General features: G+C 45.6%; 1 protein-coding gene across 1 annotated transcript; it reads right to left on the reverse strand.

The window, feature by feature from the left end:
• Positions 1-3,052: 3,052 nt before the first annotated feature.
• On the reverse strand, positions 3,053-72,701 carry Rhobtb1 (Rho related BTB domain containing 1). The gene is made up of 10 exons (XM_032888789.1): positions 72,210-72,701; positions 46,179-46,380; positions 45,457-45,560; positions 27,705-27,890; positions 23,273-24,243; positions 21,207-21,325; positions 14,480-14,630; positions 8,684-8,772; positions 5,814-5,919; positions 3,053-5,333 (listed from the first exon to the last, which is right to left on the reverse strand). The coding sequence occupies exons 2-10, from the start codon at positions 46,368-46,370 to the stop codon at positions 5,164-5,166; spliced, it is 2,088 nt and encodes a 695-aa protein (XP_032744680.1). The 5' UTR covers positions 46,371-46,380; positions 72,210-72,701; the 3' UTR covers positions 3,053-5,163.
• Between the last annotated feature and the right edge of the window lie 71,478 nt (positions 72,702-144,179).

Below are 144,179 nucleotides of genomic sequence, written 5' to 3' on the forward strand. Positions count from 1 at the left end.
TGTCCACAGCAGCTGACTATGATTTGTCCCGTGCTCTGGCAGGGGCGTGGTTTCGCCTGCTAGAGATAGTTTACATTTGTAGTCCTGGGGACTCTTTAAGAGGGTATAAAAATGCCAGAGGCTGTGGTGGCTGCTATTCCCCGTTGGTGCTCTTGATGTGGCTGGATGCTCTTTGTTGGGTTGCTGGGTTGCTGGTTGGAGATATCTTGCCGTCTGAGATTGGACTTGCCCCAATGAACTCTAAAGCCTTAATCGGCAGGAAGGGGTCTGAAGAGATCGACACCTCTTTCCCCTCTAACCTTCTTTCTCTCCCACCTGGTGTTGGAAAGGATAAGGATGGAGTAGGGTGGAAGAGGGAAAAGAATCCAATAAAAGTCAAAAGTATGCTAGGACCTAGATGCTTAACCAACTGCCATGCTTTTTGCTAATGGCTCCGACCGGTTCATGAGCTTCTGTTTCTTGTTGCCTTGTGATTGCTTATAGTTACGGATGAATATACACACTGCTAGTTACAAATACACACACTGCTACAGTCACAAATACACACACTGCTACAGTTACAAATACACACACTGCTACAGTTACAAATACACACACTGCTACAATCACAAATACACACACTGCTACAGTTACAAATACACACTGCTACAGTTACAAATACACACACTGCTACAGTCACAAATACACACTGCTACAGTTACAAATACACACACTGCTACAGTTACAAATACACACACTGCTACAGTTACAAATACACATACTGCTACAGTTACAAATGCACACACTGCTACAGTTACAAATGCACACACTGCTACAGTTACAAATACACACACTGCTACAATCACAAATACACACACTGCTACAGTCAAATACACACTGCTACAGTTACAAATACACACACTGCTACAGTTACAAATACACACACTGCTACAGTTACAAATACACACACTGCTACAGTTACAAATACACACACTGCTACATTCACAAATACACACACTGCTACAGTCACAAATACACACACTACTACAGTCACAAATACACACACTGCTACAGTTACAAATACACTGCTACAGTCACAAATACACACACTGCTACAGTTACAAATACACACACTGCTACAGTTACAAATACACACACTGCTACATTCACAAATACACACACTGCTACAGTCACAAATACACACACTACTACAGTCACAAATACACACACTGCTACAGTTACAAATACACTGCTACAGTCACAAATACACACACTGCTACAGTTACAAATACACACACTGCTACAGTCACAAATACACACACTGCTACAGTTACAAATACACACACTGCTACAGTTACAAATACACACACTGCTACAGTCACAAATACACACACTGCTACAGTTACAAATACACACTGCTACAGTTACAAATACACATACTGCTACAGTGCTACAGTTACAAATGCACACACTGCTACAGTTACAAATACACACACTGCTACAATCACAAATACACACACTGCTACAGTCACAAATACACACACTGCTACAGTCACAAATACACACACTGCTACAGTTACAAATACACTGCTACAGTCACAAATACACACTGCTACAGTTACAAATACACACACTGCTACAGTTACAAATACACACACTGCTACAGTCACAAATACACACACTGCTACAGTTACAAATACACACACTGCTACAGTCACAAATACACACACTGCTAGTTACAAATACACACACTGCTACAGTTACAAATGCACACACTGCTACAGTTACAAATGCACACACTGCTACAGTTACAAATGCACACACTGCTACAGTCACAAATACACACACTGCTACAGTCACAAATACACACACTGCTACAGTCACAAATACACACACTGCTACAGTCACAAATACACACACTGCTACAGTTACAAATACACACACTGCTACAGTTACAAATACACACACTGCTACAGTTACAGATGAATACACACACTGCACACACAACGTTCTTTATGTTTAACCTTTACCTCTACAACAACTTTTAGGCAACAGTCAAATTCTTCCAGAAAGAAGACATTGCTGCTTGCATACCAGAATCTGACCATACATACATACATACATACATACATACATACATACATACATTTCAAGAGAAAGGCTTGTGAGTCTTGAGTTACAAAGCATCCATTTCAGGAACGTGTTTCCTCTGTGGTGCAATTCAACCAGTGTCAGAGGCAGGAGAGCTGAATTTGGATAACTTGAAAGTTTAGGATCATTGAGCTTTTGAAGCTGATTGTTCACACTTAGAATATTTAAGCTCCTTCTAAGCCAGCAGGATCTGTGGTGTCCCCCCACCCCCACCCCCCAATCTCCAAGATGCTTCTTTAGACGTACTGAGATTCATGCAGGGTTTCCAGGTTTCCGGGTTTCCAGGAAGAATTGAAGTAGAACTGTGTGTGGGTTCTGACTGCACTGGTGTGTCTATGTGCAACGTCGTCCCATAGCTGGGACCACACATTGGCATGGGAGGCACATCTCGTTGCTGATCCCCCAAGGCTGTTTTCCTCCCCCAAGGGTCGACTCTTTTCCCATGCATTTACAAAGAACTCAGCCCCTCCATAAGATCTCATTAAAGCTCTTGCTTCCATTGTAAGTAACCTTCCATCTAGACGTTATGGTGCTTTCCAGAGTCTTTCTCAGACTTGCATTTGAAGAACTTCCTTGCGGGCCTACCAGTCCAGACCTTTTATTTCATTGCGGTCAGGATTTTCAAAACTCCCATTGCAACCATTCCAACAGAATGGAGACGTCATGGTCTCCATTCCTCAAGACCACAGGATGCCAAGTAGCCCATGGTATGGTCCAAGAAAGAGCCAAGGAGGCACATACCTCCATGTAGATGTTGGGAATCTCTGCTGAAAATAGCTAGGCACAAATGGCAGTCGTTCACATTTTGGTAGTTCAACAGGCGCCAAGGGCGCAAAGCACCTTTGGGTGCCAATAGCTTTCAAAACGCTACTAAAACACTTGTGAGGATTTTACACAAAAGTAGACGCAATTTTTTTTTTATAGCTAAACAATTTTATTGGCTTTCTGTGAAATAAAAAACAGGAACCGTCGTGGTTAAAGGCGAATCAGTGTCAACCAAATGAACCAGCCACTTGGTTCGAGCAGCCGTGGAGAACACGAGAGGACATTATTGCTTACGCCCCATGTTCGTGCATGTGTCTGTTGTGTTTTGGCAAGAATACAATCAGATGGAGCTTTGGTTAAGGTCGACTAGGACTACTCATTGAAAACAGAGCCTCAAGACGGCTATCTGCTACCTCTCCTCAAGTCTTGACGCGTACCCTCTCAACCTACCCACCTTCTCCTTCGGTCTGCCATTTGCCCTATGAACGAAGTTAAGTGGGGGAGGGGAGGCTTTATTAGCTGACCCTCACCCTGCCCCGCTGCTCCCTCTCTGCCATGAGAGGGTGTGGTGCCTTGCTGGGTCTCTCTATGTTCTTGTATCTGGAATGTGGCCATGCCAGAAACAAAGACCTGCCTGTGGTCTACACAGATTTCCAAATCCATATGGCATTTGGAGTTTGGACTCAACTGTCTCTTTCCCATCTTCAGAGAAAAACAAAAAAACAAAAAACCCCAAAATAAACCCAAAACCCAAAAGCAAACAAACAAAAAAATCAATAGCCCTTAGCATCAGTAAGGTGACCTCCCAACAGGATGGGCCCCAGTGTCTAGCACACGACATCCTGTGGCAGGTGTGAAGTTGTGACTCTCTGATGGTTGTGTGTGTGTGTGTGTGTGTGTGTGCAAGTGTGTATACTGTAACATTTTAATCTGCAGAGAGGCAATGATATTGATGCCTCTTGAGACCTCCCCTGCTTTGCAAGTTCTGTTCTAACACTGACCTTCCCAAGGGGCACGGGGTCAGAACTACCTCGGAATAGCACCATTCCCTATGCTCTTAGTAATTGGCTCCTTTCCCTGCTGGAGAAGGCAGGACTCAGCTCCCGGCTTTGGGCTTTCACAGGCTCCCTGGTGAGACCTCTCTAAGAAGCAGGTGCCCTGCCTTGGCCTACTTCAGTGGTGACCTGAATTTTCCCTGGGAAGAGTTAAAATTAAAAAAACAAAAAACAAAAAACAAATACTTGTCTTACAAAGTGAAGTTGGCCGTAGGTGTGAGGCCGTGAGGCCGAGGTGACTGACCTGTAGCCAGTGGGATGGGTCTTTTCCCCTTCCCTTATCTCTCTTCAGGCCCCAGGAGGGTTTGCTGGTGGGAGCACAGCGAAATCAGAGACCACCGAAAGCCACCGACTCTGACACGGTTATCCAACGGTAGGACTTGGCTGGCCATTGTTGTAGGTACGCAGGCCCGGCAGTCAGCCTTGCCCCCGACAGGACTGGGGTTGAATAAGCCCTTCTAGTGATTATAAGGCTTAGCCTCTTAAAATCTAGACATTTTAAACGGTAGGATATCTGCCCTCACCATAGTTTATATGGCACAGATAACCTTATAATTACAAGCACTTACAGAGGAAATCATGTGAATAGGAACTTATACCAGTGGCTCATCAGAGCAAAGATTAGGCGCTTCTAGCTTATAGTTTGGGTGATTTCAGCCCCACCCCTTTACCTCGAAACAAAAGGACAACTCTGTAATTATGAGTAACGCTCGGCGGGCACATGGGCCGAGAGACTCATGGTGGGGGTGGGGAGCAACTTCATGGTCAATGGGTGGCCTGTAAAAGAGAGGAATACACAGTATTGTCACTTCAGCGACAGACAAGAGTCCTTATAAAAATATTCTCCAATCTGGAATCTGGAGACAGGAAAGCTGGGCTTTGTTTTGTCTTTGTATAAAAAGGAACAAAATAACGGACTAAAGTGTATTAAAGCTTCCTAACAAGGAAAAAAAAAAAAAAAAAAGAAAGAAAGAAAAGGGAGGACATTATGGGTCTGAAGGGTTCAGAGGAAAGTCAGTCAGTTTTCCTTTTATGCCCTGTTGATGGCATCAAAGCTTTCTCTTTGATCCTGGTGGAGATAAATGCACACGAGTGGAAAAGCCAGTGCCTCAAACCCTAACTGCGCGGACGGCTAAGGAGGCTGGTTTTTTAACAGTAGAGCTGTCAACGGTGGAGGTGGCCTCAGCGGATGACGGTCCCCTCTCTCTCCTCCTCAGGCCACGGCTGGGGACGGATGCCAGAAACACCACTTTCTCCTCGAATGGTGCTTGTTCAGCGCCAGGTCCTCTTTCTCTCGTTCCCTCTTCACACGCTGGTAGTGGTCTTCCTCCTTCAGGTACCACACAGGGGGCCAGCGGTGGCGTTCAAAGTACTCCTGGTTGTCTGCACGGAGGGAGGGGCGAAATACTGTCTGTGATTCCTGCTGACCAAAGACTGTCCGGGATGCTCAGTCCTGCTTTACGCTACTCGTAAACCTCCCAACATGGCTGACATGGCTGACCACAGATGCTGACACTGAAGTCTAACATGGAGGATCTATACTGGGCACGCAGACCCCAAACCACTTGATTTTCTCCAGAGTTGGAGCTTGACCCTGGCTATGCACCCCTAAATGGGGGGGGGGCTCATTTTGGCATGCTCTGAGGCAGGGTACCCTCGATTCCACTCCCCTCTTCTGTAAGTAAGACATCTTGCAAAGAGATCCCCCAACCACAAATTCTCTGGGTCCGTCACTTGAATATGTGACTACCGCACACTCAAAGGGAACTGACCATGCAGTGTCCACCGAGTCTGGTCCCTCCCAAGGGTTTATTTAGAAAGGGCAAGGGATGAATGGCAGGGAGCTGGCACACTCGCTCTTACCTGCTGACTTGGATTTGATTTCCTTGCGGAACTTGGAACAGACGCTGTTGTAGTTGGTGCAGATGTGATGTAAACACCAGGCGGCTAGCTGGTTGGCATTGTGAAACTGCAGGAAGGGGACCAGATTGGGGTCAGTCTCTGTTTGTTGAAGCAAGGCAATGGGCCAGTGGTATGGCTCAGCAGGTCAAGGTGCTTGCTGCCAAACCTGATAACTGAGTTTGATCTCTAGGACCCTGTATTGGAAGAAGAGGCCTGACCCCTGCAATTCGGCTGACCCCCAAAGGCAAGCTATGGCATGCGCGCATGCGCGCACACGCACGCACGCACGCACGCACGCATGCGCATGGGCAATAAATGTTACAAAAACTAAGTCAAAGAAACTAGGAGTATTATGAGGGCGGAAGAGAGAGTGGAGGGAGATACAGGTCTGTAATACAGGAAAGCTCGTTTGGACCTCAGGGTTTTGACTTGGACTATGGCTCTGATGTCAGCCATATGCAGTGTTCATGTACCCTCCCCTTGCTCCCTCCTGAGATAGACCATCCCCAAAACAAACTCCATATCGCACTGAAGACTTTCGAGTATGCCTGGCTCTCCTGCCCTGCCTGCCCCCTTGGCCCTCTGGCGATAGGTGACCAAGCGTGCCCTCTGGAAGGTACCAGCCGGCAGCAGATGGAAACGATGTCATCTCTGTTTACAGAGCCTTAGCAATGGAATCCTCCGTGTCACATGTCAGAGCTCAGCTTGCCGGGGCCAAAGATGGAAAGAGGAGAAGGCAGCGTGCAGTGGCCGTCCTGTACCTGCCCTCTGCTTGTGTAAGGGCGGCCATCTGGGTAAGGTGGGGGAGTCTGAATGCTCCCCAGCTTTCCTGAGCCTGGGGAGGTGACAGCTGTTGTTCCCAAACCAGACCGTCCATTCCCCCTATATCTTCTCAGATACCGCAGGACACCCTTGCCCCTTTCATGCATCCTGTGTGTTTCTTGGGCTAATCAGGAACTTGGGAAAGACAGCATGGTTCTTCTGAGGCTTGGCCAGTCACCCTGTGAAAGCCACTCCAGGGAGAAAGAACCCACAACCCCAATCTTGAAGATGGTTGGAAGCTGGTCCTTCCAGCTTCTCTGCGTGTTCAGTTTGACTTGAGTTTAGGATTGGGGCAGTGGGGTACTGGGTGGGGGTAGTGGTGGGGATCTGCAATAGCTCAGGGAACGGGCTGCATGACTTGCTTCCTTGATTTGCGCTCAATGACAGTCTTTGGCGTCCAAACGGGCCACAGGGAGTCAGCAACTGCAGCAATAGAGCAGGGTTTCCACTAACTGAAATCCTCTCTGGGTTAGGGGCTAAAGGACAGGCTAAGACAAAGACACCATGCTTACTTCCTGTCTGGGTTTGTCCGGGCTTAGTAGTCACACTACAGCCTGGCACGGGTGGGAAGGCAGGTGGGGAAGGGCCAGGCGGGAAGGCGGCAGAAGGTCACATCTTTACTCCCAGTTGAACGGTCCAGTAGGGCATTCTGGGCCTATTCAATCTCTTCTATGAAGCGTACTTATGGAGAGAAACCAGTCCTAAACTGGGGGTGGGGGTGGGGTGTCCCAAGACCTCCAACTTCTAATTTTCGACGGCTAGTTCCGATGAAGCCTTGGGGGTTTCTACTGCAATGCATTATCGGCCCTCATTGCATAGGTTTTCAGGTCGGGCTTTCGGAATCTGTGCTTATGTCTGTTTCTGTCACGCGCCTTTGAATGCAGGGAATCTACTGCTTGGAGATAGTTGAGGGACTTGGGATCACACAGCAAGTACTTGTCAAGTGTCAAGCCAGAGGGACTTGGCTGGTCCGAGTCCCAGCCTACCTTCTCCCCATGAATGGAGCGATTACCTTTGACCACACTTGGCTGGACTGAGCAACACCTGCTATACTTCGGGCCACCTCCTTCTCTGTGATTGGGAAATGTCCGTTTAAACAGCCTGACCTAAGACTTAGCACTGAGAAAAGGAAGCCAAACTCCACAGGCAGAAAAGAAAATGCACGTACGCATGCACGCAGTATGCGTCTGTACGCACGAACGCACTTACGCATGAGCATGCGCACAATAAAACATCAGACGCTTAGAACTTATTTTGCATCCTTTGTCCCCAGAGTGTAAACAGCTGTTGAGAAGTCTATACTGGGACTGGATCATTCTGCCTACGCACCCTGCAGTGTTAGAAAACCTTTCATCCTCGCTCCACAGCTTTTTCTTGAACATTCTTTCTCCCTTGGTTCTGTCTGTAAGGTTGGCAGGTCTTGGATTGCCGTTTTCACGTCTTATGGATGAAGAGATGGGGGCGGAGTTTATCTTTGTGCCCAAGGCTTTAGTTGCATATTACCTTTCTCTGGAAGAAGCATGTGTAGGGGTATGTGTTTGCACGTTTGTGCGCCTGCACGGATGATGTTTGTGTAGGGATCACGGACACTGATACTAACAAACCTGACCTTAGAAAACCCCAGGGGAGCTCCGGCAAACTGTTTGTTTCCGGGGTGGGGGGGTGGGGGGTGGGGGCATGTACAAAGCTTTACAGAATGTTCTAGAAGCTGCCAGTTCTTGGCTAAGAACTCAAAGAAGGAAGAGGCAAGATTTCCCCCTAAGCTGAATGTTCTCTCATGTATAAAACCACTTTCTCAGGAGGGTGAGAAAGATATTGGAGGGAGGGGTCCGTCCTTGTTCTTTCTGGCAGGTATGGGATGTCGACTGAAATGTAAAACTCTCTGCCTACGGGCACACCTCTGGGACATCTTATATTTGGGCAGATGTGAGAGTGGGATGCTTTGTCAGCGAGAAAGTGGGCTCCTGGGACATACACTTGAGGTAGAAGGTAAAGGCCCACAAACTTACCTGCGCCAACTCCAAGTAGGAGAGTACTTCACCATCAATGCTCATACCACTCACAGCGGCTTTAGTGAGCTCCTGGACAGCATGCTGTTCTGGGGGAAGAGAGAGCAGGACAGGGTTAAAATGCCCACCCCAAGCCAGACGTCTGGCCTGGAGGGGCTGGTCTGGAACCTCCGGAAAAAGACAGGAGGTAATGGATATAGTTCTGGGCAGACACTGGAAATGAATTTAGGGCTGATTCTGACCGGTGTGGTCTGTCAGTCTCCAAGCAAGGCACTTAGGTCTCTAGGCCAGCAGTTCTCAACCTGTGGGTCACAGCCCGTTTGGAGGGTGCGTGTGTCATATATCAGATATCCTTTATATTGGATATTCCCATTATGATTCATTACAGTATTGAAATTACAGTTACAAAGTGGCAATGAAAAAAATTTATGGTTGAGGGGGTCCCTATAACACGAGCTGTAAACGGCCACAGTGTTAGGAAGGTTGAGAACCACTGTGCTAGAGGTTTCTGGCCTGTGTTTCTAGAATCCTCAGAATCCTCCAGACCTTCCTGAATCTGCCTAGGATGATAACCAGGGGTCGGTCGCATGAAACCATTTAAACGCAGATAATTAGTGTCTATCTCAATGGCCACACTAGCCCGGTTAAGCACTCAATAGCCATACATGCCTACCACCTTGGAATGTACAGACATGGAACATACCCACTGCTGGAAAAATGGTTCTACTAGACAGCGTGGTTTCTGGAAGCCTAGCGCGCCTAGAGGATCCTCTGACTCCAGTCACAATCCCGTTTGAGTGTGTCTTCAAAGACTGAGTGACAGAGGACCAAGTCTACTTGGGGAAAGTAGAAACTGAGAGTGTAGCTTGCCTATCATGCCTGAAGACTTGGGCTTAATCCCCAGCGCTGCATATAACAGCTGTGTGGTCCATACCTGCCATCCCGTCACTTGGGAACTGGAGGCAGAAGAATGAGAAGTTCAAGGTTATCCTCAGCTACATAGTGACTTTGAGGCCAGCCTGGGCTACCTGAGATACAATGTAGCTAAAAGACTAAAATAAATGCAAAACTAACAGACAAGGCATAAAATGTGAATGAATGTGTTGGTCTCAACTATGACACACAGACCACGCACAGTTCAAGCTTTTGAATTATAAAGATGGAGGAGAATATTGGTCCTAAGTAATAAAACTCCAGTTTGAGAAAGCTATGTCTGCTTAAGAGCTTACGCCCAGCTCTGGAGGTGGGAGTTTAAATTGTGGTTCTGAGGCTGGGGTGATTTTTGTTGCCTCTGCTTGGGTAGTCTCGAGCTTCAGGTTAGCATGGGTATGTGAAGTTTTGGTGTAGCCATTTCCAGCTTTTTGATAATGACAGCATCAGGGGGACTGTGGTGGCACCCCACACTGCAGGCTGACCACTTTTGGTTTGTGCTTCTGTTTATTCCAATTGCAGATGAAGGAGGAGGAAGATGAAGAGGAAGGGAGGAGGAGGAGGAGGAGGAGGAGGAGGAGGAGGAGGAGGAGGAGGAGGAGGAGAAAATGAATGAATTTAAAAGTTGTGTTCGGGTTGGGGATTTAGCTCAATGGTGGGCGGCTTGCCTAGGAAGCATAAGGCCCTGGGTTCGGTCCCCAGCTCAGGAAAAAAAAAAAAAAAAAAGAATCTTTAAAAAAAAAAAAAAAGTTGTGTTCATCCAGCCTCGGGTCAGTTCATTGTATTCCCAATTGTGTAGGCTTGATTTTTGCCTCTGTGCCCCATTCTGGTAATTCTTACACTATTTCAAACTTTTTAATTGTTATTAAATGATGAAATATGATTGGTACTGGACCTATATAATGTGAATTTTTAAAAAAGTTTATTTCATGTATATGAGTACAATGTAGGTGTCAGACACACCAGAAGAGGGCATCGGATCCCATTACAGATGGTTGTGAGCCACCATGTGGTTGCTGGGAATTGAACTCAGGACCTCTGGAAGAGCAGTCAGTGCTCTTAACCACTGAGCCACCTCTCCAGCCCAATGTGGTAAAGTTAGTAGATAAACATTGTGTGTATCCTGATTGCCCCAATGGCAGGCTTACACTTCCTGGGTAACCTCTCTCCTTAAGCCTTCCAATCCCTTGTCATGGCTTACCATGGCTTCTAAAGATTCAAATGAGATAAGGGAAGCGCTCCTTTTAACCCCAAAGATGGAAATGCTGAGTAAGTTTAGTAAGAAGGGGCTGCTACATGTCAGCTCACGACTTTCTGTAACTCCAGTTCCAGGGGATCCAGATACATTGCACACTGGGGCCAAGACAAAAGACTTTGAATATTATCTATAAACTCTCTGGTAAATGGGTGAGGGGGGTGCTGGGAGGTAACTCAGTCAAAACCCTTTCCATGAGGGCATGAGAATCAGAATTTGGATCCCCAGAACCCTTGCAGGGTGTACACCAGCTGCCTATGATCTGAACAAGGGGAGGTAGAGCTCCTCTGGGGCAAGCTGCCTAGCTCGACGGAGACCCGAGTTCAGCAAGGACCCTACCTTAGTAAGTAAAGTCAAGAATGACTGATGGAGGTGCCTGATGTCAACTCTGGGCTTCCACATACGTGAGCACACACGTGTATGAGTACCCACATACAGGTGTGGCGACAGGTACCCACATATGCAGGTGTACTGCACATACATGGAGAAAGCACAGATGAACTGGACCATCAAACAGGATCCCCATACTACAGAGTGACCTTCTGTGAAAGGAAGGGTCAGTTGTTGTGCCAAACCTTGCTGTCATTTGGTCAGAAAAAGCTCTCTCAGCTGCTGGGACCTTTAGCCCCACTGCCTTGATCAACTACATGTATAGGACCTAGGCATGAGGCTTCCACTGTGGCTAGAGGCTGAGAGGGTGGTTTGGTTTTACTCATTTTTTTTAAAGCTGTTATTGTTCTTGTTGTTATTATTATTATTATTATTATTATTATTATTATTATTATTATTATTATATTTTGGTGAAAGTTTCTCCATTTTCTGGAGGTAATGCCGCTTCATACTTAGCAGACTGTTCCTTGGCTGTAAATGTAAGTTTAACTTCACTGAGATACCAAGAATTTCCTGCTATAGTGGCCTGGGGCTGACACTGCTGTCTCTGAGGTGTGCCCACGCTGTCCAGACGTGCCGGCCTCCTGCCTGGCTCTGTGTTCTTGAGCCCACACAGTTGCCTGCACACACGCTGATGCTTTCTTTGGTACAACCCTCCTCAGCCGGGTGGACACACAGAACAACTTAAAGCTAAATTTCCCAGAGAGGTCAGCTGGGCTCCCTAAGTAACAGCAGGTGTGATGGATAATCTCATCTGTCAACAGGACAGGATCCAGGATCACCATGGAAACAGGACTCTGGCCTGTCTGTGAGGATGGTTTGGGGAGGTTTGAGCTTTGCTGGGAAGACCCACCCTGAGCGTGGTCTTGCCGTCTTATTGGCTGAGTTCTCAGACTGAGTGAAAGAAGAAAAACAGCAGGTTTCCAGCATTCAGCTCCCTGCTTCCTGGATGCAGATGCACTGTGACCAGCTACCTCATGTGCATGCGTGTGTGTGTGTGTGTGTGTGTGTGATATACAACATGTAATACAAAATTGAATTGTACAATATAAAAACATTGTATATTATATAAGCAATCATATATATTATATATCATATATAATATGTATTATAAAAATTATATAATGGACCACGTAGCCAGGAAGCAAAGGGGCTAGAAGGGGACCCTGGAGGAGCTCACTCTGATTCTCTGTTCTCTGTCATTCTGTGTATATATAAATGTAATATATTTTTATATATTATGCATGTTATGTTCTATAGTATAATTATATAATTATAATGTCAAATTTTCATAATTAAAGATATTATATTATATTTAAGATATTTTATAAATTGTATTGATAAAAATAAAAGATATTTATAAAAGAATATATTTGTAATATACAATAGATGATAAATTATATGATAATGTATACTATAAGTCTGCCTCACAAGTGCTGGGATTAAAGGCATGTCCCACCACCGTCTGGCATGTAAATCTGGAGATAGAGATTTGCCACAGGGGTCTCAACCCACAGGCTGAGGGCTATGAGTCTAAATGCTTGGCTAAGACTCTGCACACCAAGTACCATAGGTGGCTCGAGGCGCCATGTTGGGGAGGCATTCGGATCAAGACCAGCAGGATTCTATGACACCATGTGAGTGGCCTGGAGCGTGCTCCCACAAAAGCTTTCTTAGGGTCACTTCAAAAAGAAATCTTTCATGTAGAAATCAACTCCATGTTATCAGTGTTAGACTTTATCCTTATCATAAAACAATCCTTATCCACTGACACTGAGGACAGATGGACCAGGTTTAAGATTGCTTTTTGCCTAGTAAAAATAATCCAGTGTATCCTGGAAGGACTAATACTTGTGCAACCCTCGCGTGGTTACCCAGATTGGAACTCACATTTTTGAAAAGGGCATACATTCCCTTTGTCCCTTTCTGGGGTTAATGTTTGAAGGGTAATACACTCATTTTTAACTATGGCTTCAGTACGTTGGAGAATTTTTTTTTCTAATTGTGATGTTTCAAATCCTTTCCTTTAAATTGGGGAAGAAATATGAAGAAAAGGGAACTTTATTTCCAGGTAATTCATGTGTATCTTCTATCAGAAGTCATCACTAGAAATATGTATGTAAATGTAAAATATATATATGTATATATATACATATATATATTATATGCTGACCTTGAATAGGATGGCTTGTTCTCTACTCCTTTTTTTGGCTCAATTTTTCAGCCAGGTTTTGCTGAAAGCCCGATGTGCACAGACAATTCTCCCGGTGCAGGAGGAAGGCCAGTAAATATGACAGTGTGTCTCTGCCTTCCCCTGAATCGAGCGAGTACAGGGGATTAGCACCTAAACTAACTGACACCCTGACACCTCTGGGGAAGAAAGCAGGAGGTTGAACGTCTTAAGATGAGGGATTTAAATGCATATATTCCACCCGGACCTGCTCCTTTTTACCAACCGAACCAATCTACAAGTTACAGAAAAGAATTCTTAAGCTAAGTCAGACACCCCCTCCCCTGCCAAATGAATGTGACGATGTCAGAACATTTTCAAAAATAGTTTAAAGAGAAAGAAAACTTCTCAAAACCAAAAACGTGATCTGCGTGCCACCCAGTGTTTGGAGGACTTCCTAGATTTACCACAGTTAACCTTCTTAGCTTGGTGGCAGCTAATGTACCCATTTTTGAGAGGGAAAGGGACAGGGAGGGGGAGGGAGGGAGGGAGGGAGAGAGAGATGGAGAGAGAGAAAGAGACAGAGAGAGACAGAAAGACAGACAGAGACAGAGAGAGGGTAGAAATACAGAGATCAAGTCACGCAAAGGACAAATCACATAGCCAGAAAGCAAAAGGGGCCAGGAGACCATTCTCTGCCGTGCTGTAGATGTTCCTCCCTCTAAGGCTACCCTTGTTGGGAAATGTTGACCCATTAGCTTGATTTCGGATTCTGTGGTCTGTGTAAGACTCAGCACGTGTGCCACGTGCACCTCCAAAGTGTCCATTATTGGGCATTTATTGTTTTCATTGTCTAGCAGGGCCTATCACAGAGGAGCTTAGGGGGTACTTGTTGCATCAAGTTTAGGCGGCCAGACTGGGCTGGCTTGATGGCCCCCCGCGTGCCTGTTCTGTCCCGAGAGATGTAAATCAGAGTCTGACCCTCAGCAATCTTAGTTGTGTTGAGTTGTCATTTCAGTCAGCATCGGACACGAAAGTCACAGGGCCTTACCTACGAGTGCAACCAAGTGTGTCAGGCAAAATCTGTTAGCCAAGGCGATTAGCTCCAGAGGGTCCAGGTCCAAGTTGGGCGACAACTGCTTGGTGTAGAGGTATTCCAACACGGCCTGCATGGACATCTTGTTTATGTTTGGAAGGTGAACCTGCAACAGCGTATAGAAGGCTCAGGGCTTCCGTGGGAACTGGGGGCTCGCACAGGATGTAGGGGCGGAGACTGCACACCTTCAGGCTATGGGGCTAAGAAACATCCCAACCATGTGACCCGGTACCGAGCCACTCCAGGTACATCGCTCGGAGGCTGTGCCGAGAGCGCCTGCGGTTGGTATTTATGGCTATAAACATTAACAGTTTGATTTGTAGGTGACAAGGAGTGTTGCTACCTGACAGAGCGCGGTGCGGAGTTTTTTAAAATGGCTACCTGGGCTTATAAATCAGACGAACGGGTCGTAAATGTGTTATTACATTATTGGCCCTCCCTGTCAGGAACCTGAAGGTACTCCGTTATGGAGAGAGAAATCTGGTAATGTGACAGATGTGAGTTGCTGCTAGCCACGCGGCTGCAGACATGACAGAGTCCCCTTCTCCGGTGGCCAAACAGGCAGAATGAGCACACCAGCTGCCATGGCGACAAGCTTCATTCCTACAACCTATCTGCATCTCCCGGCACTGTGTTATACATCAGTACTCTCTTCCACCACCACATGGTCTCAGAACTACTGATATATCACTGGGTCTCAGCAGACCCAGGGTAGCCAAAGGACTCTGCTGGGGGACATCTGGGACACTGTTTTGGGTACGGAGCACGATCTCTTGCAGGATCCCCAAAGCCTCTGTCCCGTGTGCCTAGTGCTATTCTTATATAACACGTTACACTTTCTAGGAATGACCTGAGGCTTCAGTCCTAGATGGGGGAGTTGAAGACACAGAGCAGTAGGTATACAAAGTCTATTTCGGTTCTTTGCTAACTCCACTAAATCCGTGTGGCCCATAAGGAGTGGCACTATTAGGAGGCGTGGCCTTCTTGGAGGAAGTGCGTCACTGTGGGCGGGCTTTGAGATTCAGAAGCTCAAGCCTAAGCCCAGTATCACTCTCTTCCTCTTGTCTAAGGACCTGATGTAGAACTCCCCGTTCTTTTTTTCTAGCACCAAGTCCAGCACCTAGATGATCATAATGGATTAAATAAACCTCTGAAGTGGAAGTCACTCCCAATTAAATGTTTCCTTTATAAAGAATTGCCTTGGTCATGGTGTTTCTTCATGGCAATAAAACCCTAACTGAGACACTCCACAAGGCCGAGACAGACACTGTATGGAATGGCGTCCTTGTATTTCTGACTGGAGTGTCACTTTAATAGAAGCTTCTGTGTACAGCATTCCACACACCCCGTTGAATTTGATCCTTCCATCTGCTCCAGGAAGAAGAGACTATTAATTTTGCTATTTTACAGACAAGGGCACAACAGTCAAGGAGGCTGAGTTTCACATCCAAGGTTGGAGGGTTAGTCAGTGGGACTGGGACTTAAGCCCAAGGAATGCATTTCTGAAGTTCACAGGCCGAAATGCTAGGCAGACAGGGAGTCTCCTCATGGCAACACTTGGGGTTGCAGAGTGAGAAAGCCTCCGATTTCACAAATAGTTCTGTGAGCTAGAGTTCTAATTTGAAAGGATGAACTATTATAGACCTCTTAACGGTGGCAGTCAACAAAACAGAATAAAACATATAAAATACATTTCCCTAATTTGAAAGGATGAACCATTATAGACTTCTTAACAGTGGCAGTTAAAAAGAAAAGAATAAAGCATGTAAAATATATCCCCACTCAAAAAATATGCATGTATGTATGCATGTATATATGCATATATGCATGTATGCATTTATGAATGTATGGATACATGCATGTATGTATGCACATGTGTAGATGCATGTATAGATGGGTGCCATGTATGTATGTATGCATTCATACATGTTTATATGAATATGCGTATGTATGCATGTATGTATGCATATACATATGTATGGATGTACATATAGATGGATATACATGTATACACGTATGCATTTATGTATGTTGGTATGAATGTGTGCATGTATGTATGTATGTATGCATGCATGCATGTATGTATGATGCGTGTGTTCCTTCTCTCTTATACTGATGATTATATCTGTGCCATAGGCTTAGTCACTTCCCATATGACTCATGTAAAGAGGGGCTGCTGAGGATGAGACTGTACACAATTCCTGCATCTCTTTCCCATTCTGTGTGAGCTTGTGGGTAAGCTTTCCAGAACAACGCTATTGCCACTGTTGATGATTGTCTCTGGAGCAGTCAGCCACCGGCCACGTCTGAGGAGGAATATACTTCCAGGTGGAGTTATTTCTGCAACATGTCACGGGGAGGACTTGGAACAAGCTCTTAGAAATAGGAAGTGATGGTTTATCCCTTGCTCTCGGACACAGGCACGGAAAACAGTGAACCCCTGGGGAAGCCCCCGGGCTGTCACCATTGACTGTCATCTCAATTCCTGACCCCTGTGATGACAGAATGGGAGGAGTCGAAGTTGACATTATAATCTTAGACTAGCACCGAGTTAAGGCCGCCATTTGCCACTGACGCTCCACCTCTCTGTCCCCTCAGTTGCTAGGGCAGACTGTAACAACACTGACTGGCTTGCCTGTCATGTGCACACGTTGTAACGCCCCTCACTCCCGTCAGCTGTCGCACCAGCAATAAGCCCTACCACTGTGTATCTACCATTGAGCACGTGTGTGTGTTTGCTCATACACGCATATATGCATAAAGGGATCCCGATAACAGACGGGAGTGGCAGGCTCCTCTCTGTGTGTGTGGACACGTGGTGAGCTTTCATTTCTGTTCGGTGTTTGGGTTCCTGGGAATTCTTTTTAGGTACTTAAATGCTAAGGTAATAAACTTTCAAAGCATCCATGCTTCACCAAAACATTAAGAACTATAATTGCAGATGTTGGGCAGAAAGTGTCTGCTGCCTCAGCCAATGGGGGTGGTGGTGGTGGTCTGCTCTTTCAGAAATGGGAGTATGCAGAGTGTCTTTGAGGGGACAGGGTAGGAGTGCGTGGGTTGGCCCAGAGGTATGCCAAGACACGGCCTATCGGCACACAGGTAAGTACCCTGTGGCCCTCGTCCATGCTAAATGTTGCTTCTTCACTGAGTCTGGGCTTTGGCATCTCGAAGATTGCCTTAGCCGTGCTTGCTAAGAGAATCGTCTGGGCTGTTCACCAAGGACAAAAAGGCCACTTGAAATACAGATGTGAGAGGTGTTTCCTAAGAAGAACGGGGTTGTTTCTGGGAACCGGGGACGAGAGTCCAGTGAGCACTGCCCTGGTCCCCTGCGTCCTCAGACCCGTTCTGATGTGTGTAATCTCCAGCGACCAGCTGCTTCCCTGTTGACGAGATGACGTCAACACCTTTGAAGTGATGACTCATTCTGGCAGGTCATCTTAGGGACCCTTCGGAGTAACCGAGGAATGAGAAACACCAAACCCTTCCACAACGTGCCTTTCTGCCTCGCTGCTGACTGCTTTTTTTTTTTTTTTTAAATTAAACAAAACAAAACAGATCCTGTTTCTGGGATCTCTGAGCTTATGATTAGCCATGCAACAACAGGGAGGACCTGCTCGCAGCCCTTGAGACAAGAGATGGAACACGGCCGTCCACACCCCGCCTACTCAAGGCAGCTCCAGAGAGTTCCACCCTCAAGGCCTCACGTTCCCCTTTAGTTGGTTTAAAGTTGTCAATGTGAAGATTAGCTCAGACCATTAGGGCTGGAACGAGAGGCATTCTCCCATAGAATGAGTAAGTATTCCGGAGCTAGCCCACTGCTTACTATTACCCAGCATGCATTTGAGGCAGATGGCTCGCCAGAGGGAAAGAAGGAGGCTTATTGCTCTATTAAAAGCAACAAAGAAAACAAAAGGTAAAAGCAGTAAAACAGAAATGTCTTCTATATTAAGTGATAAAGTGTAAAGTGACATTCACGGTTCGCTGTCCTCTTTTCTACATACACGTGTATAAAGTTCCTCTCTGTATCCTGAATAAAAAGAAATGGGCTGAATTTCAGGGGATAAGTCAGAGTTTCCCAAGACAAGACAGGCTTAAATGATGACCTAGAAGGGCTGAGAGGATGGCTCTGCAATCAAGAGCACTGGCTGCTCTTACGGAGGACCAGAGATCGATTGCTAGCATCCGATGATGGCTGGCACCGGTCTGTCACGCCCGTTTTAGTGGATCTGACCTAGACATCACATGCAGGTAAAAGAGCCGTATGCAAAAAAAGTAAAAATAAATCTTAAACGATGACTTCGAAAGGCTAATGTCCAAGAATAAGGATGAAGCCAAGTCCTCCCTGGAAGACTTAGGCAGCGTTTCACGAGGCTCGGGTCTCTCTGTACCCACCACTGCCTCCTTGTCTTGGATTAGAAGATGGGCTGGCAACTTCTCCAGAGCCGTTCCAGGAGAAGCACCCTTATCCCCAGTGAGAGAACCTGAGGGTGGTGACAACATTTGCTGGGCATTGCGTATGCTCCAGGAATGGCTCACAATCTTCCATGCTTAGCCTGTCCTTGGGAGGACACTTTCCGCCATTTTCGGCTAATAGGTGAAGAAGGTTTAGAGAAGGCTGGCCGCTGGCCCAGGCCGCAGTCACACTGAGGTAAAAGTTCATCAACACCTCTTCTGGTCTCTTAGAAAGAGCGAGAAGAGACGAGGTGGGGCCGTGGGGTGAGGTGGAAGCATCAAGGGTGGGTGGGGTTGTTAGGGATCATGGGATTTTAGTGACATGGGGTTGTGCTCTTCTTTTGTCCCCCAGGGGCTAATCTCTGCCCATGTTAGTTTTAGCTTCAGTCCTCAGAGGGGAGAGCTAGGACGGAGCCCTTTCAGAACCCCTAAGTGGCCACTTTTTCTGGCGTGTGTGTGCTCACACGTGTGCTGCTAGGTTTTGTTTTGGTCACCTCCACCGCACACGTTAATCTGGAGCGATTAGAGTCCCTTCTGTGAAGGGATAAAGGGGATTAGCGTCCAGCGCGGACACTGTTGCTCTGTGACTGGGGTCTTGACCTTGATCATCAGGTTCCACTTAGCGTAACAACACTGTAAGCTGGTGTAGAGGGCTGGAAGGATAAGGGGCCCACACCAGAGAATGCCGGTCACCCCAGGTTAGACAGAGGGGGAGGTACCCCCAGTCTTTCCTGTAAAGGGGTGAGATCAGTCAGCATCAGTACCAACTGAGACTATGGTGGCTAGTAATGGGTTAAATGCTCAGGAATTACTTCATAACCACAGGCTCTCACACACCTCACAGGCACGTCTGGGTCACGACCGAGTGCTTTACCAAGGGAGACTCAGAATGCAGAAGTCACCCTTATCCCAGGACACCCAGCTTGGGGATGCAGGCTTCTCTGTGAAGCCTCTCATACCTCTGAGCACACAGGAGGGAGACTTAGTAAATCAAGAGACTTCCAGATTTCCTAAGGACGCCAAATTGGGCTGTTTTCTGGGATCTGATTAAGCAGCAGCTGTGGTCTGTTCTGGAAGCAGGAGGATGGCCCAGTGACTTTCTCAGCCTCAGCCATTCCCAGCTTGTGACTCTGGGATTGTGTTTCCCTACTTGGAGATGTAAATGCAGGCTCCTGGGGCACAGTGGGAGTCCTCTGTGCTCCCCCCCACCCTTTCCCCTGGGAGCACCCCTTTTTGAAAAGTTAGCCTTTGTTGTCAGTATTTCTTTTGAAAGTTGGAAGAGATGCTGAAATAAACAGCCCAGCCCCTAAGGGCAATAAACTGATGGGTCCCCCACCCACCCCGTGTTATTGTTTTGGGGATAAAAAAAAGATGTTAAGGAATACTGCAAAACTCCACAGAACTCTGCGCTCCACCTATCCTTCGTTAGAAACGCTTGACTGAAATTTTTTCCAGTAGTGTTTGTAGAAAGATAAAGACAGGGTTTTTTGTTTGTTTGTTTGTTTGTTTTTTTAAAGAAATTCCCTGAGACATTCTTGTGTTTGGAGGGTAGGACCGATCCACTTCTGCTGGACCTGGGCACTCTGAACTTTGAAAAGTGTCCAGAGCAGTGAGTCCTTTCCTTACACACACACACACACACACACACACACACACACACACACACACACACACCTGCCACACACACACACACACACACACACACACACACACACACACACACACACACACACACACTCACACATAAACCCCACTCCTAGCCCATCAGCAAGCTGGAAAAACCAGGGTTTGGTCTCTAATGCTGTGGCTTATGGCTGGCCCTCAGGGATCATGAGGCATACCCACCAGGCTGCAGATGTCACGCCTGAGGCTCAAAGACCCGGTTGGGGAAGGTCTCCTGTCCCGCTAAGAACAGCGCTGGTCCTCCATTGACTGAAGGACTTTTTACTTCCCCAAACTTCTAGAAGACAGACTTTTGATAGTATCCTGCCTGTTGATGTTTGTTAGAAAGTGTGGCTAGGCAAGACTCTTTAGTCGTACGTGTGGTAGTGTATCCTTATGCTCTCCCACGAGTGACCCACAAGCTACTATTCCTCATGGCTGCAGGCATGGCAGGCATCTACACAGAAAGTCTCGCGCTAAAGAACAGCCCAAGGAACCATTTCATGGAAGCTGGTAAAGTCGAGCCACCCAGGCTACTTAAAACATTCTGGGCTTGCAATGTTCCTACCTCACTGTTGGTGCTTTCCACAAAGGAGCCCCCGAACATGGCGGCCATCCACTCGCAACTACAGATCAGCAGCGGCTTGTGGGCACTGATGGCTCCGTCATCCAAGGTGAATGTCACATCTGCCAGGGATCAAAGGAGCAAGACTGTGAGACGGCTTTGTCAGGGGTTTCACCCCAAACTTCTGCTCTGGACACACGCACGAATCGGCATCTCTCGCACTCTCCTCCAGGCCTACGGATCCTACTTCGGTCCATAAATCGGTCCATATTGGTACATCTGACTCCCATTTCAAGGAGGATACACTGGAAAATTGTACACAAATTCTCAGAGGCAGAAAGGAGAGGATTATCTTTTTTGTGTTTTCCAGTTTGGGTTCCTACAGCTTTTGACGCATGTATGCATACATGACAATCCCGGTGCCGGATATGAGTTCAAATGTGAAATCCAGGTATGTTTCCTAGTTACCCTGTATACATATTCTGCAAGTAATTTCAATCCACACCAGACATGGTTCGTTGTTGAATTTACTCTACAGTTGTAAGATAGCCTTTTCTATTTTCTATTAACATCCATGATTGTGTCTGTGTCACTGTGCTCTGTGTTTGAAATGAACGTTTTCACTTTAATTTTTGTCCTGTCAGGAGAGGCATGGAGTTTACCACATGCTGTCACTCAAAAAGTTGAAGTTTGGAGCATTTTGGGTCTTGGATTTTTAGACTAGGGATAGACGTTCAGTATATTCAAGGCTCGTTCATCTATCTCCTATTACGGTTGGCCATGTGTGTCCTAGATATATATCTGAAGCGCTCTCTCTATGTGCACGCATGCGCGCGCACACGCGCATTAACTGAAGGTTATGGGTCCCTTTATTCTCAATTTATCATGAAATGTCTAGGAACTGCAACACTCTGTAAGGACGTGTGCTGCGATGTATTGCAGCTAAGAAAATAGAACAATGTTCTAATAGCACACATTATCTATCTCAGATGTCTCAGTTACTCTTGAGTGACTGACAGGGCCTCTCTTCCACGCATGCGTTCTAGGAGGAGCCCCCCCACCCCTGCCCCCACTCCCGCCTCCGCCCCCGCCCCACTCTTGCCTGGCCTGTCCCAGCAAGTTAGAGAGAGGCATCCGGCTTTAATGGTTGTCTACCAGCTAACCGCATTTGCAAACACATTCTTTTCAGTAACATTCTGGGCTGCTTTCACACCGTGGCAACCAATGTTTGTAGCAAATGTTACCCCTTGCTTTGAGGTGAACAGGGTGACTCAGTATCTGTTCTAGTGAAGTTCTGAGGCAGGGATTATGGAAGACAAACAAGAGCTCAGGAAGGCAGCTTCTTACTGTGGAGTCTGCTCCCCCCGCCTCGTTTCCCCCCCTTCCACATACCGAGATAAAGATTTTAGTGTAACTATATTAGACAGAGCAATGTGAAGGTCAGTCCGTCAGGCAGTCTCCGGAGAGCTTGTTTGTGGAAGGACGCTGAGGGCTGTGCATGACATAGTTATCCAAGGTGGACGAAGAAAGATCAGGGTCCAGGAGTCCAAGGGCAGAAAGCAGGCCAGGTTCCCTGCCCCCCCCCCGGGGGGGGGATGGGATGAGGGGATGGGGTTGGGGGTGGTAATGCAACTTCCTCTTGGACTTCAGTGACCTCAGGACCAGAAGTCAATGATGCAGGGACAATGGAGGAGAAAGGAACAGTGGACACGGGTCATCTAACAGATCCTGAAGGGGTGGGTGGTGGGAGTTCAAGCATGAAGGCCCTGGAGAGGCGCTCAGGGTCATCTGCTGTACGCTGTGACTGCTGGAGGTGGGGGGACTAGGTCAAGGCTTGGCTTCTTGTCCTCACTCTTGTCGCTTAACTGACTTAGCGACCTTTCACTTAGGGACCTGACCCCTCGGGTTCTTGTTTCTCAACCTCTGCAGGGTGGAAAGACCACCTCTCTGGCTTGATAGCCACTAGCAAAGGTAAAATTAATCCGTATTATCTTTATCAGTTCTCATGCTAGCCCCCGTCCCCACCGCAACCCTCAAAGGTCTCCATGGCTCCCAGGGGCCCTGCTCACCTGAGAAGGTGCCCTTACTGAGACATTCTTTGATCCGATTGGCTTTCCTGACGTGGAAGGCTTTCGTGATCTCCTGGTTCATAAAGGCTTCCTTGTTCATGATATTCTCCACCATCATCCTCAGATCAAACATCTCCAAGACCTCGGCCATCTGAGCTAGCCCCAGGAGATCTTTCTCCTTTTCGTCCAGCTGCCCAGAGTAGAGGAATCTCAGTAGGGTCCGGAAAGGGCCTGACTGCATCGAAGAGTCCAGCCTGACCACGGTCACTGGGCCCACCCGCTTGGAAATGGGGTTGACCCGCACCTCCCTGTGCATGCTGACAAACCCCTTGCTCCAGCCGGTTAGGGCGTGCGCCTCGGAAACCCAGGCATCAGTCTGCGAAGCCAGACTCTCCAGCAGGTCCTGGCCTGAAGATGCTCCTGGGTCAGCCTGAGGGGTCCTCTGGGAGCCCTCCTTCCCTTCCTCGGCTGCTCCGAGACTCTGCGTCCGCCTCTGAAAATCCCTGCATGGCACCTCCTCACCAGCTCCTCCACTCCAACCCGGGGAATCTTCACACTCCATTAAAAAAAGGTCGTAGAATTTGGAAGAAGAGGTAGCGAGGTAAATGCGGTGCGCAAAGATGTGCTCCTGGTCGTGGAGAATAAAGAGGACGTCGGCGCATAGGGGATTGTCCAGTAAACAGGCTGCGTCGCTCGTCCCGGTGGACGGACACTCGGGGACTTTGATGACCGGGGGAGGAGCTTTCGGAGGTAGGAAGGGCGCCTGAAGCAGAGGCTTCTGGACTTTTTTCAAGTGGGATTTCCAGAACTGCAGGTGCCGGCGGGAGATGAGGGCTGCACGGATGGCATTGTCGAACACGTCCTTGATGCCAAACTGGTCAAACACGCTGGTCTCATAGTACGGGATGCCAAGTTCCTTCGCCACCTCGCGGCCTTTTTCTGGGGGCAAAATATCACCTCTCTTTATGGGCCTGAAAAGGGGACATTTAGTAAATGCATACAATGTTTTCTTTGAAGGGGAAAGAAAAGAAGGAGAGTGTCTAAATTCCCAGTAGAATTATACAGTTAAAATCCTATTCACGTCTTAAAATTTTAAAATCCTATAAGGCTCTCGAAAATTCAACGGTCAGTCCAAGATCAAGGGTCTTTGGCCATAGTAAGACATATGCGTTAGTAGCAACGGTGGTAACGGTGGTATTGGCTTTTGTTGCTTATGAGATGTTGATCGAGGTATCTAACCTCTTTAAGCCTTGATTCTCCATTTTTCAAACAGGTATGGCAACCCAGGCAAGCACCCCTTTAATCCCAGCCCTCCCGAGGCAGAGGAAGGTGGATCTCTGAGTTTGTGCCCAGCCTGGTCTATAGAGTGAGTTCCAGGATAGCCAGGGCAACATAGGAAAACTATCTCAACAAAACAAGACAAAAGTTACCACTACCATGTCCGTCTTTATCATCAGGTCTCACTTTTTTTTTTAAAAGGTTTATTTATTTTATGTATATGAATACACTGTAGCTGTCCTCAGACACACCAGAAGAGGGCATCGGATCTCATTACAGATGGTTGTGAGCCACCATGTGGTTGCTGGGATTTGAACTCAGGACCTCTGGAAGAGCAGTCAGTGCTCTTAACCACTGAGCCATCTCTCCAGCCCACCTTTCTTTCTTTCTTTCTTTCTTTCTTTCTTTCTTTCTTTCTTTCTTTCTTTCTTTCTTTTTTTATAGCTTCGAAATGTTTTTCTCACTTCTACTATCTGGGAGTCCTGTAAAGTACTATTTCATTTGGTAGTGAGAAGAAACAGGCAAGAAGCTCAGTCAATCTAGAGCACATCTACAAGCTCCTAGAAACTTCTACTAAGTGGTTCATATCCAGACTCCCCAACTCTTGGTACAGTGATCCATGTCCAGTGGCTTCTAAAGTCTCTCTCTTGGATTCATGAATCTCCATCACCCCCCCCCCCACCGCCCCATCGGTATTTTGATTGGACTAGTACTGGGGTCTCCTAGCTAGCCTCCCCTCACCTCAGGGTCTGCACTTAGAGCTGAGAGTTCCTTTACTGCAAGGGAAGTATTAAAATAACAAGGGGAAGGCTCAGCCTGCAACTCTGTGTCAATTTCTTGTGTTTCCACAAAGCCAGTGGAGGAACAAAGTCCTCGCCCTTTTGGTCTGGCTCACAAAACTCATTTACAATTTAATCAAACCCACCAAGGCCAAAGTAAGCAGCCTAGTGCTGGGCTCTTGATAATATCAGGGAGAGATTCCAGAACAGACAAGATTCGATCTGCTACAGTTCTTCGAGAAACACAACCCTCGATTCTGACAAATGCTCTCAGAAGCTGACCTTTTAAACACTTTGCCTTTGATGCCAAAAGTCATATGCTTCCTAGGCCCTGGCCCAGGGAAATAATGACAAGACTGGATGGAATTTGGATTTGAAGACCTGGACTGAGGGAGAGAAGGAGGGACAGAGGGAGGGAGGGAGGGAGGGCACACCTCAGGGTGCTGACAAGGATGGAAAGATCCAGGGAAGAAGGTCCAACATTAAGGTTCTTTTTGTGGGCCTTGGGTGATCTTTGTCCTTGAGGCTGGCTTGAAATTTGCTAATTAACCCAAAGCCAAACCTGTTTCTCGGAATCTCTAAGTTGTTCTTTAGAAGGGACTGTCTGGACAGCTCTGCTAACCTCTCACCAATCATTCCCACACCCGGGCAATTCTGGACATTCCATTCCTAGTCAGTACACGTTAGAACACAGGGGTTGTGCCGACCAAATGTGACCTGTTCTTGTGAATTTTACCCAGGATGTATCAGAAAGCACCAGAAACGGTCTAAGACTGTCTCACTTGCCATTGCTTTGATAGCGTACTAAGTGGGACCCAGAGGAGGTTTTTGTGATATGCCAACCAGGTTAATACTGAAGTGAGGAGGCATCACCATCAGGATTTTGTGGGAATTTTGCCATTCAGCAGAGGATATGGGTACGAATCAGTTACAAGAGTAACTTCCGAGAGCATAGGTTTTGAAAGTTTTATTGGTTTATTTACTTTTTGAATATAGGTGTTTTGTCTGCATGAACACCCCAGAAAGGGGCATCATATTTCATGGGACTTCAGTTACAGCTGGTCGCCTATGCTGTGGAATGTGTGGGTTCTGGGAATTGAACACAGGGCTTCTGGAAGAACAGCCAGTGCTCTTAACCACTGAGCTGCCTTTCCAGCCCTGAGCATAGGTCTTTAAAAATTCTTATTTTTTTCCCCCAAAATTGGTATCCATAATGTGCACATGGTAAAAGAAATCTTTTTAAGATTTATTTACTTTACGTGAGTACACTGTAGCTGTCTTCAGACACACCAGAAGAGGGCATCGGATCCCATCACAGATGATTGTGAGCCACCATGTGGTTGCTGGGAGTTGAACTCAGGACCTCTGGAAGAGTAGTCAGTGCTCTAACCACTGAGCCACTTTTCCAGCCCTACTTTTTTTTTTTTTTTAAAGTACACTGACACTTTGGTAATAAAAGAACTAAATGCATTAAAAAAGTCACACTTGCTTCATTTTTGCAGTTACAACTGCACATGATTTTAGGTGTTTTGCCCCTTTTCTTGAGGCAGGGTTTCACTTCGTAGATGTGGCTGACCTCGAATTTGCGATGTAGACCAGGTTGGCCTCAAACTCATGGAGATCCACCTGCTTCTGCTTTGCAAGTGTTGGGACCACAGGTAAGCCTCATCCTGCTCAGCCCTACATAACTTTTAAACAAAACTGGGTGCTGGCCGAGGCCTACTAATGCCAGCCACTCAGGAGGCTGAGGCGAGAGGATCACAAGTTCAAACCTCATCTATGCTACAGAGTAAGCTACGAACTGGCCTACGAGATTTAGTAGGACACCCTCCCCGTCCCCTCAGCTTGAAGAGAGGACTGAAATGTTGCTCAGTGGTAGAATGTCTCCCTAGAATGTGGAAGGCCTTAGGTTCCCTCTCCAGTACAAGGAATCAGAAAAATACTAGCAATACCAAAACCAACCTAGACACAGTTGTGGGAATGAAAGCTCATCTTGGTAAGGGTGCCATCCTGGCCCAAACTTGGGCTGGTCATTCCGAGGTCCAGTTTACTTAATTCTAAATAGGCACACTTGCAAGAATGACGCCATTTTGGGCGGCTAACAAACTGTATAGGGCTTTATTCAAATACAGTACTTTATCCAAAGCGGTACCACACTCCCTCTTTCAGTCCACAGAATTCCTTCTAAGCCCTGGCTTAGGAGACTGGACTGGAACATGAGACTATCCGCACAGTTGCTTCAGGACGAATGGCTGACTGAGTCGGCTAAGCCTCATGGCTCATAGGTGTAGCCTCAGTGGTCCCTGAAAATCTGAGGTGTCGGCAAACTCTTTCCTCACCCAGGTGCCAGCCGAAAGGCTGAGTCCTCAGCTTACCTTGCTAAGGGGCGCCTGGCCCGGTTAACAGCCTCCAGGTCGGCATAGCGGAGGTCTAGCTGGCAGCCAACCAGCACGACAGGCGTTCGAGGGCAAAAGTGCTTGATCTCTTGATACCACATGGTTTTCACATGATTTAGGGAGTTGGGATTCGCGATGCTAAAGCAGAGAACCACAACATCGGACCTGAAAGGCAACCGCAGAAGAGGCTCGCACGTGTGTCTCTCTAGCCATCACGGTCCCTCTCTCTTCTCCCGCTTATTTACTGCCATGTCATGTCGCAGTTAAAATAATATTTGAAACCAGGGCTGGATATTAAACCCATCTATGAGTCATGCAGACAGCCTGCTCAGCCCCACCCCCACCACATTCCAGACCGGACACGGCCACGCGGCTCTTTTTCACATCTCACTGTGGAATGTGGATGCGCTCAGGTCCCCCCACTCCCACGCCCTCGTGAAGTGTGTTTTCCTCCCCCAACAGATGGTCACCAACAGAGTAGTTCAGTCCTGGAATGCCCAACATGCCGGAACTATTTCTGCTCTCGAGAAATAGTTGCAAGATGAGAGGAAACGATAAAGACTACCTTTCACCCACTTAATCAAACACAAAAGGCGAAGATGACCCGACCCAATGAGAGAAAGCAAACGGCTGGTGAGGAGGTCAGCGGTATTTGCCGCGTGGTGCCAGCAAATACAAAGAAGGATGTCGGCCCTTCTTGCCCACGCACACAGATACAAACCACAGCCCCTTTCTTAACTGCTTCCAAACAGACAAAACCTGACTTGGCAGGAATTTGAATTTTTTTTTTTTTTAACTAGGTGTAAAGTAAGAAAATGAAGTAGATTAAGGGCTGATAAAGTCAGGCAGCACTGGAAACATACCCCTCCCATGTTCCAGGTGATCCACAACGGTATATGGGGAAAAAGAATAAAAAAAGAAAAGGCTTCTACTTAAAATCAAAGACAGGAGTTTCTGTTTTGACGGTATAACTTACAGGTCTAGTAAGACAGGCTGTTCAAATATGGTAATTGATGGTAGGTAGCTGGTGGGGATAATAACCCCCCTTCTACGTTAAAATGTGTTGAATGATTTTTTTTTTTTTTTTTTAACAGCCAGGCAGGGTAATGGAGACTAGAAAAGGGTTCTTCTCAGGGAGTTAAGGCTTTCTTACCAATAGACTCACGGCTTTTATGAGATGCTAATTCATTGCCTTAGCTGTTTATGTAATGGGAAGAATCAAGTCTATGAATTAAAAAAAAAAAAACCTTTCTTAAATCATTAATGAGCTCTTCTTCCTACATATCAATGGGGGCAAACAAATATATGCAGGCAGCTGTAAAATGTCTAAAAATAATCATTCGCGATGCAGAGCTCGGCAGGGTACTTAAATGTAATTTTCAAGTCGAGCCTTTCCATGTATTTGCCTGGGCTCGAGCATGCGGGGTGGGGAGGTAGGGTGGGGGCGGGGCTGGGAGCAGGGGAGCAGGGGGTGGGGAGTGTGGATTGCACCAGACATAGCCAAGGGAGGGGAAAGTTCCAATTATGCTGCTCTCTAATTACAGAAGGAAAGCCACAACTCAACACAGATGGATGTGTTAGCTCTGTGTAATTAGGATAACCTCGAGTATCCTAGCTGAGTAAAGATGTTATCAAAGGTTTCTGGATGCTTCTATGTGTAGAAATATGTATAAATATATAAGTGAAAGGGGAGGTGGCTCGTCTTCGAGATTCTGATTTAACTACTAGGCTATTCTCTCTTCAGTCTCACTTCTAATCAGCACAAATAGCAGGATCCAGTAACGTGGAGAATGTTTTGAATATTCCCTTTTTTTATTTTAAACAGGCTTAGTTCTCTGTTATTGGTCTCTCTGTTTATATTGGTATCTAATGAAGTCCTGCTATAAGCTTTGCTCTACTCATAAAATAAAACCACCACAGAATCTCGGCCTGCTGAGAATAACACGTGTGGTGTGTGGTTCAGCGTCTCGGACAAAGAATTAAGCAAATGCATCCACTGTCAAAACTGAGGACTCCTTTGTGTGTGTGTGTGTGTGTGTGTGTGTGTGTGTGTGTGTGTTGTGTGTGTATGTGTGTGTTGTGTGTGTTGTGTGTGTATGTGTGTATATGTGTGTGTATGTGTGTGATGTGTGTGTATGTATATGTGTGTGTTGTGTGTGTATGTGTGTGTATATGTGCATGTGTGTGTTGTGTGTGTGTGTCTGTGTGTGGTGTGTGTATGTGTGTATGTGTGTGTGTATGTGTGTGATGTGTGTGTATGTATATGTGTGTGTTGTGTGTGTATGTGTGTGTATATGTGCATGTGTGTGTTGTGTGTATATGTGCATGTGTGTGTTGTGTGTGTGTGTACGTGTGTCTGTGCGTTGTGTGCGTATGTGTGTGTTGTGTGTGTATGTGCATGTGTGGTGTGTGTGTATGTGTGTGTGTATATGTGCATGTGTGTGTTGTGTGTGTATGTGTATGTGTGTGTGTATATGTGCATGTGTGTAGTATCTATTGTGTGTTTGTTATAATTGGTGCTGTCAGTTTCCATATTAGGGCATGCAGCTGTAAAGAGAATCATTTTGTGAACTTCATTTCTCTGATAGACATGTAACTAAATGTCAATTCTACCATCTAATTTTATGAGGTAGCAAAGTGAGGTTTTGAAATCAGAGCGGGCTTGGTTGCCAAGGTAACCGTGAGATCACTCAAGCCGTGAAACACATAGGAGCTACTATCCAGATGACCCAACAGTCAGGCCCCGACAGGACCTGGGGTGGGGGTGTGATGGTATCAGACAGATGGAATCTTCTGATAGCCGCACGATTCTGTGACACAAGGCAGGTCCGGAGTATGTTGTTTCGGCATCTAAATGCTTGAAATCTGTGGGGGAACTGGGGAAAGATCCAGTGTTCTGAAGATACGTTGCCTCAACATTTAAGAGTAACTTGAGTGGGGAACAACACTATCATTGCTGTTAAAACGACCCAGCGACTCGAAATTTTTATATATCTTAGGATAAACTTTTGCTTTTCTAGCTGTACAAGAAATCCAGCTCCATTATTTTACACTGAAGTCAGTTAAAAGTTGAGATTAAGCTTTAAACTATAAACTCGCTTTTGTTTAAGCCAAGTTGGTCTAAATACAAACCCGGTGTGTGCTCTCAGCAGAATTCCGTCAGAAGGTCTTGCCATTGTCCAATGGACAAATTCCAACAGAGGCTGAGAATCAATGGTCAGAGAGATGGGGCTATGGACAGAGATGGCTCTGACGCCTTTTCCCCCAAACCCTCTCCTAACTGGCAATATGTCCGCATCCTCTGTGGTCTGAGCACCCACTAAAACCAAGTCACTAGAGAAAACCATTTATTCCTTCTAGATTCCCGCTCCCCTTCCCCCATTTTTTTTTTTTTAACCTAGTTCAAGAAGGCAGGAGATGGGCAGCTAAGAATATCTCCAGCTTTGGGCAGGATTCCAAGGAGTTTAGAGATAAGCATTCTCGCATGGGGGCTGACATAAACCCGTATTTTAAAATGCCTCCCGTACGGAAGATAATGAGGGGAGAGATAGCTTCTAGAAGTTCTGCCTCTGTGGCTCTGTTACTGTTTTGTTTTGTTTCAGTGTGGCGAGGGGGTTTAAAAATAATTGCGGAGGGTGTGAGGAGGACGTGCTCACAGCCTTGGCAGAGTGGGTTGTCTGGAAATGACCTCAGGGTCTATTTCAGTTGTAAAAAGAACGGTAGGATTGAAACAGAACCCTCCAGCTTGCCTGGGGTTGAAAGCCCGGGAATCCATAGACAAAGCCCTGGGTGTATTGAGCTTTAAACGCCCAAATTTGAGTAGTGAAAATATGCAGGAGGAGATTTCAAATGGGTATTGTATTGATTTTCATTTTAAAAATTATGACTGGGATAAATAGGCCTAGTAAACAAAGCCAGAAACATACACACATGAGGTCTAAGAATACATCCTTTCTTTTTTTCGTTGGCATAGTGTGTGTGTGTGTTTAAAGGGAAGAAAACACAATTTCTTGTTCCTAAAGAAAAAAATGAGTATATTTCCCTTGAGTACTAGCACATCAAATAATGTCCACAAAGTAATATTTTGATTGTTTTAACTCCAAATTGATCTAAGGCCAATGTTAGAGCTATTGGGTGTGCCCAGGGTCAGAAGAGAGAGGCAGGAGTGGGAGAAGGACCAAGTCACCCAAGACTGTAGGGGCTGAGGTCAACCTTGGTTGTCTCTGTTTTCCTTTGTATGTTAAGGAAATCCCAGAACATTTTTTTTTGTTTTGTTTTGTTTTTTGTTTTTCGGTTCTCTTTTGGGGGAAACATTAGCCAAAGATAGCACGTGAAGGATTGCTAAAGATACTGAGAGAAAGTATGGGCTAATCTTTGTTGAAGGATTAAAGAAATCTGAGAACAGCTATCTTTCTACATACTTTGTCTGGAACCAGACTCAACAGTGGATAGCAGGGGTCTCAAACGCTGTTTTTCTAAGTACGGGGAAGTGGTGGGAACAGACTGGAGAAGCTACCAGAAGCTTAAATGCAGTGACTGTTAGGAACACAATTTCTAAGTCCATTCCTATCACAGAGGGTCCCCCACCTCTGCTGGGTCCGTCAGCCTTGCCACACTGAGGTGTCACACCGAGGGCTCTCTGGACCTGCGTTTCTTTATCTGGTTAAATGAAAGTCCCCCTAATCATCTCTTATCTAAAAATATCACGTCAGACCGATTTGGCAGGCAAGGCAAACAAAAGCATACTCCTCTTGGTCTCTAGAATGTAGGGAGTAGAGTGGTCACGTGACTCTCGCCAGTGTGCTCAACTCAGGGTGGATCTTGAGTAAGACGACCATTCAAAATTTAGAAGAAACTCCATGTGGTATTTTCCTAAGTTCTGTCTTGTCTTGATGTTTTCTTGAGACTTTTATTCTGTGTTCAGTGTAAGCTACATTGCCTCTACCTACTTTTCTAGGAAGGACCCCTGTGATCTTCACACGGGTGTGGGGCGGGGTCCTAGTCATAGCTAAACAGGCTTTCTTTGCTAGTGCACACGGGTCTGCCTCTAGCCAAGCCTCAAGCAAGGAGACCCTGACCTCCACTCGTGGGCCTTTGAGCTCCCTCTCCCTCCCGATAACGGAGGGAGGTTCTTTCCAGAAACCTTTCCAAACCATTCACATTGACCACACAGCGCTCATGCATTGTACACTCTGACAGTGTTATGCACAGACACATTGAAAACAGCCCAGGGAACACGATGAAGGGTTTGGGGCATGTGGCTCTGCGTTTTAGTAGGGGAGCAGCCTGGGTATATGAGATGTGAAGGGAGTTGTCAGAGATGGTGCACACGACTGGGCTGGAGATGGATGGTTGGGGGAAGTTCGAACTCATGGAGGATGGACAGGCCTGTTGGGGGGGGTAGGGGGTGGGGAGAGCGCCTGGTTGGGAGTTCTGGGGAGAGCAGGGCTGAACCATGCAGGACCCCGGATGTGAGCGGAGAAATTAAGCCAATACTTTACCAAGAGCAGTGAGGCTTCTTTAAGTACAGATGTTATGTGGGGGGGACTGTCAAAACATCCTGAAATATATCCAGATTTGGGAGCGATTAGCATGCGTGACTACTTCTTCCGAGATTGTAAATGCAGTTTTACCAGGAAGTGACCTGTTACATCCGGCTCCCGCCACCCAGCAGAAACTGGCTAAAACAAGGCACGCTCTTAGGAGTGGGCTACAAATCGCAGGCAACAGTAGAGGTTCAAAAATGGCGGTTCGGGGTTGGGGATTTAGCTCAGTGGTAGAGCGCTTGCCTATAAGCGCAAGGCCCTGGGTTAGTCCCCAGCTCCGGAAAAAAAAAAAAAAAAATGGCAGTTCCTCCAGCCTAGTACAAATGGTGCAGCAGTTAAAGTGGTCGCTACTGTCACGGTTAATCTTGATCATTTATGAGGATTTAGGATGGCCTGGGACACACACCGTTGGCAGTGTCTGTGAGGGAAGGCCTCTGAGTTCAACTGAGGCAGGGGGAAGACCCACTCTAAATATGGATGTGGGGGCCGGGGTCTCAGATGAAATAAACCAGAGAAGCCAAGCTGGGAGCCGGCATTCATCTCTCTCGGTCGCCTGACTGTGGACGTTCTTGTCACCACGGTTCGAGCTGCAAAGCCACTGTGGCGACCGTCTCCAGACTGCGAGCCCAGACAGATCCTTCCTCTGTTACGTTAGCTTCTGTCAGTAGTTTTGTTGCTCGACGAATGCAGCTACCATTGATCAACCCCTCGGTCCCCCTGTCCCCCATGACGTGTTCTACAGAGTGGTCTTACACTTCACGTTATCTTTACCAGAAGCAGAATGAGGGTGAGGCTGAGTGTTACAACACCAGCGTGTTATAACAACTGGTCTCAAGAGCCTCACTTAACGCCTGGCTGACAGACAACACAACACAAAACAAAAAACCCCAAAACAAAAACCCCCAAAACAAACAAAACCAAAAAACAAACAAAAACCTCACAAAAAACAAAAAGAAAACAAGCTCCTTGAGTGACAAGGGGAGGGAAGTCAAGGAGATGGCGTCTCCCAACTCCCTACTTTTTTGCTCTCCGGTCCTCTTTACTTTTCCTCAAAGCTAAAACCCAGAGAAGCATGCTTCCTGGGCTGAGCGAGCGACAAGGCCAGTAGCAGATCCAGGAAATCCTCTGTGTCCCTCAGGCAGTGCGGGGTGGGAAGTCTCTGGGATTAATGGCCAGGACTCTTAGGAGGCGAAACTGTCAACTAGCCACCTTTTCTGAGCATGATGAAAAAGAAAGATTTTTGTCCAGGCTTCTAACCATCAACCATCTTCTTGAGTCTGTGAGGTCCACGGGGGTTGCTCTGTGCCTCATCTGGTCTCCGTGGGCAGTCATCTCCCTGTTCCTTCCATACACAGTAGGGACAGCCCACTGCATACCAGGCTCTCTTGGAGACACTGGGGACAGCTGTCCTGGCTGTCTATCTTTTTTTTTATCATGTCTGTTCAGTGGTGGATAGACGCAGCTAGAAACCCAGAATTGGATACTCGGTAAAGAGCCAATCAGAACACGGAACAGAAAAAAGGGGGCCTGCATTGGCGGAGGGGCGGAGCTGCTAGAGTAGAGACCTCTGGGGAGGGCCTCTCTGAGGTTGAGGGCCCCGTAATAATTGAAGGAAGGGAAGGGCCAGACATGCTGCTATGGGGACAGAAGAGTTCAAAGTCACAGCTAGTTCAAAGACGAGGCCCCAAGGCGGTCATGCCTCAGATGCTCCCCTGAGGGAAGAGGCGCATTGCTGGTGTACAGTGGGGGAGGAGGGAGCAGAATCGCAGAGAGGCCGAGGTGGAAGGACTCTCAGGGGTGGGTGGCTTTGGCTTTTGCTGAGCTGGTGGGCTCCCACATGGAGTTTCTGGCTATAATTTCTAGCTGAATGAGTTGATGTTGCTCTTTAGATGGCATCCGATTAAACTGGTGATGGAGTGGCCAAGGGTCAGGGGTCAGGAAGAGAAAGTACAAGCAGAAATCAGGGGACCGGAGAAGAGGCAGAAGCACCCAAGATCAGGGGTGGCATCTTCTCTTAGCCTTGGGAGGAGTACAGGTGGTATGGAGGGCTGTAGACCGTTGTGCCGACCGGGCTTGAATGACTAGGTCCAAGGATGGGACTAAGTGGCACAAGAAAATCTGGCTTTTACTCAGCAAGCGTACCACAGCACTGTTATGTGTGCCACTAACTAACTGTCCACGTACCCGGAGCTAGCCCATTTTCACGATCCCCCCTCCCCCACCATGTTCACTAGATTGATTATCTCACTAAAAGGCCTGTGAGGCACCCAAGAGTCTACACTAAGGGTACACAGATGTCTGCAGACCTTGGAGTCTAAAAGAAACGAAACTAGGCTAATGAAGTCGGGCAGGGGAGCGGCTGGAGTTTTTGTAAGGAATCAAAACAGAATGTGAGTCGTTACAATTCTTCAGACTATTGTTCCTGGAAGCCCGCCAAGGGATGTCCTGGGGACCTGAGGAGAGGTTAGCCAGTTAATATGCTTTCTTAAAAATTACTTGAATTCGCCTTAAAAATCCGTTGGCTGCTTTCCTAACTCCAGAGGAACAATGGCTGCAGGATTCTCTTCCAGGGGTGAGATTCTCTCCAGAAGTCAAAAGGAAGGTAAAGAACGGGAGCAGGTTTCTTTTTGGATTAATTCTAGGAGATTACAACTAGATTAAGGCCCAGGCATGTCCTCAATTACAAAGACCATCTCAATTTAAAACACACACAAACACACCACAGACAGACAGACAGACAGACAGAACATATACATATCACAGACAGGCATACACACACATATACCACAGACAGACAGATAAAACATATGCACACACATATCACAAACAGGCACACACAAATACACATACACACACACACCATAGACAGACACAATACACACACATACCACAGACTAGCACACACAAATATACATAGACACACAAACACACACACACACACAGAGACATACACCACAGACAGACAGACACACAAACAAAATATACACACACCCCACAGACAGTCAGATACAAACACACACATACACACTCACACACACACATGTCAGACATACACCACAGACAGACACACAAACAAAATATACACACACCCCACAGACAGTCAGACACAAACACACACACACTCACACACACACACACACATATAGAGACATACACCACAGACAGACAGACACACAAACAAAATATACACATACCCCACAGACAGTCAGACACAAACATAACACACACACACACACACACACACACACACACACACACCAACTAAATGAGTCTGAGGCCAGTGAGGTTGATTTAGGAGACAATTCACTATTTTCTCTATCTTATTTCTCTTCCTGAAGCCTAGAAATGTGTCCTTTGTACAGTTTCCTGAGCTGGGGCAGAGGTTTGAGGGGAAGAGTGTAGCATAGTCCATGACTCACTTTAGGAATGTGTGTCATGAGTGACTGATATGAAGAGTTGCTGGGAGCTTATTAAACTTACCAAGAAGGATATCTGAGAATGTTTTCTGGAGCAGACAGGACCAAGTAGAGAAATAACGGAAATGTCGTTAAAATCCACCCAGAGAAATACCTTGTGGGTGGCGGTCAGTAAGAGAGAGATGAGGTTTTCTTTTGGCTCATGGCTGTGTCCTATGGTCTGTAGTTTCTGAAAGATGGTTCTAGAAGGACCGGCCACAGAGTTATTCAACAGTCTCCTGCCTTTGACCCAGCTAATTCAAAAGAAGAAGCGCTGTGGCCTGGAATCTATTGCCTCATCAGAAAACCCCAAAACAAACAACCCAAAAACTTGTGGCTTTTTGGTTTTGTTTTCTTCATTCCTTTTACTTCATATTTGAAAAGTCAGTGTTGTAAATTTGACCCCATTGATAAAGCTTACAGTTAGTAAAGGGAAAAAAAGTCCAAGGATGGCAACCCCTATTCTCTCTGCCCATCCGCTCAGCATCCCGACTGTGACACTCTTGGGGCTTTTCTTGATTTAGCTACTTTACTGGTCAAGCTATCAGGTGACAGCCTTCCTGGTCATGGGACCATTAATCTCTGCTCATTTGGACCTTAGCTATTATCCTAACAAACTTCAGGGAAGCGACATCCAGAAAAGAAGTGTCCTTTCATTGGAAAAATCACCCACAGCCATACTAATTATCCTCTAAGAATATTCATGAGGACCATGGTGATAGCCAATTTAAACAGCAAGGACGGGCAAGTTCTGCTGACATGGTTTGTTTGTCCAGGGCAAGGTGAAACTCTAAGGAGAGGAAAGACAAGCAATGGTGTACCCTATTCCTCAGCTCTGCACCCCAGTTCTCCCACCCGGCAGCCGGTTAGACCCTCCCCATCCCCCCCCCCCCCCCCCCCCCCCCCCCCCCCCCACCCCCACACGTGTCTCCCTGCTCAACTCCCAGGTTTCTGTTACAGGCACCAGGTTGTGAGCAGACAGCTGTGGAAGACACGAGAGATGGAAACCTCTCACGGAACCGAGTGTTTTCTACCTCACTGTCATGGGTACCCAGAGAAACAAACCTTAGGGAAAGAGAGGAACACGAATACAAAGTAAGCATGGTCCCAGCAAGCCTCTGGACTGGGGGCTCTCACTCTGGGCGACGACCAGCATGGCTCTGTGTGACCGGAGGATGGCGGTCCCCATTCTTAGCTTTGAGAGTCTATAAATCCCATTTTCTGTACCAGCTCCCACGGCTCAAGGTCTCCCTTTTCCCTCCCATCTTAAACTTTATGGAGATAGTTGAAATACGTTAAGCTTTCAATATTCATCCGTCGTATATTTAATTTGGTCGGTTCTGGCACCTCTATTCTCCCTGAAACTGTGATTGCAGTCAAAGATAACTTCTCCAACGCGCCTGAGTTTCGTGGTGTGGTTTGGATGGGAACCGAGTCTCCTAGGCTCACTTGTTCGGATCAATAGGTCCTCAGCTGGCGAAGATGTTTTGGAAGGAGAGTGAGCATACGAGGGTTGAAAGATGTGGGTTGTTGGGGGTGGGGCTTGAGGTGGAGGAGGTGGGTCACCGGGGGTGGGGCTTGAGGTAGAGGAGGTAGGTCACTGGGGGTGTGGCTTGAGGTGGAAGAGGTAGGTCACTGGGAGTGGGGCTTAAGGTTCTGTAGCCCAGCCCAACTTCCTGTTTGCCTTCAGCTTCCTTACTGCTGGTGTGCTGTGGGATTTGAGGAGCTGCCTGACGTTCCCATGCTTCCCCGTCTGGGTGGGCTGCGTCCCTTTCTCAACCTCGTGAGCCAAAAGAAACCTCTCCCTTCCTCGAGCTGCTCTTAAGTCAGCTTGTCCGTCTCAGCAGTGAAAGAACCAATCCATCTTCTCTAGGCAACCGGTTTATAGTTTGTGGACTTTTATGGAGTCACGCAGCATCTGCACTTTGCCACTCAGTGCCCACTCACAGGAAGTTCTAGCTCTCGTCTTTCCCTTCTGTGAGGCTTGGGAAAGAATGAAGTGACGGTTCCTGAAGAGCCGTCACCTACCTGTGGCTGAGGGGCACCTGCTTCATGACCACCACTGGCTGGTTTATCTCGCCCCAGAACTAACTTTAGAAGAAGCACCACGCCGAGGTCTGGGTTCACAGATCTGGGGTCTTGTTCTAAGGCCACAGTAGAGTTTGGTTCCCTGTGTTACAGGAGCTGTAGGACACGATGCCTTCAGCTCATAAGCTCTAATAACTTAATAGACCCCTTGGTATAACCACGTGGGAAGGATGCTCTGGGTGACCTTCCGTATAGCTTCCCCTTTGCCATCTGGTGTCTGTAAAGCCTGCTGTCAGGGCTAGGGGACAGGAGAAGAGCACAGATCACCTGTATTTAGGTACAAAATCCAGGGAAGACCCAAAACACCCAGCAACCCAAATGAGTAATATTTTTAAAAAAATTAAAATAAACCCACGATCAATAAGGCATCAGCATTTTAAACAACAAAGGCAAGATCAGGAGCAGAGCCACAGTGAGATTGAGGCAGAAGAGAGAAAAAAAGCAAGCTAGGGACGGCTCTGTCCCCTACATTTTCAACCCAAGGTACTCATTCGTTTTTGTCTTGTCCGACCTCAGCCAACCCTCTCCTGACATATCTGTGGTATATATGTAACAGGCAGTTTGCCACTCTGACATCACCCAGAATGTTCCCGGACAGGACAGGTGAACTCAGAAGACTCTTCAACAGATGTGCCCATTGTTCCTCCTGTCTCGCTTGTTATTGGCCATGAGCTTAGGCATAGACACAAACACTGGGCAAACCAAGTCTTGAATATTTTAAAGAGCCTCCATGAGGCACTGGAAACCGAGTGTATCCAAGTCATATCTGATTTCATGGACTTTTAACACGAAACCCAAGCCCTCTTATCTAAACAGACACCCAAAAACTGCAGCTCTGATTAATGTTATCATTTCAAACACACGCTGTACTTACTCCTTGTGCTCCTTGTGGGGGCAAACAGAGCCTAAGAGAAATCTGTATAAAAATTCAGCATGCCATAAATGAACCCAATTAGAACCCAAATAATGCACAGAACTGCTCGTGGGGAGGGTAATTATGGTGGTTCAAATTGCTCAGTTAACTGGAGGAAAAAAAATGCTCTCTTCCCCAGTTACCCAGAATTACCACTTCTCAAGAGCTGGGAAGATGGCTTGGTGGCTAAAATGCTTGCCACAAGAGCATGGAGGATGACTTCCTGATACCCAGAACCCATGCAAATGCCACATGGGTGGTCGCTTGACCGTCATCCCAGCATTCAGAAAGCAGAGACTGGGATCCCTAGAGTAAATTGGCTAGCCAGATTAGCTGTGTCGGTGAGCTCTGGATCTGACTGAGAGACCCCGCCTCAAAGAGTCAGCTGAAACTGATGGAATGAAATTAACAACACCACCCTCAGGCCTCCACGTGCAAATGCCCAGTATGCACACGGGTGCACATGCATCTGCACACACAGGAGCACATACACACGTACTCATTTATGCATACCATATGCACATATACATATTTATGTACACACTTATGCACACAACACACATATATATACACATATACATGCACACCACACACACATATACACATATACATTTATGCACACCACACACATATATACAAACACATACACATGCACACACCACACACACATATATATACACATTTATGCACATATATGTACACATTTATGCACACACACATATACACATTTATGCACACCACACACACATACATACACACATATATATATGTACACATTTATGCACACACACATACACACACACACACACACACACACACTTAGACCTTTTGCTGTGTTCACAATTGGCTGCTAAGGGATGCATTCATGGAGTCGGATTATCTGCTGAGGGTTAAGGAGACTACATGAGGCCCTGGAGCATCCCAGCTGGAGAGACGGGAGAATGCTGGTTTCCATTCTCTATGCAGACAGCATGGGGCATATGAGACCAGGTGGAAGCGGCCAGTGAGCCTGCCACCCAGCCACGCTGTTAGCCACGAATGAGGGGGGTGTGGCAGGATGTGGGCTTTGCAGTTTGCCAGACCAGGAAGGAAAACTCAGCTCAGCTCTGTCCCAGCTGCTTGACCTTGGCCCTTCCTGTGGCTGCTTCCTCAACTGTGAAATGAGCTTACTTGGAAGGGTCACTGTGACAACAAGGCTGGGCAGGAGCTCAGACAGGCAGGGCTGCTCAGCTTACCTGGGAGTTGTTGCTGACACCTTTAGCATCCCTGGATTTTAGCATCATCTGACCCTGGGGCAGATCAGCCCAGGAAACAGTAACATCTGCAGTTACTTACACATGCTTGGCTGGGAGGAGAGGGATCGTGCGTCCCATGTCCCCTCCTAAAGGCACAGCTCATCCCACTTCCCGACCTTTCAGATGACCAGTATCAAGTGTGACCTGTGCTTCTCAGAGATGAGTGATATCCCTTTAAGAGGCTCTTTGTTGCCAAGGAGAGAACGGCTGGTGACGGTCATGGTTACTATGTATGGTTTTGTTCTTGACATTTGAAAAGATCCAGAGACCAGCTTAAAAGTTCATCCAAAAGTAGACTGTGCTTGGGAGGCGGGAGGAAGACGCCATCAGCTGTTGGGCTGGGAGGCTAACTCGCCTTCCTGAGGGCAACGCAACCAGAAGGTAAACTATGGACAGCAATTCCAGTCAACAATTGTAGAAATGCGGGAGAACAAACAGAAACTTTGCTCTCCAAGGTGGGGGACGTTTTCAGCTGCATCCTGTTTAGAGTGAGGTGGAGGTGCCTTGATGTAGGAGAAGCAGCGGGAGCCCCAAGTCCTGGAGAGCTGCAGGCGGGACTGCCCCTTGAGACTCAGGACTGGGAGACAGGGAAGCTTCTCACCAGTGTCATGGAGACCACCGGCCTCCTACCCCCAGGGGATGGTTTACCCGATGTTGGCAGAGAGGCTAAGTTGTCTGAGATCCAGGAAGACCTTTGATACATTGGAGCTATCTTTTCTAGTTGGCAAAGTGGGGGCGGGTGTAGGGTTAAATAGTAAGCCATGGAGAGGGCAGTGGCTTTCTGGGTACAGTTTAAACCATGGTAAAAGTTTTCAAATTCAAGTTGGCCAGCTGCCTGCCACTGTGTTCCTACTAGACCTCTGGATTGTTCTAGAAACCAGACCCTTCTATTCAGAGCGAACCGGAGGGGTAACGTGTGAGCTTCCTTTGTGTCGAGAAGCAGAGAAAGCCAGGACTGAGGTCTCCGTGGCATCCAGACATTGAGTCTGGTTTCTCTCGCTGTCACCCCGGGGGAATGCAATCAATTATTTTAACAAGGTTCCAAATGCTTTGGCATGTAGACCGAGCACCTCAAAGTTTATGGCGGTTGCTTATGCTGCTGAACTGTGACGCCCACCAAGTATAGTAAAAACGTAAGTACAAGCAAGACCAAAACAAAGCAAACACTACAAACAGGTTTAGGGACTGAGGCAGGCATGGCCCAGTGTACAGGAGCACTTCTTATTCTTACAGAGGAACTGGGTTTGGTTCTCTGCTCACAGCAATCTGGAACTCCGGTTCCAGTGGATCCAACACCCTCTTCTGACATCTGAGTGCTCCTCATGTGGTGCACATACATACATTCATGTGTGCGTGCACGCGCACACACACACACACACACGCACACACACACACACACACGCATACACACACACACGTACACCAAAGTGATTAGCTGAAACTGCAATTACGCTCTCTTCCACAAATAAAACTAAAAGGGGAAGCCACTACAAAGCTTTCTTACTGCAACAAAAAGTTGGCAGAAGCTCTCTACAGAATGTAGAGCTTCAAAATGTGCTACCCAATTTTCCCACAAAAGTGTAGCTTTCTGGGCGCTGAATCAACATGGCGTCGCATATTAAGCATTTCCAGAATGATGCTGGTGGCTGAAATGGGGTAGGGGTAGTTTTCTAGGTTCTAGTTTTTCCTGCAGAGTGGGGTCTGAGAGGCAGCAGGCCTGGAAGCTGTGTGCATGGGAAGGGACCGAGGAAACACAAGGTAAAATCAGGCAGGCAGCAGGAGAGCCCCTCACAGGAAACGAGGACCCAAGTAGGCGTGCTTCCTGTTTCCGGTTCAGTAGGAACCAGGTGCAAGTGAGAGAACCTATGACGGGTGCTCAGAGCAATGGAGCCCCGAGCTTTTGGAGCCCCAGGAAAAGAGCAGCTTGCTTAGGACAGGAAACCCTAGCTCTGTCCGGGGGGCAGGACAAGGCCCACTATACATTTGTGAGTTGGTTGGGCAAAGTCTCAAGAGAGCAAAGCGGCTTTTGTCGACACCGTACGACTTCTGCTTAGCGGGTCCGCGTCACACCGCATTATCACAAACCCAACGTGTGTCTGAGTGCGGCTGAGGCAGTCGCTTGCTTGGTCTACCCAGATACCTCACTGAGCTCATCCCAGCACAGGTACTTTCTTAGGACTGGGATTCTAAAAGTCCTTTACACCAGTTGTGCCCACCCTTCCTTTCTTCAAAGACTTCATTCCCAGCTGTTGCTTCTTTAAAACCAATACAAGACCTGCGTGTGTGGTGAGCGCAGGCTGGTCTATTTTTTCTTTTTCTGTGTGTAGGACAACGTGAGGCAAAGAAACCAAACCAAAACAAAAAAAGAAACCACCCCCAAACCAAAACAAAACGAACAAGAAAAGCCTTGAGATAACACCGAAAAAACATTAGTGGGAAAAGAAAAGCAAAACAAAATAAAACACCCCAAACTCAAACCGAACCAAACCCAAACAACAACATCAAAACCCCTAGGACATTCAAAGAAAGGCGTCTACCTTGCCAGCTACTAGATTGAAGCATTACGCTATTGGCCGATTTTGATATCCTACATGGTCTAAATGTTCCTGGATCATTTCTGAGGAAAGGGGAGAGGGCTGGGCTACAGAGGTGATTCAGCCAGCAAAAACCCTTCTTGCCCCTAAGCCTGATGACCTGAGCCCACATGGTATAAGAGAGAGTCGACTACCCAAACCTCCACAAGACACGTGGTGACTTGCATGCACCCCCACATGGGGCTGGGCCTGCACTGGAGTCAGATACGGATTGAGCATCTTGATCCCCACGTGCTGTAAGCTAGACGACCCTGGGTAAACTCAGTGGGTCACAAAACAAACCAACAAGCCATGTACTGGGAAAAGACAATTTTAAGGAGGGAGGTTGACAGGAACTGGAGCGCAATAAGAGAGCCTGTAGGGTTGAGGTTAGTGGGAGCATCTCATAGGTACACATAGGAACTTATCAAAGACCAAACTTAGTGAGAAATTCTGTTGGCTTCTGCACCCTGCTTTTTTTTTTTTTTTTTTGAGTCTCCTTGAACAAACTGGTCTAAGTCCCAGATTCTCTGCCCCTCCCCCTAATCATATGAACTTCCCAGAAGCAAGACAGATGCTTCCAACAGTTTAACCCATTATTTAAGACACACGGATAAAGTTAGCAGGCCTTTAGTCCCAGTACTCAGGAGGCTGAGGCAGGGGGATGGAGCATTCAAGGCCAACATGGCCTACAGGGTGCAACTCTGTCTCGAGAAAGAAATGACATAGAAAAGGGCTCAGTTCTAAAGGCACTTGAGGCCCAGTCCAGTGACTCGAGTTTGATGTTTGTGCCACCACAGAGTGGGAAGAGATATTCAAGCCTAGCAAGTTGTCTCCTGACCATCCACACGTTTCCTGATGTATGCCTAAATGCAGCAAAACTAATGAATTAATTGATCCAATTTAGAAAGGAAAGAAAAGGAAGAATCCTTAGGCTACCAGCTACTGTTTGCTGCTCTGACTACACACGAAGAAGGGAGGCTACATGGCAGGTTCTGAACAAAACTGACCTGCCTCGTGTCACCGGAGGAAGAGCAAAGCTCACACTTGTGGGAGTGGCTTGTTAGGGACCTTCTAGGGCTGGAGAGTGGCGAAGCTTCTCTTTATCACTAGGTGGGAGTGTGTACTCTGGCTCTCTGAGGTCACGTGGCGTTAGATGTTAAGGAAGGAGAGAACCAAACAATGCTACCCCAGTCTAACAGAAACCAGGCCCGCCAATTTACAGCGGAGGAGGATCAGGGATCGCCCTCCTTGGGAGCAGACAGCTCTAAGAGTTGTCAGAAAGCCTGTATTGGTGACGGTGGTGCTGACCGTCAGAGGAAGGTATTTTGACTTCGTTCCCACCCATGTACGTGTCCTTTCGGGTTTATCTTCCCTTTACTGGACTTTCCCTTTTCTCTTTGTTTGGGGGGGGGGGACAATAGACATGATTGTTTCCCTTCGTTTTGGAATCATGCCCCGAGAAGGGCTTCTCAGATGCTTCTCTTTCTTTCACGAGTGCCCTTCAAATTGAAATGAGAACCATTTTTTTCCAGGTAACGCGTTCTAAAAGAGCCATCACCATCGACGAAGGCAGACGGTAATGTGGCTCTGAACTGGGGGCCCAGACGGATACTTGTCTCACAAACCTCCCTGCTTGGCTAGCTCGGGGTTTCAAAATTGGACTTTCCGTGTAACGAGGGGTACGTTTGTCCTCCACACCAGGAAACAACAACGTGGCCCATTTACCCCTTTCCTAGGCACCGTCCGGAGCCCAGTGCATCGCAAGGCCGCATGCTCTGGCTGCTGTTGACTTCTTAACCCTCTCAGGATAGGGAAAGGAAACTGCGCGTAACCACCCGTGTCCCCGGCCTTGTTTTACCTGCCGTATGCGAAACGCCTGTCTTTATGGTGATCTCCAAAAGTGTCCCAAAGCCTGAGGGAGATGCTCACTTCATCAACAACATCCCTGGACCGCTCCAGGACCTGTAGGAGGCAGAAAGAAAGAGTGTGAGGCAGGGGTGTGGGAGGGAGAGAGGGAGGGATATGCTCAAGTGTTCTCCAGGGGCACCACCTCCCCCCCACGCCCCCCACCCCGGCCTTTCCAACATCTAGTGGGACTCAAGACAACTAATTCACCATCTCCATCATGTGACTCAAACTTCCATTGGTGCACCACAGCCACGCCCTCAGCCACGCCCTCAAGTTTGTCCTTTGCGCTTTTTTTCCCGCTCCACTCTGCCCCCACGCCCCCAATCACCAATCAGGTCACTTCTGCTTTATGTATGGGATATAGCTACCTGCCTCATTTATTTTACTCGGACTAATAAAGAGCCAACAACAGTGATGGCCAAAGTATTCTTTTAAAATTTTGTTCCTTCCATTTTTCCTTCCTTCCCTCCTTTTATTTAGCCCAAGCTAGCATTAAAACTCTCCATCCTCCTGCCTCAGTTTCTCGAGCACTAGGCTTGGAGGCCTGGGCCACTGCTGCAGGCAAATTACTATTGGTTCAGCTTTTTCTGTGCTTGAGGAGGCGGGGTCTCAAGTAGCCCAGGCTGGCCTGGGACAGGCTGTATAGCTGAGGAGAAACCTGTTGCACCTTACCTCTTGGCAGACGCGGTACTGGTCAATGGCCCACACGGTGGGCACATGGGTGGCCAGCAGCTGGTACTGCGTCAGGGTGGTATTGCACGCCCGGGCACAAATCAGGCGAGTCTTTCCCACGGCGTTGTCGCCCACAACCACACACTTGATGGTTTCAACGTTGGGTCTTTCGTAGTCCATGTCAGAGTCCATTTATAAAGCTCTGTAAGAGGACGGCGAATGCCACGTTAGAGAGGCCAAGACTTTCCACAGAAACTCGCAGCAGCAATGCTTTGCCTTTGTCCAGCCACGTCCTTGGAGGTGCCCGGGCACAGGCAAGAAGTTTGGAAGCGAAACTCAAGCTTTCTTTTTATATCTCGCACGAGAACAAAAACACCACACTGTTATTTTGACCCTGAACGGTTTATTCCGGCGAACGTGTTATTTTCTCCTTGCTTTTCTCTAAACATAACCTGCCTACTGCAGACCCATCCAGGCCACTGCTGGCCCAGAGCCATAAGCTCCCTAAATCACATGTGTGGACCAGCTAGTGAGCCTGGTCACCTGTAAGGTTCACCTTTGACGCCCGGCTTTGGCTGCCCAAGAAACACAGTCATTCATCTGGCCACAGTCTTTAAACGACCCAGTGTCTGGTATTGGGAAGTCACATTTCCTCTTCGGTGACTAAGAGGAAAACCAAAACAAAAGGCTGAAGCTCTGGGTTGGATTATGACTTGCTAATGAAATGAACTCGTCCATCATTCACTCACTGTTTATGGCGACCGTATTGACACAACAAAGTATTCTCAAGGGAGCTCACCAGAGCTAGCTATACAAAAACCAAAAAACAAAACAAAACAAAACAAAACAAAAAAAAAAAGCATTCCTTTCCCTTCAGTTTTCCCATCAAGGAATCTGGAGCACAGGGTGACAGCAGACACTACCAGGAAGACAGAGCACTTGAGACTTTCCTGAAATACCAGGGCATATGTGTGCGAGCATGTGTGCCTATGTGCGAGTGTGCACGTGCGTGCACATGTGAAGAGACAGTTGCAGACCCTGTGTGGTTGGTGACTTAGAACTCCGGCTTTTTTGTTAGGTTAAGGGAAGACGAGTGTAAGCTCACGACTAGCCTGGCCTATGTACTCATATCTGGTCTCAACAAAACAAAAGGAAACGCAGGAACAAACCAAAAGGGTAGGGGATCAAGAGAAAGAAGAGACAAAGAGAAGAGGCGCTGCTGTTATAGCTACGTTTTCTGGAGCCAGCGTCTCCACACAGAGGAGAGCCGTTGTTTCACTGTGGGTAGGAGGCTGTCAGATTTCTGAGTCTTAACCGGCCCTTTGAGGAAGTCTAACCTGAGCAATTTGTCATGTGGCTATTTTTCAGAGCTGGAAATTATTTTACCAGCTGTGGTTAAAAACAAACAACCAACCAACCCCAAAAAACAAAAACAAAAACGCAAAAAAAAGCAAAGAACAGGAACAACAAAAACGAAATGAAAAACTCCCAAATGAAAAACAGCAACAACAACAACAACAACACCCACCCCCCACCCCCCTGGCCAAAACCATCAAAGCCAAAGCCAAAGCCAAAAAATGTTCAGAGGAAGAGCCTTATACCTAACTTCACCCCAGCAGAGCTGACTTGCAGAAAGCCATCCTTTAGATGGTAAAGACAAGAGGTGGAGGGTGCCACAGACTGTCTTCTCAGAGCTGGGTCTTCCCTGAAGGTAAAGCAGTTCTGTCAACCACAGTGTTGTCACAGGCAGTTGTGAAACCTGAGGCAGGAGAATGGCTTTTTAGGAAGGCTTTGAGGGAGCAGGTATATGGTTTGGGTCAGGATTTGACTTGGGGTTGTGTAGCACCCGGAGGCTGAAAATAGACAGCCATTCCCCACCTGCTCATATTTACAAACAAGCAAACAACATCTTGAGGACAAAAATAAAAGTCTATCCTGATTGTCAGCCGGGTGTGGTGGCTCCCTAAGATTCTGTCTGGAGAGATGGCTCAGTGGTTAAGAGCACTGACTGCTCTTCCAGAGGTTCAGTGGTATTTGTATTCCCTCGTCTAACAGAACAATGTGGCAGAAGCTTGCTTTTGGCAGTGGATGGATGATCTCCTCAGTACCCACTATGGTTATCACCAGTCTAGAGACCAAAGATAAAATTGGTAAATGTGCCCAATGGCTGGGATAGATACATGATCAAGACTCATAATGACTCGGTCACCAACATAGGGAGGGTGGAACCTTGGTGCCTGAGATGGAGTGAGCTTGAATCTCAGCTACCCCCCATTTTCCTATCCCTCAGACGACTGGGTGGGGTTTACCTCCTGGGTATTGTCCATTAGTTCAGAGGGAACTGTGTTAGAATCCATCTCCTACACTCAGTGAGAGAGCTGAGTGGATTGATGGGTAAGTCCTGGTTATAGTCCCAGATTCGCTAATGAGGAAGATAGGCTCTTTCGGACCATGTTAAAAACAGAGTCCTGGGACTAGAGTCCTGGCTCAGTGGTTAAGAGCACTGACTGCTTTTCCAGAGGTCCTGAGTTCAATTCCCAGCAACCACATGGTGGCTCACAACCATCTGTAATGAGATCTGATGCCCTCTTCTGGTATGCCTGAAGAGAGCAACAGTGTACTCACATACATGAAGTAAATAAATAAAATCTTAAAAAAAAAAAAAAAAAAAAAAGAAAGAAAGCCAACATCAACTTCAGAGGTAAACCCACATATTTAATCCTGACAGAGATCGCCCCGAAGGAAGGATTTTTATAAGCGCTAACTCAGGCATAACTCACTGGAGACTGAGGAATGTAAACTCAAGATGAGGAGTGACTGACTTGAGTCAGAAAGGAATCAGGGTGGAAGTGTTTCTTTGACAATGTCCTGGTGAGGTTGCCATGGGTGTCAGGGTGGAACCACAAACTGGCTTCATTTGAAACCAAGGTACATTGCCTTGAATATCCTAAGAGGTAGGAAGGAAAAAAAATCTGTCTTTGCTGGGGGATTTGATTGTTTTGAAAGATTATTTTAGAAGAATGTTTGAATTTAGGGACAGCATAGGAAACTAAAAACTAGAGAATTGGATGTCTTGTCACTTAGCAAACTCACTGTGATAGCTGACTCTGAAGAGGGGGCCCCCAGTCACAGGGATCTCTAATATGTTGGTGAAATAAATAACCATGTCGGTTTTTACATATGTCTTTGAGGTGGTCAGAAACCCTTAATGTTTCTATTCAGGCTCTTACCACAGAGACTGTCCTTCATTTTAGGTAAAATTATTTATGTAATTTTTAAAGAAACAAAAAAACAGTGAGTGGTTGTCAGAGGTAAAGACAACACCCATGGCTGGGGTTCTAATCCCATAGAGTTTGCAGTAAGCACCACTGAACTCCTCAACACCCAACACCCTGAATATTTCATTCAGAGCAAGCAGCTTTCCGGTGTGTACGACAAGCCAAAAAGTATTGTAGGAATTCAAAACTACAGCCAGAGAGGTAGTCATGCCTCCTCAGAATCCCAGCAAATCAGCTGCTCACAAGTTACCCATAAACACCTATTCCTGGAAGCAAATGCAGAAATAAGCAATTTTACCCCCTTCGTAACAGCTTTCGGTTTATTCCTATCTACACGTTGAGGGTTGAGTGAGTGCTGGATCATCACTGTCTGCTGTCTGATTTTTTATTTACTTTCAGTGGGAGTGATGAATAGTATCCCCTTAGCAGAGTTAATACATTTCACCCTGGCAAATCTTGTCTGCCTGAGCGCTCTTTTGCCTTTAGATAGATAATCCAAGGAGGCAGGAAAGACAGAAACGGCAGACGGGAACCCTGGTGACCCCCTTACAGCATTTCCTCCTTGAACAAACTCGGAAGGACGTGGAGGCTAAGGGTTAAACTATGCCTTGCAACATCCACCCACCCCTCCGTCTGGATGTCAGAAGTGGCGAGTTTATTTTATGAAGGACTAAAGGAAGGGGTTCTGGGTACTGGGTGTTGTTCATGAAATGGCCCTGTGTGCTGTGGTCATCGTCCTTGTGGCCTGCAGAACCACGTCATCGGTGTGGTCATTCCAGACTTTTCCAACCGCTAGCTACAGTCACAATCTGGACCACAGCCCGTTCCTCTCTGCTTGCCACGATTTCTGCTCTCTATCCAGAGGATTAGATGTTCTCTACTCCAGCCTTGTAGCTCCCTTAGCTCAGGATCTATGGTTCTTATTGCACTCAAACCACTCATCCCGTTGGCTGAGCTTTGGGTACCGCTGTCATCAGGAACACATTACCCCGCCAACCTCAAATGCCAGACTGCAACCCTCAGTGCCACATTACTACCTGTAAAGTCACCACTTCAAGATGCGAGGCAGTGCGACAGTGTCCCTAGCAGCGGGAGAAATCAGTCCGTTTTCCCTCTCTCTTCAACTCTGGCTGGCTTTGTGCAATGAGTTCAGGCTCTGAGGTCCTGCAGGTCCATAATCATGCTACTGCTGGCCCGGCCTTACTGAGCCCAAGATCCATCAAAATAGTCTGTCAGTGGCTGTCGCCAAGGTTATACAGATCTTCCAGGTTTGCTGACCCTCCAGCTATAAGTAGTTTTGTGAATGAACCAGGTGAAGCCAACAGGACAAGTGTGCATGTGTTGGAAGCCATAAGAAGTTCCTTATTGGGGTTGGGGATTTAGCTCAGTGGTAGAGCGCTTGCCTAGGAAGCACAAGGCCCTGGGTTCGGTCCCCAGCTCCGAAAAAAAGAACCAAAAAAAAAAAAAGAAGTTCCTTATTGTCCTAAAGACAGCAGGCTTGGGGTGTGACTTGTTATCCAGCAGCAGTTACCAGGAACACACTTGTTATGAAAACTGCCAGAACTCTGATGCCTTTACTAATTAATACCACTGTGTTGTTGTAAGAATATAAAAATAAAGAGTATCGGTGTCCTTTACCCCGCTAACTCTGTACCGCGGTGCCCAGATATCTGTTAGATATCTTGGCGGAAACACAGCCCAGCCGCACACTTTCTTACACTCAAACCCTCACATAAAAGAACACACAACACAATAATCTTAGATCCAATTGGTAAGATATACTTGCCCACTTAAACATATAAAGCCCAGTACCATCTATCCCTTAGGAACATTGATAACAACCTGTAAATACACAGAGCAGAATCTTAACATCACCTGCCATGGCTTCTCCCCTCTCTCCGTCTTCCTTCTCCACTCTCTCTTAGTCTCCTCCTCTTCCTTCAAACTTCTCTCCCGCCCACCCTTCCTTCTCCTCCAATGACAGGCCTCCTTCTATCCTGTACCTGCCCCTCACCAGTACTTTACAAATTCAATGGGGAGGTGGTTCTGGTGAAGTCACCTGAGTTCTGAGTCCTTGACTAGGCAGCTGTCCTTGGGGCGGTGGAATTAGCATCAAAATACAGTAATTTCAGGGCAAACCACAACACCACAGCTGTGACAGAGTGCATGGCCAAACACACAAAAAACAACAAACAAACAAAAAGCCCAAAACAGCAGCAGCAGCAGCAACAACAACAACAACAACAACCTATCCCAAGGAAGGAAGAAAGGGTGGATTATTTTGAATCCCAGTTTAAGAGGATAGTCAGTCATGATGGGGAAGGTTGGACGGCGGGACAGGATGGTAGAAAGCAGCTGGACACATTGTATCCGCAGTGGGGTGGGGGGGGCAAGGCGGGAGAGGGGGCGCCGGGAGGAACTACACATATTGGTCCTCTGGTCCTCAGCTCACTGTTTTCTATACTTCGACTCCAGACCATAAACCCAGGCTGCTAACCTTTTCATTCAGGTGGGTCTTTTTTCAACCTAATCTATAAACAGCCATGCTAAGAAGGTGATTCAGAAACCAGTTGTCAGGATGACAACCAATATAAATTGGATAAAATGGCAATTAAGTTTTGGCTTTTCTTGGATGCCAGATCTTTTCCACACAGCGTTGGTGACAACTTTTCTCGATGCAACCATCCTCTGCTTCCTGCATGGTGTAGGGAGCACTGGACATCCATGTCTTTCTTTTTTCTTTTTTTTTGGAGCTGGGGACCAAACCCAGGGCCTTGCACTTGCTAGGCAAGCGCTCTACCACTGAGCTAAATCCCCAACCCCATCCATGTCTTTCTTAGTCCTTCTGAATAGATTTTGTTCCAAAGGGTGGAACACTTAAGAGCTACAGAAGGAACAAAAGTAGCTCGTTGTTTGAACCCAAGGTAAAAGCACTCTATGTGCATTTGTTTGTTTTGTTATTTTGAGACACATCTCTAGAGTTCGGCTGTATGCTAATGTACAACACACTTCTGCATAGCTCCCGCACAGCCTGCACATCTCTGCATAGCCCTGGCTGTCCTGCAACTCACTCTGGAGACCAGGCTGGCCTTGAACTCAGACATCTGCCTGCCTCTGCCTCCAGAGTTCTGGGATTAAAGTCATATGCCACCAGACCTGGCTTCAGGTATGCTTTAAATGAGGAAGAAGCAAGCAGGAGATCCCAGGGTGGAGGGAGAGGACTACAAAGTTGCTTTTCTGTTGACTTTGACAAGAAATGAAAAAGGCAGGAGGCTCAGGAGCACAAGTTCTGGAAAACCAGAATGGATAGGGAGTGGTTCTCTTCAGGAGCCTTTAGAGAGAACGGAGCCTGACAGTGCTTTAAACCTAAAGACACCCACTTCAGGCCTTTGTGGGTTTTGTTTCGTGCCACCTAGTGTTTGGTAATTTGTTACAGCATCAGCAGACATGAATACTGTGTGCTTTAGCCCTGCAGTGACTTCCCTCATCCTAAGCACTCTTTGGGACCAGACTGTGCCCCTGCTGGTCTCATCCCTTCTCATCCCCTTCCCCCTCACATCTCACTTGTCTATAAAGTTCTTTTTATTCCTTACAACTGTTTTCAGACATCACCTCTAGATTTCCCAACTACCCTTCTTTTCCAATGACCAGCTTGCTCTGCTCCCCGACTAACGGATGCTTAGAGCGGAAGTAGCCTAAGTTTTTCTTTTTCTTTTTTCATTGAAGCTTTACAACTCCCAAATGCCCACCTCCTTCACTCAATAATTCACATCTCTAGAGTTTAGCCCTATGCTAATGTGCAATACACCTCTCCCATAAGCTGTTCCTAAGTGTGCCTTCTTGTAAAAGTAGCTTCTATTCGCCAGACGTAATGGTCTTCTCTGAGGCTGCCTCTGTTGACCTAGACCTAGTCGTGGAAGTTTCTAGCCTCTGTTCAATCTTGTGTAGGCCTAGAATGTTTTTTGGCCTATGATATTGGACTTGCTCTCCGTGGCTGGCTGGTCAACTCAGCTGTTCTGGCTTAAACTCCTTTCCAAGCTGACTGATTCAATCTGGCTTCTCTCGGCTTCCCCTGAATTGCTCTGCTTGATCAGATACTAACTTTGGGATCTGTGCTAATCTTCTGGCTCCCTCTTTCTTTACCTGTGTCCAGCTTGTTCTTTCTCTGCAACCTGTCTCTGTACAACGGTGCTGGTAAATCTGCCGTCTTTTCTCTCTGCACAGCTTTCTCTTAAGTAGCTTCTCTTTCCTCTCTGTTCTTGTGAGGGTTGGGCATATCCTATGCTGCCGAATCTTCCTCTGATTCATCGCTTTCTCTGATTCCGCCACTCAATTAGACATCCTTCTACAGACTAGCCTCGCCTTCATCCTTTGGGATTAAAGATGTGTTCTACGGGTGTGTCTGTGTCCCAGCCAGAGGGATTAAGGGTGCGTGCCAAGGCTGAGCCACGTCACAACTAGAAACAGGGTTTTCTGGTAAAAACACAATCTCAGGTCAGCCATGGACAAAACGACAACCTGTGACCTCAGCTCCTTCAAGTCCTTCCTCTTCCTAGGGCAATTAGCTTGCCCACTCTAAGCTCTGGATAGGATGGTTTCTGTGGTGCCTGATCTCTCCCTATAAAACAGGCTCTCAGGCAACCGTGACCCCTTGACCTTAGAGTCTAGGTTCCGTGATTCTATATTGAGGGAAAACCCCAGGATGGGCCTGCTTGCTTCCAAAAGGTGCAACTCAGTGTATGGTCGCATAGTGGGTTCAAATGAGGCCACGAGACTCTTCAATTAAGAATTTCAGATCTTGGGCTGGAGAGATGGCTCAGTGGTTAAGAGCACTGACTGCTCTTCCAGAGGTCCTGAGTTCAATTCCCAGCAACCACATGGTGGCTCACAACCATCTGTAATGGGATCTGATGCCCTCTTCTGGTGTGTCTGAAGTCAGCGACACTGTCTATACATATATATATGTACATGAGTGTGGGGTTCATCAAAGACATCCCACTATGGATTCCTTCATTAATTTGGAGCAACCACCACTGGGGGGCGGGGTGATGTCTCTCTTATCACTACTTCCCCTGTCTCTTCTGAAACTATTTTTTGGGAGCAACTTCTGTAGAAGCAGAATTTGAAGCTGCCAGCTCTGTGCACAGGTAATTTCCTGCGAGGAAACAAATAACCTGTGAGAAATCATTGAGGCCCACAGAAACACCAGCAGAGTGAAAATTCTGGTATTCGAGGAGTCTGTTCTGAAGAACAACTGGGGACTTTCTATTACTGACAGGAACAGAAGGGAAACCCCGGAAGTTGCACAATTGTGACTGCAGACAGCTGCCATTCTGCCGAGGCTGCCAGGCTGGACTTTTGGGCTGATTCAGATCTAAGACGAACATCTTCGCTGCACCAGAGAATGGGTTCTAGCATTGGAAGGAGCAGCAGTCGGGGCCAGACTAGACCTTCCAGGCAAGGCTGCTCAGACTGGACCTCCAGGATAAGAGTCACCTGAGTCAGCAGAACTGTCACCTCCTTCTACAATATTTTAAGTCCAATGAACCGTTTCGAGGAGAAAAATAAATAAATAACAGGGTGCTCTCTAGAGGCCTCCAGGGTCCCGGGACACCCAGGGCTGTCTCTTGGGAACCAAGTGAAGCTTTTTTTTTTTTTTTTTTTTTTTTAAAGATTTATTCATTTATTATATACAAGTACACTGTAGCTGTCTTCAGACACACCAGAAGAGGGCATCAGATCTCTTTACAGATGGTTGTGAGCCACCATGTGGCTGCTGGGAATTGAACTCAGGACCTCTGGAAGAGTAATCGGGTGCTCTTAACCGCTGAGCCATCTCTCCAGCCCCAAGTGAAGCTTTTTAATACATCCACTCATGGCCCTTCCTTGAGTCTCACAATAATAGCAAGACCATGTTTTCCCTTTTTTTTTTTTTTAAACAAACAAACAAACAACACCCGAAAAACTTCAAGGCCAGTGTGGGAGACGAGCCAGCAGTGGGGATAAACCTCTATCTTCTACCTCAGCCACACTGAAGTTGCCATCACTGAAGATAACAAGGAAAGAAAGGCCTTAAAAAAGACAAAAACTTAAAAGATGGGGCTGGCGAGAGGGCTCACTGGGTCAAGGGGGCTTGCTGCTAAGCCTGATGACCTGAACTCATTTCCTGGGTCGCATGTGGTGAAAGAAGAGAGCAGACTTATCTTCTGGCGTTTACTCTTGAGTTATGGTATGTATGTGTGTCACACACACACACACACACACACACACACACACACAATAAATAAACGACATAAAAAAAATCCTTAAAAGAGCTATGAAAATGCTTGACTCTCATAGTGCACACCTGTAAATTCTACTACTTGGGAAGCTGAGGCAGGAGGATCTCAGCATTGAGACCAGCCTAGGTTACACACAGACCCTGCCCCATCCCCCAAGCCTGAATTTCCAGACCAGATCTAGCCAGCCCAAGGAGGCTGTGTGTTCTAGGCACACTGGCCTACTTTCTCCCACAAGTAGGCCACGGAACAGTCAGTCCCTTGATGGCTCTGCTTACACAGTGGCTCATCCTCCCCTGTCTACTGAAACTCTTTTCTACTTCTGGGCCTCAAGAAAACCAACCACAGAACTGTATGTAGGCCTGTGCCTGTACAGGAGTGACTGGGTCAGGATTTCTATCCTGGACTTCAGAGTCAAAATCACACAGATGGGCTGGGTTCTTGAAGACTGTGAAAGGCTATGTGGGAGACAGACAGACAGACAGACAGAGAAAGGGGGAGAGAGAGAGAGAGAAAGAGAGAGAGAGAGAGAGAGAGAGAGAGAGAGAGAGAGAGAGGGGGAGAGGAGGGGAGGGGAGGGAGGGAAGGAGGGAGGGAGGGAGGGAAGAGAGACACCCTTTAGTGTAGGCCTGCAGAAGAGACTTCTATGAAGGGGCTCCGTTTTCTTGCTGCCTGGGGTTGAGAGGCTCCAAGTCACAAGGCAGAAAGCTCAGGAGCTCTCCAGTAGACAGAGCCAGGAGAAGCCAGTGTGGGTGGGCATGGGCCAGCTTCTTTACTCCACAGTCTAGAGATAGGAGTTGCTTCAAATGCTGTGAAAAAGGAGCAGTGTGTCCACAGGGGAACGGCAGGTCCTGGTGGGCTTTCAAAAGGTGCCACCGGTATCACAAGGCCACCGTAGAACAGAGGGGAGAAGAGGCAAGGGGACCGTGACACACAGGATCATCTCTATTCGGCGTGGAATCCACAGAGGTAGACAGGTAGATAGGCCCCAGTTGCATCTTGGAAGAAGATGCATTTGCAAGGCCTTTCCTTCTACACTGCCTTCTGGGGTGTTTATCATATTTCAACTTGTAAGACAGATAATTACATTCCATACATTATTCTGCTTATACCCCATCAGGATTATACATTATTATTATTATTATTATTATTATTATTATTGTCATTGTTGTTATTTGGGGATACAGTCTCATGTCCAAGCCGGCCCCCACCTCGATGTGTAGCCAAGGATGACCTTAAACTTCTGACCCTCCTGTCTCTACCTCTCCCATGCCAGATATATGCCACACTAAACCCAGGGCTTTATGCACACTGGGCAAGCAGTTTACTAACTGAGGCATTATTTCCAGCTCTGAGATACCCATTTTTTTGGTCGGAATTTTGTTTAATATTTACACAGTACTTTGCCCATGTGCACCTTCTAATAAGTGTTGAGTTGGGCACAGAAATGTAACCGCCCTACCGCTCTCCATAGGAAACCTTGCACCTCCGGGCCAGCAGAGAGCTCATGTGTGGCTGCCTCTGCTGACTGATTATTAAGCCTGGTAGCTTGGAGAGTAACATGCGGTGGGCGAGAGGAATGCTGTAAGGGACATCTGCTGTGGCCCATCCTGAGAGCAGAGCTCGGCAGGTGGTCTCACACCCACTGCTGCCTCCAAGTGAGAAGGGCATCCGTTACCATGGGAACCACAAGGACCAAGATCAGGCCCCTCCACCAAATGGGAATTTAAGGGCTGGAGAAGAGGGTCAACAAATATAGGCGGGAGGCCCGGGGGATTTATTTGGTTGGGAACAATAAAAGAACTTGGCCAATTATTGTACTCCAACACCTATCATCAATTTATAAATCTTAATATGTGTGTGTGTGTGTGTGTGTTTGTGTGTGTGAGTGTGTGTTTGTGTGTGTGAGTGTGTGTGTGTGCATGTGAGTGTGTGTGTGTGTTTGTGTGTGTTTATGTGTGTGTGTGTATGTGTGTGTGTGTGTGTGTGTGTATGTGTGTGTATGTGTGTGTGTGAGTGTGTATGTGTGTGTGTGTGTGTGTGTGTGTGTGTGTGTGTGTCTGTGTGTGAGTGTGTGTGTGTCAGTTTGTGTGTGTATATGTGAGTGTGTGAGTGTGTGTGAGCTTGTGTGTGTGTGTGAGTTTGTATGTTTGTGTATATGTGAGTGTGTGAGTGTGCATGTGTGTGTGTTTGTATGTGCTTGTGTATATGTGAGTGTGAGTGTGTGTGTGAGTGTGCGTGTGTGTGTTGTGTGTATGTGTTTGTGTATATATGAGTGTGTGTGTATGTGAGTGTGTGCGTGTGTGTGTTTGTATGTGTTTGTGTGTGTGTGTGTGTGTGTGTGTGTGTGTATGTGTTGTGTGTGTGTGTGTGTAGTTTGTGTGTGAGTTTGTATGTGTTTGTGTATATGTGTGTGTGTGTGTGTGTGTGAGTGTGTGTGTGTGTACACATACATATTTCTCATTCTCTTTTGGACATTAACAATCCAACTCAAAGGTGTCCAAGCCCTTCCGTGAGTCATTACTCGGCTAGAGGAGAAAGAAGCAGCATATGGACCGATGAGACATGGAGATCAGTTTGTTGGTTTGTAGCAGAAATGGAAGCCATAATGTAAAGGGCCATTTAGCTGCATCCAACAACAATACCGGAAGGAAGGCTGAGGAGTAGCCATATGTCAGAAACGGAAGGACATCTGCCAAATCCCTTCCATGGAGCCAAGCAAGGAGTGTACACATGGCCCGTGGCCTGTCCATTTTCAAAGGGAAAGGATTGGTCCCATCAGCGGCGTGTTCTCTGCCTCCCATAACCATAATGGAGTCATTATGACCTAGTACGTGGCTGGAAAAATAGATTGTGGGGCCAGCAGAGGGCCTCTGAGAGATGGACATGTTGCCCTGAGCATGGAGCAGCCCACGGCCTCTTGAGGAGGATGGCCAGAGAGAGAGATCTGAGTACTCACAGGGTACTGTCCCATCCTAGTTCCCCCTGCCTGCTTGGCCAGGCCTTTTCGTCTGAATCAGTGGCTCTCAATCGTCCTTTAATAGTTATGGGGAGCCCCCGTCCCCCGCAACCATAGAATTATTTTCATTGCTACCTCATGACTATAACTTTGCTACTGTTATAAATCTTAATGGAAATCTGTTTTCTGATGGTCTCAGTATGATGGTTTGTATGTGCTTGGCCTAGGGAGTGGCGCTGTTAGGCCTTGTTGGAGTTGATGTGTCACTGTGGGTGTGACTCCCATTCTAGCTGCCTGGAAGTCAGGATTCTGTTAGCAGCCTTCAGATGAAGATGTAGAACTCTCAGCTCCTCTTGCACCATGCCTGCCTGGGTGCTGCCATGTTCCCACCTTGATGATAATGGACTGAACCTCTGAAACTGTAAGCCAGCCCCAATGAAATGTTGTCCTTAGAAGAGTTGCTTTGGTCATGGTGTCTGCTCACAGCAGTAAAACCCTGTAAAAGGGTCCGTTGACAACCCAGGGGGTTGCGACCTACAGGTTGAGAACTGATGGTCTGGCTGCAGTGAAGGAAATTGACCGTAATGCCAGTTTAAGGGAGAATGAGGTGAGGGGGCACTATCAGGTGTGAACAAGCATCAGTGATTCCTCCGAGCTCAGATGCTGCTTCCTTTTGTCCTTATCTCACCCCTAGCGTCTCTCCAGCTCATTAACTTCTGTCTTCTCTGGTACTGAATGGCTGCTGGAGACTCTGTCAGAGCCAAGGCCAACCAGAGAGATTTAGCATATACTTCAGTCCTCTGCCATCTGGATATATTTTTTTCTAATGGGTAGAGGGAGACTTGTGAGGCTTGTTACAAACTCATGGAGTGGATATTCTGTAAGGAATAGCAGAAGAGAAGATTAAAGATGTGACCGGTAGAAATGGTGCTAAAATAAATCACGGGTGAGCGAACAGCACACGTAGGTTATGTGGGTAGCGAGACAAAAGAACACAAAGGCAGCCTGTGAGTACTGTAAGGGACTCCATATTGAGAACAAGACAGAGAAAAATCAAACAAGAAACATGGGTGGTAGCAAAGGAGGGGCGGAGGAAGGACACCAGAAACCATCTATGCACAGAACTGAAGGCAGAACGAAAGGGTTGGATGGCAAAACGCGCCCACCAGGTGGTGTTGGTTCTGAAGGATTGAGGGAGCAAAGAGCGACGAATAGGCCAGAAGCGAGGAGGGCAAGCCAGATACGGTGCCTCGAGTGAAGGTCGCAGCACTTGAGAGGTGGAGGAAAGGGCTAGCCTGGGCTATGCAAAGGGAGGGGGAAAAGAAGTCAGCTGGCCTAATCAGTTTGAATCAGGCCTCAGTGTCCTGTACGACAAACCTTATCTCTGAGAGATATCCTGGAAGGCGGGAAAGGGCAGTTCTTACCGAAAACATCAAATCCTAATAAATCAAAGGGCATAGCAGGGCACAGGACGGGAACCGCGAGTTCAAGGAAAAGCTCGCAGAAGTCGCTGAAGCACGTAGGCTGGTAAAAAATCAAAGCTAATCAATGTCGGAGAAAGATGGTGACCAGGAAAGAGCATTGCAGTTGGGTTTTGAGTGATGAACAACAGGGTTGTCGGGCACCCCCGGTGGTTTCAACTCTACAGCAAACCTTCCTTCAAGCGAGCTTAGCCCAACAGGATAATAAGGGTTAGCTACTCCCCCTGTACACCACCTCCCAGTACGCAACCCGTGAACTAAATATTTGGCCACAAACAAACTAATCAAAGATGTAGGTTGATGTCATTGTGCAGGTGACGGCAGGTACGGGATAGAACGAGGCCTGTCATTGGACGTGAGAAGGAAGGATGGGTAGGAGAAAGGTTTTAGAGAGAGGAGGAGACTGGAGTGAGAGGGAGGGAGCAGTGGAGAGAACATGGCGGCAGATGTTTAAGATGTCTCTCTGCACACCTACAGGTTGTTATGAATATTCTTAAGGGATGGATTGTACAGGGCTTTCTATGTCTAGATGAACAAAATATATCTTATCTAGGCGGGCGGTTTATATCCTTATCAATTGGTTGTAAGTTAATCGTGTGGTTGTATTGTACATTGAGCATTTAACACATAAATCTGGTTGCTCGGTTACAGCCTGTTGAGCTCTGTCTTTACTAGATTGTTGGGAGTGTGAACAGAGTCTATGACAGGAAGCCGTGCTAGGCTATAGAATGCTTGGGGTTAGCTTGGCGTGGGGCTATGCTAGCACAGCCCCCGATATGTGATGTGAGTCTCAGGCATGGCAACATCCGCCAAGGGGACAGTGTGAGAAAGCGGCTGACATAAACAGCAAGAGTGTGCAGATCCACGCAGAGTGGGAACTCATGGGAACCAGGTCGTGCATCCTTTTTTAATTTTACCACAACAGAAAGACACAGGAGGAGGAGCCTTACAACCACAGCCCCTTGAACTCTTGGACGTGAGGGGACCGCTTCCTGAACTGTCCCTTCCTGAATCATCTAGCTGAGGAAATGCCTCTACACATGCCCAACACTTTTGAGAAGCTGTATCTAGAACGTCTTTATTGAGAATGACAAAAGCCGGGGCCTGAGGGGATGGCCCGCTCAGTAAGGGTTTGCTGCTTAGGCAGAAGGATCTGCATTCAATCCCCAGCACCTACAAAAGCCCAGGGCTCTGCACCAGTGCTTGTAATCTGGGCACTGGGAACATAGAGATGGGAAGATCCTTGGGGCTTCCCAGACTAGCAAAATCTGCAAAGCCCAGGTTCAGTGAGCCCTCGAGTCAAAAGGAATGTGATTAATGAAAACAACTGTGGTCAACTTCTGGGTTCCACATATGAATATATACACACACGTACACTGTGCACACGCCTCATATGCACGAATGCCATAATGCTACACAAACAGACATGCTTGCTGTGTGATCCTGGGCATTTTCCTTCCTTCCTTCCTTCCTTCCTTCCTTCCTTCCTTCCTTCCTTCCTTCCTTCCTTCCTTCCTTTTCCCCCCCCTCCTCCTCCCTCCTCCCTCCCTCCTCCCTCCTCTCTCTCCTTGTCTCCCTCCCTCTTTTACCATTTACCATCCCCTTTCCTTTCTTCCTTCCTCACCTCTCTGCCCTCCTTCTTTCTCACTGTATAGCTCTGACTGGCCAGGAACTCACAGCACTCTTCCCACGTCTGCCTCTGCCTCCTAACTGTTAGAATTAAAGGTCTTCACCACAGTCAGTATGAGCCTGTTTCTAAACAAGAGCCTTTATTTCCTTTATCAACTGGGGATAAGCCCCTTCAAGTAGTTGTTTCAAATTAGACCCTGCTTGGGAAGTACTTGAATCACTCATGCCCGAGATCAGGAGGATACTCTCAGGCTATTGATAAAGGCGTGCGACAATACAGGGAAAACAAGAATTCAAGGGAACGTAGTAGGGCCATGATCAGAAGCATAGCTGAGAGCGCTTTCAAATGCACAGGAGGCAAAGCTTAAAAGCGGGGGCCTCCTCATTTCCTTTCATGGAACCCCCCCCAACCCCTCAGTGAGGTGTCATGGCCTGCCTCAACACACAAGGGATTCTGAAGAGAACTACTGCTCTGTGCAATGTGTGAGTCTCGATTCTGAGAGCCTTCTCCTCAGAGTGCTTCTCCCTAGGGTTCCCTCTTTCCTGGCATCCATGTGAGTCTCTCTGCCTACCAGGCCCTCTGTCTTTCGTTGGACCATCCTTTCCTCCTGGCAGAGGGTGACCATCATAGTCGGAAGCAAGCCATCCCATTACGTAAGACCCAATTATCAACTTAACGGACGTTCCTTTAGCTCCAGCCTTGTTAAGGGAGCGGCCGGCGACATTCATATACGACTACTTAAAATGTAGTAATGTGGAAACTGTGTCCCGGTTATCCTGGAAAAACAACACCAACTTCTTCCACGGAGAATATACCGGAAGGAAACAGTGAACAGACAGCAGCAGCAGCTGCTGAGTGATGCATCGATAGCTCATTCCTAGCATGTTTCCATGTGCTCATGCGTGCGTTGCGTGCGTGCAGGTCAGAGGTTGACATCTGCTATCTATTGTTATCATTATTTACTGAGGCAGGGTCTCTTGAGGAACCTGGAGTTCACCAGCTTGCCCCAAGGGATCTCTGTCTCTGCCTGCCAACTGTGGGGGTCACATGTGGGCCACCGCGCCCGCCTGGCTTTTCATGTCCTCATACTTGTGTGGCAGGCACCTTACATGCCAAGACATCTCTCAGGTCCCCCTCTTGACACTTTCTACTTAACATGACCTAACTAAAAATTGGGACCGAATTCACGTGCCACAAATTTACAATGTGTAATTTATTCTTTTTTTTAAAATCCCCAAAGTTAGACAATGATACTCATATGCAACGGCAGCATGTCACCCCTCCCCCACCCCGCAAAAGAAATCTTGGCATTACATCTGTTTGTCCTAACTGGCGCTTGCCCCAGCTTTGGCCGTCACTCATCTTTCTGTTGGGGACTTTGCTTGCTCATAGCATTTCTCATGAACGGAGTCTCGCAGTCTGGAGTCTCTGTCTCTCTTCTTCCCCTCAGCAAATGGTTTCAAGTTAACTAGTGTTATAGCTGGCAGCAGTACGTCATACATCATTCTTTTATAGCAGGATGGTGCTTTCGATGTGTATTTCTTTTATTTCTTTTGGTGGTTGAGACAGGCTCTACTTATGTAGCCCAAGCTGCCTGGAACTCACTATGTAGACCAAAGTCGCCTTGAACTCCCAGAGGTCCACATGCCTCTGCCACTACCAGTGCTGGGGTTAAAGGCATGGGCTACCACGCTCAGGGTGTATTGCTTTTATAGAGGAGACTATTTCAGGATTTAAAGATATAGGGACTATATAAGTGTGTTGCTAACTATTCTGAGCATGCTTATATAAACCAGTTATAAAATTATTATTATTACTGGTGTGTGATGCATATGTGTGGTGTATGTGTTTTTATGTGTATTTATGTGTGTGTATGTGTGTGTAGCATATATGTGTGTGTGATGTGGTGTGTGTAGGTGTGCATGGTGTGGTTGTGCTGTGTATGTATATGTGTGTATATATGGTGTATGTGTTTTTGTGTGTGTAGCGTGTAAATGTATGTGTGTGTGGTATGTGTATGTGTTATATATGTATGGTATGTATGTGTATTTGTGTATGTGGTATGTATATGTATGTATATATGTGTGTAATGTGTATGTATGTGTGTATATGGTATGTGTGTATGTGTATTTGTATATGTGTATGTATATGTATATATATATGTGTGTGTGTGTGTGTGTGTGTGTGTAATGTGTGTGTATATGTGATGTAGGATGATGTCATATAGGTGAAGGCAGGTACAATAGGCCTGTCATTGGAAGAGAAGGAAGGATGGGCAGGAGAAAAATTTGAGAGAGAGGAATCTGGAAGAGGGAGAGAAGCAGCCGAGAAAACATGGAGGCTGACGTTAAGATTCCCCTCTGCACATTTACAGGTTGTTATGAATGTTCTTAAGGGATGGATGTGTACAGGACTCTGTATGTGTAGGTGGGCAATTATATCTTATTAATTGGATCAGAGGTTATTGTGTTGTGTGTTCTTTCATGTGGCAATTTAAGTTTAAGAGAGTATGTGGTGGCTGGAGACACTAGGCCACCGCAGAATTGGGATGTGTATTTCTGGCATGGTGGCAACCTGCCTTGGGAACTGGATGGGTAGAGAGATTGTTTCCAGGTGCAGAGAGAAGCCATTGGCAGTGTGATATGGGATAGAGCAGAGGGGTGAGATGCTTTGCTGACTGAGATGAAGGTATCTACCAGATATCTTGGGGCACTGCAGTGCCAGACCTAGTGTGGGGTAAAAGACAGCATTTTTTCTTTTTTTTATAATTTTACAGCAATAGGTGGCACCCAATGTGGGGCACTGAGATGAAGATGTCTGCCAGATATCTTGGGGTACTGTGGTTAAAAGACAGCATTTTTTAATAATTTTACAGCAACAGTGTGGTGTTTGTATATATGTACATGTGTATAGTGTGGTGTGTATGCATGTATATGTGTATATGGTGTGTATTTGTGTATGTGTATTTGTGTGTAGTAGTGTGAATATGTATGTATATGTGTGTGTGGTGTGTATGTGTATGTGTGTATGCTTGTGGTGAGTGCATGTGGTGTATGTTTATGGGTGTGTATGTGTGAGTGTAGGTGTGTGATATATGTCTGTGTGTGTGAGTTTGAAAGAGTGTAGGCCAGAGGAGGGTTTGTGTGTCCTGGTCTATGACTCTTTCCCTTCTTCCCTTTAGTCAGGGTCTCATTGAAATTGGGGACAGGCCGGTGGTTAGCAAGCTCAGAGACCCCCTCCCGCTGATTCTTCCTGTTTCCATATCCACAGCACTAGTTAGTTAGGCACTAAGGGTCATGCTCACTTTCACATGGGGGTCCTGGGATGTGAACTCAGGACCTCATGTGGATATAGCAAATGCTCTTCCCCACTGAGCCATTGCTGCAGGCCCTAAAGGTTATTATTATTATTACTATTATTTTTATGTGTATGAGCATCTTGCCTCTGTGTGTCTGGTCTGTTGGAGGTTAGTAAAGGTTGTCATATCTCCTGTGCTGCCATGTTGGGTGCTGGGAATTGAACCCAGGTCCTCTGCCAGAGAATGAGTGGCAAATGCTCCTAACCTCTGGGCCATCTCTCTAGACTACTAAAAAATTAATTTTGAAGATGCTTAAGCTTTGAAAACACATGTCTGTAAACCACAGCCAGTCAGTTTCCTTTTGACCCATGCTTCCAAATGGAAAAACAAAACAAAAAACAAAATAAAACAAAAAAACCTCCAGAAATCAAATGATATTGTGCCGAATACCAGACACAGAAACTGAACTGAATAAAAAAGACAGCCGAGGCACTCAGAATACACACACACACACACACACACACACACACACACACACACACACAAACTATTTCTAGCAGAAAAGGAAAAATTCTTGACTTTGAACATTTGAGCATCCAAAGAAAATATTTATGCTTATGGAAACGAGCGAGTTGAGGGAATTAGAAAGCGAATGTATTCTACAGAAATCAATCACAGTTACACTATTTTAAGCATGGGTCAGCAGTGTGACAGAACCTGACATTCGTTAGGAGGAAAGCAACTCTGAATTCCCTGGTTGGTGTGTCGTGCACATGCCTTCCTGTTTCTGAAGTCACAGGCGTATAAATACTGAGGCGCACTCCTGTGTGTCATTCATTCTGCGCTAAGATCGTTACTGGGAAGGGGTGGTATGCATGAATATTCGGATCCATGGGTGACAGAGTCCTGCCTAAACTGATATTAGTTGGTCAGATGAGGCGACGGTTCTGTGAAGAGCGAGGGTCTGTGGATGAATGGCTCACCTCCACCTTGGATGTGGGATTTATCACTTCAGCCTCGAGGAAGGTAGGGGAATGGCAGACTCAGGCAAGTATTGACGATGTGTTCTTGTTGGTTCTTAAATGTTGTTTTTGACATTTGTATGTGAGTGCTATATGCATGTGCATGTGCTCATGTCTGCATATATGCACATGCAGAGGCCAGAGGCCAGAGGTCAGAGGCCAGGGGGGCTGGTGTCTTTCTCAGCTGTTTCGCATCGTGTACTTTGAGGCAGGGTCTCTCATAGATCGTGGAGTTCAAAGACTGGCTAGGTCAGTGAGTCCACTGCACCCCATCTCAATAATGGGGTAGCAGGATCCCTGTCTTAATACTGGAAGTTGACCCACAGCACCCAGCTTGATGTATGGATCTTGGAGATCTGAACTCAGGTCTTCATGTTAATATGGCAAATATTTTGGCAACCAAGCCAAATTCCTAGCTCCCCACAACTTGTTTGTTTGTTTGTTTATAGAACAGGTATATAACCTAGGCTAGTCTGTAACTGATATGCAGCTGAGGATAACCTTAAACTTCTGAGTCTCCTGCCTCCACATCCATACCTGCCTGGCGTTGTGGCCCCCTGGTCTATCTAGCTGTCACGTCTGTGCTTTTTAGGTGTCCTACTTGGGTCGTGGTTTTTGCAGATCCCTTAGAGAGCTATGGTGTGTGGCTGAGCTGTGGCCCAGAGCAGGCCGGGAAAACTTGGTCAAGGGTTAACAACGATGGCGATGTTGATCGATTCTTGAGGGAGACATGTTAATGCTCTCCTGAGAAAACAAGAGTTCAAACAAGAAGCAGTGAATAACGCAAGCATGTGGGACCTCTCTCTCTCTCTCTCTCTCTCTCTCTCTCTCTCTCTCTCTCTCTCTCTCTGTGTGTGTGTGTGTGTGTGTGTGTGTGTGTGTGTGTGTGCACTTTTCAACTAGCTCACTGAAAACATTCTCAGGGCTGTCAGAGGTGAGTCTCTGCAATACAAACATTAAAAAGACACAGCACAGCTGAACGGTTGCAGCTAAACACTGAGGGGACAGAGCTACGCCCGTTAGGGTTAGGGTGTGCTTGGAGCCAAGCAGATGAAAAAAATCTTGTCTTTCTCCCCACTGCTTTCTTTTTCACTGCTCTCCCACTCTCCAAAATTTTTCCCAAGGAATACCCTAGAGGCGGGGGGTCACCCGCTGAACAACTGATGGGTAACACTCTCCCCAGACCAAGTCAAGTGAGGGCAGAGTGCTTGGTGGACTTCCAGACAAGGGAGCTCACTGTTGATTTTTGTTTGATACACACTAGGAAGCCATTTCCCTGAGCTGAACCTCTCTCCAGGAGCCTCACTGATCAGCTGCCAGACTTAGCCCTCAGTTCCGTGGCCCCACTGTCTGTCACTTCCACTCCGCTTACTGATGTGAAGCCAGATACCATGACCCTTTAGAATAAATGCAGATGTCCCGATGAAAGGGGCAGCTGCACAGAGAGGAGTCAGGGGGACAATCTGTGAACCGGGGAAACAGCGGCCTCAGGCCTTAGGGAAGTGAAAGCATGTTCACACAAACGGACCAATGGCCTTGGGTGGGCTGTAGGAGAGCGAGAGGAGCTCACTGACTGAGGAAGAATAGCATGACTCGAATAGCATGCTCCCATCGGGAGCAGAGGAATGTTTCCGCACCTCGGCTCCTAAGAACCAGCCTCTGGAAACAACCCACTATGTGTAGAACGGATAAATCAATGAGAAGTGGATCCATTTGCACAATGGAATAATGATCTACACCAATGAGAGCGGCTGAAGTCTTGCTCCATTCATCACGGATGATTTCATATCCACAATGCCGAGGGAAAGAAGCTAGGCGCTGCAAAGCATACAGGGTAGGCCGGCAAGATGCCTCAGTAAGTGAAGACCTAAATACAGAACCCCAGAACCCACAAAAGTCACGAGTGACATATCTGTAACCTGTGCTCTTTGGCCAGCCTGCTTACCTCTCAATCAAGGAACTCCAGGTTTAGTGAGAGACTCCCAGAGTGCCCTATGTACGCATATGAAATGGCACAAGGAGCCCCAGTGCTGTGCAAAATCAGCACAGACTGACACAAAGTAGAAACCATGGCCGTGGTTACTGCAGAGTGATTCTGCCCCTGTGCGGGCTGTGTGTGTATCATCGGCTTCTGAGCATTTGCTATTACACAATTAGGTTTCATGTATTTTTATGTAAGGTCAAATTCAATACAAATCTTTTCAGTTCCGTTTCCTGAGACCCAGGGAAGACCTAAACCTGAAACTGTATGTAGGGAGGAAGTCCCAATCAAGGTAAGGCTGAAGCTGAGAACCGCAGAGCTCTCAATGCTCTGGGGTCAGCCCCTACTAGTTCACGAGAGCAAACTGTAAAACTGGACAAGTCCATTAAACCAGTGCCAGTAGCCAGTATTACACACACACACACACACACACACACACACACACACACACACACACACACACACACAAAGTTGTAGAAACTTTGTTGAAATAAACCATCCCAAGTTCTCAAAAGCCACCGTTTTCTCATTATCTTCTATTTTGTTAGAAACCTACACTGGGCTGGAGGGATGGTTCAGTAGTTAAGAACACTGGCTGCACTTGCCGAAGGCCCAGATTTGATTCCCAGTAACCACATGGCAGCTCACCACCGTCTGTAGCTCCAAGTCTAAGGAACCTGATTTCTTCTACTGGCTTCTGTAGGCACTGGGCTCTCATGGGGTGTATAGACATACATACAGGTTAAAACGCCCACACAGTAAAAAACAGAACATAGCAATTAAAAACACACACAGGTAGTTTATGCCTTAGACGTCATCACAGCGATGTTACGTGTGGGGCAGAAGCATTGAAGAAGGGTTTGCCGGTGTGCCACTTCTGAACTATCAGTCACCTCGGAAGTATTAGCATCACATAAGAGGTCATCACAAAAAAACTGGGGCTCAATTTAGTGTCCTGTAGAATAACATAAAAAGTGTGTTATGTGTGAGGCTGGAGAGATGGCCTCAGTGGTTAAGAGCACTGGTTCTTCCAGAGGTCCTGAGTTCAAATCCCAGCAATCGAATGGTAGCTCACGACCATCTGTAATGGGATTGGATGCCCTCTTCTGTCATGCAAATAAAGCACTAATGTACATACAGATAAAATAAGATACATATATATATATACATTTTAAATATAATAAAAAACTTTTTGAAAGGTGTGTTGTTTGTGTCGTTACATTGTGACTGGTTCATCTGAGGAAATATCTTTGCAGAGTTTAAACATTTCTTCTAGCCATTGGGTCATAGACTCCCTGTACTGGCTGGGTTTTGTGACACACGAGCTAGAGTCACTAGAGAGAAAGCACCCTCAATTGAGGAAATGCCCCCATGAGATCCAGCTGTAGGGCATTTTATGGGGAACGCCCAGCCCATCGTGCCATCCCTGGGCTGGTGGTCCCTGGGTTCTCTAAGAAAGCAGGCTAAGCAAGCCATGGGAAGCAAGCCAGTAAACATTCCTTCATGCCCCTGCATCAGCTCCGGCATTGATAGGTTCCGGCATTGCTTGAGTTTCTGTCTTGACTTCCTCCAGGGACGGACTCTGATCTGGAAGTATAAACCGAATAAACCCTCCCCTCTCTGACACGCTTTTGGGTCACGGTGTTTCATTGCAGAAATAGCAACCCTAACTAGGACACTCGTGCACACCACAGGCTAGGTGCAGTCCAGACTTGTGCTTCTGTGGTTTCACTTCTGTCTTGTCACTGTGAAAGATAACGGAACACTTGTGTGGGAACTGAACTCTGTTGACAGGCTAACTATATAACCATATGTTGGCTGTAGATGTGTGTGTGTGTGTGTGTGTGTGTGTGTGTGTGTGTGTGTGTGTAACTGATAGGACCATTCAGTAAGAAACAGGCACCAGTGTAAGAGTTATAGTAAGAGTAGTAAGAGGTATTGGTGAGTGTCCTTAATGTCAAGTGTTTGTTCTATGGTTCTGATTAGCACTTGTGTAGGTATGTATACATGTGCACATTGGAAGCTGGACACAGAGCCTTGCACATGTGAAGCACACACCATGATGCCGTATGTCCGATCCCCAGAAGCACCTCCATCTGTGTTTATGTACACATGTGCGGTTAATTATATGGTGGTTAATCTTTCTTGATAACTTGACTGGATTTAGAATTGCCGTGGGAACAGACATCTGGGGATGTCTGTGGGAATGTTTAGAGAGAGGTTTGACTGAGGAGGAAAAACTCATCATGATTGTGGGTGGCTCATGCTCCGGGGTCCCAGACTCCATGACACGGAGAAGGTAAATGGAACACCAGCATTCACCTTGTTCTATTTCCGGATGCATAGGGATCAGCTGCCTCGCAACACCTTCCTTGGAACCGCGAGCCTACAGAAACCTGTCCTCCCTTAACGGCTTCTGTCAAGAGTTTTGTCCCAGGGATAAAGCTGATGTAATTTGTTTTCCCTACAAGACCTACCAACTACCCTCCCCACTCCTTCCATGTTTAAGACTCAGGCACACGAACTTAGGTGAGGGTCCAGTCTAGACTCATGAGACATGGTGAAGTATCTTCCTGCAAATCTCACTGGCTTGTGAGGAACTCCTGATACCAGGTCCTACCTTAGAGCTCAGACTGTCTCCCGTACTGCAACTCCTATTCCCATTGAAGCCCGGCTTTAAGCATTATTAGCTCCTTGGTAAGAGTGACATCAAAGCTCAACCCATGTGAGGTTACTAATAGGGCTAGGGACAGTGTAGTAATTGGGGATCAAAGCACCAGGCCCCTAACTTAGCTGCTTCACAGCGCCGGGGAAACAGACTACAGCCACACCCCATCTTGCACTAAGCATTTGCCAACTACTAAGCGGTAACTGTGCCGTCAGGAAAAAAGAGGTCCGTTCGAGGCTACCGAGGCCACTGAATTATTAAAAACAGAAGGAAAAAAAACCAGGTATGGGTAAAGGCAAAAACAGTCCAGCAGGCTCCCTCTGCTGCGTGAGAGATGGACAGGATGTGTTGCCAAGACTCTGTTCAAGTCCAGAGCAGAGCAAGCGCCACATGACAGTGTGGCGGCTGGGGGAGAGAGAGGTGTGCTGGAATGCTTCCTGGAGGTGTCCTTTAGGCCAGGCTGGTTATCAAGTGTGGGGGGGGGGAAGGGCCCAACTGCAGGTTATGGCTTCCTAGCTACTCACCTGCAGCAGCAGCAGCAGGGCATGGCTCAGAGAAAAGACAGCCGGACAGAATGCTCAACGGGCCTCTTAATTGAAAAGGAGGCGGGGAGCTCGGACGGGTGCTTCGAAATTGAAAGCAAAAGTTTGCTGCAGGCAAGGACTGTCTTGGTGGCTTGGTTGGAAACCTTGCAGTTGCTCTGAGATGCAAGGGCTGTGAGAAGCATTCCTTAGAGAGCCATGTGGTGTCTGGAAGGGAAGGAGGAGAGGCCAGGCTCTCCAGGATGATCTGGGTATTATGTGAGGGCTGAGGCTCAAACAATGAAAGGATTCATGGAATCTCCAGAGACTCTAGACTACAGGGGAAAGACATGCTACTGGAGATGTGCCACCAGGACCAGCAGACAGAGAAGGCATAGGGGAGAGGGGAGAGGGAGGGAGAAGGGAGGGAGGGAGGAGAGAGAGAGAGAGAGAGAGAGAGAGAGAGAGAGAGAGAGAATATGCACACTTGAGTGCATACATACTCACATAATGCACACATATGAGAGAGAGGAGAGAGAGAGAGAGAGAGAATGCACACTTGAGTGCATACATACTCACATACATGCACACATATGAGAGAGAGGAGAGAGAGAGAGAGAGAGAGAGAGAGAATAGATACAAGGAGCAAGGAGCGAGAGGGAGTATGCATACGTGAGTGCACACACACACATACACGCACACATAGGAGAGAGAGAGAGAGAGAGAGAGAGAGAGAGAGAATATGAACACTCACTTAACTCAAGAGATGATTAGAAGGAAATGTTACTGTAACTATTCTTGTAACATCAGCGTCTAAAGGCAGCAGCAAACTTAGAGATAAAGGGATTAGACCACCCATCCACATTACAATGCTTCCTGCCCATATATTCCAGGAAGTCTCAGAGGACCACTAACCTTGGTGAGCACGGAGTATGTGGTCTGCACCCCTGGCTTTAGGACATCCTCATGGCTTCAGGGATGAGGGGATATGCCATTGCCATTGGCGGGCGAGGAGAGGGAAGTCCAAAACTTATTTCACTCGAAGCCCACGGCTAATAAGCGGCCAGAGCAGAGACAGAATTACAAAGCAGCCGATGGGTTGGTCAGCTGAGATGGCTTGGACCGGATCAGAGCTTTGAGAGTTATGTTCTGACGAGGAGAAAAAGGAACACTCTGTGTCGACATGTTTGCTGATAAGCAGAGTTGCTCCCAGTACCCTGTATATCTGTACACCACTGGCACTGTCTTATCTTTCGCTGCTGGACATAGCTTGGGTTGTGTGTGTGTATTTTGGACTTGCTCACTGGAACTGTGGCAAAGTTGGAGAGTTCAGAAGTCTTGGCACTTTCTAGGTGGTGTTATGTAACGGGAATGGAGCCTGGGTTGGATCGAGAGACCTGGGCTGAGTTCAGGAGAAGTCACTTATTAACTATGAGAGTGGTCAAGTTACATCACTTTGTTGGTGCTTTGTCACCAGAGGGAGGCTCAAACAAGTGACCTTATAGGGACTTTCCTTGACTCCCTGACTCAACTGGCATTGACTTGAGTGTCTGTGCCTGTGACTTCCAACAACATACATTAGAAATGACCCATAGTTTGCAGGTTTGTGTAGGCAAGATGGCCAGGTAGCTCAGATGATGTGTTTGTTAGATAAACTGCCTGAAGGAATATGTCATCTGACACTCGGGTTTTTCCTTCTGCAAGAGTAACCTGAAATGGAAAGGCTTAAGTACCCTTAGCCTGGAGTTCATCTAAAATGAACTTCTTGGTCAGACTAAAATGTACCCGATCTCTAAGTTTTGTGCCTTATCAGTTTCCTGACCTTCTCTCCCTCCTTTTGTGCTTCCATAAATTGGACCTGAAAACAAACACCGGGCACAGTGCCTGCCGTCTTGGAAGTTGTTGGTAGAGCTGGTGTATTTGTTGGAGGGGGTCACTTGGTTTAGCTTCCGGTTGGCTAAAAATTTAAAAGACATTTTTCTACAGAGAAGTGAAGCCTGAGATCAAAACCCATAAAACACTGGGGACTTGCCATTACCCAAGAAAGAAGACTCAGGAGTTGGGTAGAGAAGTGTCATTGCTCTGTCAGGACCTCCTGGCAGCTCACCCTTTTGTGCCGATGTCTGAGTCCCAGCTGGAAGGAATATCTGAAAACAGGCAATGCCATGGGCACCCAGGAAGACCCTGTCATGTGTACCTTTCATTTCCTGTGTTTTGATTGGCCTATTTCCCAACCTCTGCCCTAAGGTGCCTAGGGGACAAAGGGGCTGGGAGGAGAGATAGCTGGTTTTATGTTAGTCACTGGCTTTATGGGTTTCTCAAACTAAAAAGAAAAAGAAAAAATTACAAAAAGAGCTTCAGATAACCAACCTATAGCCATTCCCCATTTCCACCGCATTTCATACTTTCCCTGACTTCCCTCCTCCTCCTCCTCCTTTGTCTCTTAGCTATTCAAATTCCTTCTCCAGCTTTCCCTTTAGTGCTGTGAAGTTGATGGAGAGCCTTGGTGGAGAAGAGAAAAGGAGTAAAAGGGTCAGACAAATCACCAGCCATGGGAGGGCAGAGGGAAACCTTTGTGCAGTGACGCTGAGTTTCTGTTGTTACAAGATCAACAGAAATGTGAAGGTGTGTGTGTGTGTGTGTGTGTGTGTGTGTGTACGTGTATGTGTGTGTGTACGTGTGTATATATATGTGTGTGTGTGTACGTGTATGTGTGTGTGTGTGTGTGTATATATATGTGTGTGTGTACATGTGTGTGTGTGTGTATGTGTACGTGTGTGTGTGTGTGTACGTGTATATGTGTGTGTGTGTGTGTGTGTGTGTGTGTGTGTGTGTGTGTGTGTGTGCAGGTACTCCTAGAGGTCACTCAACAGCTTCTGGCTCTCATCCCCCAGGGACTGTCCGTCTTGTGCTTTTTACAGCCATCGTCTCTCGGTGGCCTGAGACTTGCTGATCCATGCCGAGCTGTCCCTGCCTCCCCAGTGATGGCGTTACAAGCATGCTCAGCTTTTTCTTAGAGGTAGGTTCTGGGAATTCGAATCGGGGCTTCATGTTCGTACACCAAACACTTGAGACCGCGCTGTCACCCGAGTCCCGGTTTGTCGGTTTTCTATGAGTGAGATTACCAAGCGAAGCTAGCAACGTCCAAATGTTTCTAGCCCTTTTACAAGAGAGGAGCCAAAGCCTGCTGATACCCAAGAAAGCTAAGGAAAGGCTGACTGCTAACTGAGTAATTACCATTAGCGACAGCTTGCGAATTCTAAGGTCCTTTTGGGCTCCAACATTACATAATTTAGAGTGTAATTTGACTACTTTAAATAAATTATAGATTTATGATTGTCATATTGATTATTTTTTATGGCATATCATTTATCACAGTCAGCCATATATCAGTTAATGGTGAGGATCTGGCCTGTAATGGGATCTCCCCAATAAGAACCATGGAATATGATCTGTCTTGGAATGGTCTAGGATATGGCAACTTTTATGGATCAAACTCTTAAAGAATTACCTCTTAATTGGTCAAAGAAACCCCTTAACTAACTATGTGTTTGTAAAGCTATGAAGTGAGCTGGGGCTGTCAGTCCTTGATAGAGTTCATCTAGAGGGTCACCTTTGTAATTTGTTAGTGACTCTGTGCTTAAAATTCCCAGAGGGTTAACAACTGTTACAATTTCTTCTTTTAGAGACAGAGCAAAGGAGGAAAGAGAGGTAAGAGTTACTTTCCGTTGAGGTGCAAACCACAAATGTCTAAAAACTTTAGATACTGACCCTTTTCAAAACTTTGGTTGGGATTTATCTACTATGTATCCTAATCTATCCACTGAGTAGAACATTTCAGGCACACTGAGGATTGGAAGGAAGAAGGTCCCTTGAGGCTTCATGTCACATTGTAGCCTTTTATCAAAGATGTCCTGCTGAATGACAGGGCTCAAGCTTTGATGCCTTGTAAGCAACCGGGTCTCTGCCTCTGTGGTCCTGGACCACCATGGCTGGAAACATGTACAATCTCAGTTGGTTTGAAAGTCTATATCCTGACTACTTCCAAACACTCATTTATCATCTATGCAGATGAAAACTTACGCTTGGCACATGGAATTCAAAACAATCGCACCCAACAGAAAACATTGGCTTTCTTATGAACGTTCTATGGGTCCCCAAATCAGCCTTTGGACGTGCACAAAGTTCAGGGTATATTCTTCGCCTTTTCCATGTTGGAATGTTTAACATCTTGCCTCTTAAGCTACTTGGAAATTTCTTAAGAGTCAGACACCCCCCACACCCCCCATCTTTTTTTTTTTTTTTTTTTTTTTTTTTAGAGATTAAAGTTTAATCTTTAACCCATCCATGCTAAGGAACACCCATTAAAAGAGTGGAATCTCTTTTTTATGAACAGCTTCACCACAGAATACTCCCGGGTTATCTGTAGTTACTGAGTTAAACAAGTCATTCGGCTTTTCTTGGCCTCAGTCTCCCTCATGAAGAAATTTTCAAATAGGAGTTTGTTTTAGATTAAGACAAAACTTTAAAAAGAAATCAACTAAAAAGTTGCTTTATACCACAGTCGTTGCATGTGTGTATGTGTGTGTGTGTGTGTGTGTGTGTGTGTGTGTGTGTAGGATGTTTGTCCATTTATGACACATAAAAATGCAGAATAAAAACATTTGAACAGGGGTTGGGGATTTAGCTCAGTGGTAGAGCGCTTGCTTAGCAAGTGCAAGGCCCTGTCGGTCCCCAGCTCTGAAAAAAAGAAAAGAAAAAACAAAACAAACAAACAAACAAACAAACAAAACCATTTGGACAGAACCAAATCTTGACCCATGCTCAACAAATGTCCGCTACTACCCTATGAAATGTTCTTGTATCTCCCGAAAGCTACGATGAAGTTGAGTCAAATCTCCATTCCTGACACCCAGATGCCCAGGATCCTCAACTGTCTACCACCATTTTGATTTTCTCGTTAGCATGACCCACAGGAAGGAGAGAGGGGGCATGAGGTTTATTTTAGGGTCATTTCCCTCAGAGTGATTTCAACAAACAATGGATTCAAACCATATAAAACATCAAAACCCAATTCTTTTGAGACTTCTGACTAGGACACCCGCTCTAGACTACACATCAGAGGATACGCCATCCACCTCTGCTTGTGGGCATGCGCGGAGATACTGACCTGGCTCGCTGGAAGTGAAGAACGGGAGATCCTAGCACAGCTGGCCTGACCTAGAGAGTAGAGAGAAACACTGTTGAAATCCCTCTGCCTGACCGGAGCCCACAGGAACTCATTAAAAGAAAAAATACGGGGTTGGGGATTTAGCTCAGTGGTAGAGCGCTTGCCTAGAAAGCGCAAGGCCCTGGGTTCGGTCCCCAGCTCCGAAAAAAAAGAAAAAAGAAAAAAAAAAAAGAAAAGAAAAAAAAAGATACTTAGTATCTTTCTCTACACGGGAAGATGGGCAGAGTCCGCCTGACTTTGGTTTATTCCAAGTGTACACTGGCATTTCTTCGGGTCAAGTGTATCTTGAAATAGCTATGTCTAACATTTTATAGCATTCACAAAAGTATATTTCTGAGCATTTGGGGATGGTACAGAGAAAGTACTTAGCCACCAACGGATGGGAGGCACAGGGAAAACTCACAGGTTTTCTCCAACAGACAAGGGAGTGGGAGAATTTCTTTCTTCAAAATGTCATTTTAAAACACCATCTTAACCCCAACACAATGATTTCTGGTTTCTTCTATTTTTTTTTTTTTTGTAGAAGTATTAAGTCAGTAACACCAACTAGGTTTCTGTGCATCTTCAAGACCACACATAACCCTGTACCTTGAGATACCCGTGACCTTCACAACGTTGGAAGAGTAGGCAAGCTTAAAGGATTGCTGATACAGATGGCCTAAAGCTTCCTACCAAGGGATGGAATGGGTTGAAGCCATACCCCCATTGACATTCAAATATGATCCAGGAATCTCAGGGAGAACCTGTTTAATTTAATAATTGACTGCTCACCTCCCCAGGGGGGGCGACACTCAGACGTTACTGACAGTCCAAAAAAGATCGAGTTTATCTTATGGGAACCACCGGTTCTCTTAGGCGTCTCAAAGATCACTAAAGACCAAATACACACCGAGTCTCAAAATAGTGTTTATAAGTGAACTTGTGAGCCCGTTGGTGGTTTATTATATGCCCCTGGCAAAGCTGAACGCCTTTGGAAGCCTGGTATGTTTTTGAGTCTCCTGTATGTTTCTTATATAGTAGGTAGTGCAGCCCTCAGGGTGGAGAGCCTCAGGGTGAAGTCCCAGGCTGAGTATCCTGGGATACTTCCCCCAAAGCACAGACCAGGGAGGTTCAAAGGCAGGATGACTCCTCTGTTTGCTCGGACTTAAGTATCACTCTTCATGCATCCCCTCCCCCGCCCCCGCCCCAGCACATGTGTACAGACAGCCCGCCCCAAAAGGCGCAGCTTCTGTGCTGACTTGCAAAGCCAACCCAGAAATTTGTGCTTGGCGCTCCCTCCTAACTTTTCTGGCTTGCCCAAGTCTAAATATTGACTTTGCTCCTCCGTTGAGTAGTTTGATACGGGATGGGAACCCCACGGCCAACAGTGGGATCAAATGTTGTATTTTTCTTTTACACAGTCCTGCCTTCCTTTTGCTTTTTTGGGGGTGGGTGTGGGTGTGAGTGTGGGTCTCTTCTGCATATGTCCCCCTACCATCTGGGCTATGAACCTAGTAACCTGAAGCTGAACACCTAAGTTCAGGTGTGTGCAAACCCCTCACAGGTAGCGTGTACTGTTGGCACAGCAACTCACAACAGACTCCCTAGACACAGGGCTGGGGGGGAAGGGAGGGGAGGGCAAGGGGCGTCATCGTGGACCCAAAGGCACTGCTTGGGGCAGGGTAAGCACCCAAGGGATCAGAACACCCCCGCTTCTCGCGTCCCGAATTCCCCACCAGAGTCCTTCGAGGAAAAGGCGCCTTTCCCCGGGGGCGCGGCAGCACCCGCCCTGGTGCAGCCGGCCTGCTAAGGTGCCTGTTGTACGTGTTCTCAGCCGCTACAAGTTAGGGGTGCGGCTGGGGCGGGTGCTCCTCCACATCTCTTTGGCTCACTCCTCCGGGAGGGGACTGTCCCCCGCATCCCTTCAGCTCACTCCCGCAAACGTCGGCTGGGGTGGGGGGAGCCCCTGGGCCAGGGTCCCCACCTGCCACCCTCGGGGCGACCGGGAGCTGGTGGGGCGCTCCGCTGTTCACTGGGGCTCTCTGCAAGACACAGCCACCTACCCTGCAGCCGAGCGAGACCCGGCTCCCTCCGCCGCTCAGCAGCGGCCCCCGCCGCGCGCGCTCGCGGGGACGCCGGGACCCTGCGCACCGCGCGCCACCCGCCCGGCGTGGCACAAAGGCAGCATGGCCCAGCCGCGCCCGGCCGCGTCCGCGTCCCGGCGCAGGCCACGGGACTCGTCCCCAGGTCGCTGTTGCCGCCAGCCCTGCCCTCCTCCCGCCCCCTTCCCCGGCCAGGCGGGGCACCGGGCGGAACCCTGCGCCCCAGCACGGAGCAAGCAACGCGGTGGCGGCCTCCGATCGCTCCCTCTCTCTCTCTCCACCGTGACGTGAGCAGCCTTGGCGGCTATTTATAACCACACGATTGGATTTCATTCATGAAACCAGGGCCTGGTGTGTCTGAACTGTGGGACGCGAGGTGGCGAAGGTGCCGCGGCTGCACGCACACCGGAGGGGCCTGGGCTCCAGGGCGCTTGGTTGGGACCAGCGTGTGTCCCGCATCCTGGGGATCCGGCCTTGGGCCAAGCGGAGAACAGAGCAGGGCAGGGTGTGTGCGAGCTGTCCCGCGCCCCCTCCCCGCAGCATCCCACCCACTCCCGAACATCCGCTGGCCCTCAGTCCTGGGCTCAGGAAAAGTAAGTTGGGCCACTAACCGGCTGGGCAGCATAGCTTTCTTCCCCCTAGGAACTGACCGGTCGCGGACTCCGAGGGAGGACATTGGCTTTTGTTTCAAAACCGAGCCCAGCTGCTGACTAAGCGCTGCGCTGGCCCAGCCTCCTCCCCTGGGCGCTGCACGTGCGGGCTGGCTCTCCCCCTCCTGGTCACCTTCCCCTGCACTGGGCTCGAGGGGTCCCGGCAGGGGACGGGTGGGGGGACGCCCTACTGCCCCCGATTCTCCCCACCCCCACCTTCCACCCCGAAATCAGCCGTTTCAGAGAGGCTGGGGGTGGGAAGAGCTGAAACCGATTTTGGCCTCTCCCAGGTCGGCAGGAAATCTTGGAAAGGAAAACCAACTAGCTCTTCTCGGGGACATTGTGGACTTTCAAGCCCATTGTGAGTTCTGGGGGCAGAGTCATGGCTACTCTTCACGGATCTGCATAAGAACTGCCTAGGTGCCTGGGGGGTCTGGCTCTGGCATCACGCGAAGCTTTAAGGAGGTGACAGGGGACGCAACTAACTTGGCTCCTGTCCGCAGGGAACTTTCAGTCCGCCTTCTCAACTGCCTGTTAGACTCAGCTGTGTAATCCGCTCACTCTAGTCCTGCAACAAGACAGCTGGCGGATTAGGGTGTGAATGCCTTCAGCTAGGGACGTGTTACGTTTATAAACTCTTCTAAAGGCTGAGCACCAAGCACACAAAAATGGCCACGCTATATCCTTGGTCACCATCAGTTCTGAAATCCCGGTAGGATCTCGAAAGGGTGGGAAAGGTAGCCATATTTTACTGTGAAGATGGTTGCTTTGGGTTATCCTTCAAGCCTCCCCTAAAGAGAGAATAGCAAACAAACCCTCTTACAGTAACGCCTCGGTTCCTCCTTTTCAGAAAACCACATTTGTTTTTCTTAGATGGATTTCTCTTCCTCCCTAGAATCCCTGAATGATTTTCAGTCCCTTCGGTAACGTCCTGCCCTTCCCCTAGATCCAAGGTCTCCTGTAGTCAAGGCTGATCTCAAACTCGCAATGTTGCCAAGGCTGGCCTTGAACTCCTAAAGCCTCGGCCTTGCAGGTTTATACCGCCAACAGGCTAAGCAAATGAAATGTTTTTATAAGAAAATGTGCGGGCAGCCTGTGGGATTTAGGTAATCCTTAATGTACTGTTATTGTTGGAATCGGAACCATCAAGGCCATAACCTTTTGATACTAGCATGAGAAGGAAGCGAGAAGTCAGATTCCCCTGTCTGAAGAGTTTAAGGTGGATCCGTGACTGTATGTGGTCATTTGCTTGGTTGGCAAGGGGCAAACTGTGTTAAAAGGACACCATGTTGAAAGAATCAATAGACATTCTTTTCAGGAATGTATCAGGGAAAGTTAATTAACCCTGTTGTTTCTAGCTAGCTACTTCACGGCCAGTCACTTCTTTTTAAGCCACCTCAGGCACTGAGGAACAGAACAGTAACTAAGAAATGGGAACTTAGTAACTAAGAAATACTTATTGTAGCCCCAAGTGCAGTGGGGAATGGCTTTCCTTGTCTTTCCTTTTATTCTTAAAATCTTTACACTGCCACAACTGAGGAGTGCCATCAGAACCATTTTACAGATGGGGTAACTGAGGCAAAAAAAAGTTTACATTGTTGGTATTGTTAGTGGCTGGCATTTGTGCCCCAGGGTCATCTGGGGCTGGTTTTATCAATAACCATTGTTGTGACATTCGGTCCCATTCGGGTGGGAGTCTTTCACTTTCTCAGTCACACATTTAAAAGACAAATCTGCTATTTCACCTGTGCAAAATGCTAGGCATGATGATATACCCCTGTGGTTCCCCACGCTGCCAGAGGTAGGGACAGCAGAATGCCCGAGGCTCACCGGTTCTAAAGCCTAGCCGATTCAGTGGTCCCTAGTTCCAGTGAGAGACCGTGCCTCAAAAAGAAAGGAAGGGACAGCTCCTATGGAACACTGCCAAGGTTGACCTCTGAACTCCACAAGTATGTGCCCAGACATTTGCCACCCTTTATCCACCACACCCCTAACACAACACCATATGCACACACCTGCACATATGCACAAAAGTAAAAAGGTTCACAGTGCTTTTCTGAAGCATCAGGGAGCTATAAAAGATACCAAGCAACGTGCACTCTTGCGATGCCTGACCCTTTCCCGAGCCCCTCAAGGACCATCCTTGTAGAGTGGGTAAGGAATGCCCACTAGCCATTTTGCTACCATTTTGGCTAATGTACCTAACCTTGGCCTGGAGAGATGGCTCAGTGGTTAAGAGCACTGACAGCTCTTCCAGAGATCCTGAGTTCAACTCCCAGCAACCACATGGTGGCTCACAACCATCTGTAATGGGATCTGATGCCCTCTTCTGGTGTGTCTGAAGACAGTACAGTGTACTTATATATAATAAATAAATAAATCTTTAAAAACAAAAAAAAAACCCAAAACCTAGCCTTGAGGGGATAATGATCTGGAGAACTTCCAGGAAAATAGCTACTAATGGTGATTTCAGATACAGCAGAAGAAAAATTACTGGAAATTTGTGCCAAGCAAGGGCAGGGATGTCAAGAAGATACTGCCATGCACATCCGAGGCTGTGGAGCCCCCAACCTTCACACATGTGACCTCTGACTCATGAAAGTGGAGGAGTGGGCATGCACTGTGGCTGCCGACCGGAAAGAGGGAAGAGAAGCAGCGGAGATGGAGAAGTTTCACACAAGAGGTCGGGAAAGTAAAAATGGCGTCCTAGCCTGTGCTCCAGCCCGCCAAAGAGCCAGTCTTCCTGCTTGCCAACACGATCCGCACCATTCGCCTTCGATATACAAGAACTGGAGTCCTCGCTGGAAATTAGCCAACAGTTTCCTCTCTGAACACAAATTTTCCTGCACAAAGGTGTTGTTAAACTTTTTACGGCAGGTATTTTACCAGTGATGTTGCCCTGCCCTCACAAAAGCCAAAATAAATAAAATAAAATAAAAGCACCCCCTTCACCACCACCAAAACCATCCCAGACCAGCCATCTCACATGTGCCTGCTCATGCACATAAATAGGCAATAATTTTAACTTAAAAATTTAAATACCACAATTCACATATACGAGTATTGTTTAATTACCAATAAAATCTCTTGCCACTGAGCTCTTGGCATTTGTAATCCCGCACAGCCATTAACTATCTCTTCTTCCCCCCATGTCTAGATTTTTATTACGAGACTTATTATTGGAAATAAACATGTAAGTTTTCAGGCCGAATTTTTTCACTGCACATATTGCCTTTGAGATCTCTCCACGGTATCATCTGTATCGGCAGTTCATTTCTTTCTTTCTTTCTTTTTTTTAAAAGAATTATTTATTTTATTTATGAGTACACTATAGGTATGAGACACACCAGAAGAGGGCATCGGATTCCATTACAGATGGTTGTGAGCCACCATGTGGGTGCTGGGATTTGAACTCAGGACCTCTGGAATAGCAGTCAATGATCTTAACCATTGAGCCATCTCCCCAGTCCCGGCAGGTCATTTCTTTTTGTCGCTAAGTGTCCATTATTTAGACATACCGGGGTGTGCTCATTCACCTACGGAGTGCCAGTCGAGCATTTTCAATTTTGCTCCAATGAAGAAAACACTTCTGTAAACATTTGTACACACATTTTTGTGTGCATGAATATTTTTCCTTTGAGAGGGATGCTCGAGAATGCCAATTCAGGAATCAAACACTAAATAAGCTGCCAGACTGTTTATTTTCAGAGCGACTGGATGTTTTACACCCCCACCAATAATATTTGGTATCATCACTTTTTTTTTTTATTTACAAAATTACTGTTCAACAGTACTGAAGAGAACTCACCGCAGCTTTGATTTGCATTTCCCTATTGACCAATCCTGTCAAAACATTTTTTCCTGGGCCAACTGACCACCCTTTATCTCCTTATCGTTAAAAGAAATGTTCCTGGTTTGGGCTGTTTTATAGATGGCTTGTCTTGCTATTGCATATTCTTAATTTTTGTTACTTTAAATATTTTTAAGTTTCCACACGTGTGCTTATGTGCGGCTGCCAGGTTGTATGCGCACACAAGTGCAGGTACTTGCAGAAGCCACAAGAGGGAGGCAGTGCCCTGTAGCTGGAGTTTGAAGGTGGTTGAGAGACGCCTACGTGGGTTCTGGAATCTGATCTCTGGTCCTCTGCAAGAGCTGCAGGGTTTACAGCTGCTGAGCGAATTCTAGCCCTTTATTGTCGGATGGCATTAAAAAAAGATATTCTGGGATCATAATCTTCAAATTGCAAATTAAATATGCACTGCCCCCAGGAAAAGTCTACCATCCACTCAATTACCAGTTCTCAATGCTTCTATTGCCTGAAGCTTTTCCCGGTATATCCGTGGATAAGGGAAGTTACTTACATAAAATTCCCACGGAGAGAGTTTTCTCAGCCCTGTTGTGTTAAGACCTCACTGGAGCGGTCTGTAACCGACGGCCCGAGGAGCCAACGCCCCTCCCTCCTGCGCAGGCGCAAAAGTCTCCCCCGCCAGTGATTGATGCAATAGCTGTGGGCTAGTGGCTTGGACCATTGGGGTGTAGCGAGACAGCTGCTCGGCATTCCCTTGGTCTGGAATGCCAGATCAAATGCTAGGATGGTGGATGGATAATGAGTGGGAGGTGTTAGAGCCATTTCAGACACTCACAGGGAGTAAAGGCGCCCATGGGCCTCCTTTAAAGAACAGCTGCTTTTGGTCAAAAGGTTTGTTGAAAAGCAGCTGTTGGGGGAGATCGCTGGGGTGACACAGCTGCTGTTGCAATGGCCAAGGATTTTGTGGCATCTAAGGGATGATGTGGCTCGTGGCATGTGGAGACACTGCCTCCACTGACTGGCTGGCTCCGAAGAACTGCTCCGGGCTCCAGAGCTGGAGTAGGGTAGGGCACTGGGTTTAATCAGCCCTTTAAAAGCAGTTTTGACTAAACCGCCCTGGACTATATCCTTCCAGGAGCCATAGGGTTGATCTGAACTGCTCCGACCAGAGGCCTGCTGTCTGGTTAAAGAAAGGGCAGGGATGCGTGTCTGTGCGCTTTCGTAATGCTGTGTGTTGATGGCCAAGAGATAAAAATGACCTTCTGGGACCCTGTTTCTGCAGATGCCCTTTTATCCAGTATCCCAACGTGGGAGCAACATTTTACAAGTTGCTCTAGCTAGATCAACGGGGACAGGTATTTCCCAGCTTCCTATCTTGGGGACCATTTTCCCAAGTTTTGTGTGGTTGGTATGTCTGCCATAGGAAATAATCCTTTCTGTCTCTAGCACCTGGGGAGGTTTTGCATGGAGCTGCATCCACTTGGGCAAGAATAAAAGCCCTTGGTTCTGAGCGACCAGCTGTGTTGGGGTGGGCTCTTAACAAAATTTCGTGCAAGTGTTTTTTCAATTCACCTCAGCAGCACCAAGAAGTCTCTAGCTCTCCTGCTTTCCTTCAACATGCACTGGAGGAGGCTAGAGACAGGCTGGCTTGTCAGGGAGTCACCCTAAAAGCTGCAGGTAGACAGTGTCCCATCCTAAGGTATTAGGTGGACAAATTCATATCATAAAGAATAATATATAAAGATATTTTATTTTATTTTATTTTTTTTTTGATTCTTTTTTTCGGAGCTGGGGACTGAACCCGGGCCCTTGCGCTTCCTAGGTAAGCGCTCTACCACTGAGCTAAATCCCCAGCCCCAAGATATTTTATTAAAGATATAAATACTGGTGGCTCTGACCATGGGATTTGGGTGGTTACCCACGTAAAGGTCAATGGATTAGGGATTTTTGTACTTATTTACTTATTTATCTTGCAGGCCAAAGTTCACAGTACAATTTCTATCTTTCTAGGTATCAGTGAATGAGACAGACAGGATTTGAGTCTGTCCAGCCTACTGCCGCGTGCTTGGAGGGAGGCATGATCTCTTTTCTCTATGCATTGTTTCTTAGGTTTTCTGTTGGTGTTGGATGAGTTTGTTAAAAATGTGATTTTGGAAGTCCAGGAATCCTAACTACATTCTCCTTTTGGTCAAAAGCCTCCTCTGCCAACGTGGCCCTCACTAATTTAGCTCAGCACGGTTAAGAGGCAGGAGCCAGCTGCCCTTTGCTTCATAGGGAAGCAGAAACCGGTGCACGTTGTCAGCTTTGAAAAAAAAAAGATTAGGGCTGGAGAGATGGCTCAGTGATTAGAGCACTGACTGCTCTTCCAGAGGTCCTGAGTTCAAATCCCAGCAACCACATGGTGGCTCACAACCATCTGTAATGGGATCCGATGCCCTCTTCTGGTGTGTCTGAAGACAGCTACAGTGTACTCATATACATAAAATAAATAAATAAATCTTTTAAAAAAAAGATTAATTTTTATTTGTTCTTTTCTTATACAATACATCCCAACTGTAGGTTCGCGTCTGGGAAGCAATGTTCTGCATCTGAAAAGGACGTTTATTTCAGGGATGAACCAACAGGCACCTTCATTGTTAATAGTGCAAAATGTGTTAGTGTTCTCCAGTTTTACCCAATTAAGAATAAATGACATATATGTGCCACGCCATTTTTAAAGCTATCTTGCCTGACTGCTTTACATACTAACTGTTTATCTTCGCCAGACAAGCAACATTCCCCCAAACCATTATCACCACCACCACCACCACCAGAACCAAGCAAAACCGCTCAACAATTAAAGGGCAGAGGGAATAGGAGAGGAAAAAGAAAGAAAATAAAACTGTTAACTGTGTGATTTTATCCATTTTGTGCATGGTGGTCCAAAGGCCACAGTGCGGCAGAAATGATACCTTACTGAGCAGTTGTTCAGGTGAACGAAAGAATTGATGTAAAGGGATGTGCAAAGGCTGGGAGACATAGACATGACTCACGAGGCCGTGAATGGGGCTGTGTGGTTCAAAGCACACAAGTGTGCATGCGGAGAACCTGAGTTCAGTTCTCAGCACACATAGCAGTGGACTCACAACTGCCGGTAACTCCAGAAGTCTTGCTCTGTTCCTGAGTTCCCGCTGCTGCGTGCCTCCCCATTCATAGAAATGAACTCTTTCTATGCAGAATCCAGAAAAATAAGTACACACACATGTACATGCACACACTCACTTCAGAAAAACAGCTCCCAACACAGACTGTATCAATACCACATCCGTGTGCTCACTCAGCCTCTTTAATGAGTACATCACTTAATCTCCAGGACGGCCTTGAAATACACTACCTCCAATCCAAGAGAGGGAGGAGTGAGGTTTTCCAGAGGTTGAACGACGTGTTTCTGTGTGAGAGGAGTCCCACTGACTAGCCCCAAATTCCATGCCTGCTCTTAGATCACATGAGAGCAAATCTCAAGAACTCTGGAGCACAGGACACCGAGTTCTATATAGATTTCCCTTGGAAGGAGAAAGGAAAGAATCACTAATACCCTTTGCAGGACACCTACCATGGCCAAGGAAAGGCAAAGCCATGAGGTTTGCCTTCAGCTGGTGTCGTGCCTTTCAAATGAGCTTTTAATCTAAGTGTGCAGACACCTGACTTCTTCCCTGGGACTTGGGAACATGTTTGTGTACACAGCACCGGGGTTTCTCCTTAGCTCTGAAAAGATTTATGTTGGATATTTCACAGGCTACTTATCACTTGGTAAGTTCCCTTTCCTGGGCAAGCCGTTAACTGCATTTCTGTGCATGACATAATCGGTTAAGCACGTTGGGATCAACTTTGTGTTTCTTTCTCTTAGACACATAAGCCAAGGAGGCCAAGGCCAGGGCACTTCTGTCTAGGATCAGCCTTAAGGAGCTTAGGGATTTGAGGAGAGGCATGGAAGAAGTTTCCTCTAAGTTTTCATCTTTGCCCAGTGTAATTCAAACAGCACCATAGGCAGGAAAGGCAATAGTCTATCTATCTGTCTATCTTTCTGTCTGTCTGCCTGTCTATCATACATCTATGTATCATCTATTATTTATCAGCATCTATTATTTATCAGGATCTATCAATTGATCAATCAATCAATCAATATATCTATCAATCTATCATTCCATCTATCTATCTATCTATCTATCTATCTATCTATCTATCTATCTATCTATCTATCCATCCATCCACATCTCTGTCTCTCTGTCTCTCTCTGTGTATTCTGATGTCTCTGTGTCCTTATGTGCACAAGTGTGTGTGGGTGCCTATGCCTATGGAGGTCAGAAGTCACCCTCAGGCATGTCCTTCAGAAGCCATCTCCTTTGTTTACCTGAGTCTCTCAGTAAGACCTCAGGCTCACCAGTCTAGAATTAGGCTAGACTGGCTGGTTAGTGAGCCGTAGGGAACTCCTTGTTTCTGCTCCCCAGTGCCGGGATTGCAAACACCGACCACCATAGTCCGTGATGGGTCTTGAATTTGCTTCCCCACCCTTCCAAACTCTTCACCAACTGAGCTCTCTTCCAAGACCCCATAGTTTTAAAGATAGGTCGGGTACCCCTAATCTGAAAATACAAAACATTCCAAATTTCAACCACTTTTGAGTGCTGACATGGTGTCACAAGTGGAAAATTTCCTATTAGAAGACTTTGTTTTATATATGAAACCAACGAAAATGTACAATAACTCCCAGTTATTATATGTGAAGCATATGAAATTCAGATGCATTTTCTGTTTAGAGTTGTTTCCGTGCCCAAGATAGCGCATTATGTTAGTATAATATATTCCAACAAAGCCCCAAATCTGTACGTTTTCTGGTCCCAAACATTGTGACTGTTAATCAATGTCATGGTACATAAACCTTTTTTTTTTTTACAGGATCCCTTAGTTATAATTTTCTCTAATCCTCTATTTAACAAAATCGAGGCTGTAAAGGGAGAGCGTCCCCTTGTCCCACTGTAATCACCGTCAACATACATTACCCTTGAAAAGGGACTTTGAGATATAAAAGCACATTTTGCAATGATTAACATGCCACCAGCAGGCATGATTTTGTAATCTGTAACACCAACTAACATTTAGAAAGTACCTACTATGTGTTAGGTGTGGCCCAAGACGTCCACAGTCATGAATTTCTTTTAGTAACCTTATGGGAGGGGAGCATTAAAATCCCTATTTTATACATGAGGAAACGTAGGTCCCCAAAGGCAAACAGCATCTGAGTTTACACTCAAAGCTGAAGAGAACTGAAGGACTCTTGTACTGATGAGGCGGGAGTGCAAGGATCCTCATGGTCTTTGACAAGTGGCCAACACCTATTGATCAGGTATCTGAATATTACTTCTCTGCCATCCAGACAAAGAGCATAATTGAGTCCATCCCTTGCTATTTCCTGAGGGTAGCGTGTCCTCACTCCACTTCCTAGTGAGAGAGCAGGAGGCTGCAGTGTTTTGCTGAGGGCAAGCAACGCCAGTTTGATAGAAAGGGGAAGCCACACAGGCGAAACAGCCCTGCTTTGCCAGATGGAGTGACTGTGAAATACAATTTCTGTATCCATATGGGGAGCATGGGTGAGTACGTTAGTTATTCCTAATTATTCAAATAAAGAATATTCCTTGATGTATAAATAACCACCTCTCACTGGTGGGTGAGCCAGGCATACATGTGTATGTGGACCATTGGCTTAAAGATGATCTCTCTATTCTGGGCCAATGCAATGTCCTTGCTAAAGACATCAAGCCTTGTTTTTTTTTCCAACTCTGAGTTGCTTGGCCAAGAATATTTGTATAAAGTGGATGTTGAATGAGGCACTCACAGGACACCAAAGTCAGTGGTCAGCTGACTCTTGTTTGGGGAGCAGTTTTTCAATTCCTAAACCCAAATAACTTTGTTAGTAGTGGCAAAGTAATTTCACACACACACACACACACACACACACACACACACACACACACACACACACACGAGTGCACGCTCACACACATGCACATATGCACTCTAAAGACTTGCCTTGGTCAAGAGACCAACACAACTGTTCTTCTATAAGCATTGTCATTTGTGCTATACGGTTACTTCGGGGCTGTGTTTGTTGACATGGCTGCCTACTCTCAGGAGACAGTTGAGGTGGCCATTATCCTGAGTAAGACCTTACAAAGAGACAGGCACAGGCAGATGAACTATACCCTGGAACTCTCTTTAAATGTCCGCTTCTCGCTTCTCTTCTCTGCATTAGCGAGGGACTGTGAGGCTGAAGGCTGAAGGGCACTGTGAAGGGAGACAAGTTTCCTTCAGCTCAGTGTGTTCTGTTCTGGTCCCCTTTTATTGCTGTTTGGAAATGCTAGCTTTTTAGTCCTATCGAATCTAATGAGGAACAGAGGCAGGGCATGGTGGGGCCTGAACGCTGGCGTGTGCATAGCTGATAACGCTGAGCCAGTCTGTCTGGTGTCCCCATGGGAGAACTGTCTTGGGGGCATTCTGTCATTGCCGAGGCCACCAGAAACTCAGCTATCAATATGAATGCTCTCACTGCCCAAGAGAGTTTAGGGTTTCCAAAAAATGCTTCATATTCTGATCATGGAAAACATGAAATGCGTGTCCAACAGGGACTGAATGACGCCTTCTGGATACTCATGACTGTACTGAGATGACCTCTCAGTCACTTCTAAGGTCACTTGACTTGAGTCTAGGGTCTCCGAATAAAACAGAAGACACTCAATTATATTTAAATATTCTGGGTATATTCAGCAGGTAGCAAGAATTATTCACTGTTTATGCATAATAGAAACGTAAGCAGTGCTCTGTGTATGTGGGAGTCTGACAATTTTCAGACAGACAGGGTGAGGAGAGAGAAGAGTTGGATGGGAGGAAAGCAGATAGAATTATTTTATGTTTTGAATTCTCCAAATAATTTAGCAATAAACAGCAGATAAGATAGCTTGGTCAAGTAGCCATTCCCAAGGTTTGTGGGACCTGTTGAGCGACAGTTAAAAACGGGGAGTAATTGCTTAGCTTCTAAGCGCCCAGCCAGCCTAGGCAAGAAATCCTTTTTATTTGATCTTTTTGCATTCATTACATTTCTCCTTGCAAGACTTCTTGGGGCAGCATTCATATAAGAAAGTACCAATCACACATTTATCCTGGGGCAGTAGTCTGTGCTGAGCCGGTCATACATGTTCCACAGTGGGGGATCTCTGTGGTTAAAATATCTACCATTGATCTGTACCGTTCAGCTGAGCACACTGTGAACATCAGGGTAAATGACATAAGGACACTGCCCAGCAAGGAGCAGCTGTGTGACACGCGCAGTGAGCATGGCTCCTTCTGATTAGGAAGACATATGGGTGACAGCATCGATTGTTCAAGGAATAGCTCTCCCACAGTATCCTATGTCATAGATAATTGCCAGATCTCTTTACATAGTACAGATACTTCTACACGAGGCTGCCTGGACACGCCTACAGAGGCCCGAGGTCGACATTAGGGCTCTTCCTCAGCTCTGTTTGATCTACCTTACTTTTTCAGACTGGACTCTCACTGAGCCCGGAGTTCACTGATGAGGTCACACTGACCGAGGGGCAAGTATCAAAGGTCCTCCTGTCTTCACCCTCCCCCGGCACTGGCCCGCTGCAGGGCCCAGCTTTTACATGGTGCTGAGGACCTCAACTCACGTCTTCACACTTGCATGGTGAGAACATTATCTATGGGGACATTTCGCAGCCTGATTCTGCAAGCTTTGTTTTGAAAGTTTTACTCAAATTCAGAAATATTACTTATACATCTTAAATATAATGAATACTAACATACATATATATATACATATACATGCATGCATGCATTCATACATACATATACATCTACCTCCACCTCTACTTCTAACTCTACCTATACATGTATATGTATGTACATATACATATATGTATATAATGTGATACCTGGGGTCATTAACTCAAGATTAAGACTCAAGTCACTCCTGATAACATCTGACCACCTTGTCACCAACACAAACTCACAAGTCCTAAACAAAAAGTTAGCAAATAAAACGTACAATCTATAAAGGAGTGTATCCACAGCAAGGGGTTGGTCAAGGACGCAAAGCTGAGTTAGCCTTCATATGGCAGCAATGTGGGCTATCCAGTGGCTAAAAGGGCTTGCCTGTGCAACCTGATGACACAAGACCAACTCTTGGAGCTCGGCGGAAGGGAAATACAAGTCCTTGAAGGCGTCACAGACACAGACGTCACAAGCCTCAACCACACGCGAGCGAAGGGTTAATAAATGTAGCTTAAAAATAATGCAGGTGCTTGCTTTAGCAAAATATGTACTTGGAGAGCATTGTGACTCCTGCTCAAAACCTGTAAGGCAAAATCACTGCCTTGCCAGAAGAGAACCATGTGACCATTCCAGTCTATCTCCACCAGCAGTTGATGGCATTCACCACCCCTCCTTGGTCCACGTGATGGGCGAAAGCTAAGAGAGAGCATGGCAGACCTATGCTCTTCAGAGTAGAAGGCTCCTACAACACAGGCACAGCTGTTGCTCTTGGAATGGGTGCTTGTTTGTTTGTTTGTTTGGAGTCAGGGTCTCACATATCCAAGACTTGTGCTCTCTATGTAGCCGAAGATGGCCTTGATCCCCCTGCCTCCAGCTCCTGAGCTCCGTATAGTTTAGTGTGCTGGGGGAAATTTTTCCAGTGCTGAGGAAGAAGGCAAAGCGCCACAGGATCTCTAACTGCCACAGGAGAGGAACGATCCTAGGCGGTGGTTGCCAAGAGAGCCACCACTGCTCTGGATCACCACAAAAGCTACGGCAGTGTGCATGGACTCAGAGACCGAGTCGATTAAAATGTGACCCATGAACACATTATAGACAGTTGGACTAAGGGGTATTGCTTGATATGTGTCTCAGCCTGGTTTCTAGATACTGAGACAAAGTCAAAACAAATAAAACAAGGAACCGCTCAGACCTAAATTGTATCTCACAGCACTTAGCTGGGGGGTGTGCCACACCCAAGTGTTGATACTGTCCCTGCCACTTTGTAGCCATATGTACTCGGGAGAGAGATTGTTGTAAGACCCCATAGTGGCCTTACCTCAGGAGCGCAACCCACAGACCACAGATTGACAAAATGACCGCTGCAATAGCTTGAATGTATAAGGTTTTTAATCCATGTACATGGGGTTGTTCATCTACACAGGGAGAGGCAACCCTGAACCCAAAAAGCACACAACTTTTATTCGTTACAGAGGGTAGACTTCAGCAACAGGGTTAGCTGGCCTATTCTCATTGGTGGTACACAGGACAAAGGATTTGGTCAGGTATTGGCTGGCCTGCTCAAGGGGCTGTTCTTGGCTCAGTTGGTCACTTTCCTCATCCAGCCCTACACCTGGCCTTGGAGAATCACTGGGAAAGGGCTAAGTTGGCATGTCTCTTAGAGGAGGGGGGTGAACTGGGTGGTCAGGCAGGGTCAGGATGACAGCTTGCGGTTGTTCTTGGAATTTACCACAGGGAGGGGTAGTTGTTATTGTTTTGTCTTAATTAGATTAGTTAGAATCTTGATCACCAAAACTTATTTCATATCACTGGGCATCCTGATGTCAGATGTATCTCTCAGAAAGGTCACACGTTTGTCATAGGCATCCTGACCCCCAGATGTATTTCTCAAAACCTTGTTTTTATAACTTTGTTTCTCATATCTATGAAACTTTGAAACTTTATTTCTTCAATATTTGTATCTGGGCTTATTTTGATACCAGTCAAACAAATGCAGTAAAATAGCTATTGCTGTGCATATAAATATATGCTTCCATTATCCACTCATCCATTAGCCATTATCTATCATCCATCCATCTATCCATTAGCTATCTATACATCCTTCTATCTGTCAGTCTATTATCCCTTTGACTCATCTATCTGTCCATCCTTCTATTTGTTCATCTATTATCCATTGACCCATCCATCTATTCATCCATTCAACCTTCTATCTTGCCATCTGTTACCCATTGATTCATCCATCCATCATCCATTCATCTTTCAATCCATCTATTACCCATCAATCCATCCTTCTATCTTGCCATCTGTTACCCATTGACCCACCCACCCATCCACTCATTCATCCATCCATCAATTATCTTTCAATCTATCCATCTAGTATCCATCCACCCATCGATCCATCAATCCATCAATTGACCCATCTATCCATCCTTCAATTTATCCATTTGTTATCCATTGGCCCATCCATCCATCCATCCATCCATCCATCCATCCATCCATCCATCCATCCTTTATCCATCCATCCATCTACCCATTTGTTATCCATTGGCCCATCCATCCATCCATCCACCCACCCATCCACTCACTCATCATGGCAACAATTTTACCATTTTAAAAGTTCCTTCTTCCTTCAACATTGTATCCTTGCCAGCCCCAAGTTCTCTATGTAACTGAGGACAGCCTTGAACTCTGATCCTCCTACCTTCAGGGATTAGGAACAAATCCAACCTAGAATCCAGTCCTGGCACCATCCTCTGCCATCAATATGCTGTGCTTAAGTTTGCACAGTTGTATCATGGAAGATTAAACAAATTCCTAGGCGTAAAACACTGTTAATAATCTAAAATATTGGCTATTGGGTTCCAAAATGCCGCAATGATAAACAGAGACTAGGGGGGCTGGAGAGATGGCTCAGTGGTTAAGAGCACTGACTGCTCTTCCTGAGGTCCTGAGTTCAAATCCCAGCAACCATATGGTGGCTCACAACCATCTGAAGTGAGATCTGATGCCCTCTTCTGGTGTCTGAAGACATCAGTAGTGTACTCACATACATAAAATAAATAAATCTTAAAAAAAAAAAAAAAGATAGGGGTTGGGGATTTAGCTCAGTGGTAAAGCGCTTGCCTAGCGAAAAGCGCAAGGCCCTGGTTCGTCCCCAGCTCCAGAAAAAAAAAAAAAAAAAAAAAAAAAAAAAAAAAAAAAAAAAAAAAAAAAAAAAAAAAAAAAAGATAAACAGAGACTAGAAAAAACAGTTTGTCCTGATGAGGGGGATGGGTAGATGCGGAACGTTTTGAAATTTCTTCTCTCACAGAACCCTTCGAAGGTGCGCCACTGGTGCATAAGACGACTGCTAACTTTAGCAGGAAGAAAAGTGGAAAGGCGGGCATTCTTGGGAGACTTAATCTTGGTAACACACCCATGATTTCATTACCATGTGTAAAAGGATATGATGGTGTCTGAGGTACCAAGGAAGATGTCGAATTAAATGATGCTTCGGCAGACGTTCTGTAGAATGCAGCCAATGTGGCAACTGGAAACCCTTATTGATTATGCCAAGAATATAGCCAAATGGTATGTTTATCCGAGTCACGCCACAAGAGTCCAATGCCTGGAGTCGAGAGAGGTTGTTTTTGCCAGCTGTGAATCAGCCTTCTCACAGGGACAAAACTGAATGAATGGACTTCCTCTTAAAAGCTGTGTTTATAGCCTCCACTTGAGAGATTTTGGACTTTCTAGTTGGAATGAGTACTGATAATAGAAACACGCAGCAAAGCCGGGTATGCTGCACGACTTTAATCCCAGCAGTTAGGAAGCAGATGCATGCAGATGGATATTTGTGAATTCAAGGCCAGCCTGGTCTACATAGTGAGTTCTAGAACAGCCAGGACTACAGAGAGAAACTGTCTCAAAAACAAACAAACAAACCTCAGGGAAAGATTTCATTATACTCCTCTTGAATTATGCCCAAAGCTTTATTTCTATGAAACTACAGTTCCAATCACAATTTGGGTTACAGTTGACTGGTATGTTCTGTGGCATTTTTTTTTTTTTGGCTTGTCATCCATTTTGAACCCAGTAGGTATTGTCCCTTGGCTGACACTTCATTGGTTTCTACCTCTAATATCTGTTGTCACACTCGGAAGATTCTACATGACCGTTCTGGCCAAAAAGGTTGATGGTCATTGGCGAACTCCTCCTGAGTATATCGCTTCCTTTATACTACGATGACTTGGGCTTGGGAGGTGGGGGGGGGGGTCACCACTACCAACTGTCCAGTCTCCAGAAGCAACCGTACTTAACCCAACTTCCTTTTGTCTTCTAGTCTTCAACCCACTAAAGGAAACAGGTATGAGTCTATTGCTCCTCCATGGGGCCTGGGGCTTCTGGGGTGATCATGGTTGGCTCGGTAGAATTGTGATGTGGTGTGTGTGCAAATGACTCTCAGAACAGAGAGGCCTCAACTTCACCGGAAACAGGCGAGAAACTTTGCTAAACAGCATACCATTTCATACTCTTTACCAAATCTAGCATCCCACCCATTCTTCCATGTGTGGTAACCCCAGAGTGAGAGCAAGCATGAATAGAGACTTGGCAAGACCTGGGATTGTTTTGAGTTTTCCAGAAAGGGCTGAAGCTTTTGACTTCCTGCTTTCAACCATCTATGTTCTCTACACGAATGACACCCCAGGCACAGGGTCACCTAGACCAGTGGTTCTCAACCTTTGAAAGCTGTGACCCTTTAATACAGTGCCTCATGCCGTAGTGACCCCCAACCACTTAATTATTTTCATTGCTACCCCGCAACTGTAATTTTGCTGCTGCTGAGGACTGTTCTATAAATATCTGGTGTTTCCGATGGTCCGGGGCAACCCCTGTGGGAGGGTCGAGATTCATGGGTTGAGGACCACAGGCCTAGGCTATGTGTGTGCAGCTCATATATAGAAATAAAAAATTGTGGGGTTGGGGATTTAGCTCAGTGGTAGAGCGCTCACCTAGCAAGTGCAAGGCCCTGGGTTCGGTCCTCAACTCGGGAAAAAAAAGTAAATAAAAAAATGTAAAGCTCATACAATTCCATCCAAACATTGTAAGATGAATTCTAACTCTATTTTCTCACATTTAGTGTCTTTTTTTTTTTTTTTCTAGAGAAACAAAACACACGAAGAAAGCAGATCTGGGAACTGAGCAATGACAGATTGGCGCCAAAGGGTTAGGTGTTGGCCTGTGTTTTGGGCCACTGCTGCCCTCTAGGGGACATGTGCGAAATGAGTCAAGTTTCTAGAAAAATCAAGACTGGAAAAAAAAAAATCATTTCATCCGGTCAGCTTTTATGAAGGAAGACAACTAAAAACTCATCAAAACAGGGTTGTGGATTATCTATCCGAACGACACAGAGAACAGCCCCGCGGGCCGCGTGCTTTCCCAGAGCTTTCTGACTGAGCCTCAGTCTCCGAGAGAAAACCTTTAAGCCTGGTTCTTCTGCAACATTTCCAACCTGTTATTTCTTGTCCTGCTAGAGAGCAGCTGCGGACTATGACTAATGTGTTAGTCACTGTTTATACTTTTAGCTTCCACGGCCTCAGAAACCAGAAACTCCGGCTCCTTCCCTCTTTATGAAGTCAGCTCGTTCAGAGGAAAATATGCAAACATTTCACCAGTTGCCAAATTGATACTTTTTCCGGGCAAGGAGCTTCACTAATTTCACGCATAGGGAAAACATTAACTCAAGAATTTTTTTTTCTTTATAGTGTATGCAATTTCAACTTTTTTTTTTTTTTGGAAAACATTTAGAAAACTAGGGATACTATCTGTCTTTTTTTATAATAATAATAAAAAAATTATGTGAGTATTTTGTCTGTATGTTTGTCTGAGCAGCGCTTCTATGCCTGGTGCCACAGAGGACCAAAGGGGGCATTGGATCCCCCTGGGAACTGGAGTCACGGATGTTTGTGACCCACAATGTGGGGGCTGGAAACAGAAACCACTGGGTTTTCTGAGGGAGGGATCAACAGGGGCTGCGGCTAAGCTGCCTCTCCAGCTCCTGCCCCCACAAATCTTAGCGGAGAATTTAAATGACTCACAGAACTTCCTTGTTCCGGGACTAATTTCATGACCTCAGGAAAATAATAATTGCACATCCTTTGGGCATTCGTTGAGTTTGTTGTCGCTCAGCAGACACTACGTTAAGGGTGCCAGGCATGTGGGAGACTCCTAGCATACAGGAGAAAGAAGGTACTGTTTAGGAAGTCTGGATCACCAGTCTTTAAGTTGATTTGAAATTGATAAACAGGGGTTGGGAATTTAGCTCAGTGGTAGAGCGCTTGCCTAGGAAGCGCAAGGCCCTGAGTTCGGTCCCCAGCTCCGGAAAAAAAAAAAAAAGAAAAAGAAATGAAATTGATAAACAGATTTAATGGAAACTACACTCTCTTGAACCCTTGTGTTTTTCTGGGCTACCAACATCCAGCACAATGCTCTTTCATGACGGCAGGCATTGGGCAGCGAGGACGCCAGTCAGTGGTGGGTAATGGCGGATAAGCACTATGTTGTACAGTATTGGGTAGGTGTGGAAGTTTGAATATGCTTGGCCCTGGGAAGTGGCACTATTCCTTCCTGGAGGAAGTGTGTCTCTGTGTAGGCCGACTTCAAGGCCTCCTAGTGCTTAAGCTCTACCCAGTGCAGAAGAGACTCTCCTGGCTACCTACGAAGGAAGCCAGGGCTGCCTTTGATTCAGCTGCCCCAGCACCATGTCTGCCTGGACGCTGCCATGCTCCCACCATGATGATAATGGACTGAACCTCTGAACCTGTAAGTCAGTTAAATATTTGCCTTTTAAGACTTGCCTTGGTCATGGTGTCGCTTCATGGCAATAAGCCCCAGACTAAGACCATTGGGAAGGTCTGAGTTCTCGTTTGTTCACATGCATGTGTGCTGGTGGAGGTCAGGGATCATTATGGGATGTCTTCCACCACGGCTCTCCACCTTATTTCTTGAAACATGGTTTCTCACTGAACTTGGAGTTCGCTGCTCTAGGCTAGGCTGTCTGGCCATGAAGTCCTAGGGTTCTACCTGTCCCCATCTCTGGGATAACAGGCACTGCAGTCACACCTGGATTTTACATAGGTGCTGGGAATGGAACTCAACAAGCATTTTACTAAGCCATCTCCCTAGCCTTAAATGTATTTTGACCTATGGCATTTTCAACTCAAGCCAAGGGCATCACCTTTTAACTCCTGTACAACATTTTTTTTCTTCTTTTTTTCGGAGCTGGGGACCGAACTCAGGGCCTTGCGCTTGCTAGGCAAGCGCTCTACCACTGAGCTAAATCCCCCCCCCCCGTACAACATTTAATGAACAATTTGTTTTATGTCTATAACCTATTAGGCTTCAAGAATTCTGAGAATAAGAAACACAACTGCTTCTTTTTATACTGCTAGGACCCAGAATTATTTATTTATTTATTTTTGCTATCTATTAATAGTCCTTTAGAAGGGTATTATTTTCCTAGGTTTATAGATAAACAGTGTGACTGTTTTAGTGAGGATTATTACTGCCGTGATAAAACATTCAGGGAGGAAAGGGTGTGTTTGGCTTACGTTTCCACAGCATAGTTCAGTAGTACAGGTAGTCAGGACAGGAACTCAAACAGGACAGGAACCTGGAGGCAGGAGCTGATGCAGAGGCCACGGAAGGGTGCTGTTTTCTGGCTTGCTCCCCATGGCTTGCTCAGCTCGCTTTCTTATAGAACCCAGCAGCCCAGGGAAGGCACCACCCACAATGCGGGAGGCAGGGCTTTCCCCATCTATTGATAATCAAGAAAATGCCTTTCAGACCTGCCTATAACCTGGAGGGGGACAGGTTTTCAGCTGAGGCTCTCTCCTGTCTGACGACTCTAGTTTGCCTCAAGTTGAGATAAAACTCGCCAATACAACTGGTCCCTTGTCAGTTTGACACATAAGCACATCACCTTACCATTAGAACCTTTTCTTTCTCATTTATCCCCAAGATGGTATGGTAATATTGACATCACATAAGTAACTTTTAAATCGTCACACACAAATAACTTTAAAAGTCCCACAGACCTTACAAATTTAAACACATTACAACTTCTGTCTCTTTAAGGTATCCAATCTCTCTTAAAATTCAACAATTTCTTTAAAAAATTCAGCTGTGGGCTTCTGTAAAAGTAAAAATTAAATACTGCATTAGTCAGAGTCCTCTAGTGTCCCAGAACTTATGAAATGTCTCTATGTATTCAGAGAATTTAGTGGAATGACTTACAGTCTGCAGTCCAATGCTATGAACAGGAAGTCCAAGAATCTAGTAGTTGATCAGTCCAAGAGACTTCTTGTTACAGCTGGTCTTCTGTAGTAGCTGGGATCCTGACGAAGTAGGTTCTTTTTTTCGGAGCTGGGGACGGAACCCAGGGCCTTGTGCTTCCTAGGCAAGCGCTCTACCACTGAGCTAAATCCCCAACCCCAACGAAGTAGGTTCTAACCGAGGTGCTGGCAAGTAAGTGCAAGCAGGTAAGGAAGAGTCTTCCTTCTTCCAGTGTCCGTGTGAGGCCTCCAGGAGGTTAACCTGAGGTGGCTCAGATTAAAGGTGTGCCCTGCCCCGCCTGGATTTGGAACTTGCTCTGTCCTAGGCTGGCCTTGAACACAGAGATCTGTTTACCTCAGTCTCCTGGGATTAAAAGGTGTGTCCTACCTTGCTTGGGTCTGAGCTTTTCATGGCCAATGTGCCTCAAGATCTGGATCAAAAGCGTGTGTCATCCCGTGTCAAGATCTGGGTCAGAAGCCTGCGTCTTCCAGCCTCAAGATCTGGGTCACAGGTATGTCACCTGTTTCTGGATTGTAGTTCACTCCAGATGCAGACACACTGACGACCAGGAAAAACCATCACAGATACCTTCTCACCTCAAGAGGGAAGGATGAGGGTACAGTGGCCATCTGAGCAAAGCAAAACCCAACTCCAAAAATATCTGAACACCCAGTGTCTGGAATTCATTCGTGATCTTCTGGGATCCTCCCAGGGGCTCGGGTCACTTCTCCAGCTCCACGCTCTGTGTCGCACACGTGGCTTGTCTTCTAGGCTCCAGCGGACTCTGTTGCTCTTCTTGGTCATCACCCCATGGTCTTGGCATCTCTAGAATGCTGGGGACCTGTGCTGCAGCTGGGCTACACTTTCACCAATAGCCTCTTTTCATGGCGCCAAGCCTCAAATTCTCTGCATGATCCCTTCAAGCCTGGGCCATTAACTGCCACTGGGGCTGCACCCTCACCAGTGGCTTCTCCTGGCCTCTCAACAGTGTTAGGCCTCAGCTGCTCTCCATGACCCCTTCATGCCTTCAAAACCAGTACCACCTGGGTGACTTTTACACTACCAAGTTTGGATTCACAACCTTGGCCATCTCTGGAATACAGCTTGTACGTGCTAACTCTAAGGAAACACTTCTTAAAGATTTCAACTCAAAGATACTGGTCTCTTTTTAATCATAATGGATTCTTCAGCCCCAGCTGACAAGCATCCATTGTTCCAGCAACACAAAGGTTTACTTTAGGGATTCTGCGGTCTTGCTAATCACAGCTGATTCTCCATCTCCCAGAGAACCAGAACTCTGGACTCCACACACACAAGGTCCAGTAGAGTCTTTGTTTCCCCCTGAAACAGCGCAAGACCAGGGATTTCAACATTCTTACCTTGCAAGCTCCTTCAGAACATCACTGAGCTCTCATCGCTTAAGGGCCTGTCCAGCCCAAAGTTCCAAAGTCCTTTCCCAATCCTCCCCAAAGCAACCTGTTCGGGTCTGTCACGGCAATACCCTACTGTCCTGGTATTAACTTGCCTTAGTTATGGTTACTGTTGTTGTGATAAAATACCAAAGAGACTTGAGGAGGAAAGGGTTTAGTCAGCTTTTACACACACATTGATCACTGAAGGAAGTCAGGACAGGGATTTAAACAGAGCAGGATCCTGGAGGGAAGTACTGAGGCAGAGACCATGGAGGAGTGTTGCTTACTGGCTTACTCCTCATGGCTTGTTTATCTGGCTTTGTTACACGTCTCACGACCACCAGCCTATGTAGGGTGACAACAATCGCAAAGAGGCAGGCCCTCCCCTGTCAATCACTAATTAAGAAAATGCCTTAGAGGCTTGGCTCTGGCCCCATCTTCTGGAAGTATTTTTCTCAGTTGAGGTTCCCCCCTCTCTAGCTTGTGTCGAGTTGACGTAAAACTCGTCAGCACAATGACCCAGCAGTGGCTCTTTTGTTTCTATTTATTTTATAAGCACATTAGTCTTTGCCTGTATGTATTCCTAGGGGTCACATGCTTGCCTAGGGACGAGAGAAGCCAGAGAGGGCGTTTGAGCCTGTGAAACTGAGTCACACGTGGTTGTGAGCCACCCTGTTGGTGCTGGGAACTAAACCTGGGTCTTCTGGAAGAGCAACACGTGCTCTAAACCATCATTAACTGTGGGTCCCAAGCTTTTATTACTTCAGCCCTTGGTGATTCACCATGCATTTTATAAGCCAGAGGGTGACCGACTGGAAGCCAAGAGTATATTGTAATTATATTCGTCCCGGTTTCTGTCCCTGGTATAATGCCTGGTGCCTATTAGATGGTCAACAAATACATGTAAAATTATTCACTCCCCTTGGGTGGAATACCCTTTGCTTTCATTATATTTCAACTGCTTTAGAGAGTGTTGGGTACAAAATAGCTGTCACGGTTTGAGTATTCTTGGCCGAGGGAATAGCACTATTAGAAGGTGTAGCCTTGTTGGAGGGAATGTGTCACTGTGGAGGGTGGGCTTTGAGACTCTCCTCCTAACCACGTGGGAGCCAGTCTTCTCTTAGTGGCCTTCAGATGAAGATGTAGAAATCTCAGCTCCTCCTGCACCATGCCTGCCTGGATGCTGCCATGTTCCCACCTTGATGATAACGGACTGAACCGCTGAACCTGTAAGCCAGCCCCAATCAAATGCTGTTTTTATAAGACTTGCTTTGGTCATAGTATCTGTTCACAGCAGTAAAACCCTAAGACAAGAGGTGTCTTTTCCCTTTTTAAAATTAAAAAAAAAAAGTGTACATGTGTGAGCCTGTGTGCGTCTATGTGCTCCATGTGTACACAGGAGGTGGAGGCCAGCAGAGGGTGTGGCAGTCCCCCTGGAGAATCATGGAGTCACAAGTCATGAGCCATCCGACAACACCCGGTGCTGGGAACCAAACCAGGTTCTCTGTGAGAGCAGCAAATGCTTTTAGCTTCTCAGCGCCTTTCGGCCTCCACAGAATGATTTTTCTTTTTTTTTTTAAAAAGATTTATTTATTTATTATATGTAAGTACACTGTTTATGTCTTCAGACCCACCAGAAGAGGGCATCAGATCCCATTACAGATGGCTGTGAGCCACCACGTGGTTGCTGGGATTTGAACTCAGGACCTCTGGAAGAGCAGTCAGTGCTCTTAACCACTGAGCCATCTCTCCAACCCCCCAGAATGATTTTTCTTAAAAGATGGTTGGACGAGAGTGAGGACAGCGTGCATGGTGCCTCCTCATTCCGTGAGCCCCACCCCCAGCACCCCACTTCTCTCTGTATGTTACTTCTGTTGGGACGAAGTCACAGGACAAATATTTTTATGAGAAAGCTTCTAACCATTGGTTCTGGAACTGATTTTCACCCGAACTCAGGATTCCCAAGGGCCCATCAGACTTGACATTGGCAATTCTCTCCTTCCAAAAAATGTGAGAAAATAAAAAGAGAGACTGATAGTTGAAAAAGAAAATCAAATTCTTACTCCTCGAGGAAGAAGTAGTTGGGTCACCCAGAAGAAACAGAAATTTTAAAGAACACTAAACATTATTATTATTATTTTTTTGAGACAGTGATGGAATAGATCTGGAAAAAAATCAGACAAATAGGACAAATTAATGGGAACAGATTTTTAGAAGTTCAGAGAACAGACGAGAGGATTTGGCGGTGCAGAATGTGAAAGAGAAAATGACCAGAAAAGATAGAGTAGTTGGCAAAAATTCTAAATATCCTTAAGAAAGAAAGTCACCAACCCTTCAGTACCACTTTCTCTGGGTTAATTAACACTATGAGTAATTTTGTTTAAACTTTCTTCGTTTAAGTTTTGTGTCAAGTGATTGTGTGCAGGGAGGGGCACATACTTGTCACTATGCGCACATGGAGGTCAGGAGACGACTTGTGGAAGTTGGTTCACTCCTTCCATATGTGGGGATCAAACTCAGATCTTCGGGCTTGGTGGCAAGAACCTTCACCAGCTGAGCCTTCTTGCCAGCCTTGTCAAGTGATTTTTTTTTTCTCAGAAGATCAGGATAATTCCGATTATAAGATCAACAGCCAAAGAGGGCCTTCGATCAAGTTCTATGATGATTTTGCTCAGAATTCTCCAATGAAAAGCGCTGGAGGGTGAAATGAAGCCCTTGTTGGGGCCTTGGGATCGTCTTCTTTGGTCGGGGCTTCGGGATCCTCTTCTGTGGTTGGAGCCTCGGGATCGTTCTCAGTGGTCGGGGCTTCAGGATCGTCTTCTGTGGCTGGGGGCCTTGGGATAGTCTTCCTCGGTCGGGGCCTCGGGGCGTCTTCCTTGGTGGGGGTCTCGGGATCGTCTTGCATGATTCTGTGCATTTCTACTTTCCATTCCCTTTTGACGTAACAGATGGAACATCTGCTTACTGAGACACTTCTGGGTGCGAACATCGTCTGGGTACAAATTCGAACAAAGCCCTGGTTCTAAGTTATGCTGCAATGGGCAGAAATGTATTCAAAAAGTGAGGTTGGTAAGAATGATGCCTTCTAGAAACAAGTGAAGCGGGATCCAGGGCAAAGGAGTGAACCAGCGTGGCTGCTTCAGACTTGGTGATCACCTGAGCCTCCTAGAGGATGTCGGAGTCTTAACTAGAGGGTGCCGCGGTGCCGTGGTGTGAATGGGTTTTGTGAAAATCTAGAAGCGTGATGGTCCAGGCTAGGCAGGAATTAGAAATAATATTTAAAAAACATCTCTCTCTGTCTCTGTCTCTGTCTGTCTCTGTCTGTCTCTGTCTGTCTGTCTCTCTCTCTCTGTCTCTCTGTCTCTGTCTCTGTCTCTGTCTCTGTCTCTGTCTCTGTCTCTGTCTCTCTCTCTCTCTCTCTCTCTCTCTCTCTCTCTCTCTGTGTTGGTTTTCATGCTCTGTGCCCTCATGGTCTGGCTGGTAGGAGTTGGGAGACAGCCCACGTGCTCTATGTCCTCACTGTCCAGTTTGTGGGACTTAGGAGGACAATTTCTGTGCCCTGTGCCATCTTGATCTGGCTGGTAAAACCTTGGTCCTTGTGGGTATAGTGTCCGTTCTTCAGAAATGATTCCAATCCTGGAATGAGCAATAATTTTGAAGATTCTCTGTAGGTGATCAGGCTTTTATTGAATGTGAGGTGTGGCCACCAGGACCTTCTCTAGGTCTTCAGAAGTAAACTCAGTGAAGCTCTCCTGTTCCCCACCTTCAGTTTCCAAAGAAAGTTCCCAAAGGGAGAGGCACAGGTCGTGCTGGGCTCATGGAAAAGAAATAGGTCAGGACCGAAGAGAATCTGGCCCTGCAGAGACATTTCTTTAAGATGTAGAGGGGCGGGGACCTTAAGACTTGAGGTGAATCTTCTCTCGCACTTCTTTTCTTCAAATCCTCACTTAGTTTCCTCCTTACCTTATTAAATACCCAGAATCAGTTCTCCTTCCTTGCTCACAATCTTTTCAAATATAACTCCATCTGTTGACCACAGGGAAATGGACTCTGGGCCTTCCCTCAGACAGAGTCAAAGAATGGTTCTAGAAACACAGGGGATGTCAACTATGGGCACAGGAAGCTGCTGGGGGAGGGGGTGGGGTACCATGTGGTGTGACATGTGGCCTGATTCTATTCTAAATGGTAGTGGTTAGTGTATAAATAGGAATTTTGTCTCCAGATAGAGATACATTTTACATCTTAAAATAGCAACACACCCAAATTACCAAGTTTTGAGTGTTTTGATGCTAAAAGTAGGTATGGCTTATATTAAAAAAAATGGCAGTTGGAACAATAAATGAGCTGAAGTTTCCACTGAGTGAAACTTACTGGCCCATTGTCCTCCATGTTTGGGAAGGAGTGGAAGAGGAGGAATAAAGTACAGAGGCTAGACTCTGGGTTTTCAAAAGCGGGAAGGAGGCAGTGTCTTAAAAATCTATTTGTTTTAGTCATATTTAATGAGCTAACATTCACGGAAACAAATTTGAATCTCTGACAGAGGGGGCTGGAGAGATGGCTCAGTGGTCAAGAGCACTGACTGCTCTCCCAGAGGTCCTGAGTTCAATTCCCAGCAACCACATGGTGGCTTGCAACCATCTGTAATGGGATCTGATGCCCTCTTCTGCTGTGTCTGTCTATAGAATAAATAAATCTCTGAATGTCTGACAGAGGTCTTCATCCAAGAGACAAGACTTAGCCCTAAAACCACTGGGTGGGGAATGTGTGACTTTGTACTGAATATATTGAGGAACTTCTGGTCCGATGGAGCAGTCCAGGAGATAACTTCAGGGGTAGACTGAGCTAAAACGAAGCTATTGTTAAGGATGCTTGTCACACAATATCCCGTGTCTGCCAACATTAAAACAATTCAGAGTATATTCCAAGGATAGGGATTAAGACGCATGTAGAAAGTTTTAATCCCAATCTGGAGTTCCTACCCTGCCCATGACTATTTAGTTACCAGATAGAAGATACACACAGCTTTTATATTTACAACAGGCCATAATCAGCCTAGAGCCAGGCAGATACCCACCCTCTATGTTATTAGAATCTATTTTCCTATTGATAACCCTGAGTTATTACTATGTTCCCTCTGGGCTGCTCTTAACTCCCATTGGCAGCCCTCAGGGCATGTTATCTTGAAGTTACTAAACCATGGTGGCTTCTCCTCCATTCACCTCCTTGATGGGAGAAACAACCAAAGGGAGTAAGGGACACAGGCAGGAGCTTTTCATGGAGGAGTTCAGCAGTTCATAAGTGGGAACTTAAATTTGATCCAGAAGGGGCATTTACAGAGATACAATGTATCCAAACTACTGGATGTTCCATTCACCGGGAAAGCCCGAAATCTCCGGTCTCTTCCTGTTCACGAGGTTGCTATCTCATGACAGCTGTCAGGAGAGTATGCAGGACATTCATGGCCTCTGGGGTTTCTTCTAACCCTCAATCATCCCTTTGAGAATCATTCACCAACCTTTCATTTCTGATTCGTTTGGGATGACTTTTATGCTGTGCTCTTGGGAACTGGGTCTGGGGAGAACAATGAAGATCTTAGAACATCTCCCCTGACCTCGAGGTGACAGCTAGAGGGGACTGCAGAGCTGGTCCAGCTAGTCAGCCCACATCACAGTTTTCCTATGACAAATCATCCAGGCTGACCCCAACTCTCCATTACGGTTACTCTGTTTCTTGTGTGCTGTGATCACAGGGCACAAACCACCCGGCTGGGCTAAGCTGTCTCGGTTTTGATGTCAGCAAAGGGAAAATCATGAACTGGGCCACTGATTGACAAATACAAGGCTAACCAGAACACCCCACTACTATCTCCCCCACCCCTACCTCTGCCTCCTCCAGGGCCACGACCGCCACCTGGAGACCCAGTTTCCCATTTGTCTCCTGCTATATCAGTCTGAAGGACCATCCTATGCTGATCCTGTGGGGTGTTGGCACTTAGCTTGGTGTCATAGAAGTCAGTAATGTCTGTTGTCTTAGTTAAGAGTTTTGTTGCTGTGAACAGACACCATGACCAATGTAAGTTTTATAAAGGACAACATTTAATTGGGGCTGGCTTACAGGTCCAGAGGTTCAGTCCATTATCATCAAGGCAGGAGCATGGCAGCATCCAGGCAGCCATGGTGCAGGAGGAGCTGACAGTTCTACATCTTCACCCGAAGGAAGCCAGGGACAGACTGAGCATCCCCAGGCAGCTAGGAGGAGGGTCTCAAAGTTCACCCCACAGTGACACACTTCCTCCAACAAGGCCACACCTTCTAATAGTGCCATTCCCTGGGCCAAGCATATGCAAACCATCACATTCCACTCCCTGGCCTCCACAGGTCTGCTTAAACACATGAGTCTATGGAAGCCATACTTAAATTTAGTATAATAAAAAAGTACATTTGGTCCAACTTCCAAAGTCCCTGTAGTCTATAGCAGTCTCAACAAGGTCAAAAGTCCAAGGTTCAAAGTCTCTTCCAAGATCCATCTATTCACTTAACTTAATCCCTGAATTAAGACAGGCAAACTTCAAATTCTGCTGGGCAAACTTCAAATTCTGCATCTCCATGACTGATGTCAGTGTGGTCTTCAGATCTCCAACTCCTTTTTCATCTTTGTCGACTACAACAAATTCTTTTTCCTGGGCTGGTTGCACTCCCTGTTAGCAGCCTTCCTCAGTAGATAGCCCGTGACTCTGGCATCTTTAACATCTTTGGTTCTCCAAGGCAGCTTCAATGTTACAGCTTGTTTCAATGTCTGGGATCCCCACATGACCCTCCAAAGGGCTGGCTTCACTTCTCTCAGCTCTGCGCTCTGTAGCAGTTTAACTTCAGGTTGATCCACACTACACTGTTGCTGTTCTTGGTGATCATCCCATGGTACTGGAGTCTCCAATACACTGGTGTCTTCCGTTGCATCTAGGCTTCAACAATAGTCTCGCCTAGGCTCTCTTCATGGTGCCAAGCCTCAACTCGTTTGCATGACCCCTTCAGTACTGGGCCATCAACTGCAACTGAGGCTGCACCTTCACCAATGACCTTTAATGACCTCTCACAGTGCCCAGCCTCAGCTGCTCTTCATGACCCCTTCATGCCTCCAAAACCAGTACCACCTGGGTGACTCTTAAACATTACCAAGTCCAGCCATAGCACGAGGTACAACCTTGGCATCTCTGGAACACAGCTTTGTTGTGTTCTCAAAAACCACTTCCCATAAGATTTCACCTCAGTGATGCTGGTCTCTTTCTTAGCTCCAGCTAACCAGCATCAATTGCTCCAGCAGTCTCCTTCTCCTCTTGACCATAAAGCCAGAGCCACATGGCTGAAGGTGCTGAGTTCTGCTGCTTGCAGGAGCTGGAACATGGCCTCCTTGTTCTATTACGTTATCTCTAGCTCCCTCTTTTCCAACTCCTTCACTGCCTAAGCTTGGCTGTCCTGGATCTTGCTCTGTGTGCTGACATTTAATTTAGAGATCTGTATGCCCATCTCCTGGATTTAAGGTGTGAACCATCACACCTGGATTTAAATTCTTCTTTACCTAGAACTTGCTCTGTTCTAGGCTGGCCTTGAACTCTTGAGATCTGCTTGTCTTTGTCTCCTGGGATTAAAGGTTTGTGCTAAGTTGCCTGGAGCTTAGCTGAGTGGATCTTGCCCCAAGGTCATTACTCCCTTAATTCAATTTAATATCCTTGAACACAGGATTCAGCCCCATTTCACTTCCAGGTGTCCCTTTAATACTCGAACCATATATTTTGTTTCTTTCCTTTTCCATCTTCCCTTTTTTTCATTAAAATGCTCTTCATTGGCATGAATTTTAGTAACCACACAATAGAATTTACACCAGGCTGTTTTGAGACTTTTTTTCTTTTCTTTTTTTTTTTTTTTTTTTTTTTTTTGAGTTTTGGCCCGAACCCCGGGCCTTTCGCTTTCTAGGCAAGTGCTCTACCACTGAGCTAAATCCCCAACCCCCCCCCTTTTTTTTTTTTAATGTTTTATTATATGTTTCTTTACTTATATTTCAAAGGTTATTCCCCTTCCTGGTTTTCTGTCCATAAGTCCCCATTCCCTCCCTTTCCCCTCCCCATACGGGTATTCCCCCTATACTTCCCCCTTATTGCCCTCTCCCATGTTCCCCTGCACTGGGGGTCGACCAAGGGCTTCCCCTTCCACTGGTGCCCCCACAAGGCTATTCTCTGCTACATATGCAGTTGGAGCCCTGGGTCAGTCCATGTATAGTCTTCTGGGGGAATCACCATCCCTGTCTTCAAGCAGTATTACAGAGCAATAGTCATAAAAACTGTATGGTATTGGTACAGAGATAGGCAGGTAGATCAGTGGAACAGAATTGAAGACCCAGAAATGAACCCACACACCTATGGTCACTTGATCTTTGACAAAGGAGCTAAAACCATCCAGTGGAAGAAAGATAGCATTTTCAACAAATGGTGCTGGTTCAACTGGAGGTCAGCATGTAAAAGAATGCAGATTGATCCATTCTTATCACCCTGTATAAAGCGTAAGTCCAAGTGGATCAAGGATCTCCACATCAAACCAGATACACTCAAACTAATAGAAGAGAAAGTGGGGAAGAGTTTCAAACACATGGGCACTGGAGAAAATTTCATGAACAAAACACCAATGGCTTATGCTCTAAGATCAAGAATCGACAAATGGGACCTCATAAAACTGCGAAGCTTTTGTAAAGCAAAAGACACTGTCATTAGGACAAACTGGCAACCAACAGATTGGGAAAAGATCTATTCCTACTAAGATAGCCCATTAAGCCCCATTGAAAGGATTCCACAGCTTTCCGAATCCAAATTCCCAAAATGCACATTATTCCAAACAAAATCATAGTCAGGTCTAGCACAGCAATATCCCACTCCCTGGTACCAAGCCTATGCAAACCATCACATCTGTATTAGTTAATATTGATTTGAGGGCTTTGTGTACATGCCATGCCCACAGTGGGGGTCGAGACCTGTGCTCGCTGTATTGGAAATGACTTCTCGTTTCTGTTTAGTATTTCTAAGCCAGAGGTTTCAGATCCTCTGGAATTTTAAGTTACAGGCAGTTGAGAACCACCCACCAGGGATGCTGGGAACTGAACTGGGTCTTCTGCAAGAGCAGTATATGCTCTTAACAACTGAACCCTCTCCACCCTCCGCTCCTAGTTCTGAGCACACATGGCTTAGGTGATGTGAATGGTGGACAGCTATTCATTCAGAATAAACAGATCCTACCTTCTACATGTGTAAACTCACTCTTCTGTCTAGTTGTCCTGAGTCTGTTTAAGAGAGAGGGATGGCTATTACTGTATATTTTCTCTATTTAGCGTTGGGTGTCTGTCGACAATTTCATTCGGATATGTTCAGAACAGTAATTTACTATTTTATCATTTTCAGTAACTGCAGTAAACTCAAGGATACATATTTACCTATGGAACCAATTTTTTTTTTGTTGTTGTTAAAAATAATTCACTAGGCAAAGTCAGAGTCATTTCTGACCTAATAGAATTATTTCTGTCCTTCCAGTATGAATGAAAGAATGTCACCATATAATGGAAGCGCCAAATAGTTCCCAACAATGCCGAGCCTAGGAAGGAGCTGGCAAAGCATTTTTTTCCTGCTTGCTTCATATTTGTGTGCGTCTCACAATGCAAATGGGGCTTCTACGACTCAAGATTAATGTCATGGCTTACTGAGTTCGTTCCCTGGCATCCAAACTACAGTTGAACTAGATGACACAAAATCACAAACTGAATACTCAACAATGCTTGGAAAATGTTGGTGAATAGTCACAGTCATTGTCAGAAAACAAAGGTCCCAGAATATATGCATGATCCACTATTTTTATTTTGGTAACCCTTCAAAGCATTGTTATGATGATTCAATAGTTTTAATACATGTAATGGTCAGGGTGAGCTCTGTGTGTGTGTGTGTGTGTGTATGTGTGTGTGTTTGAGTCTGTTTGAGTGTATATATGTGTATGTGTGTGAGTGTGTGCAAGTATGTGTATGTGAGTGTGTGCATGTGTGTGAGTGTGTGAATGTGTGTGTGTGCATGTGTATGTGACTGTGTATGTGTGTGTGACTGTGTGTATATATGTTAGTATGTGTGCAAGTAGGTGTATGTGTGTATGAGTATGCATATATGTCAATGTGTGAGCGTGTGTGCAAGTGTGTGCATGTGAGTGTATATGTATGAGTGTGTACAAGTATGTGCAAGTGCATATGTGTGCAAGTGTGTGTGCCTATGTGTGTGAGTGTGTGTGAGTCTGTTTGAGTGTATAAATGTGCATCCGTGTGAGTATGTGCAAGTATATGTATGTGAGTGTGTACATGTGTTTGAGTGTGTGAATGTGTGTGTGTGTGACTGTGTATGTGTATGTGACTGTGTGAATGTGTGTGTGACTGTGTATGTGTATGTGTGTGTATGTGTGTGTGAGTGTGTGTATGTGTGTAAGTATGTGCATATGAGTATGTGTGAGTGTGGATGCAAGTGTATGCCTATGTGTGTGAGTGTGTACAAGTGTGTACGTGTGCAAGTGTGTGCCTAAGTGTGTGATGTGTGTATGTCTGCCTGCTCTATGACAACCTGCTCAGAAGGTAGCCTCATTTGGAAGTACGAGTGGTGCTGATGTTAGCAAAGATCAGGTTTAAATAGAAACAATTAGAGTGTAGAGAACAAGCATCCTTGTAGGATGGTTGTTTGTTTGTTTGTTTTTAACGTAGCTCATGGATCCTTTAACCATGCCTACAGGAGTAAATATTTCTAAACTAGTGACGAAGGCGGGAGTGGGGGACAGATTGTGGATCATTACACAGTACGACTGATAATTTTTTTCGATGGCTTCCCATGGATGTTACAGTGGCTTTCTTTAATGTAAATGTAAGGGAAGGATAAGGAAATCATCGCTGAGCAAACAAGTGGAATCTTCCTCCGTGGAGATGTTTTCATCTGTCAAACACGCTCATAGTTTAGAGCAGATTAGATGTTAGAATTTCATGAGAATGAGCCACCAGGAGCTGAACGCTCCCAAAGTCTCAGAGCTTCCAGGTCACCAGGAGGTCATTTAGTTCATCTTCCGGTCTCTCTCCAGAATAATGCCCAAGAGAGAAAAACATCCCTCCCCCTCACTTCTGTATGGAGGCTTCTTCAATGCAGCCTTTTGCTTTTGTCTTGAATGAGTACTTTATTCCTGTAGGGATATTAGAATTGTTGTTTGGCAATTAAATTATTAATTAGGCCCCATCAGGGCCCAATCCCGGGCCTTTGTGTATCTGAAGAAAGCAGTCTGCTGCTGAGCTGGAAGCCCATGCCTCACCATTTTGGGCTTTATGCTCGAGTGAAAGAGAGTCAAAAATCTGGTACCAGAGACCTGGATGGCACAGAGAAGTTCCATGATGAGGAACCCGGAGCCCGGGAGGACCCGGCAAGCTCAGGGTTTAAGCCAAGCACAATAAGGATGAGAAACAGGATAAGTTAGTGTTGTGTGACTTGCAGAGGAACAGCCATGGGACATTTGGGGACCGGGAGGTGTAAGTTAGTAAGCACGTCTTCAAAGCGAGGAGGGCCCCTGTGGTAAGGATGTATCGGGTAAAGCTTTAACCTCTGAGTATATTTTCTTTAACTTTTGGACTAGTTTAGGTAAAACAATTTACCAGAAGGTTCAAGGATGATCTTATTAAATCAAACAAGTGGCCAAACACAGTCCATTTAATACCTGTTCTTGAAATGGAGATGCCATGACCAGAATGCTCTTCAGTCATGACACGAAATCCAACACCCCCAGTGTCCTGTGTGCACGACCAGAACCCACAATGCTTCACCTCGGTGCTCCTGGAGCCGCTCATCCGGGTGCCCACAGTTCCCTGTCACCAGTTCCAATTAGGCAGGCCTAAATCCTCTGCCGAATTAGTACTGGGAATGCACATAAACCTAGAAGCCAACGATCATCCAATTAACAAAGGTAACAACAGAACTTGGGCTCATAATTAATTATACACGTAAGGAGCTGAGAGTCGATACAGAAGATAATGACAAACTGGTAAAATAACTATGGTTCCTCCTTCGTTTCCAAAATAAGGACTATTCAGTGGTTTATATGGTTGCCTATCTATCTATAAATCTATGTATGTATGTATGTATGTATGTATGTATGTATGTATGTATTATCTATCTATCTATGTTTGTATGTATGCATGTATCTGTGTATGTATATATGTATGTATGTATTTTCTATCTATCTATCTATCTATCTATCTATCTATCTATCTATCTATCTATGTATCTATCTATATATCTATCTACTTACTTACTTATTATATAAGGTCTCATGTAGGCCAGGCTGAGACCTTGAATGTCTGGCCACTTTTGTTTGATTTAATAATGTCATCCTTGAACCTTCTGCTAAACTGTTTTGCCTAAACTCCTCAGAGGTTAAAGTTTTACCCGATAAATCTTCATCCCAGGGGCCCTCCTCACTTTGAAGACATGCTTACTAGCTTACAGTTCACGGTCCCCAGATGTCCTCTTGTTTCTGCATCCCAAGTGTTAGGATTAAAGGCAAGAGCCAAGAATATCCAGTTTATATGATGCTGACCATCAAACTCAAGTCTTCATGCATGATATGCAAACATTCAACTAACTGAACAATGTCTTGGTAATCAGTTCCTAGATATGGATATGGATATGAATATAGATAGTTTCTCTATATGTCTAAAGAAAATGTAGGGTCATTCATAGAACACTCATTCTTCTGGGCATGAGAGTTGAATTATTATTATTATTATTATTATTATTATTATTAATAGAAGCAGTTCCTAGGAGAGAGATTCTCTATTAGACAAAGTACTCCTTCCCAATTTAGTTCTCCTGGGTACGGACTGTGTTGAGAGTAGATTCTAAGTAAAGATTAAGTTTAGTTGACAAGGCCTGAGGAGTTAAACTTGCCTTGTCAGTGGTTGGGTGACCCTGTTTCTGGAAGGACAGTGCTGGACTGGTTGGGAATTATTTACAAACGTCCTTCTCTTTTCTGTTGGGTGGAAGGAGTGGTGATAACTTGGATGGGGACCATTAAATTTTACAAGCAAAAAATAATGAGACGCGTCTCTCTGGTCTCCTGCTCCAGAAACAGGACTTCCTTCTCTGTCTGATGGGGTCTAAGAGGTGTGTCATCTGAAAATGATCTTGCTGGTAACATTTATCTCCACAGTGTAAGGCCAGCACGTTGCTTGCAGTGAAGCTGTACCAAGCTAATGAGTTACATTGACTGTGGCTGTGTTTTCCCACTCAGCAAGGGTTGTAATCAAGTGAGAAGGAGAACTATAATCAATGTGTTGGTTACCAGTGAGTCTGAGTTCAGAGCCCTAGGACAAGACGGAAAGTGGAAACTGGTTTCAACCCCTGGACAAGGGACTGAGGCGCATATTTTACGTATCAAAGCCTACCAGGCCTCCAGATTCTCCCAGCATCCCTCAGTCCCTGTCTGGCATGTCCCGCCCCCAACCTTGAACTTTCCAGCCCCGGGCCTGGGCTGCCCTTCCCCCAGAGGCTCCACTCTTATAATCCAGACATTTTGCTCTCTCCCTCTCTCGCCTTCCCCCTCCCCTTCTCTTCCCCTCCCTCCATATCTTCCTCCCTTCTTCCCTCCGCTCTCTTGTCATTATGTCTCTCTCTGCATGAACCCCTTTCTTTCTTTTTATTACCCTTCCCCCTCTCTCCTTATGGCGACACCCCTGGCCTCAATCCTTAGACCAGTGAACTCCCCAGAAAGCAGCTTCCCAATAAACCTGCCTTTAATATAACCTAATCTGTCTTGAACTGGCTCATTTCACTGACGGAGAAATAACCTATCAGAGAGAGCCAGTGTTTAGAGTCATGAGAGGTTAATAGATTTCTCTTTCTCCCTCCCTCCCCTCTCTCCCCTCCCTCCTTCCATTTCTCTGCCTGCCCTTCCCCACAGGGAAGGATTAGTAAAACCCCTGTATTAGGTTGGAGTTTTACTCTTTTAAGAGCCATAAAGGTACAATAGATTTCCTAAAATATTCTTATTTTTCAAATCAGCATAGAACATATTAGGTATAATTACATGTTTGAACCGATTGTGTTCTGTGCTTCTTCGTCTCTAGAAGCTCTTCTACTCTAGAAGCTCTTCTACTCCTGACTCCTCCCCCTTTCCCCTGCCCCTCCCCCACACCCGAGCAGCCCTCCCTGGCCTGGACTCTCTCCCTCTTTCACATCCCACGTGTCTTTTTGCCCATTCTCCATCCTTCCTCATCACCCGACATTGCCCTCTCTTGGTCTTCTCTCTACATTAAGATACAATCCTTACCTATCCCTTTTGAATCTCTGCCCTCTGCTAAGGAATAAAGCAACTTCGGATGTGTAGGAACAGGATTTTTAAGTTACACCTTGATAAACACGGACATGTTAAGCTCAAAGGGAAATTCCAGGATTGGTTGTGCCTGATACCTGTCCACTCGATACCTGGCCGCCAAACGAGGGTCAGTACATTCTCCGTGTGCGGATCCCATAAATCATGGTAACTCGATTGGATCTTAGCTCGCCCTCAAAGAGAGTACGGGTTTTTCACTTGGGACTGCCATTAGTTTTCACCACTTCCGCATAAGAATATTCGGTGAGTTGAGTGGGTTTCAGAAAGATGCGAGTCACAGTATTCTCTCATTGGCGGTTCTCAGAATTTACATAGACACTTAAAATCCCGTGTGTGTATTTCACAGGATCTAGAGACGAACGTAGCTAGGAAACAAAGAGGCCCGATGAGATAAGGAAAAAGACGAAAGCCAACGTGATCCAAATATAGCACATACTTTTATGGGAACTTAAAAGTAGATAAATTAGAAGAAAGTTTTTGAAATATTTCCTTTTGGCAAAGGCTAACTGAATTTTATCCAGAGACGGCACTGAACCAGAAAAGGCCATAATGACAGGTTCTTGTACTACAAAATGGAGAACCTGGGGACCAGGCACAGCGCCTGAGAAAGAGGGACCACGTCCACTTGTGTCTCATGTTAGACAGGATGATGAAAAAGAAACACACAGAAAAAAAAAATCTCATCTGGTTCTCCACCCTCTCTGCTCACTGTGTACTAGAAAGCAGGTATAAACTCACAACGCTTGTAAGGCTAGGTAAGGACACGGACTTCCCAAGGGGAAAATAACATGTCCAATTTGGAAGCTGTAATACATGTCAAATCAACTTACAGGAGGATAGCAAGAACTGTCAACAATTCCGGCTTGTGGTTCACAAGGAATGCTGGGAGATCATGGGTAGTATCTGGAGAGCCGGGAGTGTCTCATCAGCCATCTAAACCAGATGAAAGGCCTTTCGAAAACGGGGGGTTTGGGGGGGTGGGGATTTAGCCCAGGGGTAGAGCGCTTGCCTAGGAAGGGCAAGGCCCTGGGTTCGGTCCCCAGCTCCGGAAAAAAAAAAAAAAAAAAGGAAAACATGGGATTTCTATATTTTTATATTTGGAACATTTATTTTTATTACACGCACCATCTTTTTCTGTTTTTATGTCAGCGAGTAAGATGGCTGGAGTATCTATATTTTCTCTTTCCATACATATAGTTGTATGTGTGTAGTCATTATTATACAAAAATAATTCAGGGAACCGGGTTGGCTAATTCTGAGTTAGGTAGCTGGGCTCTGGGCCTCTCTTGTTGCTATATTTAATCCTTAAGCAAAAAGCCCACAGAGAAGATTTCAGTGACATTTCTTTCTATTAATGTCTCTTGTTTAAAAATTCATTAAAACTTTTGTCTACGCTGCGATTGAAAGTCTCCATAGCAAAGCACATAAGCTTAAACATGTGGTAACAGGCCATTCCGTTGGCTCACGTGAGACGGTGGATTTCATATTTCCATATGTACAGAGACGTTTTTAAAAAGGAAAACTATTTTCATTAAAATTGCCTCAGAACACTTCCTGGATTTGAAGTACTTAATGATTCCAAAAGTACATTTTAAACTCGAGAGAGAATTCCTGTGTCTTGGAAGAGTTGAAGCATTCTGCCCACACAATGTGTTTCCCATCAGCTTCCTTTGACAAGTCGCAGCCTGTCAATATTTAGACATTTTGAGAATTTTTTTTTTTTTGCAGGTGACATCAGGACAGGGAGTCTTTGCAATGATTTAAAAAAAAAGTCTTAGTTTTATTGTCTCAAAGAGTCCTGAGGTCTAGAGATTAAGGAGAATTACACCATCACATAAAGACAGCATACTTCTAGTTGGCTCAATAAAATTAATTTTCTGCTGCTTCTCCATTCTAAATTGTTGGATTGAAGTTGGAGCAGGGTGGAAGAGTCGTGACAGAGGTATCCAGGTAGGGACAACATGGTAGGGGCCATCATGGTAGTGACATCATTTCCAGAGCATCATGATAGAGAGGGTATCGTGAGAGGAACATCATGATGGAAGCGTCAGGATAGGGGGGCATCAAAAGCAGCGGGATGCGGATGCGGATGCGGATGCGGGATGCGGGATGCGGGATGCGGATGCGGGATGCGGATGCGGGATGCGGGATGCGGATGCGGATGCGGTACCGCAGCTGAATCAGAGCTGAGGGAGGAAGCGTTTTGGGAATCTAAAAGTCTAGGCACCTTCTACACTGGGAAAGATTTTAACTCACAGCTCTGGATGATGCTGAGGATGAAACAAAAGAACTTGTAGGTCTTTTAAAGAGGACGCCAGCACGTCCTCGAATGCCATTTTACCCAGGCTTCTCTCCACAAGCAGGCTGTGACGTCATTAACCGTCAGCGCAACAGAATCTAGAATCTAGAATCCAGTGGGAGGCGGGCCTCTGGGATGCCTGTGGGTGATCGCTGTGTTGTTAGGGGAAGATCCCCCGTCAGTGATGGCACCATTCCTTGCCTAGCATCCAGGAGTGTGAAAATAAAGAGCGTGAACTGAGAAGGCAGGAGCAGCACGCATTCATCATCCCACTCTTCTTCCTGATGGTGGATGAAGTGTGACTGGCCGCTTCACGCACCAGGCAAACCTGACTCCCCAGCGGTGGTGGGATTTTGAACTGTGAGCTCAAACAAGCCCTTCCTCCTTAAGATGCTTTTGTCCGGAGGATTTCAGCACGACGATAGGGAAAGAAACAATGACAACAGCCACCGTTACTTTATGGGTGCACAGCTGACAAAAACCACTAAGGAAAGACAGAAGGGAGACAGATCAAGAGCTCATAGGTGGTCACAAAACAGTTCCACAGGCAGACAGATGTACGAGGACGAACTTCATTATTTTTCTGTCTTCATTGAAAGCAATGGGTCAGTGTTTGGGGTCTTTCTTTAGTTAATATTCTGAACTCTGAAAGATCTCAATTTATCTTTCCTTGGTGACTGCCCAGGTGCCCCTTTGCCATTTTCCAGAGGAGCCATTTGTCACCCGCATGAGCAGGGAGGAAGGGGGGGGTGGCTGATTTAAATACCTTAACTTGGAATTTACTATGGATTTAGAATCTGACTTAATGTTGCATTAGCCTTTGGTGGCTGCTTTACTGCCTTTAAAACATGCATATATAATTGGATACTGTAATGCTTTGCAGGCAAAATAAATACCAACTCACACTTAAATAAATACTCTGAGTGATGAAGTTCATGTAGGCATAAATTAATCATTTACCAGTTAACCAATATGCACAGGAAAGAAATGAATCACTTATTAAGGCTCGCCTCATCCATCAAGCGGAAAAAATAAAACGCTGATATATTTTATAGTGCCACTGTGAGGGAAATGTATAAAATTATGGCAAACCAGTTTATAAACCATAAAATGCAGTATGAACATTAAATTAATAATATTTGTACTAATTCAGATTCAACACCCTCTGCATTAAATATAACTTTTTTGCCTATTGAAGCGTGCACAAATCCAAGTCGGGGCTTTTTATTTGATTTTTAATGGTGTCCTCAGAATCCTTCAGAGCTTCGCCGGAGCTATTGGCTAGGTTAAAACATTTTCCTGGCTCGCTCCTCCGTTTTTTTTGAGACAAAGTTCTTAGCTGTTCATATCCCTATGGACATTTCCAAGTGGCTTTTTTCAAAGGGCGTAAGATCTCTCACTAATGCGGGCACAGTGTTGCCAAGGGAATAGGCATCCAGGTTTCCTTTAATTAGGTAGACGATACATTGTCACAGTCTGGGCTTTGCTCTATTGTACGTTGCAGATGGAGTTGGAGGCTGATATGAAAATTGAAGGTGGTGGTCTCTGGTGCTCTCTGCATATTGACATTAAACAGACCCTCAGTGCAAACCCTCGAGGCAGGGTCAGCAATGGGGGTGGGGGTGGGGGGATAGTGAATGGTGGTGTTCGGTTGGGGTAGGGTGGGGTGGGATGGGCTGGGGGTGGAGGTGAATCCAGGTCTTATAGCTTTGGAACTCAAAAATGCTTCAGGTTTTCGAGATAAATCCACACACCTTTTCCCTTCCGCCTAGAAACACCACTCGAGGGCACAAGGGAGACCTGAGCAGCACAGACCTGAAGCCTTCTCTTCTGAACTGAAGCTTATTATTTAGCAATCCTGGGATCCACCCAGCGCATACTTAACATTTTCAAGGTCCCTTTGCCAAATGGTAGGACACGGAATGATAGAACATGGAGGAGGGCATAGATACAGAGATCCTCCCTCTTCTACCAAGGCATGAGACACGGCTAGCCAGAGAGGTCTCAGACGCTGCTAATCTTCCCAGTGTATCACATGACATCATTAAGAACAAACAGTGAACGATCCTTGGTCATGAACTGTATTTCCAGTTGTGAGAAGGTAGATTTAGATTTTTTTTTTCTTGGATCAGGATTAAGTGCCCAATATTTGTTTTATGTGTGGGGGAAAATGTTCTCAGCTTCAAAGGAAACTTATCTTCATGTTTTTTTTTCATTAGCTATCAGTAGGCTTGCGTTTCCAATCCTCCGCTCCTATCTTGATTCACCCAAGAATGTTCTCATCGGGAACCTAGTTTGTACTAGATGAGTTACCATTTAGGTGCTAACCATGTTCTTGTCTGATAGCAAAAATACTAGGGAGAGGGGAATGGCTGCAATGCAGACGTGTCCTGTTAAACTCAGTAGGGGCAAAAGCAGGCAGAATGAAAAGCCATCTATTTCCTAAATCTAACAGGGGGCAAAATTTTCCCGGTGGAACCGATTATGTGTCTGTTTTCACGATAGCGTCCCACTGCCTGTCACTATGGCTCTGCAGTACAGTTTGAGACCAGGTTTTGTACCGCCTCTTACATGACTCTTTCTGCTTAGAGTTACTTAGGCAACTTGGGTCTTAGCGTAAGGGAACTCTGATAAAGGTAGAATATCGGGACCAAAAAATGAATAGAAGGCAAAATAAAGCTATGAGGGTAGAGAAAAGGGGTCCATGGAGGTGTAAGCCAATGAACGAATAACTGTTCATGAGTGCAGCGCTTGGGAAACCAGCAGGTAAAACCAACAGCGAACACTGCCCTCAAGGAAAAGGGAGTTAAGTATAAAATTTATCTGAGGGAGACACGGGCCGTGGAGAGGAGTAAATCAGGAAGGGGAAAAGCACAGGGAGAGGGGGTGGGTGTGAGGGAAGCAGACAACAAAGGTCGTATTGGGAAGACAATGTTTGAACAGACACTAGAAGCTGAGGACAGTGAGTGCTAAGGCTGTGAGATCAAGTCATACTGTAGAAGAGTCAACGAATGTGGAAAGGTCCGGAGGCGGGCGGAACTCAAAGACCCCATGTGTCTGGATTGGACTGGAATTGGGGAGGAGAGAGACAGAAGGAAGTGAGGTCTGCAAGACCAGAGCCCTTGACTCTGCACGACTCAGAGCACTGTGGGAAGATCTAGAGTAAAGCACCCGTTATTGGCGTGAGAACGATGGGGGACAAACACATTTGCTTAAATGGATCAACACGAATAATTATGTCTGCCCACGTTGAATGGATCTGATCCAGACGTCGATGACAGGTAAGAGTTTGCAGTGCGGTACAAATGCATCCAAATATTGCAATGAAAAAGAGGGCGTAGAGCTTGCCACACTGTGAGGATCCAGTAACTCAATTTAAGCCTTGCCACAGTGCCAACTATTAAGGCTGAGCACATCTTTAATGAAAGATAAAACATGTGCTCTAAAAGCAAAAACAAATCAAAACAAAAACCAAACCAAATCAACCAACCAACCAACCAAACAAAATTCTCTTGGGCTGGAGAGGTGGCCTCTGTTGGGAGAATGGTTGTGTAGTGTTCTGGAAGCCTGGGGTTCAGTCATCAGCGCTGCACAAAACTGTGTGTGGTGGCACATTGGGGAGGTAGAGGAAGGAAAATTACAACTACATAATGACTTTGAGGGCAGCCTAGGCTACAGGAGACTGTCTTAAAAGAAAAACAAGATCCCAAAGAAAAACTAACCAAAGAAATAGAAATAAAAACAGCATTCGTGCTTGGGGATTTCAAGCACCTATTGCCAGAGTAGATAAATTCCTTTCCTAAATCTTGTGTAAGATGTGGTAGAAATGAGTGCCTTTGTTTTTTTTTTTTTGGGGGGGGAGCTGGAAATGCAGAACACATGAAGGAGCCTTGCTTCCCAGTGAAGAGAGACAGAGTTTGGCTTAGACTTGTCTTTATTTTCAAACTTAAAGCCCATTGGCATCAGGAACACAAAAGGAGTGAATATTCTCCAAGGAAAAAAGGGAATGGGGAATGGAACTCATGAGCGACAGGTGAATTTAGCCCATACCAGGTCCTTGGACCGATTAGATTATGCATAGTTTGCACCTTACCTCTCCTGAGGATTTTCAGGTTAAATTGGGGCTGAGAAAGTGTCATTCTAGGTAAGAGTGGCCACTTCCCTCTCTGAAGTAGGTTACTATGTTCATCTGGGAAATTTTCTGTTGAGTTATAATTACGTGGCTAATTAAGAAGGGGATTATTAGCTTTATTAGATGTGCCATAAAGAGAGGCACATAATTTTTCTTTCATTTTAGAAATTCACCTTTATTTTCTTAGAAAAATTCTCACTGGGAAATTAGATGTTTAATATCTGTTTTCTTCCTCCTCTTCTCTTATCTCCTCCCTTTAAAAAAAAATTAGAGACAGGCAATGTCTCCCTAAATTCCTAGACTGATTTCAAACTTCTCCTTCTTAGCCCCTGAAGTTATAGCATTTGGGTGTGTGCTGGTGTGACTGGCATTTCCTTTTGAAGTCAACGTAAATGAAATGAGTCAAAGATTTTTGTTTGTTTTCAAGACAGGGTCTCACTAGGTAGCTCTGGCTGTCCTGGAACTCACTATGTAGACCCTGCTGGTCTTGAACTCACGGAGATCAGCCTGCCTTTGTCTCCCAAGTGCTGGGACTAAATACTGAGTGGAAGGGATGTTGTTTGAGCTTATTTTCATAAAGAAGTCTCTCTAAACATCACAGAAAGTGCTTTACAATGACAACTGAAGGTCACCACAGCCACCATATTAATTCGAGACACCCAGAATTAGTTTCGAGTCAAAGAAAAAAAAATGGAACCAAAGACCATTATCTTTTATTAACTGCTTACCATCTGCCAAATGCTTTATGTCTCATTTAATTTTCCCAACACTCCTGTGAGGTAATGATATTCTTGTTAAATAGGCAAGAAAACAGCTCAGAAAAGTTATGTAAATTATTCAGAGTCCTAGAGCTTACATGGTCCCAACCTTGAAATGGAAGCTCTCGGGTATTTTGACCCTGAATTCTTATGTTAAGAATCTTCTCTACTTAAAATAGCTTAGTTTAAGTCAATCATGTGTGTGTGTGTGTGTGTGTGTGTGTGTGTGTGTGTGTGTGTGTGTGTGTGTGTATGTGTGTGTGTGTATGTGTGTTTTATTCAACTCATTTTGAGATTGTCACAGCCATGTCTCATGTAACTAGCTAATGAGATCTTACATAGGCAGAAAGTAACTTCTGAACTTCATTTGTCCAGACCCAAGTCTGTTTCCTAAAACAAAGGCATGACCACCAAGTAGTAGCAGAAGTTAAAACGTACCACGAAGGAGTGCTCTGTCTTATTTCTTCCTGACTTCTCAGTACACAGACATCACATGACAGATGGTGAACTTTGATACTACCTATCCTTAGACCTTCTAGAATGGTTAAGCATTAAGTAGGTCAGCATCTAAAAACAGGTCACCCCAAGCAGATGCTTGGCTGGTTAACACAATGTCCCTGAGAGGGCTGACTACCTCGTTTGCAGTGCTCAGGGCTAACACCACGTGTATGATTCTCTTCCTTCTCAACTCCATCATAGTAACAAGAGCATCAGCCTGGCCCGGTATTGTTTATGAGGAGTAATCATGTCAGGCACCATGCTCATTCCATCCATGCCTTTAATTAAGTCTTTCTCAGCCTTGTTTTCTTGACCTCTTGTGCTGAGGAGAAGTCATTGTGGGGACCTGTCCTGCAGGTCTGTCATGATTTGTATATGCTTGGCCCAGGAACTGGCATTATTTGGAGGTGTGGCCTTGTTGGAGAAAGTGTGTCTCTGTGGGCATGGGCTTTAAGACCCTTGTCCAAGCTGTCTGGAAGCCACTCTTCACCTAGCAGCCTTCAGAGAAAGATGTAGAACTCTCAGCTCTTCCTGCACCATACCTGCCTGGATGCTGCCATACTCGTGTCTTGATGACAATGGACTGAACCTTTGAACCTATAAGCCAGCCCCAGTGAAATGTTGTCCTTATAAGAGTTGCTTTGGTCATGGTATCTGCTCACAGCAGTAAAACCCCAGCTAAGACAGTGTCTAAGGATATTAGCAGCACCCGAGGCTTGCACTCACTAGCTACCAGCTGTATATTCTCTAATAGTCGCGGCCAAGATTCTAGTTCTTATGAATTATTACTTGGGACCAAAGATACCCACTCACTGAGAACTGGTTTGCTTCCTCAAGGCCTTTGGGAAGTACTGCTAGTGGCCTAACATCACTGAAGGGATCACTGTGGCTCTGGGAAGTCTAAGGAAGATGTCTAAGATAGCATGATGGTAAGCTAGGGAACTCAATGACCGTAGACCAACTTAAGGCCCGGGGATGATTTCAATGCAGACCACCGCAGTGCATGAGGGTTGCTTCAACACAGTAGATCTCCTTAATGCATGCATATTGCATTTGTGCATATAGACTGCCTCAATACAGTAGACCACCTCAGTGCATGCACACTGCCTCACTGCTTGTAGATAAACCCCAACGCAATAGGCCACCTTAATCCAGGAAACTCCTTCCATGTATGTATACTGCCTCTGTGCAGGGGTTCCATCTCGATGCGTATGGATTGCTTGATGTATTTGACTTCCTTTTCAGGGTTTCTTACTCTGTGCATGAAATTCACATATTAATTTCATTGCTCATTTCCCCTTCCCCTCTCCCCTCCTGTACTCTACAGTGAAGATGGAGGAGTGGCAAGAAGTGGCCTTACATGACACAGACACACCACACTGAGCTTGTACTGTCCCGTGATCTTTTATTCAGCAGATTAATTCCATTTTAATTGGAATTCTGGAAACTAATGAAAAAAAATTACAAGTGTTACTGGGTACAGTCTCAGGGTTCTTGAATCTGTCTGATTTAATTCTAACCAATTAGTGTGCCATTACGGAGGGATATTATGCTTAGAATCAATATTAAGCTAAACACTAATATTTTATTCAGTATTAAAAATTTATACAAATGGTAACATAAGTGCTCTCTCTAAGTGAGAGAAAATGCTTCCTTCGGGTGATTCCAGCAAGAGAGGAACTTGTATCTTTTTAGGAAACCATTGCTATTAAGTTTCACATAGGATATTGCTTAAAAGAAGGGACGTTAATTGAACAAAACCTATTTTCCTTTATAACGCATGAGTTTTCCAGGATATTCAACTCTTTCCTTTTTCAGACCTGCAGTGTAATCCTGTGTTAAGAGGGTAACTGTTGATGCCTGTCCTTCAGGACCAACCAGAGCGAAGCTACTGTAACACTTGTCTTCATTTTAGGGTACCATTTCTTTCCACCTCTCTCTCCTTTATTTTCCCATTTGGGTTGTGGGATGGCTAGCGTTAATTGTCAACTTGACAGGACCTAAAACGAGCTGGGGGTGTGGGTGCCTGTAGGCATGCCTGTTGGAGACTATCTAGATTCCATGAATTGATGTGGGGAAAACCTATAGTTGTTGTGAACAGAGCGGGAACCTTGGTCTGTGTAATGTAGAGAGAGTGCGTACTGAGTACTAGCTTGTATCCTTCCCAGCTGTTTCCTGCTTGTGATGCCCTGTGGCCAGCCGCTTCAAGCTCCCACTCTCCTTAGTAGCCCACCAGCATGGGCTGTACCTTGAACTGTCAGTCAAATTAAAGCCTCCCTCTCTTAACCTGTTTTTCACAGGATGTGGTTTTATAGCAACAGGAAAAAAAACAAGGGTGGCTTATATATCCCTTTTGATTTGCATATACTCCTAGGTTGGAGTTTGAACTCAAATATGTCCGGATTCTGCTTTGTATGTCTTCCTCCCAAAGAGGACTACATCTAGGTACCTTGTAGCAAGCCTAGTCACACACTGAACTAGACAAGTATCCAATAGCTGCCTAGAGATAGCCTTGTTAGGCATTGTTTCCCAGGGCATTCAAAGCTGTTTTCCTCTTAGTGTTCATTTCTAGCCTCTCACACTCCAAGTGCTGCTCCTGGGCACCTTGCAGACCCTGCCTCAATCCCATGTGCTATTTCCCCTGCTTAAGCAATTCTACTCTTGTCCCTTAAGTATGTCTTTCAAGATTCCATGTGAGGGTAGACAGAACCATTTCTGTAGTGTAAACTGATTATTTGACCAATCTCCCAATTTCTCAGTCAAATATTTGGGAGCTCTCCGGAAACTCTACCCTTTAGAGTGCCCCCAACTATTATAGTTCACCTTTCAGCACTAGAATTAGAAGAATTTGGATCCACATTTTTATGTCTCTAAACCAGGTAGATAAGATTGGTCTGCTAAATGCACCTTTTTATGAATCGTGAAGGAAGGTGGGGTGGGAAGGTTGGAAGAGTCGGAGGGTAGGGAGGAACGGAGAAGGGACAGGTCTTCTGGACATGCTAGTGCTGTGGGGCAGTCACCAGAGGAGATGGCTATGACATGAGTTTAAGACAATAGAAAGTGTTAGCTGGGAGACTACGCTCGGTGAGGCACTGATCCTTTCCTAGGGTGAGCTTTTAAGCACAAAATCACGTTCCGGGTTGACATATTTTGGTTAACAAGGGGTGGGAACCAAAAGGCAAGGTTAGTACATTTAGAGACTTCTTCAGAATTATGGACTTTGATGGATTAGGCCTTTGTTGTCCTTTTGGCAGATGGTGCTGTCTACTCACTGAGTTCTACGGCCCGAATGGGACTTCCATCATGGCGTCAGTTGTGCTACAGTCTGAGGTTCTGTTACAACAGGATAGCTGCAACCCATGAGTTCACGGCAGCTGTGACTACCTGCCCACCATCAAACCAGTCAGCAAGGGGCTAGGAAGAGCTCACAAGGGCTTCCCCACCTCTGGCTGAGAGAGTTCATGGCTTCTAGGGGGAGGGAGAGTCAATTTTCTTTAAGGGTGTGGCCCCAAGTAGGTCAACCATGGAGATGGCTCCATGCCCAGGAGTATATGGGCAGTACAAGTCGTACTCAGTGGGTTATTTTATTTTTAAAGAAGGTTGAGGTTGAGGTAAGGGTCTAAATATATCCATTCTAGTGTTGTGGGCTTCCTTATTATTATTAATAATAATATTATTATTTTAAATCTAAAATCCCCATTTGCTAAGCCTCTGCATCCCTCCCTACCTCTCTCCTGTCTCTTTCCTCTACATATGAGTCTACAGAATTAAAAATAAGTACATGAAGTTGGGAACGGGGTGGGGGGGCGGAGTGGGCTGTTGTGGGGAGGGGAGGTTGGAGATGATTGAAATACATTTTAAGCACGTGTGAGATTCGCAAAGAATTCATCAAACTCTTTTGTACCCTGAGAGCTTACCTAAAATCCTGAAGGCACAGTGGCAGTTAAAAATAGAATTGCAAAGTCAAAGCAGGGGAAAGAAACACCCAGAATAAATGGAACTTATTGAAACATTAGGAATGAGACACGTGTTCAGCATGCGTATACTTTCCATCACAGAGAGAACGTTTCACATAGTAACGTTTAATAGGTTGACTTTTCTAAAATACAGGGGCATTTGAGTTAGCAACTTTTATGTACATAGCTGTTCTGAAACGCCTTTTAAAAGCAAAGGCCAGCGCCTTAATGAGAGGCATTATGACACGGGTCTATTTGAATTTGGCTTATGAAGAATGGCTGGAAAATTGAAAGTCTGCATACGCTGCAAATGGATTTAATGAATGGAAACCCCAAAGACGGAATGTCTTTAAATGAGCAATTGCTCAGGGGATTAATAGTGTAAACAGGATCCTGACTCATTAGCGCAAGTTCCCCTCCCCCCAGTCAGAGATGTAGGGGCAAACACCTGCCTACCTACGCTTTAAGTTATGTATGCACACGTGGTGACATATAGTGACTATGGTCCCAGCACACTTAAAACCTTTCAATAATTTGTTCACAGGCTTAGCTTATGTTTACTTTTGCTTTGCAAGTGCTGTATTTATGGGCAGATAAGATATGGTGCTTTAAACATGCCATTTCAGCCTTATGTACAATTTTTAGACACAGAATAAACCATTTTTCAGGGAACCTTGGCCCTTTCCAAGCTCTTCCATACATCCAATCTATATGCTAATACCAGAGTAGTCACATGGCTTATTATTAAGGGTTCCCTTAAGGACTTCTACTTTGTAATGTTTTGTTGAAGTTACTCTGTGTAGTTAGTGGTAATAAAAGCCACATTTGTCTAAGAGTTATCTGTAATTCAGCCCTCACATACATTCAGGTACATGCTCTTCCCCAAGCCTGGAATAACTGAAATGCTTACACTATTCATAGCTACACACAGAAGGCATTTCTGTAAAATATGCATCGGAACATTAAATATAGAAATAAAAATAAAACACATTGTGGACTGAAATTAACACAGGAGTTTGTGGGTAGGCAAGGCAGAGTCAGTCTGGGAAGTAGAAAAAAAAATCCATCAACATTGTCCTTTTTCTCAAAAAGCTGATTTCTCCTGTTCATGCTGACCTTTGGCCTAGCCACTTGCAGAGTGATCATGAATTTCTGAGTTGAAGGCAGACCAGTGCTGGGGCCAAGAGGGGGGTAGATACTCCAAGTGGGACATCTGGGAAGAACAGGAGCACTACTGAACAGCAATCTGTCCATTTCTAAATCTTTCTTGTATGCGGCCATGATGTTTCAGGGACCACATGTCAGTTTTGTGCACAAAACTCTACTTGTATATAAAATATGCAGGGAAGACTCATGTTATTTTCATGATTCCAACTCCTATGTAGGTCAAGATGACTCAAATTCTAGATCAGAGGAAACATGTTCAACTACAATTTATAAAACCCATGATGTAATGTTTAAAAATGGAGTGTTCTTAGTTCTTTTTTTTTTGTGAAAATGCAAAAACCCTTAAGATGAGTCTTGTTGTTATTCATACAGTGTGCCATCTTTACGCAAAGCAACATTTCTACATTTAACATATATATAAATAACACTCGAAATGTATATAAGAAATACTCAAGTTAATAAAAATATATATATATATATATATACAGTGGAGTGCAACGCTAATTTGGTCACACAAATTAGTACTTACCATGCAAAAGGGAAAAATAAGCTTCAATTCCATTTTCATTACTGAAGATAGCCTGGTGAAGTATATGCTTCTAGATGCCTCTTTGTTGTAAAACCTAGGAAGGAGTTGGAAGCATGAGACTTACAGTGAAGAGAAGTTGCTGAAAAGTATTAGTTCCATATAGCAGTGATTATTCTTCATCAGGACAAGAAATGCTCAGCTAGGACATATCATTTGGAAATCTCCCAAAAAATTAGAACAAAAGGGGCTGAAAGCTGGACCTAGGGAAAGGGTCCACCTTTGGAAGCAGGATGCCAGAGTGAACCTTCCTCGAGGGTTTTTTATTATTATTATTATTATTATTATTATTATTATTATTACTACTACTACTACTACTACTACTACTACTACTACTACTACTATTAATCATGTAGTCTGGGCTGCCCTCAGTTATTTTTCTTTAAATCATGTAGCCTGGGCTTGCCTCAACACTTGTTACATAGCTGAGGATGACCTTGAATATCAGCTCCCATGCATCTATATCCCCAGTGCTAGGACTACAGGCAAGCATCAGTAACATGCCTGGTTTTATACAGACCCAGGGCTTTGTGCATGCTAGGCCAGTCTGTGCCAACTGAGTAGGATCCCTGTTCCCATGCTCTTAGCTACTTGGTAGGATTGTTCTGATGATCCAGTGAGGTAAGGAGTGGAGAGATAATCCTATTAAAACAACAGGTGTTGCACTCAGCTAAGATTGAACTAAACTGACCTTCTAATTTTCATCGATGGCTAGAAGCGGGCCCTGTCACACCTGTACAGTAAACTGATGCACAGACAGACTACACACATACCTAAGAGTACCTTTTGTAGGTCCAGCTGGTTATGGCCATTGGCCCTCCTGCCAAACAGACAAAATATGATCATGTAAGGCAAGCGCCAACTGCAGCCAATCAGGTGGCTTTGGGTTGTCACTCTCTTTTCTCTGGTTATAACATTATCTATTTGGAAGAATGGAATCTTCTGGACATACTTGTCTCAGAGTATTGTCAAGTTAGAGGTCCCTTTTTCATTTCTTTTTACTTTTCACTCTCTCTCTCTCTCTCTCTTTCTCTCTCTCTCTCTCTCATGTGTGTGTAGTGCTGGGGCTAAACAAGGATAAATTAAACTATTAGACTCAACTGATTTCAGCTTTTTTTAAAAAACAAAACAAAACAAAAAAACCAAACTCCCCCCCCAAAAACAAACAAACAAACAAAAAAAACCAAGGGGCTGGGGATTTAGCTCAGTGGTAGAGCGCTTACCTAGGAAGCGCAAGGCCCTGGTTCGGTCCCCAGCTCCAAAAAAAAAAGAACCAAAAAAAAAAAAAAAAAAAACCAAGGTACTTAGTATGTTTGTATCCTGACACATTTTACCTTAAGGATTTGATGTGGTTTCCAAAAATTGAATCATTTAAGATCTGAGTAAAAATCAGAAAACAACATTGAGAATAAAAAAGAATGCGCATGCACACACCCAAGTGTATGACACATACATGCACACACATACATACATGCTCACATACATGTGCATACAGGCATACAAGCACATGTACACATATACACAGATGTATGCACAGACATGCTCAAGTGCAGACACATATACATTTGCACACATGCAATGTACACATGTTCACACACATGTACACATATGTGCATACACACAGACATACACATTCACACACTCAAGTCTATACACACATATATGCATATATATACACACACGTGCTCACATACATGCATAAACATCATACACACACACACACACACACACACACACACACACACACACACACACACACACACACTGGTCAACCCAGTCAAAGAAGAATTCGTATTTGAATTTCTTAGTACTTTGGGGAAAAAAAGGCCATAAATTTTTAATATCCTCAGAAGAAACCATGTTACCTTATCACACTCTAGAGAAAGCAACTATTTCATCCTTCTGGCATGAAATCCATTCCTAGAGACTTTTCATGTGCAACCGCACAGAAACGTTGAGATAAAATGGACTATTTATACACAGGAATGGCTATATGGAAATTGAAACACAAAATAGCACTTTTCTATGGAGTTGGTGATTATTTCTATGAAAAGGGTGTTATTCCTAAAGATGAACTTGACGCCTGGCTTGGCAGCATCACAAATATACTTAGAAATATTCAATTAGCAAATCATTCGTGTCTTTCATCTGTGTGTGTGTGTGTGTGTGTGTGTGTGTGTGTGTGTGTGTGTGAGAGAGAGAGAGAGAGAGAGAGAGAGAGACAGAGACAGAGACAGAGACAGAGACAGAGACAGAGACACGGAGGCCAAAGGATGACTTTGGCTGTGGTTTCTCAGGGGTCATCCATCTTGTTTCTTTGAGACATGGTCTCTCTCTGACCTGGAGCTCACCAAGCTTGGCTTGGCTAGGGATTTTCTTGTCTCTACGTCCTTAATGCTGGGTGACAAGCACATGGCAACACAGTTAGCTTTTCATGAGTATTCATGTTTGCCCAAACGCTTACCAACTGCACTCTGTCCTCAGCCCCACAAAGACTACTCCCTTTATGAAATCCCTGTCTCAGCACTGAGGAGAGTCTGCTGGGGACTCTAGGTCAGTCACTGCTCATTAATAAACAGGGCATTGAACTGGAAAGATGAATCGGGGGTGCTCTGAGAGAGTTCCTACAGCTGTACAGCCCAGGGAAGATCTGTTCCCCAACCTTATATGTTGGGTTCTCCTGGCTTCCGTGGAACCTCCATGGCCTGTCTATCAGAAAACTCACCTAACTCTTATCATCTGGCTTCTTCCTGTTTCCCTTCCTGACAGCAGCAGGGGCTGTAGAGAGGCTATCCGCCTGGCAGCCATTTTATTCAAATCAAGAATCATTGATATCTTTACTGAGGCCAGATCCTCATCTTCACCCTCTCCTGAGTTTACTTGTCCGTCCTTACCTAAAAATCAGTGGAATTATCACTCTCTCGGCTCAAAGGCTATTTTTTTTTCCCTCTCTATTCCAGGATGGTACCTCCTCACTTCCCATGAGTCAAACTGGAGATGGCTGCTCTGTACATAAAGGCTTGCTTCCCTATTTAACATTCAAGGGTCCCCGGTTTTGCTTGGGATGGTTCTAACCCAGCAAAGTCTTTGCTCTCAGGAAGTTTATATGCCACCTGGGGACACCCTCCGGATTCACATATCTAACCTTCATGCAGGCCACAGTCTCCTTAAGCATGGTGGGCACTATATAGCAATTCCAGGATTATTTTTTCTTTTCTTTTTTTCTTTCTTTTCGGAGCTGGGGACCGAACCCAGGGCCTTGTGCTTGCTAGGCAAGCACTCTACCACTGAGCTAAATCCCCAACCCCAATTCCAGGATATTTAAAAGCATCATTGCAGACTGAAGACATGGGTTAGGACACTTTAGAACATATGTTTAGTAACTGTTAAGACTGTCCAAGTTTGTTAGAGAAAAAGAATGAGGATTTAAAAAAAAATACAACCAAACAAAATAAAAGATACTTTGGGGGGGGATATTATCTTATTTCCCTCTGTTATAAATACAAACTGATTTTGACCTTTACATAGAAGTCAAGTTAAAAGCGTACGTATGAGGAAAAGTGCCCAGCTCGGAAAATCAGATCGCAAAGTGCATTCGAGATTATTTTGTAAATGTATCTTATGGACCAAGATGCTTATGATAGAACTCCCACAAGGAACTGAAAGATCTCTTCCTGGTTCTTGGCCCTAAGGGCTAGCAAGTGTTCATTGACCAAACCAACGCAGACCTTTCAGGCTCCCTTCTCTCTCTCCTACCCACCCCACCACCACTTTCCCTTCTCATCCCAAACAGAGATAATCACCAGGGCTCACCTTCATTTTCTCACCTCCCATTGTCTGCTCGGTTGGCTTCAGTTTAACAGTTTAACATGGTCAAGGTGCTGAGACAGTTGACCTTCACTGCAAATTCTCTCTGGGAGGGATCCAAAGGCCAACTGACATCAGGGGCCGGGAGGGAAACAGGCTGCGGCTCGCTCCAAGAGGTCTCTGAGCACAAGTGCTTCCACTCTCCAGCCTGTGGGTTCCTGCCCACACGCAGCAATGCCAACCAGCAGGGGCGGTGTCACCAGTGCTTTGTGGACAGTTCTCCGCTTGTTTACTCTAGGCACAAATAGGTCACTGATAGCAGAAACCGGCGGGGCTGGGCCGAGGTGCCCGGACTGCAGGATCACACTCTCTCTCCAGTTCAGACCCCGCACCGTGTTACTGTCCTGTGCCCACACGCCACCCATTTTCTCTCCTTTCCTCGTGGTCACCGACATGTCACACGCTCATACTGTGCTTTCTTCCTGGGTACAGTTTAAAGACACATGTAAAATCGATCAGGTAAGAACACGAATAAAAGAAAAAGAACCCCAGGCAGAATGAATTACAGATAAAGTTTTTGGCACGTATTACTTTGCAATTACTTATTAGTATTTTGAAAATAATTTTCTACTGATCAGTCCTTTCCTCTCCTGCTCAAGGGAAAAGATAAGTAATTAAAAAAATAAATAATAACCCCAAAGTGTCTAACATATACAGAGTTATTTCTTTCTATTTATTTATTTTTTGTTATTGTTTTAAATTAAATCAATTAATTAATTAATTTTATACTCCAGATTTTATTCCCCTCCTGGTCTACTCCTCATATTTTTGTTTTTTAAAAACTGGATCTATCCCAGAATTTGTAATCCTCTTGGTACTGTGTCACAAGTACTGGGTGTGAGTCACCATACTTGACAAACCCCAGTGTACCCATCCTCTGTCTTTGAAGAAGTTGACTTCTCCCACTTCTCAGAATGGGAAGGATCTCCTTCCGTTTTGTTCTTTTCTTCCTCCTCCGTCGGGTGTCCCTCCAGTGCAAGGCCACCGTGGGTCTGACTTCCTGAAGACTTTTGTCCCAGGGTTCTTCTTGACTCACTTTATAGTCTCTGTCTCTAACCATATCCATCCCGATCCATCTGACTCTGGAGTGGGAAGATGACTCAGAAGTTTATATCTAACCCCTCCTCCTCCTTGGCAAACTCCACACCCATTACATGACCATAATACAATCAGTGTCTTAGTGTGATGTCTTGTGATATCATCATGTCCCCAAATCCTGTCATCTTGAACAAACTCCACACCCGTAATACAATCCTGTGTCTGCTCCAGGTGACCTGTGATGTCATCAACATCCCCAGCCTCTAATTCAGAGCCTATCTCTGCCTTCTGAAACTTCCTCATTGGCTCCACGTAACTGCTGCGTGGTACATGGCCCATGCACTACCTTCCCAACCGCCTTGAGTCTGTTTACTTAGTAACTCACCCACATCACCTCGTCCCGCACCCCCTCCCCAAGCACAATTATCCTTATCTCTCCATTGGAAATATTCAACTGCGTTATATAACTTTTGCCCCTTGTTAACTCGTCCTCCAGGCTGTAGCCAGAAATACTGTTTTGGAATACAAAGGTAAGTAACGCAGTACTTACAATTCTTCCACCAAGCAGAAGCAAGAACAAAAAGCCCCAACCTTCTCACTCGTCCTGTCATCATTGCAGATTACTGCATATCGCCAGCAATGCCCTCCACCCCAAACCCCACTCCTCAGTCAGTACATCCTGAATCAGGCAGGTCCGCCCTCCCTCTCTTTTCCTCCATTGCGCATGCTCTCTTCATCCGAAGGATTTTCTTTTCTTTTTTTTTTTCCCTAATAATTTATTTTATTTTTTTTTATTAACTTGAGTATTTCTTATATACATTTCGAATGTTATTCCCTTTCCCGGTTTCCGGGCAAACATCCCCTTCCCCCCCCCCCTTCCTTATGGGTGTTCCCCTCCCCACCCTCCCCCCATTGCCGCCCTCCCCCCACAGTCTAGTTCACTGGGGGTTCAGTCTTGGCAGGACCCAGGGCTTCCCCTTCCACTGGTGCTCTTACTAGGATATTCATTGCTACCTATGAGGTCAGAGTCCAGGGTCAGTCCATGTATAGTCTTTGGGTAGTGGCTTAGTCCCTGGGAGCTCTGGTTGCTTGGCATTGTTGTACATATGGGGTCTCAAGCCCCTTCAAGCTCTTCCAGTTCTTTCTCTGATTCCTTCAACGGGGGTCCTATTCTCAAATCAGTAGTTTGCTGCTGGCATACGCCTCTATGTTTGCTGTCTACGTCTCTGTTTAATTTCTGTTTCCATGATCTGTCCATTGATGAGAGTGGGGTGTTGAAGTCTCCTACTATTATTGTGTGAGGTGCAATGTGTGTTTTGAGCTTTAGTAAGGTTTCTTTTACGTATGTAGGTGCCCTTGTATTTGGGGCATAGATATTTAGAATTGAGAGTTCATCTTGGTGGATTTTTCCTTTGATGAATATGAAGTGTCCTTCCTTATCTTTTTTGATGAATTTTAGTTGGAAATTGATTTTATTTGATATTAGAATGGCTACTCCAGCTTGCTTCTTCTGACCATTTGCTTGGAAAGTTGTTTTCCAGCCTTTCACTCTGAGGTAGTGTCTGTCATTGTCTCTGAGGTGTGTTTCCTGTAGGCAGCAGAATGCAGGGTCCTCGTTGCGTATCCAGTTTGTTAATCTATGTCTTTTTATTGGGGAGTTGAGGCCATTGATGTTGAGAGATATTAAAGAATAGTGATTATTGCTTCCTGTTATATTCATATTTGGATGTGAGGTTATGTTTTTGTGCTTTTCTTCTCTTTGTTTTGTTGCCAAGACGATTAGTTTCTTGCTTCTTCTAGGGTATAGCGTGCCTCCTTATGTTGGGCTTTACCATTTATTATCCTTTGTAGTGCTGGATTTGTAGAAAGATATTGTGTAAATTTGGTTTTGTCATGGAATATCTTGGTTTCTCCATCTATGTTAATTGAGAGTTTTGCAGGATACAGTAACCTGGGCTGGCATTTGTGTTCTCTTAGGGTCTGTATGACATCTGTCCAGGATCTTCTGGCTTTCATAGTTTCTGGCGAAAAGTCTGGTGTAATTCTTTTTTTTTTTTTTTTTTTTTTTTTCTTTTTTTTAGGAGCTGGGAACCAACCCAGGGCCTTGCCTTCCTAGGCAAGCGCTCTACCACTGAGCTAAATCCCAACCCCTGGTGTAATTCTGATAGGTCTGCCTTTATATGTTACTTGACCTTTTTCCCTTACTGCTTTTAATATTCTTTCTTTATTTTGTGCGTTTGGTGTTTTGACTATTATGTGACGGGAGGTGTTTCTTTCCTGGTCCAATCTATTTGGAGTTCTATAGGCTTCTTGTATGCCTATGGGTATCTCTTTTTTTAGGTTAGGGAAGTTTTCTTCTATGATTTTGTTGAAGATATTTACTGGTCCTTTGAGCTGGGAGTCTTCACTCTCTTCTATACCTATTATCCTTAGGTTTGATCTTCTCATTGAGTCCTGGATTTCCTGTATGTTTAGGACCAGTAGTTTTTCCGCTTTACATTATCTTTGACAGTTGAGTCAATGATTTCTATGGAATCTTCTGCTCCTGAGATTCTCTCTTCCATCTCTTGTATTCTGTTGGTGAAGCTTGTATCTACAGCTCCTTGTCTCTTCTTTTGGTTTTCTATATCCAGGGTTGTTTCCATGTGTTCTTTCTTGATTGCTTCTATTTCCATTTTAATTCCTTCAACTGTTTGATTGTGTTTTCCTGGAATTCTTTCAGAGATTTTTGTGACTCCTCTCTATGGGCTTCTACTTGTTTATTTATGATTTCCTGGAATTCTTTCAGGGATTTTTGTGATTCCTCTCTATGGGCTTCTACTTGTTTAATTATGATTTCCTGGAATTCTTTCAGGGATTTTTGTGATTCCTCTCTGTAGGCTTCTACTTGTTCTCTAAGGGAGTTCTTTACGTTTTTCTTGAAGTCCTCCAGCATCATGATCAAATATGATTTTGAAACTAGATCTTGCTTTTCTGGTGTGTTTGGACATTCCCTGTTTGCTTTGGTGGGAGAACTGGGCCCCGATGATGCCAGGCAGTCTTGGTTTCTGTTGCTTGGGTTCCCGCGCTTGCCTCTCGCCATCAGATTATCTCTAGTGTTACTTTGTTCTGCTATTTCTGACAGTGGCTAGACTGTCCTGTAAGCCTGTGTGTCAGGAGTGCTGTAGACCTGTTTTCCTGTTTTCTTTCAGCCAGTTATGGGGACTGAGTGTTCTGCTTTCGGGCGTGTAGTTTTTCCTATCTACAGGTCTTCAGCTGTTCCTGTGGGCCTGTGTTTGGTGTTCACCAGGCAGGTCTCTTGCAGCAGAAAAGTTGGTCTTACCTGTGGTCCCGAGGCTCAAGTTTGCTCGTGGGGTGCTGCCTAAGACCTCTCCGCGGCGGCAGCAACCGGGAAGATCTGCGCCGCTCTTTCCGGGAGCCTCCGTGCACCAGGGTTCCAGATGGTGTTTGGTGTTTTCCTCTGGCGTCTGAGATGTGTGCAGAGTGCAGTCTCTTCTGGTTTCCCAGGCGTGTCTGCCTCTCTGTAGGTTTAGCTCTCCCTCCCACGGGATTTGGGTGCAGAGCCCGAAGGATTTTCTTAAAAAGCTCCATGCACCAGGCCCTCAGTCTACCCTCTAGGTATGGAGATGCTCGTGTTCCTGGACTTCTTATCCTTCCCACAACACTTGTTTTCTTTTCCTATCTTTAATCATGACAACATGTTATATCCCAGGCTGGCCTTGAACTTCTGACACTCGTGCTTCCAAGTCCACAGTGCTGGGATTGCAGGCGTCCACTGCTACGTCTAGTTTACCGGGAATCGAACTGGGGTCTCCTGCATGTTAGGCAAGCACTCTATCAACTGTGTTGTCTCTCCCTCTCTCACTGTCCCCGCCCCGGAAATACTTGAAATAATTTCAGCTTCATGTTAACTTGTGTCATTTTTTAAAAAAATTTCTCCCCCACTAGTCTGCAGGCTAAGTGACAGCAGGGAACATTAGAGGTGATTCATTGCCTCCCAACAGTGTCTGTCAGGCCAACACACATGTTTTACGGAACCAAACACAGACAGGTTCGGTGAGAAAGATGCGCGCGTAGTCTCAAGCTTAAACTAGCCAAAAATGGTGGGACACTGAGATCATGCAAAGCCACTAAGAACTTTGGGTGGGTCTAAGGAATCAAGGCAAGGGAGATGTCCTGTCATCTAGGCTCAGTAGCAGGTGGATAAGAGCGGAGGAGAGGAGTTTTTTAAAACAGACTTTTCTCTACCACTCAGTTTTGTTCTGCGAGAAGAGCTGGTTCAGAGCGTCATGCTCTCCCAGCCCAAGGCTGACAATATTTGTCGTCGCTTACTGTGGAGCCAGAGGCACAGGGCTCTGGGTTCGGCCCTCAGCTCTGGGAGGTGGGGGTGGGGTGGAGGACACTGCAGGGTGGAAAGAGAGGACTCAGACCCGAGAGGTGCTGGGGTAATGAAGGAAGGGAGAGATTTCAAAACATGTAACCGTCTCTGGATTGTGAATACCCTTCTGGGGATGCCTTTTTATATATTCGCTTCCACCGTTCTTGCTTCCAAATGTAATAGGGTGACCTGCTTCCACTTCCATATGGCGACAGAATTCTAGCAACTGAGTAGGGATCTCAATAATCAGGCGAAACTGTAATGTTGCACGAGTTACTTTTGCTTAGTTCCAGCTGAAATGCATACCTCCTGTGTCCCCAATTAAGGAAACACACATTGTGCAAAGGAGATCAAATTCGGGTCATGATGCACTTTTGGGGCTATGGGGGCTTTAAAACCACACCGAAACAAGGAATACAGTCTAATCTGGTACACTGGTTTGAATATACTTGGCCCATGACAATGGGCACTGTGAGGAGGTGTGGCCTTGTTGGAATAGGTGTGGCCTTGTTGGAGGAAGTGTGTCACTGTGTAGGTCGGATTTGAGGGTTCCTGGTGCTCATGTTTGGCTCAGTGCAAAACAGATACTCTCTCCTGGTTGCCTTTGGCTTCTTCTCCAGCTCCTTGTCTGCCTGCACGCTGCCATGCTCCCACCTTGATGATAACGGACTGGATCTCTGAACCTGTAAGCCAGACGCAATGAAATGCTTTCTTTTGTAAGAGTTGCCTTGGTCATGATGTCTCTTCAGAGCAATGGAAACCCTAACTAAGGCATCTGGATTTAGGACAAAGGGGCCAGTGAGAAACACATTACACTCAAGAAAGAATCAAACCTGTTGGTGTGATCCATCCAGCTCCCCACCCTCAAAGTCACCAATTCCTGTCAGGGGGAAGGTAGTGACTCTATTTGCACTCTTAAGAAGAGAAGCTTGAGGAGGCTCTGATGAGGTCCTGAGACTCTCATGAGAGTCAGCTTCCTAGCAGCAGAAGCCCTCTAAGCCTTTCCGTCAGAGTTTGCCTGCATACAAGACAACGTAGAACTGTGGCTTTGTGTGTAGAAGTGCTTGCAAGGGGGCCTAGCATCCTGAGTTGGATCCCCAAGTCCCACAAGGTGGTGAGACACCACCACAACCAGTGAGACCTCAGACACACATGTGTGTTGCAACTTGTGTATACATAAATACACACACACACACACACACACACACACACACACACCTATGTGCACGTGTGTGCACATACACACCAAACAAAAATCCTAAAAGATAAGGCTGTTGGGGAACACCCTGGTCTCTGACTACACTAGTAAGACTTTCCAAATATCTACTGCTGATAAAATTACAATAAGTCAGGAACTATAAATCCTGGTCATTTGCATTTATATCTTGTTTTAGGCCCAGGAACAGAAGCTATGTTCAAATAAGTTGGAAATATCTTTTAGCCTGCTTTTTAGCCTGGCAAACAAGCCTCTTTCTTTAAGTACTTTCTATTAAATTACACATACATGTATTCATGCGGACGCATATATAAAATATGACCCTCTGCATAAGGCATAGCCGACTTCTTTTTCTCCTCTACGTTGGCGGCTGAAAACCTGAGAAGAAAATTTGGTGCCGTTTTCCAGCAAGGGTGTTGAATTTCTTGTCATAAATTTTGAATATGAATCTCTCCCCTGGCCCCATCTTGTGTTCTTAGCCCTGGTTTTTTTTTCCCTTAGACTCATTTTTTTCTACCTATTTGGAATATATTTTATATTACACTGCAGCATGTGTTTTTATTACTCTTTCTCTGTAAGCCTTAAATCGTTTCCTGAATATAAATAAAATATATAACATTTACAGATAGCTCCTTTCCCCCTATGGAGAGTTGCGAAAATTTCCAAAGGCAACGTATAATTGGTTACCATCAGCTCATCAACATTAAAATACTGGTACTTAATAGTAATTAATTTTTGTGATATTTCATTCTTAAGTACAATTAGATGTTCTTAATATCCAATTGTTAACTGAAGCTCTGTGGAGCCTTTAAGATTTTTATGATAAAAATTGTGTCCTTTAACTTTCTTTTTTTTTTCTTTTTCTTTTTTTTTTTTTTTTTTTTTTTTTTCTGAGGACCGAACCCAGGGCCTTGAGCTTGCTAGGCAAGCCCTCTACCACTGAGCTAAATCCCCAACCCCGTCCTTTAACTTTCAAAACAAAAATCTTTCAAAAATTTTAATATAATTCTGACCCTCCAAATTTAAAAATTGCTCTGCAGTACATTAGCCCCATAAGACCTTCTTTTTTTTTTTTTTTTTTTTTTTTTCCAGAGCTGAGGACCGAACCCAGGGCCTTCCACTTGCTAGGCAAGCGCTCTACCACTGAGCTAAATCCCCAACTCCCCCCATAAGACCTTCTGATCTTGGCTTTCCACATTCAATTAACTGACACTATGTTTGCTGGGCAGGTGTTAGGTATCTGATACGCTAAGAGATGCTGGGGAGACACAGAGACTGTGACAGGCATGAATTCTGGCTTCAGGGAACTTCTGGTCTAGTAGGAAGGAGGGTAGAAATCAATCATTGGTCAACTTAGAATAATGAAACAAAATGGCAGACTAGATCTGACAATTATGTGCTGAGGTCTCTAGAGTCTTGTGCATCGTAGGCTAACAGCAGTAACAACAACAAACAAAAACAGAAAAACAAATGACAAGAAATTTGGTAGTCAGTAAAGAGTTCTCTGAGGAGGTGGGATTCTAATAAGTTTATTCATGATCTAGGGGAAAATATTCTGTGAGATGAAGAAGATAATTCAAAGACCTTGAGGAAGAACAGGACTGCTATAACACGAAGCTTCTCAATCTCCTCACAGATGCCAGCAGGGATGACTATGGCCTCTAGGCTTAGGATTTTTTTTAAAACCTACTTTGACCCCCTTTCTAGCCCACTGTCCAAAGGTAGGGGAGAAAGGATAGTAAGTAGGACAAGTGGAGGCAGAGCTGTTTAGAAGTAGTTCTTTGGGGGCAATTCTAATCTCTTTTGTCAGAATACCAGCAGTCCAGTTCAGTAGTGTCAGGATACCAAACATAAATCAGCAGCAGTGGCACGATCCAGCAGAAACTGCCAGGCCTCCTCGGAATTGGCAGGAGTCAGCAGGACTGACCAGCACCAGATGGCATGCCAGGAGAAGTTCTTTGCTCTGCCTCTCTCAATGAAGCGAAGACTCGAGACCAATGAAGTGTTGCAAGGGTAGCTATGTAAGTGCCCCATCGCTGTCCGTTGGGTCTTGCTTATACTTTCTCAAATATCACGTACCCGCTCATAGATCAGCAAAACATTACGTGAGGCTGCATCACGTGACACAAGCAGAAAGTTCTACTTCAATACCCTATAAAACTATCATTCACAATAGACAGAGAAGGAAAAATATTCCATGATAAAACCAAATTTAGGGGTTGGGGATTTGGCTCAGTGGTAGAGCGCTTGCCTAGGAAGCGCAGGTCCTGGGTTGGTCCCCAGCCCAAAAAAAAAAAAAAAAAAAAAAAAAAAAAAAAAACCAAATTTAATCAGTATCTAGCTTTACATCTAGTTCTACCGAAGATGATAGAAGGGAAACTTCAACCTGAAGAGGTTAACCACACGCAGATAAACGTAAGGAGCAAATAATCTCGGACTAGCAAATCAAAAGAGAGGGAAAAGGCCCACCCCCCCTGTGGGGCTCTGGTGCCTGGGGCTTTTCCATGGAGATCTCTGACCTGGCTAGGTGCGCAGGTTCAGGTGAGGGGGGAAAGAACTCAGGCAGGGAGGGGGAATAGCTTTTGTCCTCCGCTGCTTTTCGTCCTCCTTTTTGCCACTGCCGCTTTGGTTGGCCTGCCAGCGGGAGGCTGACTAGCCAGCTAGGGGTGCAGGAGAGCTTCTGGTGGCGATTTCAGCAGAGCGGATCTCTTCCTCAAGCTTCAGTGCTACAGCTCTTATGACAGAAGCTCTCAGACAATGGAATAATTGCTGCACACCTTTAATCCTTCTGAACACGATTCTTAAATACAGTTTTTGGATGAGTCAGTGTCTGACAGCAGGTATTGCCTATTGGTTTGGCCTGAGAGCTTGGCAAGACCTCATCTACATATTTGGGGGCGTGGTCCTGTTTCTAGGACTGATCTGTCTTGAGCCTATGTAACCTGTGGTCACATCCTCACCTGTGGAGGAGGGGCTTGGGGCATTGCCCTACGTGATTAGTCTGTCTCAGACCTCTGTACAGGGCTCTGGGAGGGACTCCAGCTAGTGAGGCCTTGATCTCCTGGGAGACTGGGAATGTGCTCGCCGTCCCTTTTAGGGTCTCCGGGGATTTGACCTATCTTGACCGGGAATCAGGGTACCTTTCACAGCCAGCCGCCCCACAGTACAGCTTATTATCAAGAGTAGATACCACCATCAGGGTAAAAGGATGGGATAAGATATCCCAAGCGAATCAACCCAATAAAGAAGCAGATACAGCCATTTTAATATTTGGCAAAATAGAAATTAAACTAAACTACTTCCAAGAGATAGAGAAGGTCACTACATATTCATTAAGAAAAAAAAAATCTACCAAGAGGATATTGCAACTCTAAACAGATATGCACCAAACACAAGGATGCCCAAATTAATAAAAGAAACAGTGCTACAACTAAAAATTACATATTGACTTCCACTCAAGTGATTGCGGGAGACTTGAACACCCAACTCTCACCTACAGACAGGCCATCCAGACAAAAGCTAAACAGAGAAATGCTGAAGTCAAATAATGCTATAGATTAAATAGACCTGATATACATTTAGAGAACATTTTACCCAAACACAAAGGGATATACTTTCTTCTTAGCGCCTCATGAAACTTTCTCTAAAATTGACCACATACTTGGACACAAAGCAATTTTCAACAGATACAAGAAAGTGGAAATAATTTACCCATTCTGTATGGCCACCCTTCTTTTACGCTGTATATTGACAACAGCAGAAACAATAGAAAGTTTATAAATGAAAAATGGGTCAAGACAGATATAGTAAGAAAGAACTTCAAAGTTTTTCAGAATTGAATGAAAAACGAAAGACAGCATACCTAAACTTATGGGACACAAGGAGCTTCTAAGAGGCAAATTCATAGTACTAAGTGCTGATATAAAAAAATTAGAGAGATCTCATATTAGTAGTTTAATGGCATACCTAAAAGCTCTAGAACAAAAAGAAGAAATTATACCCAAAAGGAGTAGATAGAAAGAAATAACCAGACTTAGAGCTAAAATGAATAAAAATAGAAACAAACCAACAAATAAGAATACAGAGAATCAACAAAACAGAGTTACTTCTTTGAGAAAATCATAAGGTTGATAAACCCTTAGCCAAAGTCACAAAAATACACAAGGAAGATTCAAATTAATAAAAGGAGAGACAAAAAAGGGTACATCACAACAGACACTAAGAAAATCCAGAGAATCATAAGGAGATGCTTTAAAAATCTGTACTCTAACTAGTTAGAAAACCTAAAAGAAATGGACACATTTCTTAATCTATTCCCAATCAAAGTCAAGTCAAGATCATATAAGCAAGTTAAACAGCGCCATACCCTCTAATGAAATAAAAGTAGTAATTAAATGCCCAGGGTCAAAGGGATTCGGCACAGAATTCTACCAGACCTTCAAAAAAGTACTATGCCAACATCCCTCAAATTATTCCATAAAATAGAAACAGAAAGAACATTACCTAATTCTTTATACGAGGCTACAATTATCCTGACGCTTAAACCACATAGAGAGCCAATTACAGACCAACTTTCCATAGATACATAAATTTTCAGTAAAATTGCTGCAAACTGAATCCAAGAACACATAAAAAAATTACCCACAATGACTGTACTGGCTGGTTTTGTGTGTCAACTTGACACAGCTGGAGTTGTCACAGAGAAAGGAGCCTCCCTTGAGGAAATGCCTCCATGAGATCCAGCTGGAAGGCATTTTCTCAATTAGTGATCAAGAGTGGGAGGGCCCAGTACATTGTGGGTGGTGCCATCCCTGGGCTGGCAGTCTTGGGTTCTACAAGAAAGAAGGCTGAGCAAGCCAGGGGAAGTAATCCAGTAAGCAGCACCCTCCATGGCCTCTGCATCAGCTTCCTGCCCTATGTGAGTTCCTGTCCTGACTTTCTATGGTCATGATGTTTTGTGCAGGAATAGAAACCCTGATTAAGACAATGATCAAGTAGGCTTCATCCTAGAGATGCATGGATAGTTCAACATTCATAAATTGTAACCATAAAGTGTAATCCACCACAAAACAGACAGAAAAACAAAAACATACAAACACATGACCATCTCACTAGATATAGAAAAAGCCTTTAACAAAATCTAGCATCCTTTCACATTTAAAATCCTGGAGAAACTGGGGATAGAAGGGTTATACCCTTATATAAGGGGATATACCTGAACGTGATAAAGGTGA

This window comes from Rattus rattus, chromosome 18, assembly GCF_011064425.1.
Source record: "Rattus rattus isolate New Zealand chromosome 18, Rrattus_CSIRO_v1, whole genome shotgun sequence".
NCBI lineage: Eukaryota > Metazoa > Chordata > Mammalia > Rodentia > Muridae > Rattus > Rattus rattus.

Excerpts from the sequence above, each read along its gene's own strand:
- Rhobtb1 (XM_032888789.1), bottom strand. The coding sequence starts at position 46,370 with ATGGACTCTGACATGGACTACGAAAGACCCAACGTTGAAACCATCAAG. Across the intron at positions 21,326-23,272 it reads CAGTAAGGGCACCTTCTCAG|ATGTGACATTCACCTTGGAT; the intron begins GTGAGCAGGGCC and ends GATCCCTGGCAG. Across the intron at positions 8,773-14,479 it reads ACACTTGGTTGCACTCGTAG|AACAGCATGCTGTCCAGGAG; the intron begins GTAAGGCCCTGT and ends CTCTTCCCCCAG.